General features: G+C 40.9%; 10 protein-coding genes and 6 long non-coding RNA genes across 24 annotated transcripts; 6 read left to right on the top strand and 10 right to left on the bottom strand.

The window, feature by feature from the left end:
• Positions 1–3,852: 3,852 nt before the first annotated feature.
• Positions 3,853–9,099, top strand: zranb2 (zinc finger, RAN-binding domain containing 2). Of its 5 annotated transcripts, XM_008408107.3 has the most exons (10): positions 3,855–4,012; positions 4,556–4,608; positions 4,698–4,806; positions 4,887–4,969; positions 5,568–5,644; positions 5,780–5,923; positions 6,003–6,154; positions 6,589–6,648; positions 7,949–8,098; positions 8,315–9,099. In XM_008408107.3, the coding sequence occupies exons 1-10, from the start codon at positions 3,957–3,959 to the stop codon at positions 8,370–8,372; spliced, it is 942 nt and encodes a 313-aa protein (XP_008406329.1). In that variant the 5' UTR covers positions 3,855–3,956; the 3' UTR covers positions 8,373–9,099. The 5 variants fall into 5 exon arrangements, with proteins under 5 accessions (XP_008406328.1, XP_008406327.1, XP_008406329.1 ...); XM_008408106.3 differs by having other exon boundaries at positions 3,853–4,012; positions 4,556–4,602; positions 7,949–9,099; XM_008408105.2 differs by having other exon boundaries at positions 3,854–4,012; positions 7,949–9,099.
• Positions 9,100–10,973: 1,874 nt separating this feature from the next.
• Positions 10,974–20,508, top strand: ptger3 (prostaglandin E receptor 3 (subtype EP3)). The gene is made up of 2 exons (XM_008408108.3): positions 10,974–12,080; positions 14,202–20,508. Exons 1-2 carry the CDS (start codon positions 11,136–11,138, stop codon positions 14,526–14,528), a joined length of 1,272 nt encoding a protein of 423 aa, XP_008406330.2. The 5' UTR covers positions 10,974–11,135; the 3' UTR covers positions 14,529–20,508.
• Positions 20,509–61,177: 40,669 nt separating this feature from the next.
• LOC145551448 (uncharacterized) lies at positions 61,178–65,391 on the bottom strand. Its single transcript, XR_014087288.1, has 3 exons — positions 64,536–65,391; positions 61,760–61,856; positions 61,178–61,677 (listed from the first exon to the last, which is right to left on the bottom strand). It is a non-coding gene; the product is annotated as an uncharacterized LOC145551448 (long non-coding RNA).
• Positions 65,392–68,404: 3,013 nt separating this feature from the next.
• Positions 68,405–73,491, bottom strand: LOC145551343 (uncharacterized). Its single transcript, XM_081605838.1, has 6 exons — positions 73,415–73,491; positions 73,051–73,280; positions 71,360–71,434; positions 69,600–70,229; positions 69,002–69,175; positions 68,405–68,920 (listed from the first exon to the last, which is right to left on the bottom strand). The coding sequence occupies exons 1-6, from the start codon at positions 73,489–73,491 to the stop codon at positions 68,832–68,834; spliced, it is 1,275 nt and encodes a 424-aa protein (XP_081461964.1). The 3' UTR covers positions 68,405–68,831.
• A 369-nt stretch (positions 73,492–73,860) lies between these two features.
• Positions 73,861–84,391, bottom strand: LOC145551447 (terminal uridylyltransferase 4-like). The gene is made up of 9 exons (XM_081606297.1): positions 83,900–84,391; positions 78,584–78,697; positions 78,438–78,515; positions 76,674–76,851; positions 76,545–76,592; positions 75,740–75,822; positions 75,547–75,662; positions 74,618–74,772; positions 73,861–74,033 (listed from the first exon to the last, which is right to left on the bottom strand). Exons 2-9 carry the CDS (start codon positions 78,638–78,640, stop codon positions 73,876–73,878), a joined length of 873 nt encoding a protein of 290 aa, XP_081462423.1. The 5' UTR covers positions 78,641–78,697; positions 83,900–84,391; the 3' UTR covers positions 73,861–73,875.
• A 1,007-nt stretch (positions 84,392–85,398) lies between these two features.
• Positions 85,399–86,753, top strand: LOC145551446 (uncharacterized). The gene is made up of 3 exons (XR_014087287.1): positions 85,399–85,575; positions 85,715–85,785; positions 86,663–86,753. It is a non-coding gene; the product is annotated as an uncharacterized LOC145551446 (long non-coding RNA).
• Positions 86,098–88,543, bottom strand: LOC145551445 (terminal uridylyltransferase 4-like). The gene is made up of 4 exons (XM_081606296.1): positions 88,076–88,543; positions 87,293–87,818; positions 86,695–86,868; positions 86,098–86,613 (listed from the first exon to the last, which is right to left on the bottom strand). Exons 1-4 carry the CDS (start codon positions 88,208–88,210, stop codon positions 86,519–86,521), a joined length of 930 nt encoding a protein of 309 aa, XP_081462422.1. The 5' UTR covers positions 88,211–88,543; the 3' UTR covers positions 86,098–86,518.
• Positions 88,544–88,676: 133 nt separating this feature from the next.
• On the bottom strand, positions 88,677–98,641 carry LOC145551342 (terminal uridylyltransferase 4-like). Its single transcript, XM_081605837.1, has 8 exons — positions 98,169–98,641; positions 92,788–92,901; positions 92,642–92,719; positions 90,821–90,998; positions 90,692–90,739; positions 89,893–89,975; positions 89,700–89,815; positions 88,677–88,911 (listed from the first exon to the last, which is right to left on the bottom strand). The coding sequence occupies exons 2-8, from the start codon at positions 92,842–92,844 to the stop codon at positions 88,677–88,679; spliced, it is 795 nt and encodes a 264-aa protein (XP_081461963.1). The 5' UTR covers positions 92,845–92,901; positions 98,169–98,641.
• Positions 98,642–99,460: 819 nt separating this feature from the next.
• LOC145551444 (uncharacterized) lies at positions 99,461–103,910 on the top strand. Of its 3 annotated transcripts, none has more exons than XR_014087286.1 (4): positions 99,461–99,484; positions 99,756–99,825; positions 100,698–100,802; positions 103,770–103,910. It is a non-coding gene; the product is annotated as an uncharacterized LOC145551444 (long non-coding RNA). The 3 variants fall into 3 exon arrangements; XR_014087285.1 differs by lacking the exon at positions 99,461–99,484 and adding an exon at positions 99,536–99,616; XR_014087284.1 differs by lacking the exon at positions 99,461–99,484 and having other exon boundaries at positions 99,564–99,825.
• LOC145551443 (terminal uridylyltransferase 4-like) lies at positions 100,134–112,513 on the bottom strand. The gene is made up of 12 exons (XM_081606295.1): positions 112,180–112,513; positions 106,811–106,924; positions 106,665–106,742; positions 104,844–105,021; positions 104,715–104,762; positions 103,915–103,997; positions 103,722–103,837; positions 102,777–102,931; positions 102,095–102,192; positions 101,327–101,837; positions 100,730–100,903; positions 100,134–100,648 (listed from the first exon to the last, which is right to left on the bottom strand). The coding sequence occupies exons 2-12, from the start codon at positions 106,865–106,867 to the stop codon at positions 100,554–100,556; spliced, it is 1,593 nt and encodes a 530-aa protein (XP_081462421.1). The 5' UTR covers positions 106,868–106,924; positions 112,180–112,513; the 3' UTR covers positions 100,134–100,553.
• Positions 112,514–113,063: 550 nt separating this feature from the next.
• Positions 113,064–117,919, top strand: LOC145551442 (uncharacterized). Of its 3 annotated transcripts, none has more exons than XR_014087283.1 (4): positions 113,064–113,499; positions 113,771–113,840; positions 114,712–114,816; positions 117,779–117,919. It is a non-coding gene; the product is annotated as an uncharacterized LOC145551442 (long non-coding RNA). The 3 variants fall into 3 exon arrangements; XR_014087282.1 differs by lacking the exon at positions 113,064–113,499 and adding an exon at positions 113,551–113,631; XR_014087281.1 differs by lacking the exon at positions 113,064–113,499 and having other exon boundaries at positions 113,570–113,840.
• On the bottom strand, positions 114,149–116,919 carry LOC145551440 (terminal uridylyltransferase 4-like). Its single transcript, XM_081606292.1, has 5 exons — positions 116,790–116,919; positions 116,108–116,205; positions 115,342–115,851; positions 114,744–114,917; positions 114,149–114,662 (listed from the first exon to the last, which is right to left on the bottom strand). The coding sequence occupies exons 2-5, from the start codon at positions 116,109–116,111 to the stop codon at positions 114,568–114,570; spliced, it is 783 nt and encodes a 260-aa protein (XP_081462418.1). The 5' UTR covers positions 116,112–116,205; positions 116,790–116,919; the 3' UTR covers positions 114,149–114,567.
• LOC145551441 (terminal uridylyltransferase 4-like) lies at positions 117,438–120,787 on the bottom strand. The gene is made up of 5 exons (XM_081606293.1): positions 120,672–120,787; positions 118,851–119,028; positions 118,722–118,769; positions 117,924–118,006; positions 117,438–117,846 (listed from the first exon to the last, which is right to left on the bottom strand). Exons 1-5 carry the CDS (start codon positions 120,717–120,719, stop codon positions 117,508–117,510), a joined length of 696 nt encoding a protein of 231 aa, XP_081462419.1. The 5' UTR covers positions 120,720–120,787; the 3' UTR covers positions 117,438–117,507.
• Positions 120,788–127,738: 6,951 nt separating this feature from the next.
• Positions 127,739–128,947, top strand: LOC145551439 (uncharacterized). Its single transcript, XR_014087280.1, has 2 exons — positions 127,739–127,825; positions 128,702–128,947. It is a non-coding gene; the product is annotated as an uncharacterized LOC145551439 (long non-coding RNA).
• Positions 128,137–128,871, bottom strand: LOC145551438 (uncharacterized). Its single transcript, XR_014087279.1, has 2 exons — positions 128,734–128,871; positions 128,137–128,652 (listed from the first exon to the last, which is right to left on the bottom strand). It is a non-coding gene; the product is annotated as an uncharacterized LOC145551438 (long non-coding RNA).
• A 344-nt stretch (positions 128,948–129,291) lies between the features above and the next one.
• LOC145551341 (terminal uridylyltransferase 4-like) lies at positions 129,292–133,056 on the bottom strand (the record flags this gene model as incomplete). The annotated part of the gene is made up of 7 exons (XM_081605836.1): positions 129,292–129,837; positions 130,096–130,196; positions 130,781–130,935; positions 131,709–131,824; positions 131,902–131,984; positions 132,708–132,755; positions 132,837–133,056. Coding segments are annotated over 7 exons (1,269 nt in total), but the record flags the coding sequence as incomplete, so codon positions are not given.
• Positions 133,057–140,313: the final 7,257 nt, after the last annotated feature.

The following is a 140,313-nucleotide window of genomic DNA, read 5'->3' as shown; positions in this document are numbered from 1 at the left end:
TATGGAAACATTTAAAGTAGAATCTGGTTACAAATCTATCTTAACTTCAGGCCTGCCAGGAACAATGTTAATCAGAAAAATAGCAAAGATAGCCCCTCTGGAGGAGCTGCAGAGAGCCACAGCTCAGGTGAGATACTCTACAACAGAACACATTTTAGTAGTCCAAAATTAATGCCTTTGACAAAAGAAAGCCCTAATAAAGCTTATTTGCCATTTGCCACTAGTCATGCGAGGGATCAGTAATCAAGTGGAAAAAGAAATTACTCTAGTCAAATAGAACCACAATTATTATTGTTATTATTATTTGCCTTCATGCAAAACATAAATATATATGGTGGAAAGCTACACCTTACCACGAACACACATTTGCCATGATGACAGAGTTGGCAGCATCATGCTGTGTGGCTGTTTTCCATCAGCAGGGACAGAGAAGCTGGTCAGAGTTTATCGAACACAGACAGGCCTAAGTATACCTCTATAAAAGATATAAGACTGTGTAAACTTCCAGCTGAACAATGAGCTCAAACAGAAAGCCAGAGGTACAATGGAACAGTTTCAGGAATACAGTACTTTTAAATGCATCTCTGTCCCAACACATTTAAATCAAATGAGTGACTCTTTATTAGGTCTTCGCCTTCTTCTTCTGGTTTCTTTTGGCAGTTGGGATGAATTTGCTCTTTGCCTTGATGGCATGTTGAGGATTTAATTCATTTGATTCAGGTGATACAAAGATGTATCAAAAAGGTGAAGGGCGATGGCTCTACAGGACTGGAGCTGAACATTCCTTATTAAATCAAAGCATAGTCATACCCTAGAATGGCCCCAACCAAATTCAATCCAATGCACTGTAAACAAAATGATCTTCACAATGTTGCTTTATAAGTTATCGATGGGTTCTTATCACCTCTTATTTAGAATCCATATTGAAAGCTAAAAAGGTGCACGCTCAACTGGAACCAGCTGTGTGGCTCTTTTTTCTTAAAATATGAAAGTCATTGTCTCCTTGTTTGTATTGTGAATCATACTGATAAAGGTCTAAAAATCATTTCCTCTTTCACCAAGATTAAAAATAAAATAAACATGCCTCTCTCGTCCCTGGAAGCTTATCTATGCTGGTCCTTAGTCCTAATAAATGTGTGTGGCGTTCATAGATCAAGTGCATGTCTCCCTAACCAGATACATAATGATTAAAACAATGTATGATTAAAATAAATCTTGCTCAGTTCATCTCCAGAGTACTTAATAAAATAAACCCATCTTCTCCAAGTCATGAGGGACGTGCCTTGGCAGTGTCATTTCACCCTTGGTCAAAAATGAGCAAAAGAAACAGAGCAAAGGAAAGAAAGTCAAAAAGAGACGCTCAAGCTGAAATATTGAAATGGCTGCTGGCATCTCTTCAGGGTCACACACCAGCTGTGACAGCAGCCTCCCAGGGTCTTTGATCTTGACCGAGAGGGTGGACAAAAGTGGTTCTGAAGCAGCTTGAGATCTAAACTGTAGCAGTTGTTAACTGTTATCTTGTGAGAGATGGTAACAACTTTAGCCCTTCCTTCACCCACATTGGCCACATTTCTAATTCAGCGACATACGCTGTACAACTTTCTGCATGTTAACTACCCTGATACCTAACACTTTTGTGGTCAGCTATGATATGTGTTCAGAGATTTTGCACTACAAAGGTATATATTCTTGGAAGAAAATTAAAAGAAAGCTTACAACCTTAATGCCACGGCAATCTTCAGCTTGGAGATTTGATTAATATATATAATTTACCTTAGGATATGTCAAGTTTATTCGTGCAACACATGCCACCAAGAGGAAAATTCAAATTGCTTTGCACCACAAAACTATAGCAATAAACATTAGATTTTGTCAAATGACATCATCAAAATCATAAAGAATAACTGCCATCAAATACATGTCAAATTAATGTTCTGGTTATTATTAATCAAAGGGAACTCTGAACAGGTGGGGTTTTAGCCTTGATTTAAGTCTTGCAGTTTTCTGGAAGCTTGGTTCAGTTTAGTGGAGCCTAAAAACTTAAAGTTTAAGGCTTCAAAACTTACAAGTTTTAAAGTTTTATTCTGACTCTGGGGATGCAGAGTAGACTTGAACCAAAAGACCTCAGTGGTCCGGAAGTTGATACAACAGCTTGTCATTAATGTATTTTGGTACTGAGCCATTCAGTGATTTATAAACTAACAAAAGTATTATAAAGTTTTCTTCCCTGACCTATAGGGAGCCAATGTAAAGATTTTAGAAGTGGGGTGATGTGTTCTATTTTCACAGAAAGTAGCAAGCATACAGTAGATCTATTTTATATGCTTTCCATGAACCCAAACTTCTTATCTATGCTTTCAGTGGGCACCATTTGACAACCACACAAGGTCTTTTCTCCATGCACAATGCTTTAAGCTTATCTTTATATGACAGATACTATCAAGGAAATACTATCAAGGCACTGAACACAGTCACCACTTTGCTTAAAAGGCAATATCCACAGATCAGCTTCAACAACACAATGGCAAGTGACTTGAATATCACTGATCTTCCATCAACAAGGCAATTATGCATGTGAAACATACTCCAGCAGTCACCGATGCCAAACCACAAGGACTACTAAAGAACAAGTCACGAGCAAAGCAAACAGCCCACAGCAATGAAATGGCCTCCACATTTTTTACAGTACAGATTCAGCATTCCTGTCCCTTGTGGGTTATTAGTAGGACAAAGAGGATTTTAAAGGTGATTCTAATATTGTGGCTGATCTATTTAAGATACATGTACTGTGCATTATGTTATATCCTTAAATCTAACCCACTACATATCACATGACTTACATATTGAAGTCTTTGTGTTTTTGTGTCAGCAGGACTAATAATAGACAAGCTCTTGCATAACCCAAAAATAATTAACTCCTTCTTCATGTAGGAAGAGACTCACAGGGTTTATATTTATTGAATAATTACATGTGCAGATCAGACAAGCACTCGTGTCCACACAAAGATAGATTAGTCTATTCGATGTAACTTTTTTTTCCACTGTAACCTTTACACAGCTTTGATAACGATGAACAAGTCATTTCATTAAGCAGTCAAAGCCAAACAGGAAAGGTGTCCACTTAAATGATTGTTTTTCCTCTTAGTTTAAGTTGCCATCTAGTGGTTAACACGGGTATTGCCAAAACATTGTGTAAGCTACACGCAAAAAAAAATGAAAGTACAATTTGTACAAATATATAGTTTTGCATGAACAGAAATTATAACTTCGGGAAAAAAAATACAAATTTATAATTTTAAGTTTGTGCTGTAAGCAGGTGATTCACTGATTTATTGCCAAGCTTGATATTTCGTTGTAATTTACCATCTACAACCTATCTACAAGCTATCTACCTATAAATTCAACACTAGAAAACATGTCTGAGTCTATTGAAAGGCATACATACTAACTAAACAAATGTCCATTCTTAACATCATTATTCTAATATTGATATTTTTTACGTATTTTATATGGTTTATAAATTACTGATTAAGTATACAAACTGAAGCAACATTGTAACACATAAATAAAATTAAAAAAATAGAAAAATAAAACATTTCGTTTCTTTTAATGATGATCTGTTCTTTGTGAATGTTATATTTACGTGTTTTCGGAAATATTAAACTCAGTGTTTTGGGCCATGCTGGTTACAGAATGTGTAGGCTCCATTCACGACCTTCAATTATATTTTCAACAATATCCCTTATAAAATTACATAGGTTGTTTGTCTTGTAAAAATTTAGCAACCATGATGTTGTTTTTACGAGCTACAAGAAGTGCAAAGTGAGTTTTACGAGTTGCTATAGGACACATAAAGGCATCAGTAGAGGGAGGCGTTGACTCAAGCTAACCGCTGCTACCGCCGCATGAACCTTCCGTGAGCTCTACACACTGTTAGTGAGCCAAAAGGCACAGAAATGTCGGGGAAGAGTTTTCGTGTCAGCGACGGGGACTGGATTTGTCCCGATAAAAAGTAAGGCTGGCGATTAAAAAACGCTTTAGAGTCTTACTTTTATCAGGAGGTATGAATTGGTTTAGCAGCGTGGCGCGGGCCTACTAGCATGTAGCTCATGCTAACGCTGAAAAATTAAACAAAATTGTTACTTATCGCTTCTATCATGATAACTTTGAACATTGTAAGCACAGTAAATCAGCTGAATGTTCAACTAGTCTACAGGGTGGTTTTATTTGTAAATGTTGCTGATCGGCGTGGGCTATCAAATTAGCATATTAGCTGTTAGCTTACGTGGGTAGAAAGGTATTCGTGCACCGTTGTATGCGATGTTTACATTGTTACCGTATATCAACAGTTTTCGTGCTTACTCGGGAGTATCATGTTTCCAGTAAGCTCAGTTTAAACATGACAGACGGGTGCAGATGTCAGAGCTAGACCTTTTGGCCCAATGTTTCTAAACTAAGACTGCTAGCTTAGCCTGCACGAAGACATGAATGATCATGTCCTGTTGCTTGGCTTGCTCATGCATGGTTAATGTATTTCTTTCTTATTTTTTCCCAGATGTGGTAATGTGAACTTCGCTAGAAGAACGAGTTGCAACAGATGTGGTAGAGGTGACGTTTTACTGTGCTGCAACAGTTAATTTATTTGGTTTTTTGTTTAAGAAGTGTATTTTAATAAAGCTGATGTTTGGTGTCAACAGAGAAAACCACAGAGGCCAAGATGATGAAAGCAGGAGGAACAGAAATTGGCAAAACTCTGGCTGAGAAGAGCAGAGGCCTCTTCAGTGCAAATGATTGGCAGTGTAAAACGTATGAGCATAACGTGAACATTTTTGTTTTATAAATGTACTTTGCCAAATAAAATGTTTTGTTTTCTCCTTTGCTTAAAGATGTGGCAATGTGAACTGGGCTAGAAGATCAGAGTGCAACATGTGCAACACTCCTAAGTATGCCAAGCTGGAAGAAAGAACAGGTCCTGCTTTAATTTATATACATTTGTCGTTAGTTTTATAAAGTCTTTTGCAGAAATATTCAGCTTTGACACTTTGTCACAATACAATAACAGGCATTGAGCCTCTATTGAGATCTGAATCTTTATTGAAATTTAAAGTGATTGGAGGCAAAATAGCTCATAATTTTGAAATGGAAGAAAAGTGATACATAGTTTGCCAATCTTTATTTTTACTAATAAAATGGTAAAAGAAATGGATGCATGTGTGTCACACTCAGTGGAGTTACATTTTGTCTTAATTATAGCTGTGGGGTTTTTTTTATTATGTTTTTGTGAGGTTTGTGCATCTAAAAATTGAAATCTTAACACGTTCTTTGTAATTTAAGTAGAGTGCCGTCTCGGTGCAGATGTGTACAGCAAATCCTGTCACAAACAGAAAAACATTTGTCAGTTTCTTTCTACGTATTTATATATATTTATATCCAAAGGCTTGCATTCAATAATATGATTGTATTGTGACAAAATGTGAAGAAAAAAAATCAGTCCCTCTGAATATTTTGCAAAGTCTTTGTGTTGTTGAGTAACATTCATTTACACATTCTGGTTAATTTCATGGCAGGTTATGGTGGAGGGTTCAATGAACGGGAAAATGTGGAATACATCGAACGGGAGGAATCTGATGGTGAATATGATGAGGTGAGTACTGGCTTCAACCTGGATAACATGTTGTTTTTTTTTGTTTTTAATAAGTTACTAGCCTCATTTACAACATTGATGGAGTAAAAAAAAAATATATATATATATATATTTTTTTTTTTCTTTTTCCTGCAGTTTGGTAGAAAAAAGAAAAAATATCGTGGGAAGAGCAACAGCTCAAGTTCAGCAAAAGAAACTGAAAAGAAAGAAGTGCCAAAGGATGAAGATGAGGAAGAAGAGGAGGAGGAGGATGGTGACCTGTCAAAATACAAACTGGATGTAAGATTAGTGATTATGTATCCTAATAACCTCTCATAGTGAGCGATTAGCAGTTCTGATGAAAGACATTTATGTACAGGATGATGAGGACGACGAAGATGGGGATCTGTCGAAGTATGACCTCAATGCCAGTGATGAGGACGAAAAGCCAGCCAAGAAGAGCGGCAGCCGCTCCGGTTCCTCGCGCTCTACCTCGCGCTCTTCTAGCTCCACCTCTCGGTCGAGGTCCAGGTAAAAGGGTACAGGTCAAGGGTAACCCCAGGCAAAATGTCAGTATCAGCTCAATCTTCCTTTTGATTTAATGATCAGTATCGGAACATTTCTTAGAATGCCAATATGTTGTTTCCCCCTTTTCTCTCATCCCCTTCCCATCGGCAACAAAATGCCTGATGTTCATAGCCAGCTCTCTTTGTTGTGTCTAAATACTTGGGACTTGGAGAACAAAAATGCAGACTGGCTTTTAGAAGTTCATGGCTTTCTATAGATTTATCTGCACCATTTATGTGAAATTAACATTTATGGGGACTCTGTTTTTCCATTTTGAGGGCTATTATTTTTCTTGAGTGTTTTTGAAATGAGATCAAGTCACATTAAACTTTGAAGTACAACTGTGTTCTGTATTTAAAAAATATTGGAAAGGTTTTGTTGTTTTGTCTGTCTTTCAGGTCCCGTTCTAGAAGTACATCCAGTTCCAGATCTGGATCTCGTTCGAGATCTCACTCCAGGTGAATGAGGTGACATGCGCACTCTCCCTTTAGAGAGAGAGCGTATGTGTGGGGCAGAATGTCCCCTCATAGTCTTACTCGTAGGCACAGTTTCTAGAAGATTGTGTTAATTCAACTGATGTAGTCAAACCCAAGACTGTAATTTATATATATGGTGTTTGGCTTTACCGATTTTTATGACTCCTGTGGCCCAGATGTCCACGTCAACATGTGGGGTATTTATCACACCTCTCTCAAGAGTGATGCCTACTTGACTCACAAGACTAATATTAAGAGGATAAATTAGTCCTGAATGTAAAGCTACCTCAGGAAAATGTCATCAGTGAGTAATAAGGCATCTTGGGTCAAATATGTAAAATTTTAAGCACTTTGCCTTGCAAAAGTATTTATACCTCCTGAACTTTACCACAGTTTCTCATGTTACCAAACTAAATGTATTTTGTTGCTGTTTTGTGAGATGAAAATCTCTAAAGTATAGAGTTCTCCACAAAAAAAATCATTTTCAAACAATTCCCCTTTTAAAGCTGCTCCATGTGCAGTTTGAATTTTCTGGTCTACACGCAAAATATGTTTGTCGAACAAGTGTAAAGCGTTAGTGAGAACATGTGGTGGTAGCTTGATGCTGTGGGTTAGCTATTCTCAGGCAAAGAATAAGAAACCTGGTTCCTAATTCTGGAGGAAATCTTGTTAATCTGCAGATTTGTGACTGAGGCTGTTCACCTTTCATCAGGACAACAATCCCAAACATACTGCCAGAGCAACACTGAATTTCAAAAATATATTTTAGAAAGGACTAAATGGTTTTGATAAAGGATGATGTGTGTTTAGGATGGCTTAGTGAAAGTAAATGCCTTGAAAATTGGTGTTGACACCAATTGCCCACACAGTTTTCCATCCAATCTGACTGAGGTTGAGTTATTTTGCTAAGAGAAGTCTCTTAGACGTGCAAAGCTGGTAGAGATGTACCCCAAAAAGCAAAACGTGCTTCTCCTCCCAAGAACTGAATTGAATTCTTTGCTGCAGCTCTCAAATTTTTATTTGCATACATTTTTTGAAAACCATTAGTCATCTTCTTTCCACTTCATTTAGATCTTTCTTTGGGTTGGTCTATCAGTTTAAAATCCCATTAAAACACACTGAGGCCTGTGGTTGTAGCACAACAAAATGTGAAGAAGGGGGATAAATACTGCTGTAAAGCACCATATGTGCTCTTGAAGCAGAGAAGTCTGATAAATACTCACACCTGTGGGAACCGGTTTTGGTTTTACTGACCTCAGTGCTTGGTGTATTCCTCCAAAAGATCGAGCTCCAGGTCTGGGAAGGGCTCCTCTCCCCAGAAGAGGTCCCGCTCACCGTCCTCCTCACCAGAGAGGGGACAGAAGCGAAGTCGCTCCAGGTCTTCATCTGGAGGAAGAAAGCGAAGACGCTCTAGATCACATTCGTCCGAAAGGTTTGGGTTTCTGTGGAATACCACAATGGCACTGATTATAATTAGACCTCTGTTGGATCGCTTACGGGAGATCAGATTTACAAGCTTATGCTCACATTTTGCCATTGTGTAATGCTTTTTATAATATCCGTTTACCTTGCTTCATGTATACATGATGCGCCATTGGCTGACTCTGCTGACCTTGTCGTTCTTCCCACGATGTTTGTGTGATTTCAGGCGCAGTGGCCATTCGTCTGGATCGTCTCTCTCTGGCTCCAGTTCTAAAAAGAAATAGCTTTCTTACAGCCTCATAAGCCAGTGAAGTTTAGTGGAAGTGCATGTCGTGTTGCAAACACAACCACCTTCAGTATGCTCTTCATTGTTATAACCTCTCAAAAGTCTTACTTCTAAACATCAAGAAAAACAGGCAACATGAAATACCCTGTCATTACGTATGTGCTCCCCTTTTCTAAAAAAACACATATCTGGAGTGTTTGTAACTATTGATGTCCAATAAAAAATGTTTGGTTCTAATGAAAAAGAAGAAAAAAATGAAGTGTAAAGGGTGTACTCCCTTTTAAAATCAATTTCGCCTAAAATATTTGAGAGCATTTGGCTCTGGTCATGTGTGGAAGAACTGGAGCAAATAATTTTTTTTTTCATATTCTTAACCATCAGTTTAGGGTAGCTGAAATGTAGCTTTAATTTGGATGGGGTTTTTTTGGGGGTGAGGTTGTTTCAAGGTAAGTATACTTTTTGATATTGTCTTAATTGAATAAATTTCATATTTTTGGGTTAGGGTTGAGGTTTAACTGTACTTATGTCTCCCTTCACAATTATTTTGGCTTTGTTCAAAATGATTCCCCTGCTTTTGCCACTTGGGGAAAACACTTCTTAATTTTCTGCTCCAGTTCAGTGTAGCACAAATTGCTAAAAGTTATGATTAAAATGTGACATCAAAGTCTTTTTAGGAGTAAAATGACTAAAATGTACACATGTAAATAAAAACTTGTCAACCTTGATTCTTGATGATAGTATTTATTTAATGACATTCTTTTAGTCTGTGTTTTGTGAAAAATATTGAAAAAAAACATTAGGTTTTTAATTAAATATATGGTTAACCCTGGAAATTTTATATTGGTTTTGCAAGTCAATATTGTCTTATAACCAATTTCATAATGATTAATTGGGCCAAACGTCTTTGCTAGGTTATGTGGGCAAAATGTATTACTGTAGCAGACTTTGCATAGTTTAAACATTTGTTGTAGCAAACTTTATATTGAAGATGGGGTAGACTTGTTTACTCCAGCTCTCCTGATCTAGACGGTTACATTAGCTTTTAAGCACACCACCATGTTCTGTGGACATTTACAATGTAGCAACAGACATTCAAGAAAGGCCTTCAGAACCAAGGTGGGGAATCACTGCTCAAACGGACACATTCACAACTGGATTTATACAATATGTTTTAAAACGGGTGACTGTTTCAATATGGTTTCTTTTGCTAGGGTATATGTTGATGCAACAGGAATCGGTTACTCTTTATCCTGATAATCAGTTTTATGTGCAATATATATTCAGCATGTGAATGGATGAACAAATGTGAAACTTTTGGGTTCTCTTCACTTGAAGTGCTATACAAGTACAGGCCATTTACCATACATTGAACGTTTTAAAAATTAGACTTAAAATTGTATATTCAATAAAAATACACTCTGATTTCATGGTAGCTACTCTTGCAGATCCCAGTGTGATCAACAGGTGGCAGGTTTTCTCCGAGTAGAAAGGGATCGCTGCTCACAGAGAACTGATTAAAAGTTAAGGTTCTGGGGAGAAAATGAAGTGATGCGTCTAAGTTAAAACAAGTAATTGAGCAGTTTATTTCACTTTTAAGTTCTTACGGTTGACGAAATCAAATTTTGAAATTTTACGAAACAAAAATTAACTTCTGTGCAGACATCTTATTGTCTACAATCATGTAGGACACTATGCTTAATAAAGCAGACAGTGAATAATGCTAGATGAGTTGGTTGTTTATAGGAAAGTTGAGTGAAAAAAGAAAATGGATAACAAAAATGGATAACAATCCTGAGATTTGTGAAACAAATCGGGAAGATCATTTGCAAGGAGTGGACAGAATCTGCAGTCGTCCGTTCTGGGTATGGGCGAGAACTACTGCGTTCTTTGTGTTAAGCCACTCTTTAATGGAGAGACATTTTCAAAAGGATCTTGGGCCAAGCAGAAAAACCGAGTGGTCCAAAATCCTGTTCTCATATTAGTGTTAAATTGTGTAAATTCCTTGGGAAATTAGTCCGGATCAAGTCAGTGATGCTTTTGAGAAATCTCTTGGTCATCTGAATCTACTTGGAGATTTTAGAGCACATAACCCTACATTGGTTGAATAGTTTAATTCAGATCTTTTTAACACTTCAACAAACCCACAGGCGAATCAATGATGCTTTGGTTCATACAAAAGGAGCTCCCACTAGTCCATGCAGTTCAGACACGATTTTAGAAGGAAGGCATTTCTGTTACTTTCTAATCCAATTTTCTAAGAACTATTTTTTTGTTTGATTTTTATAAGCTGTGAGCAATGATCATCAAACGACAGAAGTTAGATCTTGAAATTCCACGTGTAATAAAGATTTTGTGCTCACTGAAATATGTGAAACAAATGAACAATTTGGAGACATAATATGTGGAAATAATCCTTGTTTAGATAATGAACAGAGGAAATATCTATTTTTTTGGCTAAATTCTCTAATTGCCTTAGAATAGAGATGAATGTGAGGTTGCAATAATTTATTATGCATAGCGTAAACAATGTTCCCTAAAATGTGCTTTATTTTCCTACTGCACTCAGATTGATTCATGCTGAAGATTTTCAAATTGTTCTCATCCTTAGAGCCACTTGCAAGGTAAAATAACACAAGAAAGCCATAGCCAGAACTGAAAGAGTTCCTTTAATTTATATTAATTATTTATTCGTTTTTACTGGCAGTATCAGCTCCCTGCTCGCCCTTGTCGATAAGTAGTCCCGCCTCCAGCGCGTAAAGCCATGATGCGCCTTTACGCACTGTCCTCACTTAGAGAAGCGGGCAGCTCAAGAAGATGCTGGGCGTATTCAGGCGAGATACTCGCAGCATTTAAGATTTTCGTTCCCTCAAGAATTGCCGTGGACACCCCAGAGGCTGCAAAAATGACTGCTAAAGGCACAGGGTGCACCAACGCTTCCCTCCAAGTTTGCGAAAACAAGACGAATGCCGGTGGGAATGTATCTGTTGGATTTCCAATATCCATGATGGTCACTGGCGTAGTTGGCAACTCTTTGGCTCTCATTCTGGTGTACATATCATACAGAAAAAAGGAAAACAGAAGAAAAAAGTCTTTCTTACTTTTCATCGGATCTTTGGCTTTGACTGATCTGTTCGGACAACTTTTGACGAGTCCAGTTGTTATATCGGTCTACCTGGCTGATCTGAACTGGTGCGCAATTGACAATACTGGGAAGCTGTGCAAATACTTCGGTGTTTGTATGACAACTTTCGGGCTGTGTTCTCTCTTTTTGGCCAGCGCCATGGCTTTAGAAAGGGCGATGGCGATAACAAACCCCCATTGGTACTCTAATCACATGAAGACGAGCATGACGAAGCTGACACTGGCTGCCATATGGTGTCTTGGGTTTCTCTTCTCTCTGCTGCCTATTGCGGGGATCGGGGAGTACACGAACCAGTGGCCGGGCACCTGGTGCTTCATCAGCACGGGGAAGAGTGAGGCTCCTGGCAATGTGTTTTTCGCCATCACTTTCGCTGTTCTTGGGATTTTCTCGCTACTTGTGACACTATCCTGCAATGTGATGACCATCCGAGGTTTGATCATCCGGTGTAAAACAAAGACTGGTGCATCCCAGTCTTCAAAGCAGTGGGAGCGTCTCACCACGGAGACTGTAATTCAGCTCTTAGGAATCATGTGCGTCCTGATTATTTGCTGGTCTCCTCTGCTGGTAGGTTTTATTTCAGGCTACTGCTCTGCTGCCTTTCCTTTAACAACCTTAAAAAAAAAAACTCTGTTATTTAGTAAAGTCCCTTGATGCGCAGTTAAATTAACCAAAGATTTTCGCTTGGCTCTTTTTTATGTGATGGAGTGCCTTTTAGGAACAGATTAAGAGCTTTGCATCTCTGGAGATGCTCAGATTTCTCTGCAGGTCAGCTAAAGGAGCAAAAGCAGCCTTGTGACTCCAACACATAACCCACAAAGCCTTCCAAAAGTATTAATATCCTCTGAACTTGTTCACATTTTATTAGGCTACAACAAACATGCATTTTATCAGGATCTTCTGTTAAAGATTAACAAACTGTACTCCATAAGTGAAATTGCTAGCAAATAAAAATCTGAGATGTATTGCTTGTGTATATTTGGCTTCTTTTAGTCTGATGCCTCTAAATCCATTTACCTCCACATGTACTCCAAATAACAGGCCTAAATAAATCCTACAGCTGATATAATTTAATCTGAATATAAATGCAGCTGATATGCGAAGGCCTCAGAGGAGTTGTAATGGGGAACATTAGAGAACAGTCAGCATTGCAAAGAGCAATAAACCCAGTGGACAGCTCAGGGATGAAGTTGCAGAGATGTTTAAAGCAGAGTTACCTTTGAATATATCATTGAGCAGCATAACTTAATGCAATTTAAGTCAAAATTACAGACAACTGCTAAGCCACAAAGACATTGCCGTCCACCTAAATTGTAGAGTAAGAAGAGATTTATTAATCAGAAGAAACAACCAAAAGGCCCATTGTAACTCTGGAGGAGCTACAGAGAGAAACTCCAGCAGAGATTCATGTTTCTGAAGAACAGACTTTAAACAAAAAGGTCACAACCTTAAACAGTGGTCATGTCTAAAGCCCTGTGATTAAGATTAGAACAAGCTTAATGACTTGTCTTAAGTTACTAAGCTTTGAACAAAGCTTAATCATGTTTTAAAATGAATCAGACGGGACTTGAAAACTGAAGTTCAACAGACCTTAGCTATTTTACAAAGAAGACCATGTAAACATGGTAGAAACACACAGGTTTCCGGTTGTGAAAGGGAAAACTGGGTTTATAAAGTGTTGACTCAGGAGGGCTGAATACACATCATGCACAGCACACTTTTCAAATCTTTGTTTGTGACAAAAAAAGGAAACCGTGTCATATTTCCGTTCCGTTTTATAATTCTGCACCATCTTGTGCTTGTAACATGACAATGTGAAAAGGGTGCAGTTAGGTTTGCAACTCACTGTATGCTCTTTGTTTCACTCATCTGTACAGTCAAACGTCTTATACACTTTTTGTTGTTTCTGTTATGACTGGCTCAGGGTCACTGCAAAAACGGGAGACCAAAGTGGGTCAAAGGAACCAAAGGAATATTTATAAAACACGTATAAAACACATGTTAGAATCAGTGGAGTAATGCAGATGCTTGTGTGTGTTATGGATATGCATGTGCGATTGTTGGAATGCGGAAGTATAGATAAACCCAAATGTGCATGAGGAGCAGATGAAGGCCTATCAGCAGAGCACGATGCCGCACCACTCGTGCCAGGAGGAGTGGAGAGTAAGAGAGACTTTAAAGAGGAAACTGGCAGCCTTTTGTATCACAATGACCTGCACAGGGAAGAAACACAAGGGGCAGGCACACCACAAAACACATAACCCAGACCACAAAGCTTAGGGTCATTAGGGTTTCCAATTATAAAGTCAAACAACATCTCCATTCCATGATTTAGAAAACAAATATATCTGCTTGGATTCATTTCAAATGCTACCTCCATGTTTTGTATAGCGCGGTAATCCACTTGAGATTCCTGCGAGAGGGTCTGGCCACTGGGCTATGAGGTCATGCATTGTCAACCACACCAGGGATATTAATAAAAGCCAAAGCACTTAGCAGAAAAAACTGAATTCACAGACTGCAAGAGTTGCAAACCTTTCTTTTGTTAGGTATCAATTGGAAAGCGATCAATTTACATGCATGATTTCTTTCCAAAATATGTTTTTTGAAGGTAATGTTTACCCAAACAATCCCTCTCCCCCTCCACAGCTTCTAGATATTAAAATATGTCCCAATATTTCTCCTCAGTTATTGCTGCTGAGGATGATCTACAGTCAAGTATCCTCCCAAGAATGTAAGTCAGCAAACACAACATTCATTTCCGTCCAGAGCAAAGTTTCAAATCTCGACTGCGACTTCTTTCTGACTGCAATACGTTTGGCCTCCCTCAACCAAATCCTGGACCCGTGGGTCTACCTGCTCCTGAGAGAGATCCTCCTGCGAAAGTTCTGCATCATGGCCAATGCCGTCTCCAACTGCTCCGTAGACGATCGGAAGGAGAGTCAGACGGCACTGGATGCTCTCAACAAACAGAATCAACAAGGCAACAACATTTGTAAATCGACAAGTAACTAAATCAGCGTTTGGCAATAATTACCATCCTATGACCTGTTGGTCGAAATGCTTTCAGAACTAAATGAATAAAAAAGGAAAGCAAATAAGTGCATAACCTTCTACACCAGGACTGTGCAGTGGGATGCAGCTGAGCCTCCTGTACAGGTACAGGCATCTGTTTTGTTTAAAACACATTTCATTGAAGGCTATCGAACCAGCATGTGAATTGCATGACTCTGCCATCCCTTAAATCTGGCTGCTGTGCGGCCATCAGAACTTTCTTGTGACCAAGGTTTATATAAACTTTTGATAGATGCAACATCTGCATGAGGGTTACTGCTGACTGATAACTCATTTGAGGCAATGGGTTGATTCCAAGACTATCTAATGTAAGTTTTGTTGAATGAAGAAGACTATGAGAAAAGTGCTGAAAATATGTTGTAAATAACTTTGCTTTCTCTTCTGTGATGCAGGCCATTTTGCTCAAGAAGGAACCATATTTAAAGAAAATATATATTCTAAACTGGAGCCTATGGTTTGAATATACTGTTATTTATTAGTGTCTGTAAGATTTTGTCCTAATGAAGTTATCTGTCTGGTTCCACTTGTTGCAAATTTATACCTTCCTGCACATCGCGCTTCTTGACTACCAGCCAGGACTAATAAATGTGAAGCTTTGTTGGCAGGTCTCATCCTGAACATTAAATACATTGCACATGTAGACCTTCTTCTGCAGTATTTGTTTGAAAAACCCAAGAAACTGATAATAAAGTGTCAAGGACTTAGGGAATGGAGTGTATACTTGCGGTGACTGACATTATGAGGTCATGGCACAAAACTGCTTGTTAGGGAACTGTACAGTCTGCACCAGCCAGTTAATAACATGTTATGGTTTTATATAACATACGTCAAAGAAGGTGCACTGTATACAGTATGTTTAAAACTGACCACTTGAAATTATATTTGTCATATTTAAATTGTTTTATGTATATGGATTTTTAATTAAGGTTTTGCCTGCAGTGGTTAGTATCTGAAGTACAAATGTATATAAGTTTGTGTGTAAAGCTAATAGTTGGTCAAAGAGGGCCTAGATAAAAGGAGCTTAAAACTTGAAACCTCCTAAAACAAGTTCCTTCTCAACAGCATCATAGCAAATGATTTTTTTGTTTGTTTTTTATGTATATATTCCATACCTTTTAACATTGATAACACAAGGAGCAATGATTGTTTACCCTGAAAAAGGAGGTTGGAGGTGGTGCACCAGCAGTGACCTTCCTGTGTTACTGAAATTGGAGTAAGTAAAGCATTTATACACTAAATTATTGTGGCGCCAAAGGGAGAAACGCCAAAGTGCTATATGTGATTCTGTTGTGGGAATTCTATGTAGACATTGAATGAAAACACAAGCCCGGTAAGAAACCAGCCTCTTGTTCTACACTTTGCTTCGTACAGAGGGTCTGGGTTCTTGGCTGTTGGCTAATTGCTTGCTTGAACTCTGTTGGAGTTTTTAATTTAATCCAGTGGCAAAGGTTTACCCATGATGTATGTAATGTGCCAGTTTGATGCTACAAAGCTTACCAGAAATTGCATTCTCTCTAAACAACTATCCTCCACAGTCAACTGAATGGCTTCGTTCGCTTCCTCTGCAGCCATTGGTTAAACTTCTCCTTCTGTTCACTGATTGGCCTGGTTGAAATTTTATTGGAGGAATCAAAGTCAGTGGGAAAAAGCCCAATTATTGACAAAACGTATTGAGAGCCATGGAGGACATAAAACGCCACAGATTGTAGAGCCCTGAACTAGCTGTTAGCTTCAGTATTAATCAGCAAATCTGAATTTCACAAAACTTATTAATTTCTCTACTGCAGGTAAGATATTTACAGCTAAGACAATTACCTTCCAACAGTACCTCACGTAAAATCCTGAACTGTCTAATTAGTTTTAATAATATAGATAACATTATTATACAAAAGCTTTTCTCATCCAAGGTTTCTCTTATTGTTTTGTAGTTTTGACTGAAAATGAGGAAATTGGTTTGTATATTCATATTACCTACGCTTTCATTGTTTCCATGTGTTTTGTGTTGTACTTGACAGTTGACCTCTTGTTGGGACTTTCAAAGTGAATTTCAACTGACAAATCAAAAAAACGAAAAGAAGCAGAAATGATTCTGTGAAATGTGGTGGTGACATTGTTGTTTCGTAAAGTATATCGACTCATTTTCTTGGGTTTTTTGGGTGTATCGTAGTGTACTCTGTTTTCTCTCAGAGTCAGCAGAATTTACTCGGTTTAATCCCCGTGCTCCTGCTAAACAGGGTTATTTATTCACAGCTTTTACACACAAAGTGCAATTTGTCAAGAGGGCTCAGATGGAATCGATGTACCTTATAATGAGGTGGCTTGATCTCTGTCCCAACTCTCTAAACGTCAATATGAAAAAAATGAAGGGTAACTGTTGATATTGCAAAATGTACCTTTATTTTAATAGCTGTGTTGTTATGATATTCAATATTATTAATTCTAGAGTGGCATCATTTCCACACTGTATATACTTTCTTCATGTCTGGATAAAGTGAGATCAACATAAGACATGTCACATGGACCTTTGACCTTGACTGTCTCTAGCAGTTAGCCCACCTCTCTGCCTCCTCTGCACATGAACCAATCAGATTAGGCTAATGTGCACCATCATCCGTGCCTGGTTTTGCCTTTGCCTTTTAACTGTGAGAAGACACACAAGCTCAGTGATAATGACCCTATCGGAAATTGTTATCTCTGAAAGCGATGTGAAAGATGAGGATTTTCTTTTTTTCCTGTTTCCAAGTAACTGTTCATTTGCTGAGAGAAACAGAGCCAAACTGGGCTTATCACTGTTTACTAAAACCTGTTAGATGAGAAAAAAAAATCAGAGGTTAAGAGAAATCAAAACACTTTACACCATAATGAATCAGCCATGATTACTATGGATTTCACTGCATTATGTAGATGTGGTTTTGAACAGAAAGAAAAAAATAATGTCTTCCTCAACAATTACTCAGTTTCACTACATATAAATGGATTCGCTTTGGTGTAAGTGGTTTTCACCTGAATTAATATTGAAACTAATTGAGCGTGTGGCTGTGCATTAGCAGCATTTATCCCGAGCAAATGTCCACCTGCAGCAGTTAACACGAACGCAAACAGGCAGCTCGGTGCTTTTATGGTTTACATTTGAAAGAATGAATATTAATAATGTTTCAGGATACAACCTAATCACATTACACTTGAAGCTGCAACATTTAATAGCTTCAGTCCTACCGAAGCGGCTTGATAAAATGAATTAATATAAGGAGTGCCTTTAAAGCACACTGGGCCAGCATGTTACAGTGGATGCTCAAGAGCAAAGCATCCTACTCTGGAAGGGAAAGTGTGAGGATTGTAATTAATTTGACCAGTAAGTAAGATGTAGTAAGATGCACTGCAATATTTACTGAGACCATTTCCTGTTGTACTGCAACCCAGCTTTCCTCATGAATTATGTATGAACATTTGATCCAAGGTCCACCCGAGGGTATTATGGGATGAGAATATCAAAAAATCCTCTTTATGGACCCACAAAGCTCAGAGATAATGTTTGGCCTTACTTAGAAATTTACCGGAAATGTACGTAATATATGTTTATAAATTATTCTATCTCACTATGACCCAGCTGCCTTACGTTTCAGTACAGTAGGAAAACTTAATTCTGTGGGGAAATTATGCTTAAACGTCTACTTAGTTTACATTGTACATACACAATTTGATCTTTAAGCAAAGCAGGCTGCCACAAATGTTTTGGACATGTAAAAATATCCTGTTATATGTGTGTCACCGCTTGTACATATCATGTATACCTCACATGTGCACCACTGCTGCAGAACTGCTGCAGCTGTGACTCAGAAACAGCCTAATAATATTACTAGATCTCAGACAGTGCTAACCTCGGCATACTTCATACTTGAAACTGAAAATAAATGTTTCAGATCATTTAAGTCAATGGTTATCTGACCAATTAGGGATGTTCACAGAGCATTAAAGTTCCCTTTGTAAGCGAGTTAATATATGTATCCTTAAATATGTAGAAAAAGCAAAAAAGTGATATCAAAGCAGAAGTAATGTTCCTGGTTCCTGGCAACTCTACAGTGAAATCTGCACTTGCAAAGATGCAACAAGATTTTAAATTTTGCAGAAACTCCCCCTCATTTCCTCACATTTCAGCTTGTGTAGCATAAATCTTTCAATGTGCCAGTGTATGCAACATTTCACAAGAGTGTCCGTAAACAGCGATTATCTTTGTTCAGGAGAACAGCGATAATCATCCTTGACTGTAAGAATTACTACGTTTGAGTCTGTGACCTGATGAAATTATTTGTTTTTGTTGCGAGCAGGCCACTCCCGAGGGGCATTCACACACATTCATTCTGCACCAGAATCATTGGGAAGAGTGCAATTACATAATGACCAAATCCAGAAATGCTAGTTGGCCTGCTCTCAGACACTAATGCATGGAAGTGATTTACTGATTGCCTTATGACCTTGGTGTCTTGAGATGTTTTTGATAAGGAGAGAATGTCTGATAAGAGTGTGGTTGCGTGGCGAGTCTCAAAGACCGATTCACTTTGGTTTAATATCTTCAACAGGATACTAGATGGATTAGTCAAATTTTAAAATGTAGTAAATATGTATTGTATGTATATCATTAATTCTATATTTGTAAAAGAAAATGCCATAACTTTATCTTCCCATTTGTATTTGTCATGTAAACTTGTTTCCTACAAAATGACCTTGTTCTTGTTTATAAGAACTGGATAGGACATTTCCAGTCTTTGTTTTGCTTTTCTAATTCTGCTGGTGGTATAAAAATCATAAACATTTTACAGATAATGCACATAATGACCTGTTTTCAGAAACTATGTAGAACAAACAAATGACCAGAAAAGTAAGATGCACCAACAGGAAAGTTCTCCTTAAGTCCATTTTTAAGAGCAAACCTGGATCTTCTGTGCTGACAGAAACACGTTTGTCTAAACCTATGTGACCAAATGTCTCAGATGTTTTTGCGCACGTGATGCCTGTGCATATCACTGATCAAAGTTGTCTAAATTCCAAAAAATCTTTGAAAACAGTTGTTAGATGAGGGCTGCATCCCACTTCAGTTTGTTTCTTTGTTTTATTTCTTATGCACTGAGTGAGCAACGCTGTAGACTTGTGCAATCTTGTGTAATTTTTCATCTTCAAAAGGCTTACGTAATTCCTTGTTGAAATGAAAACAGAAATGGCTGTCTACCCAGCCAGGTGTTTCCTGATATCTATGTCTCTGTTCTGTATCAGTTCAACATACAGCCCTCCTTTTAGTCATTATGTGGCATAATGGCTATTGTGTGAAGTGATTCAATTAAAAATAAAAGCGTAGTTTTTCACTACGAGAGCTCCTGCAGTCTCAGTTAGTTTTATAATTAAATATTAATGTGTCTTTATTCTCATTGTAAATAATGACTGGCGTTGGTAAAGTGAACATTGTTTTGCAAGTGGAACGTGTTCTCAAAGACGTCGGGCTGAACCAGGCAGTAAGATGCAGAAACACATTGGAAACATTAGCAATTTGACTGTTGAATGTAACTTTTTTTGCATTTGCACTCTGACTAACTGGAACCACATAGCAGAAATAAAATCGGAATGATAATTACCACTATTGTTAATTATTCAAATATACAAAGTCCTTAAAGTACTATAATCCCAAATAACAAGAAAGTAGAAATTAATCAAGTTCTTTCACAAAGTGCAGTAAAATGCAAAAGACACCCTGTTCAATTATGCGTGTTTTTGTGCTAAACAAAATGACTCAGATGTAATTTTCTTCTTCTAAATATATTCAACTTTGTGAATGTATTTTGCTGCTGGCCACTGAAAAGCATGTGTAGGCTTCTTTGTTGTTTACGCATTGTGTTTCTAACGGGCTAATAAAAAGATCAATATGGTATTAGCAGTTTGTTAACATGAATTTCCTTCTTTGCTGCACTGACATTATCTTGTATCATGCAAAAGGTTGAAGCTCAGGCAGTAACAAAATAGGCAGTAACAAAATCCCCTGAAAATAAATCTGTTTTGCTTGGACAACAGAAACCACCTTGTAGTCAGGGGACGAAACACTTCCTCTTTCACTAATGAAGATAAATAATGCAAACGCAGGAATAGGTTGAAGTGACCTGGTTTGTCAGCTCCAATATCATTGTTGCCATAATAAGCTTTAAACGAGAATAGATGAGAAGCCGTAATAAATTTCGATAACTCAGGTGTGTCTCTATAATTGTATAACCTAGGAGTTCATTTATTTCAATTAAAAAGAGATGAAAACTCTACAATTTGTCTGGACAACCAAACGACAGATTTTATTTAAAACAAAAATGTTACATTATGGGTTGCTGTCCTCCAACTAGTAGATGTGTCACTGGCCCAACACACTCAAATCAAATGGCTGAATTACTTCATCAGTATGTAGTGAAGTTCTCCAGAGTCCTGCTAACAATGTTCATATTTAGCTCAGGTGTGGTGAAGCAGAGACACATCTAAAAATTACAAGACGTGGCATTTGATGCTTGGATTTGAGGAGTCCTGGCTTAGACAATCAAAGGGAAGAATATTAACCACAAAACTGTCCAACAGACAGTAAATGACACCCACTACAAGTAGGATAAACCTCCTTAAAATGATGCTCCAAGTCATTTTTTCCAAAAGTAGTTTTGGCAAAAAAGAAAAGAAAAAAAAGTCACCACCTCCTTTTTCCCAAATGATGACTTAGGTAAAACAACAGAAAAGAAACTTTTGGAAAAAGATGACTTTGGCCATTATTTCAGGAAGGCGATGATATATAAGCTTAACTTTTCCGTACAATTGACTTTGAGCTGAGCTCCTTATGCTAATACAGTGGTCTCCATTCAGAGTGAAGGGCATAGTCTAAAATGCATAAACCTTTCAACTGATGTGATTTTAAAGCCTGGAAACATCCTTAATCCATTTTCGATTTTAAATTGAACTCCCTTTAAGTAAGTCCTGAAGCAAGAGCATTATATCCAGACTTTGTGCAATTAGATTTGGGTCTGTTGACTGTGTATCTACTTAATTGGAGTAAACCCACTGTCATGTTCAAGAAGCCCGTCTGCAGAGATGTGCATTTTACCGTATGGCAGATTTTCTCCCAGAAAGAATCATTTGAAATATTTATTCAGTAGTATCCTGTCTTCCTCCTGCAGTCCAAAAATATGACTGTTAGGTCAACTGATCTCAAGGACAATTGACATCAGTTGTGCATGTGTGCATGTTTGCCCTGTGACGGACTGACGACCTGTCCAGGTTGTACCCCACCCCAATGACCGCTGGAGACGGTCCCCACTGTAACCTCACAAGCGTGTTCGGATAATGGACCGATGGAGTCTTTCGTCATTACATTCCTACATTTTCTTCTCTAATATGGAAATCTGATTAAGTCGAGCAACACCAAGCACTTGAACACACTATCACAAAATCAAAGACAGCCTGAAATATTAAGCTGACAGTGTAAAACAGTGCTTTGTATGCTATTTGTGACAAATTGTAACTGCTGCTAAAGTGTTGCTGAAAGTACTAACATAAAGTGTGGTAAAATATTTATTTCTACTCTCTTGTTTTATTGTTCGCTGGGAAATTATGATTCAGTCCACCCTAGATAAAAATCACCAATGAATGGTTGCTTTGTGGCCAACACTGAGTGCTGCATATCACCCCTTACTCAGAGTGTATCAGGTGAGAAGCTTCAAATAGTTGATGAATTAAGAGATAATAAAGTCTGATAATATGATAAATTGTTATTTTTTTCACTGTTGGTTCCATGAGAAGGAATATCAAAATACAGTGTCTGAGGATATGTTTAAATAAATTATATTAATATTCCACAACTTCATCATATAAAAAAAAAAACTTGAACATGCTGATAAAAATTAAGAATATTTCTAAAACACAACAAATGTGCAAAATACATGTTGGTGAAAAGCTAGAATTTAACAGGGATTGTGGTTTCTTTTTCTTTGACGAGAAGCCTCCAACTTATGCAATGAAATTATCTGAGAACTTAAGCTTTGCACAATTAGAAAGTCTTGTTAGACTTTATAATAAGACTTAGAAAGTCTAATAATTTTTTGTGTCATCTTGTGTTTAGTGTTTTTAGACACACAAAAAAAAACTTGCAGAAATGTGAGAATGTGAGCAAAAAAGAACTGCTCAGGTGCATGCGCTAGGCTAAGTCATCTTTACAGACAGGCACATTCATTCATATTTCTAAATATGTTTCACATGATACTGTAAAAAAAACCCAACATTTAACACCTCATGAAGAAGAGAAAGCAGAGGAAATGTGCAGACTATGTAAACCGTGGAAGTCTGCACATTTATCTTAAACAACACGTGACAGACAAGGCCGACTTCATGTAGATTAATACAGTATCTTCAAAAACAGGTTACTAAATAATCCTACACAAGATCATGAAATCAAAAACCTATGAAAGTTGTGAAAGTTTGGAGTATCACATAATCTTACATAGTTTTGCTCTTCATATTGTAGTGGGAAATTTTTAAGGTTACTGTGGTAATTAGCTGAATCTGTGCTTAACAGTATTATGGTTCTTGTGTGATGCATGAGCTCATGAAAAAGACTTCTGAAGGAGTTTATATTCTCTGGCCATAGGATTACAATTAAGTCATTGAATTGTTTCTTTTTTGCTGTCTGCTGTCTGTTCTGTAACCAAGTAGATTATCAAACTATGAAACTCTCCCGATAAAAGTGTGAGCTGTGTTCTGCTCGAGGCTCTTTCTCCTGACTGCGATCAGTGAGCAGAGACTTCCAACGCTATAGAGCCTTCGAATAAATACCAATTAAGAATATATTCTTTCTATGGTTCTTTGGGCCTTGAAACCATTTTCCCTCACTCTTTGTTAAAGGAAAATTTCCACAACAACATCCTTCTGTATTACATTTGATTTGAAAACAACTTCTTCTCTCTATCAGCCTCTGGACAAACTTCCATCTTTTACATCTTCAGCCTCACCACATTGAGCAAAGAAGAACCAAATCAGAAAGTTTTGCTTTAAGTACTTGAGTGTTCTAGCGCCCTTTTCAAAATATCATAAAAATATTTTTTATACATAATTGTATGATTATGAGTTTAAAACCTGGTATAAAATGTTGAACGTACACTGAATAAATTTTCACACAGGAGCGCTTTCTACAGGACCTTTTACTTCACTTTGCTGCTGCTGCTGTTGTTGTTGATTTTCTGAGGTTTGACAGCGGCACATCAACAAGCCGGGACAGCCTCGGGTTGAGAAGCCGTATACTACAACAGAGGGAAAGAACAAGAAGGAAAGGTATACATTCCTGGGCATCAAACAAACACATTTAGAAAAGTCTTTTATCTGCTTCCATATGGAAAACAGCTCAAGATCAGAAAACCGTGATCCAGAATGTGGAACAGCTTTAACCCTAGAGTTATGGGCTGAAAAGTTAACACACCAAGAGATCAAAGATACCTAAATACACAGAAAAACACCAGAAACTATGAAATCACTAAGTTGTTTACTGCAGGGGTTTTTATTGTTGCAAAATCCTTAAACAACATTATACTTTTTGCACTGTTGCACTATTTTTTTTCCTTTTTATTTTGCTAATAAAAACCTTTAAAAGCTTTCTTGTCCTGTGATAAGAAATTGATTTAATTTATTTTTGACTTAACTGAAGCCAAGTTAATTGTTTTTCCAAAGTCCTCCAACAGACAACCTAAATCTTCAATTGATCCAAAATGCCTAATTTAAAGCTCTTATTAGTACAAGAAGAGTTTTTATCTCAATGTCAGCTTCACTTTATTGAATAACTGTGAAATAAGGATAAATAAAACATTGTTCTTCTGATGCCTTTCTCAGATATTCAAAAAAATTTTTTTCAATTTTGTGCTTTGTTTGATAATAAAATTATTGTGACGTGGAAAGAACTATAAATTTTTAAAAAAAAATTTTAAAGAAAAATAACTGAAATTTCTGCATGATTCAGTGATTAAATAGACTCACCCTTCTATGCATTTTAACTAGATTTTTAGGAACATACATGATTCCTATTCATAACATATGAATATGGGGATCAAACATGAAAATTTCAATGGATTCCAATAGAAAATGCCTTTTTAAATTCCCAGTTGACTGTGGTCCAACTATCCAAACTTATTATTAAAGATTACATTTTGCATTTCATTCATCAAAGCTCAATACACTTTCCATTGCCCTCAGTGTCACTTGTGAGTAATTTGTAAGCTTAAAGTCATGGATCATGGAAATCACTGGCTTCAGTCTCCTGGCTTTGCATACTGTAGTGACTTTTTATTGCTGAGTTGGGGCAATATATGCGTACAATACATTTAAATGAGCCAGCTAAAAGACTTTGTTCCTCACAGTTGAGGTTAGTATATCCTCCATGAAGATAGCAACAGGAAGAATAATGTTGACAAGTTGGCTTTGATTGTACACATAAAAAATATGTTATACTTGATGTGAAGATGAAACCTTGTGCAAATTCAGTGTTTGATATCCAATGTTATAGAATAGAATAGAATAGAATAGAATAGAATAGAATAGAATAGAATAGAATAGAAAAGAAAAGAAAAGAAAAGAAAAGAAAAGAAAAGAAAAGAAAAGAAAAGAAAAGAAAAGAATAGAATGTACATTTGCAATTGGTGCTTTTTTTTGTGAAAATAAGGTAGGAATACTTTTACTTTATTTTTGACAAGAACAAAGTTATAAAAACTCTCTTTATGGAATTACATCCCTCCCAAAGGTTTAGGTTGTGATTTATATACTGATAGGAATGTAAGGGTAATTAATAGTTGCTTGGCTGCATAATGTTTTAGGTGCAGATTTGAATCCCAGAATCATTGCAATTAATATCAAAGAAACAAATTAAGAGATGGCAACAGCTGAATCAACAATACATATGTCCAATATAAGTATCAAAGTATGAATGTCCCGGTCTGCTCTGTTTAAATCATGAATGAATGATGAATCAAGCCAAGTCTGGGAATGGTTTCTCTGTCCGCCAAATATCACTGCAGGTTGGTAGGTAGGGTAAAATGCTGAGGAAAATATAACTTTTGACACTTTTATAGGACAAAGAGCTTACAGCATCGTAACCTTTGTCACAATTATCTCATCAAAAACTGTGTGTAACTGTGATATAAATGTAACTCCAGAGCATCCTAGTTCCCACTTTTACAATTGTGTGGGTATGTTCTTAGAGGATGTAGTTCACTATGAGTTGGTAATGCTTTCCTTCCACAGACCATTATGCTAAGAGAGATAAATGTCTCTTTAATCTAATAGATATAATTCGTCTCCAGGGGCCTTTCAAGAAGAAGCAAAGGCATGACTATAACTGAATTAATTAGCATAGTGATGGATACTTCTAGCTTAGCTTAGCTGAGTTTGTTTTTCTTGGTGTTCAACTGTGTGCTGGAAAATAAGACAAGGCTGTCCTGCTGCGCTCTGTGTGAGGACAGAGAGACCTGAGGTCAGGTAAACAACCACAACGAGTCAACAGGTCATCCACTGACTGCCTTGAGGATCCAGGAACATCCACGCCTTTTCACACAAATACTCAAACTGCGGTCAAAAACATTTGGCTGAACTAGTGAGTGGACCTAACATCAAATGTAGCTGCTTTTTAGTACCTCGTTGACGACAACGAGGTTCAGCGAGAAAACATCAAAGTCATCATGTTTGGTTGAAGTTTCTTGCTGTTTTCAACCAAACAACAGACAAATGTCAGAGGTGATTAACAGAGTTGATTTGCAAAAGAAACATCATAAAAATGGGCATTTAAGCTTTTGGTCACATCAAATAGGCCTTAAAGGATCAGCCGCATTGTTTTTGTGGCTGATGCCATCTGTAGGCTGCATTAACACAAACTAATGAAGCCATAAATCTATCCCACACCCACTGTGCAGCTCTTCTCCAGTAAAATCTGTCACATGTGATTGATAGTTTGCTCATTTTTGCAACACATGCCTGCAGCCCGCAGCATCACCCTGTTGATATCTCTGGCATAATCCCGGTAAGCGAAACTATGATGCTTGTGTTGAAGAAGGTAAATATTAAGAAGACTTGAGTTCCTCTCCAGAAGGTACCGGTGAGGAAAATAAATTTAGAAAGGACCACACACAAGTCCGCTCTTTCAAAAGAAGAGCTATAAATAACTGAAAAAAACTTTTAATGAGAAAATGTCTTTAGTGTTTTAAGATGTCTGTGTTCTCTGAATATCAATGAGCAGAAGCCAAGGGTGTGATCTCTGCATGGTTTGTTTCATAATCTGTGGTTGTTCCCTCAGGCCATTATTGATTATCTAACAACACAGTACTTTAGAATTTCTACAAGCAAAATAAGACATGTAATGTGTGATGGCACACAAAACTTTCCATAGAGTGCTGCCTAATGTGTAGAACCACATCAAAGAATGTAAGATTAATACTTTGCTTTTCAACATCAGGCGTTATTGTGTCTTTGAATCTGTAATTAGTCACACAATTAAGATTCTTCTTCTGGCTCTCCCACATGGTATGCTTTCATTTACATCTTCACAGTTGCTTTAAATTCACATTCATTAACCTGAAAGTACGGAAAAGTGGGAGGCTTTTCAAATGATCATAAATACTGTAGTTAGTGGTAATGTTTTGTATGATGTTGTTTAGCTGAATAACACCTAACGAGATGTCTTTAAGATAATTGTTGCAGAACGCTGTGTGAGTGTTTATGCATATGGATGTTATTTGGTGCATTTCTTTGCATTAAGAAAAAAAAGACAGGAGCAGCTGCATTCACAGTGAGGAAATATTTAGGGTTTAATTCAAATTTTATGGATTAGTTGTGAATCAAGATGAACCATAATATTAAATAAGTAATATCATCGACTCTGATCACATGTAAGCACAGCAACTTAGTTATTGTGCTGTATTGTGTAAAAGTCTTATATCATCATCACTACTTTATGTTTAGCTGTCAAGGAACTTGACTTTCTTTTGCTTCGAAGTGACCACATGTAAAAATTATTTTCAGAAATTCAGAAAAAGCTTAATCCTTTTTAAACCAGTATTTTTTTAAGCCCATCATATGCCATTTTCAGAAGATGTTTTGTATTGACTCCCAGATTGGCCATTTGAGTTACTCAGACATAAAATCTTCTCAACACTGAACCCAGGGGCTGGTTACAGGAGAGCATGCAAAGAGCCAACTTCAGATCTGGAATCTAGAAAATTTGTTACAAGCAACCACAAATAAACTATTTATTAGCCCCTCCAAAGTAGAATCTAGAATCTCTGAAAACCACAAAACATGAAACAGGCCATGGGGCATAAAATACTGCACAACCAATATGTGCCAATAAGGTGATTTCCATGCTCTATTAACTGAAAACCTGCATTGATCAATGGAGGGAAAGACATTGCTCAATTATTGTCTCTTGTCTTTGCTGGATTTTGTTTTTATTTCTTAGAGACCATTCTTCTATATGCTGCGTCTCTATTATAGATAGTCCTTACTTCTCTTTTTCTTGTAAGAAGACACTTAAAATGGAAAAAAAACATTGTTTAAGATGACATTAGCAGAAATCCTGGCTTCTTGGAAGCAGAAATTTTAAAGGAGTCTCAAACTCAAATCTTTGCTCAAAAATGTCTGGCATGTTATCACACGAAAATTACCATTTAGAAAAAGATGCTTATATCGGTTTGTGAGTGTATTTACAAGTGCGCACATGTTTAAACTCAGACTCATAAGTAAGCACCAAGGCTAGGAAGGGTTTAAATGCTCCATGTGACTTATTTATTGGTAGTGGATAAATAAAGCTTTTGAAACCTCAAAGGCCTCAAGAGACCTCATCATCATAATAACACTAAATTAAACCTGGGGTGAGGAGAAGGATTTAATTCGCTCTCCTGTGTTTGTCAGAGTCGTATGTAGAGTAAGGACGCCACATCCTGCTGCTCTGAGCAAACATGAGAAGGACTGATACCAGGTTCACCACTCTACGCTGTTGCTGTGGTAACATTACTCCTGCTGGTTTGGAGCAATCGTCAAGCAGACTCTTATTAAAAAGTTATGAAAACTGACATTTTAATGGACTTTTCGGCAAAATGTCTCCACCTGCAGTAATGCATCAGTTGGCACTCTGATAAATGTTATTCGGCACTAAACTACACCAAATGCTCCTTCATTCTGGATTGTCTCCACAAATTAGCTACAACTTAACAGTTTTCTTCTTCACACTAATACAGTGGCATGGATTCACCTGTAGAGGCTGTCAAAGTCATTTACTTTCCAGAGTTTTGGGCTAAGAGTTGAAGAGGATATTGTGTTTTCTAGAAAGCAGGTGTGAAATAAAGCAGAAACACAACACCCTTTATTTACCAAAATGTATGAGGTAATTACGTCACACGCCATGTACTTATTGTACTTTGTATTTTGCACGTTTCTGGTACGTCGATAAATCTGTCGAACAAGCGACATGCACAAGCATCAGCAATGGACGATACAGACTTTTCTCTTGGCAGACTAGGGGTTAATTCTTGCTTCAAAACACAATCTGATGAGATGTTGGAAAACATTATTGCTTTTTTTCCGTTGTGGAAAAAGTAGTTGTTTTTGATGAGGGAGTAACACTACAGCAGGACATAAAGCTCAAACAAGTCAATTTTACATAATGACCTCCCTTTAAGAGCCCCTTCTGGTCTAAAAAGATTTAGGAGGCTCACCCACTTTTTTCATAGAAACCTGTTTGTGCACAGGCGTGAATTTACACCGTTTTTATGTATTTATTTCATTTAGGTTTCTGGCTCTGTTGTGATGAAGTATCTTCACGCAACTTTCATAAGCATAAGTTTATGTTTGTTTTATGAGCGCCATGTTAACACAAACACTCCAGTTTTCTGTTATTGACTCCAGACCCTCTGTGCATTAACGACCAAGCCTTCAGGAATCAATCTATCTAATTGATTTACAGTCAGACAGTTTTGGGTCAATACCCTTCATTAAAGTTCATTTGAAATTTTACACAGCAGGAACTGAAGCGCATTTTGTACAAAACAATTGTACAAAAACTCTGCGACTTCTCAAAGCTGACCTTGCCCATTAGTGCCTACACCTGGGAAGAATTTTGTGTTTTCTGTAACATAATGGAAAGTGCAAACCTTGTAAAACACAGGGCTAAAAGCTCCCCCTTGGCTTTTGAACAACACAGCTCAGTAAAAGAAAACATAATCATGACTGAATTTTACTATAGGCTCAGTCTCCAGAGAAATGCTGCTGCAATAAAGACAGTAATACAATTGTAAGACAAATATCCATCAGTGCTCCACTGCAGCCAGTTGTCACACCAGGCCCTTCAGCTGTAATTTTCCACAAAAAGATATACTCTAATTTTCTAATTTGTTTAAATTATCAGCTCACATTTCGTAAGATGTGCCTCCCATTTGTCTTTGTGGAGTTCTGTGGTTTTTCCATGGCTGTGCAGAAGATGTGATGAGGTTGGAGACTTTAAGAATACTTTCATCTGTTTTCTGTTCCTCTTAGGCAACCATTTGTTTATTTAAATGAGAGAAATATAATGAAAAGAAAAATAAATTTCAGGTTATTTGTAAATAATTGGAAGCAACAAATGTCATGGATCTTTGAGAAATTCTTTATCAGAAGTTTATGTGGATCTAACATTTTCTTTGTTATTGTTTTGGGGTTTTTTTGTTTTTAATCTTCCAATAAGCATTTATGCTATTTTTTAAAATATATTGTGTAAAAAGAAATAATTTTAGCCACAAAGTCAGAAGATGTTACGTTACTTAATTTTGTTTGTATGATTTCTAATCATAAAAAACAAAATGCTTCAATCTAAACATAAAGTGGAAGTTTATTTAGGTGACATGAATGGAAATGCAAGAACTTTGGTTTACATAGAGGTTTGTCTGCATTGGGGGGAAATGACTTCTTCTAATTGAAAGATTTAACAGTTTGCCCACAGAACAAACCTTGTTTTGCATTAAAAAGTTACCACCAGAATTAACAAGGAGAAGACCTCCATGCCAGGGCAAGTTGCATGTTTTCATAAAACCTTTACCTACAGAGTGAAAAATTCAGAGAAGTATTTGAGTAGTTTAGGGAAGTGGTTTACAAAATGCCGATATTCAGCAAAATCACATACAGTTATGAGTTGAAATTTATTTCAATAAATAAACATGTTTTTACTTTTGCTGTTGATGGTGTGAAGTGGAAAGAAATAATGTGAGGGTAAAGGTTGGGGTTTTTTATACAAATGTTAATGGGTTAAACTATTTTTAAATCTGAAAATAGGCTTTTACAGGAACATATGGAGGTAATTAAGGCCACATTATGTCTAGAATATTGGAAAGAAAACCTGGAACTCAAATTTCCTGCAACAGACATACAGATGTTTTTTATTTGTTTCTTCTTTTCATTAACCCTTTTATTCTCTTTAAACTGTACAGCATAACCATTTCATCAGCAATGTTTCTGGTTATAGAAGAAAACATACAATTTATAACTTATGTCTTTATATGTAATAACAAGAAGTTATTATCCCATGATAACCTCTTCCTTCAAAAGTTATCATTAGTTGTTTTTAGGAGAGCAACAACAGTGACTTGATTAAATGTTCATGAAATGTTTCTTTAACATCATTTAAATAAATCTGTGCCACTTTATATGATAACCAACAATGCAAATGATTATTTTAAAAGAAACGTTTATGCTTCAGATTCGCTTTTTGCACAATTGTGTAATTCCATTTGAGTTCAACCTTTTCTAGAAATAGGCAAGCACTTAAAAACAAAGCAACCATTTTCTGGCAATAGGTTTTATTTTTGTCTTGAAAACGATGTGTTTCAAAGTCCTTGTGATTGTTAGGTCACAATCAATGGGCACTGCCTGGTTACCTAGCAACCACAGCTAAGCTCCCCCCCCCTCACCTAGCAACGGAAGTGGGGCTCAAGCAGATTTGGTCAGCTGGTTTTCCCACAGTATGTGCTTTACAATTGATTCTGGAAGTGTTAGTTGTTGACTTGCCAGTCAGAGACCACTGCTGCACTGTCGTTAGTTGTGCAGGAGACTACACTTCTTCTGCTTCTTGGTCTGACATGCATATGTGCTGTTCTACTAAAACTTCATTTTGAAAGCAGCTCAGAATAAGCAGAAATCTCATTACCTGAGAAAAAATGCAAAAAAAAAAAAAGTAACAGACATTTCTTGTAACCCTGAGACTTAGAATAGCTTGTTTGGAAGAACAACAATGTTTTATGTCATGGTCTGTAGGTTTAGTTTTAACTTGGGAGTACTTGGTTTTATAAATTACCTTATTTGGTTTGCAAGAGAAATTGGTTAATTTCCACTTATTTTTTTATCAGTTCTTTCCATATTTCTGTGAAACTGCTGTTTCATTTTGCACAATTTTTTTGGTTACAAGTTTAAGTTTTTTTTTAATCTTCTGCTCCCCCAACTGGTTCCCATAGGTAATTTCCATATTTATATTCAGTGTGTCGTCATTCCACGCTTTTTATGTACTGCATATTACTCTTGAAAGAAACCCAGTGATAGGGTGTGGAGCTACAAATCACATCATGTTGTGATGAAATGCTCATCATAAAAGCATCAGGTCTTGCATGGATGAACAACAAGGAATTCTTCTTATACCAGAGATGAGAGGCCTCTAGAGGAAGCAGTCGATTCCTCTTCTGGTTTGTTCATCTTTGAAACGCTGCTTCGGCTGGGTGTCCCCCCCTCCACGTAATGACAGCTGTGTGTTCTGCATAATGAATCGACCTCACTACGTCTATAATTGAATTTTCTTTAAGATGTAATGGGTTTACCTATAACACTAATCCAGTCTCAGCAGAAGGAAAACTTCCTTGCTGAGTCTAGACAGCATGTTATTTCCTAAAGCATCTTTGTAGTTAATAAATTTCAGAGGTAAATTATATTTGATGGGATTTTGAATCTGCAATTAAAGCAACAGGGGGTTTGTTGTTGTTATTAAAGTAAAAGAAAGTCAACATTCTTCAAATCTGCCACAATTTTTTTATCAAGCAAAAAAACTTGAATCAGCCAAAGGTTATGAAAAAACATATATATATTTTCTTCCATTTCTCTTTAGAGCTGTAATTTGTGTTTGACAGTTATATAAAATGAGCCAGCAATGAAGCAATGCTTTCAAGAAAAGTGGAAAAACATTTCTGCGCACTTACATAGTCATACAGACAGCAGCCTCTTCAAGATAATGCTCACGAATGTGGCTCAACAAACTATTGAAATGTATCATAGACCTGGTTTTCACATAAAGTTTTCTGGGGTTTTTTCTAATATGACTTTATCTTTGTTTATTAAAAATGACAGCATGGAATCTAATAAGTGTTGCTACATACTTGAAGTTAGTCACGTTTAAATGATTTTGTAATCTAGAATCAGGCCATAGTTGTAGTCGTAGTGTGTGAATTAGTTTTCCTTTCTACAACCTAGCTGAGGTTGTAGAAAGGGAAATAAAAACAATCTCTGCATCAAAGATGAGCAGAGCGAAACCTCATAAAAAGACTACAATGGAAAATTAAGTCTAGAACTTCATGACCTTAAATGAAACCTTAAGAGGTGAGACATAATATGTATTGCAATTGTGGTTTGTTCCTCCGTGCATTTGAGACCAGAGACTCCACTCTTCAGTTTATATGTGTTCATACATTGACCGTGGTCCTCCACTGTGAAGTGTTATTTACCCTGTAATTTCCCCCTTTAATCCACTTCTAACTGAGGCTGAATGAGAGCAAGAAGGGAGAAGCACCACGGACAGCTAGCAGGAAGAAATTAATAGCTGTTTGAAGAGCATGCAGTGTTAGAGATGTAAATAGTTGCAGGAAATTAGTTGAGCAGCGGTGACGCAAAGCAAATGCGTAATATTTCCTACTTGAAATATGAGCATGTACGGTTGAAACGTGAGTACAGTTTCAAATAAATAGTGAAGCTTTTGTTCTAAGACATTCAGATTTTGTGTCAAAGTTGCATTTTAGTCTTTTTGGGGTTTTGCTGTTAGTCTTGTCACATTTCAGCATTCTCCTAATTGCCAGCTAGGTGAACTTATTAAAATCTTCATCTAAGTATTGCACTTGAGCTTCAGTTTCCCTCCAGCACTACATCATGGTGACACATCAGCATGGTGCTAATTGGCATCTGCTGAAAATATTTTAATCTAATTGTTTATAAATGTGATGCTGTATCAAGCAACTCATCACATAATAGTTGTATTTACTGTCCCATCTGTTCTGTTCTAATTTTTTTCAGACCGTACTTTTAATTAATCTCTTTAATGGGTAGAGTGTGTATTTGTTATTGTGACTTATTGTTGTTAAAGAGCTCTATAACAACAATTTTTGTTGAATTAAAAAAAAAATCAGCATTTTTTTTTTTTTGCTGATTTTTAACAAGTTAAACACATTATGCTTGTTAACGTGTTTTCTCCTTTTTGACATCTTATCACCTAAATCAGGTGAGAATCGTTCTACTCTGATCAGCAATAAAAGTAACCTGCAGAAAAAGATTTCTGGAGCTTACTTTGAGATAGATATTGACGTTTTTTGTTCTACAAAAGTCAACGGGTTAATGTGCAAATCCTTTTAGCTCTGTTATTACGCCATACTAAATCTACTGCCAATTGATTAAATAGAAGTCGTGGGACATTGATATTTAAAGGTTTCTCTGCAGCCGCCTTGTCAGGACAGGAGGAGCGACTTGTTGGCAGGCTATTCTTTCTGAGAGGCGGTGACATTCTGACACTCATGAAATGAGCAAATCATTAGAGGAACAAGTGGCAAAAACTCCGAATAACTAAGCACAACGTTTTCACACCCACACTTGTCCACTCAGAGCATTAGTTCCCAATGACACTGTCTCTATCTTCAAATTACAAATAAAAAACTTAATATCAGTGGATGTAGTTAGATAATTATGTTGTTTTCTATTTTAATCTTTCACCTTGAAAATGGTTATTTAATTATTCCATCTTATGATCCATAAAATTGTATTAAAAATGTATTTCTTAGAAAAAAAGAAATCATTTAAACACATTTTCCATTTCAGTTTTATAATTGTTTTATAATACCATGGTGAAATCTTGTAAATATCAGATCATTTGCATTCAGAAATTTGTGAGAATGAACTGCACCTTGTTTTCAATCAGAGCTGTAAGCAGTGAAAACTGTTTAAACAGGAAACACACATTACTGAATGAATGTTTTCATTGCTCAGATTATATAATTATCACCTCAGTTTGGAGATGAAAGCAACACGTGGAGGGAGAACAACATCTGTAATGAACTTGACTGCATCACATTGCAGAGATGTAATATTTATCTAAAAGTTTCAGGATATCAGCACTTAAGGGCTGGAATAGGATTCCCGCACTGCAAGCTTATTTTTCAGATCTGATATTTTTGTCAAAATGACCTAACATTTCTTTAGCTCTTTGCTTCTTCTGTTTTGATCAGTACTGACTTTTGATTAGGTATAAGTTTTATTTTGTGAATTCAGCTGGCTTATTCCTTTAATTCAAGTCTGTTTAGGACTTTCTGCTTTTTTTTAAATAATTTGCCAGCTTATTGGTCAAACAGTTTCTCATTTTAAAGTGATTACTATGCATAGTTTCAAGCCAATGTAAAATTACATAACTGCATGACATAAAATAAACCCAGAAACTCTCATGTGCAAAGGATGCAAATAGTAAAAAGCTAAAGCTTGGAAAAGCTTTGTCTTCTGTTGGTACCAATATGGCAGACAGTGTTTATAGATCCTGTGTGGAATCTTACCCATGCAAAAGTTTCCTTTATGCAACAAAGTGTTTGAAAGACTGTGGTTGTTACCTTCACAATAGTTTTTAGTATAATAAACTCATGAAAGACATCCACAAGCAGGTACTGCATTGAAAGAAACTTAACATCTGTTCACTATGAAAGTGTTTGTGTCTCGGAGCTACAACATGATCTGCAAAAGCAAACCTCCTGTGCGTCACAACATCCCCACTAATGTGAGAGTCCTGTGCAACCAGGGCTGGTTTAGGTCAAAGTGATCGCTGCAAGGGATTATGGTTTTACTTTGAGAAGAAAGTTTTGAAAAAGTTTTGATGCACCAGGATTGCTTTGAGAGACTACAAAGGGCTTTGATTACCTCTGTATAATTATGAATAATGTTCAAAGACATCAACTTTTCAAAGAATTGTTAATCAGTGAGGAATAATTCAGTCCAGGCTTGAATTGAACATGTTCAGTTGTACTCAGAGATCTGAATATTCCTGACTTTTAGATGCATATTATGGAAAATATGGACAATATTACAGAAATTCATCTGTTACTCTTGTGGTTCGTTGAAGCAACTCTTTAGCGAAAAGTGTTGCCTCTTTTTAAGAGGAACTACCCAAACACTCATCAAATTTTACAAAATATTACAGCTTTGGCCTGATAGCATGAACATAAGTCGATACATATACGGGTTTAAATTACTGGTAAAGGTAATCATCCGGCTAATCTGTGGCAAATGATTGATCTAGAAGTGGTCCGCATCACTAATGTGAGCTCTAAAGCAAATTGGACCTTAGACTCACCAATCTAACTATGTCTCAATGGTTTTAATGTGTTCTCCTGCAATAATGGAAACTTGGAACATAAAATTTCAGAGTGGTTATCAAAAAAGAAACATCTTTGGAATTTCATGGTAAAGAGGTACTTTGAAAAACACCTAAGCTAACAAACTTCTTGAAGTCGGCTAATATAGAAGTTGGACAAAGTGGGTAAAGAGTCACCTGTAGGAGTGGTGCAACAGGTAACTGCTGAGTCTGGAGAGAATCAGGCAAAGAAGCGCAGGAAAAACACAAAGCAGAAAACAGAGGATGCACCAAAGCAGGAAGAAGAAGATTTGTATCGCAATGATTCGGACCGCTGGGGGAACATCCTTGGTGAACAGGCGAGTTCTTTCTCGGCAAAAACTGGACCAGAGCCATGTCAAAACAAATATGTGGACTTTTTCTGCATCTGTTTTTTTTTTTTTCCGAAAAGCTTTTTCAACCACAAACTAAATAATAGGGAGCTTGTGTACAGAGAATGGCTGACCTATTCAACTTTGAAAGGAAGTGTGTTCTGTTTAGCATGTAAAATATTTGGAGAGAGCAAGGAAATGCCAACACTGGAAGCATAATATGAAGGTTGTCACAGTCACAAGCCATGCTTTCATGCTAACTTTGACAGAGGACTCTGAAAAAAATAAAAAGTTTACTGACAAGTATGAATAGTGGACACAGGTTCTGCAGAGGATTGCTACTGTTGTGAAATATGTGGCAGAATGAGGACTTGCTTTTAATGGACAAAGATCACAGGTTTGGAGGCATTAGAAACGGGAACTGTAGGCAGCATAATCATTTTTTAAAAATATAAAATTGAAAAGTCTGGAAATGTTGGCAGAGGAATTCAGTACTTCTCCTTAAATGTTTGTGAGGAACTCATCCAGCTGATGGACAAAAAGGGCTTGATGAAATTCTCAGCAGGGTGAAATTGCAGTAGTTGATTCATTTATCAGGAATGTTTGCTGAGATTTTCGACTAGATTGCACTGCAGATCTTTAGATGGTGATCTTGCATCTTGGCCCTGTTGCTATCTAAGGGTCTGTACGGAGTGGTGTGTGGGAAGATCAGAGAGAGGCATCCTGCACTGATCTGTTGCTGCTGTTCTTGGTTTAAGATGTTATCAGTACTTTATGTTTCTGTAGAGGTTTTTGTAGGTGATGGTGGTATTTATCCTTTCATGGTGTTCAGTCAAATCTTCACACAGGTCTGTTGGTTTTATCTTTATATTGTTTTCCGTTTTTAACACCATTTTATTTCTAATGTCAGTCAAAAGTGTGAACATACCTTCTCATTCAATCCAATGAGAAGATGTGGCTAGTTGGTGATCCTACTCTGTAAAAAAAAAAAAAAAAAAGTCTCTAATTTACAGTAAAATACAGGCAGCTGTGGTTGCCAGAATTTTAAATCTTTAAATAAATTATACAATAAACTCCTGGCAACTAGAGAAATTTTTTTTACAGTGTTTGTACAACTATGTATGTAGAGTAAACCACACAATTTTACAGCAGGGTCCCACAATAGGAGCATAGACTAAGTTCGCCATATGAAATCATGTTTCAGGCAACTTAGACACATCACCCTTAGAAAACACCATGTTTTTTTTTCTTTCTTTAATCTCCCTTCAGCAAGTAATACTGTCACAAACTGCATGTCTACAGGGTCCTAGTGTTCATGTTTTCTGATCAACCATTGCACGTTGCTAGCATGTATAATGTTAACCTTTCAAAACACTTCCTTTCCTGCAAGGATGTTGGTCCTCCCAGTTGTAACAGGAAGGGAAAAGGACTGCATAGGTTTTGTGGAAAACTAACAGAAAAGTCAGCTGCGTTTGGGGCCCACATTCATTAGCATCGGCCCCTAACAATTCTATCAAATTTTATTGACTGATAACAGGACCAGAAACAGATTAAAGTGAATTTAATTGACTCACTAATCAAATGTAAACATTTTGTGTTATGTCTCATGCAATTTAGCAGAAAAAGTTCACATCACAAACAACTACCACTTCAGAAAGTTAAAAGCCAAACTGCTAATTAATAGTGTAAGTAAGTAAATTGTAGTTGTGTAGCACCTTTCTCAGACAGAAGGCACAAAGTGCTTCACAGTAAAAAAGTACAAAAAAAAAACAGTAAAAGCAATAAAAACACAATGAAAGATATGTTTAGGAAATTCATCAGAAAATACAAATTGTCATGGAAGTCGAGTGACCAGTGAGGCTAAAATGTCTTAAGTGGGGTTTTTTAACTCATCAGTGATCACAAGTAGAATGGGAGTTTCATTCCACAATCTTGGTTCAACAGCTTTGAAGGATCTGTCTCCTCTGGGCGCTAAAGCAAGTGTGAGGGACCATAAATAGGTTCTGCTGTAGGACGACCGATGAGTCACCCTGTCACTCTGCGCCGACATCAGAAAATCTCTGAAAAAAATAAAACAGAAAAACTATGTAAAAACATCAATTTGTTGTGTTTACGTCTGCGTGGGAGGCTTACTTTGATGCTGAGGGCATTAATCATCGACTGAATCAGGCTCTTGGTAAATGGGTCTTTATTTCCAATTATGTGAATTCTGAACACAAGGTTTGTTGTTTTTGCTGCCACTTCGTGTCCTGCAAGGTCATTTATTTACTCATTGTTTTGTTTTTTGATTGCTGTGCAGGACTAGTGACCCTCAGTGTTCTTGGTTTTAGAGAATACCTGAATAAAGGATGGTTTTTTGAAAATCATGGTCAGAACTGGGAAAAGAAAGTATTGCTGTACTTTTCCACATAGTAAAACTCAATGGAGTGTAGTTTTACATATTCCAAAATTCAAAATAGGTCTGAATTTGCAAACATTTTACATACCGTTATTTATTTATTTTTTTCAACAATGAACTTCTTGTTGACATTCTTCCCTGAAGGTCAGTCTGAGTGCATGATTAGTTGTCGTGTCAACAGACTTTCTGTTTCTGACTTTCTGTGGCTGATTATCGTTCACTGAGCATCTATTGGTCATTTCAAAAATATTTATCTTTTTTCCAAGTTGAGGCTATTCTGCCCTTTATAAATTGTTTTTTTTGTAATAAAGGAGCCTGGAGCCAAAATGGTAAAACATATTTCATTACAAACTGACCAAGTCTTATATAAAATAAAGCGCTGGGGATTTACAAGTACATTCTCAACAATGGGCTATAATATAAGTGGAAATTTTAGCTAATTGACAAGGTTAGTTTAGTCTTTTTATCACTCTCATGAATATGAGGAAACAAACTATATTTCTTGATTTAGACATTATTCACTTGACTTATTAGACTTTAGTGAAAAGAGGTTGACAAAAATTGGTGAAAGCACAAAACAAAGTCCTTTTACATTATAAGGCGACAAAAACAATTTACCAGAATGACACAACAGTTCCTGACGGAGCCTGTTTGTATAATGGCCCCTTTCCACCTTTCAGCAGAACAAAAGCAACATGATATTTGAAAATGCACATAATGAATAGAAATGAGCTATTTGCTGCACTCTCCGTGAGTGTTCATTTCCGTTAGACTGTGTCATCGCTGAAAACGTGAAAACACAATTTGAGCAGCCCTTTGTTTGGGTAAAGTGGTCATTTCTGATTCACAACATCTGCTGACTTTAGGCTTAAATGTCCAGTGACTCTAACATCATACATCAAAGTACAAATCTGACCACTATCCTCTTTTAACCAATAAAATCACATCATGAAAATATTCATCTACTGTCTTTGTCTGCATTTACAGTATAGAAAATGCATGTGTCACCATCGTTACCTGGTTCTCACATGTCAAACAGCTGTTCAGTGTTTTGCTGATGCAGGGCAGCATGAAGCAAGGCAGCAGCAGCAATGAAGCATTAACCTTCTGACCAGTTCTGTCAGCGTGTTGCTTTGTTTATTGTGTTCCAAATTTTCTGCGGTGGTTGCAATTGAATTTTCTCCCCGGATAAATGAATTACGAATATATATTACCGGACGAGGGGAAGAGAATTTTGTGTTCTGGATTAAATAAGGTGAATGTTTATGCCTTTTGAGTGTTTTATAAAAAAGAATCCAAAACAGCAGAAGACGACCCTTCATCGTCCTGAGTTCTGCGTTTGAGAAATTAACACAAACAAAAGAGGAAACAGATGAAAGCAACATTTTCAAGACTGGTTCTGCAAGGATATTTATCTTCACCACAACCCCTATTCCCAACTTTTATTTCACTGATATAATATTACTAATAAAACAGAGATAATGGCGCACCTCTCTCTGGATGTCTGCTGAGAAGTTGGAAGACACATTTATATTACAAACGCCACTGCCAAGAACTTAAAGTGGCTCCCAGGAGCACTATTAAATTACCTCAGCTTTTATTAAGGCAAAAGTGCAAGTTTATGCTTGTTCATTTAAAGGGCAGATTGTGTGCGAATTGAATTTTAAATGAAAGGTTTACTTTATTTTACACCTACTGTGATGAGAGATGGCTGAGAGAGAGAAGGGGAGAAGCCCTGCAGATAACTTTCCCTTTTTTCTGTATTTATACATTTATATATAAAAAAAATGAACTCTCATCTGAGACGAGCAAGATCACATGTTTCTCACTCACATCCTTACAGTCTCTCACTTTCACTTAGATCCTATTACATTATATCCTAATTCTGTCAGAGTTGTTAGGTACGCTACAGCTGAAATATGTATCGTTCAATAATTGAACATAAAACACTTTCACTGCGACACGGAAAGGACATAAAATACATGTCACTTTTGCGAACAACTGTACATCAGAATCAGTGACTCAGCAGTTATTTCACCGTTGGTTATGGTTTCTCATCCTTAGAACATATTTTCCATTACTGGATAGCGATTTAGTTGTAACCATGTCATATTGCAAAGATGACACACGCAATAAATTCCACAGGAAGTAACAACTTTAGCAAAAACGAGGCTGCAAAAGGATGACTTTGTGCTTTCTGTGTTTCATGGGGCCTGATTGACCAAAATCTTTCCAAACATTTTGAAGACAAACAAACAATGAGACATTCAATGTCATTCAATTTGCTGAGTGATAATCAATTCAATCAGGTGTGTTAAAGCAAAGAAACAACTAAGACATACAGGGCAGTGTGAGTTGAGGATCGACGTCCAGAGACACTGCTTTGTTGTTTTATTAAACAAGCGCTTTACAAAAGTTTTTATGCATATGCACATTTGAATCACGCCCTCTACTGCCTTTAACCATGGTCAGTGTTAGTCTCGATAGGTTTCATTTACACAACTGTGAAATCAAGCAAAACAGCTGCTCTGAATCACTTGTGATAGGGCTGCATTTGTTTTCCAGATAAACATCTAAAGGTGTTGTTGATGAATAAACCACCTTAAGCTATTTTCAATTTTGCAAATACACAAATTTGTGACACAATCCACAAAAAAATAAAAACATAAAAGTTCAACTAGGGAGTTATGGGAATAATCCTGGTTTAGCCTCAGGGTGTGTAACATTTCTTGACAGAAAAAACATTTCATTAATTTAATTGTTTATATTCACTAATTTTCTTCAATGTGTATTTCTTTGATTTTTCTGCACTGCACTTTAAGCAGATTTCTGAAACTAAATTAAATTAACAAAAGACAGAATATCATTAAATCTTGATTTCAAATTGTTTAATGTTCTCTCTGTAAACCACTGCAGGCTTCGTTTTGATGCTGAACGGTTTTTGTGAGTTTTAGAAAAACTTGAGAACGCCTTGCATTAAAAAAAAATAAAATCTTAAAAGCTTGCTATTAATAATTGAATGCACTACACAACTATCAGAAATTCTCTTTGTAATGCAAGCAATTTATTTGCGTCTTGTTAAAGCTCCTCTAACTGTTATGTGCATCAGTGCATTATTTAATCTACATTGGCCTTGAGCAGAAATGCCTTTGTAAATGCTCATCCTCTTTTACCTCTACCCACTGCTGATTGTTTATTACTGTCATACCACAATTGCAGAGCCACTATCTACAAAACAATAAACCTGCTGATTCTCTTTCAGCTGTGTGAGAATGTCTGCAAAGTTCTGATATAAGGAAAGCGGTCCCAGCAGCTTTCACAGCTGACCAAAATAGGTTTGGAGCCCATATCTTTTTAGCTGTGAAACAGCATATGTGCTTTTAGTGCTAGAAAAAGTAATTAATCAAAAAGGAGGACTGAATAAAACTCCCCTTGCTTCATTTAGACAAAAAGACAGCCCCACCGGTTGCAGTACTTATGGTTGGGTTTATTTGTGCAGCCTCATTTTTCCATGCACAAGTGATTAAGCTGCCTTCTTCTATTTTTGAGGGAGGGACTGAGGCATTCGGCAGGGAACAATAAGATTTGTCATCCCGTTTGAAGACATAAGGATTTCCAGTCATTCCAGTTTATAGTGATTTATGCAACTGGAGGATGGAAAAAGAAAGAAGCAGTTAAGACTAAGATTTTTAGATTTGCGGAGGCAGATGGATGTCTGGGCAGCTTTGTGTTTGAAGCAGACCTCTTCAGATGTGCTCATACCTTTCTCAAACAGTATCTAATTATGCAGGCCATCTCTTTGATAAGTAGATCTTGCATCTGAACAGCATAATGAAGAATTCCCAAGCTTCCCTTTGGCTCCTTAGCATCCTAATTCTATTTGCGATTTGTGAGCGTGGGAGCTGGGATTCTGTGTGTGGCGGATTATGAAGTACAAGAATCCTTATCTGCTGGTTGTTTTTCTCCATGTGGGCCACGTGCCATTGATGATCTGCCGCTGCTGCTTCCAGGTTCATCTGCCCAGATATTGTCAGGACCTGTGTTTGTTTCTACATGAGTCTCTGAGTCTCTCCTGAGTTGGCTCCCTGCTGGGAGCAGCCTGGACCAGAGCCGCGCACCTGCAGCTCGTTGGGTCATCAGCCTGAGAGGATTTAAGAAGCTGCAGGACTTCCACTTTCTGCTGGATGATTACTCACATGGCTCTCTGCTGGGCTTGCATGTTTCCAAGACAGAATCGAACTTTCACCTGCAGCTCCAAGCCTCACCTGCCCGACTGATCGTTACAGTTCGCAGTTCAGCCTCCTCGGACCAGAGAGGCTCGCCTCAGACGTATCGATTGTTTTCGCCCAGATTCCACTTCCTCCTTCTTCACTCTGAGAAGCCTCCCAGGAACTGTAAACCTATTTAACCCATCTCATCAAATTAACAACCATCCGCAGCTTGCTCAGTCATTAATCCGTCTCTCTTCCTCCAGACGACCCTCCGACCTGATCCATGGAGTGAACTCCTGCGTGGTCCCTATCTTTGTACATATTGTGAAGAAATTAACTTACCTTTGTTTCCTGTGGGTCAGTAGTCTTCCTCCTAACATGACAGATATGTTTCCAACAGAACCTCACCACTCGATACAACTGGAATCTCCAGTATGTATTATATTTATATAATGGGGTTATAGATAGACTACAGGAAACCACCCCAGGAAAAAAAAACAAAAAACAAGTTGCATTACTATTACAGAAACATCAGTGGGTGCCTAACATTTTAATCACTGACACTAATTACTTCATTATATTAATGATCACTTCTTCGACCAAGATCTTGAATGTTAAGATTGGCAAACACCAACTAATAAAATATGTACTGGATATGGTGAATTTGCTTTGCGACTTGGAGTGCAATCAAAGTGAAAACTGCTATCAATGTTGGATCAAAACTTTAAAGACTTTTTCCTCACCTCCCACACGGCTGTATAATGTCTGTTACAAAACAAAATCTACTGATTAGAAGTCGGCTCATGATTTAAAAGATCTGTTGGCCCATAATCAGCATTCAGAGACACAGCCAAGCTCCAAATGCTCTCCGTAATTACAAAGTTCTAAAACACAAATCAAATCACGTCTCTATGCGAAGGGATGGAATGTGGGTTTTTTTCTGGACGGTCTGAAGAATCCATTAGAAAGATGTTCCAGCGAAACAGATGAGCATACATTTTCAGTATCAGTAACTCTGTGAAGATGATGGACCCAAATGGCAAAATGCCATTATTACTGCATCAGCCCTCTTGGAGTCTTCCTGCCCTTCATAGCTAAAGAATAATGAAAATGTGTGACCTGCACATGTAGATTAGACTCATTGGGAGTAATAAGACGTTGAAAATTGCAATGGTGGATATCAGAGTTAATGGCAACTTTGTTCAATTGCAGCATCTTGATAGGTCATTTATTGCAGGTTATTATCAGGTTATTCCATTATCTATATCCAGCAGTTTCAGTCTGTTGAAGACGAGTAACCAAAAGAAATCATCAGTGTAATTACTTGCCAAATATTTAACTGTAAAATCGATACAGAGTTTAGAGGTTGCTGTTCGTAAGAATAAAAGAAAATCTTTTCTTCCTCTTTATATCTTCTTCATTGATGTCATCCAACTATAAAAGGAAGTGTTTCTTCACTCTTCAGCAGGAACGAAGTGTAAACTGCTTTAATCCCAGCATGAATGTTTCACCTCAGTGCATCTGGGCTATTTAGAGTGCAGTGGAGTAGAAAAGCCTCACTCACAGTCTGCCATGTGTCAGGCCAGTGGACCTGTGGGAAGTCCAGGCAGTCTGACTGCTCTGCACCTTGCTGTAGCTGCGGCCTCCATGTCTGCTGGTGGTCAGCAAGTAAAACTGAAGAAACTGTCAGCGAGGGTCGACTGTGACACAAACCACACATGGAAAATTCAGCTCATAGGCAGCTTTTTCTGTCTTGCAGAGGACCGTGTCATACCCTGGACACTGCAAGTAACCAATGATCTTCTACTGTTTCACCTGGAAATCTGATCTGTGCTGGTATCTGCTAGTGTTAGCATGAAAACTTTAATACCATTTATTCTGCATTCTGTTGGCTTTTGTTCCCTTTTCATAAAGCCTATTGCAGTCATTATGTTCCTTCATATTTATGTTCCAGTAAAGTGTTCCTTATGTTATTTCTTTACATTTTCTTTCATTTGCAGTTTCAGTCTTTTTGGCCTCCATGTTTTTTAGGACATTATGAGCCAATCTGTTGTCATTGGAATAGTAAAGGACGCCAGGCAGTGCTCTTATCACCTGAGATAACAAGGAGACTAATACTCCTACACACACAAACCATCTTGTGTGGGAGCATCACCGCCTGGATGAGAAACTGCACCAGACTAGACTTCTTGTTCGTAAAATTGGTGATTTGTTCAGCCAATAGGGTCATCACATCATCAACTTAATAAAGGTTGAATGTATAGAAGTGAGCGAATTTTTTTTTTTTCTATGATAGCCAATGCCCATACATGTCAACAATTTGACCACTTGAAAATGTTAACTTTTACAATTTATTAAAAAATAGATGTCATGTCTAAATTACTTTGAATTTGTTTTGATATTTCAACAAGCTACTGTTCCAGCCGTAGGTTTCTCCTTTCTCCTGTTTCTCCGATGATATTTATACACCAATACCTGCTGTAGATCACCAGGCAACTTGAGGACACATCGACATGTGGATGGGGGCTGGAATCTAACCTACAACCCTCTGACCAAGACGACGACTCTACCCACTGAGCCACAGTCCTCACATAAATATGAATCTGTTTAGGTATTAAACAATGTTGCATTTGTTTGGTACACGTGCTTACTGCACCAACCAACTGCAGAGACCAAATGTTGTGGTTCTCTACATTGTGTTAGGGATTCTGGAGGTTTATTATGAGGCATGAGTTCCAGATTTGATTAAGAAGCCTCCCAGACTGAAAGCACTTAGTGCTTCACTTTGTGCTGCAGATTTAGTGATTCAAATAATGGCAGCCGTCCAGGGTACCGGTGCAGGAGATCTTGGGACTGATGGTGACAGTGTGGTGAGAGGTCCTGCTAGACTGAGACAGAAATTTTGCTCCGTTTGCTTTTTTTATTTTTTATTCTTCTCTTGTGACATATCTGTTAAGCTACAAGATCAAGCTTGTGTTGTGACATGACAAATACTGGAGGGCGATGAGAACTTATGTTAATCTATCAGCCCATGCATTTGTCCCAGCCTTTATTTCGTTATTGTGTCAGCCACACAAAGCAAACATCTTCAAACACATATTATAACAGTTTGGTATTGCTGCCACCTCTGCATCCCTGCAATCCTGTTAGTGGTTAAATGATGGGTGAGAAAAACAGCAGTGACAACCCACATCAAAAAGAACAGCCCTTGGAGTGACAACCTGTACAGTCCTAAACATAATTCAGCCAAAACTATGGTGACATGTTGATGACACAACACATATGAGACTGGCTTGTTCTTGTCAGCATCAGTCAAGATTGACAGTAGCCCCTTACAGGATTATAAAACCTGGAGAAGAGTTTTAATTTTTGCTTAGAGAACACTGACACATCTTTTCGATGATGCGTAGGGACACTTTGATACTATAAGACTTTAAGTCTAGTTTTTAACAAGTGTTGGGGTTTTTTTCATTTGTTGTATTTTTCTATTTCCGTCAGTTATGTTTCTGTTGTTTCCCCTGTGCTTCTTTGAATTGTTTCCATGGTTTCCTGTTGTAGCTGTTCTCCCCAAATCCCCTGAAACCTGCTCCATGTTCACTTAATTAGGCTCACCAGTTCATTGTTCCATTAATCACTCCTCCCAATATATCGGTACCATGATCTCATCTACTCCTTGCCAGATTCTCCTGTTGTTCTCCGCGTGTCTCTCTGTTTGGCTCCCAGTTGCTGTCCCTCTGTGATGGCATCAGTGGTGTTCTTTTAAGTTGTCATTAAATTCAACTTTATTTATCTTGAGTGTGCCTGCTTCCTCCCTGTTTTTGGGACCTACCAAGCCTAAATGTTTGACACAATTAACTTGAAAGGCTAAATGCTTTTTCTTGCTATCCAAGTTGTGTTTTATGGGGTATGCTAACACAATTTTTCTAGGCGCGTTATGTTTGTAAACAAAATGATCACACCTTTAATCATCTTCATCAAATACATTTGGTCTTAACCAGCAGTGTTTTGTGTGGTTTTGAGTAAATGTTAGGGGAAATGATAAACAATGATTTTTAAAAAGGACACAGCTTGAGCTGTTTTACTTTCTCTGTGAGGCTCTTAAAAGGTGGTTACTTGACAACAGATTGCTTTCTAGGTGATATGTCGTATCTATCTGCTTATGATCTACCTTACAAGTATTTTTTCAGGCTTGGCTTGTTACTAAACTCCACTGACATTATTTGTGTCTTGATCGGGTTACATTGCCCAGCCACTCACTGTACATACGGATCTGATTGTAGAGCACAATTTATCATGATTTTGTGGTTGCAGTGCCATTTTTTGAAAGGCATACACAGCATTAAATAAATAAACTAGGATCTTAAAGCCAAGATTTTTTTCTTCCACATCGTACTGGAGCAAAGTAAAACTGGCTCTCAGTTCCTGCAATATTTTAAAGTGCATGATGAAAATGTGAGAGCTTCAAATGTAATAACTTTGATAGAGATAATTACAATCATTTTTTTTCCCCAGAACTCCAGGCTCCATAATTTTAATAGAAAACTACTTCTGTTTCTACCCCTCATATTTTTTAAGATCGTTTTGTCATAATTTTCAGATGATAAATCACGCTTATTTCCTCAATTCCACACCTAACAAGTCACAGCGAATGGCTGTGGCTAAAGATAGTTCATGTATACAAAATATTGCTCATGAAATGTCAGCATTGAATGTCACTGACCAACTGAAAATACAAAAACATCTGCTGACTGAAAGCATATAATGATTTTTTTTTTTTTTTTTTTTTTTTGATACCGCTGGGTAAAAAATGTGTTAAAATGAGATTGAATGATGTGATGGCACCTCATTGTTCAGTTCTGTCTGAACATGAATATAAGACAGATATGGCCAAAAATAAAACTAAATTCCTTGTCAAAAAAAATGCAATTTCCTATGTGCTATTGAAGAATGCTGCCGTTTGCAGCGAATTTCTGAACCCAGACAAAATGTGTCAGAAAGTAAGATCCAGAATCTAATCTGAGCTGAAACATTTTGCTAAAGCAACAGCAGACAGAAAATAAAGCACACTGCATCAAAATAATAGTGTCTTTTTGTCTGCAGATGTATGGCAGCAATCCAGTGATAACAGATTTCTGTATAAAATTAATCACTCATAAAGCAGAGAAACTTTTGGAGGGTGAAAACACCATGAAGTTCTGAATATCCTCACAAGAATATGACAGTACTTTACCAAGTTTCTCAAAAAAGTTTGGATGAAAAGATGGATGAGTCTGCTTGGGCAGGGCTCTCTTTGCATCCCAGTCAAACTCAGCTGTCAAAATGTATGAGCTCCAAGTCAAACTGCACTGGAACACCACTTGAAAGTGAAATTCAATGAAAATCAAAAAGGTGAAAATATATTTTTGCAGTATTTGCAAACTAGAGTTAATAATTTGGAGAAAGATGGCATTGTATATTCAGATCAGCAAGTTTATAAATTGATACAATTCCCATTTCAGAGTATTTAGAAATAGACCTGAGTGCTTTGAAAGCACCAAACATCTTTGGAAAAATGCACTTTTTGACTATATTTTGTGCTTAAATATGCAGTTACCTTAAAGACAACATTGTACCTAGTAAAAAAAATGTACTTCTCTTTACACTTAATACAATGAAAACACTACTTTCTTCTTGATGAATACAGATCTTTTCCTAGATCTGGGGCTGTTGCTAGGCAACACAAAGTTTCAGGTCCCCCCACAGACTTTTTGGCCTTGCCAATTTCTGGAGATTGGTGAGGCTACTAATAGTAAATGCTGTTCTTCAAAGAGATGCGATACTTGCAGGGCTGCTAAATCAGTGATTTCACTCCAAAAGTTGGCACATATGTTTCTGGCACTGCTCAATATTAAAGTCATGATAACGCTCCTCCACATTGTGCAGCTCTCTGATTTTGTTCTGATCCACTGAGGCGATTGAGATGATATTTGTAGTCTGCAAAAAAAAAACAAAACGCAATGACGTAAATCAGTGGCCAATCAATTAATGCAGTCTGATGTCAAACAAATCGCCTGTGCATAATACCCAACTTAGCGTGCCTTGTACTAAACCTGAAGTGGTTATTAAAAACAGAGAAGAATGGTGCAGGATCTGCTGTTCCGACCTGGTTAAAGCAAACAGAGAAGCAACTTTAAAGACCGACTAAGAGGGCTGTGAGACCCAGAATTGTTGCTGGTTGGAAGGTGACCAAAACACTTACTTAATGCAATAAAATACAATTTAATTATTTAAAAATCATACAACGTAATTTTATTCTTTCTTTCACAGTTAGATGAAGATTACAGGACTCCGAAGAATGAAGAGGTTACATTCTTAAATCCTGTAAGAACTGGTCATTTATCTCTGTCTACGCACCCATCAACCCTACATGTACTTTAAACAGTCATATGTGGAAAAATAAATCAATCCAATGAAAATATAACATGAACAAGGTTTCAATTATTTAATTCCAAGTGATATATCCAGCACATTCTCAACACCTTCTGCTTCAACCACCATAATAACTGTGGTAAAAGCAGCTGGGTCACCTGACCCACTTCCATCATCCCTGAACCTCTGTGTCCAGGTTACAGTAGCTGATGGCAGTGGAGAGAGCATGTTGTATCACTGTTCCAGGTGATCTTTTTGTAAAGTTCAGTTCTCAATCTAGCTGTCCTCTTTTCCCGAAAAGTAGAGCTTCGTATTCATATTTAAACAGGCACGAGTGTGTGCTGCCAGTTTCCAGCTGATATAAAAAAAAATACCTGGCTGAAGGAGAAGAGAAGTAAAACTTGTTTTAATGGATGTTTTAAGACTGACAAAAACCTGTCATGCTGTAGACAGTTTAAGGAAGAAAGTTCAGAAGTCTGTTTTGCCATGTAATTAACTCTTAATCAAATAAAATAGGATGGAAATTTCATGTATAACTGCAGGAGCATTCTATTTTTTTTTTCTGTTGTCACACATGATGAGCACATTGAGTAGGATGCAGTGTTACCAAAAGAGAGACGCAGTTGTCTGAAGTGCCCTGCTGAGAGGAAAGAAATGTGCGAATCACAGATTTTTATATCGAGTCACTGAAGAATTTGATGCTCTTAGGCTGATGGTTCACTAAAGCAATCAAACAATTTCACAACACTGCATCATTTTTCATGAGTCCAGGCTTGTCATTAGGCATGAAAATGCTTGAATGGCACTAATCCCCTGATGTCGCAAGCAGCGAGCTGCTTACTAATTACTTCACAGGGCGAGGACTCGTGTCCTACAGTGAGCAGGACTGTGGCATAAACTCGAATCCTGTTAACTAATCAGTTTGTCTGAATGACTGAGGGTTCTTGTGGTGCTGCGGTTTCTATGGAAATCTTCAAGAGAATTACCACTATGCACACCTGGGGTTCTCCTAACAGAGCAGCCACATGCTTCAGGGTGACGCTGATTTTCCTCATTTGGAGCATGTTCTTTTCGTGCCTGCTCCGCTACGGAAAGTTTTCCGTCTTATCTCAGAATAGACAATGAGACTTATGGCTGAAAATGTTCCCTTTTTATCACTTGAACCTAAGCGGTTCCACTTTAGCACTGTTTGCTGATGAACATCAGTAGATGTTTATCTATGTTAACATGAGTGGGGCTGGTGTAGAACATGTTTATAGTTTCTTGGACTTGAGTCCTGCTTAGCAACATTGTTTGCACTGGCAACAATTGGAATAGGCACAAAGCTAAACCTCCTGCACATTGCAGCTCGTCCAAGCACACAAAAATGTTGTTACTGGCATTTAATGGAGCAGCTACAGCAATAAATCTAATAAAGTATATACATAAACCTTTCCTAAACGTATGATTAAAAACTCTGTACCTCATAATCATCCACTGGGCCAAACAGAGGAGAGGGTTCACAATTACAAAGAATTAGGTTCAAGGTGGTTAAAGATTTGTATGTTGCAATAAATCGTAAACCAATTACTTTAAAAAGGGTGACTGGCTCGGGGCACAAAGAACACTGGCTTTGGTTATTGTGTTACCATTTGCGGTGGCCTGGTGCTGCCTCAGCGTTCTGATGATGGCGGAGAACCTGGCAGCAGCAGTAGGAAACCTCAGATCAATACGGAGCAACTCCACATTCCATCAATAAAGACATGAATAAATAAAAAGGAGAAAATGAACGACTCGTGCTGTAATAACACTTTGGACAACAAGCTCTTTATAATGGAACTTTTGAAAAAATAAGTGAGGAACTTGGCTGGAGGGAAATTGTATTTATGCTTAGCTGAGACTACAGGAGTTTGAAGATCCTAAATTTCACATCTAATCTAATTTCCAAGTACAGGATTCAAGGGCCGGTGTGCTGCAAGGGTGTGCTGCTAATAAATGATGCTTTTAATACAAAGTTGACACTTTTAATTGGCTTTTAATGTGAGTTTTAATGGAACTTTGAATTAAAAGTATAATTATTGGCTGAATAATGCAAAGTTTACACTTTAAATGAACTTTTAATGCAACGTTTAGTGCACCTTTCTATTACAAGTATCATTATTTACCAAATGACACTTCAGGACAGCAGTCATAATCATTTATAAAGTGTCATTCCTGCTTATGTTTGTGACAGTGTTTGTGTCAGTCTTATGCACAGACCTTCAAATAAAGTGTTACCCAAAAAACTGCATGTTGCCTAGAAATTCAACAAATATCAACTTTTTCTCAGTTCCACAACTCCTTTAAAATTTAAGATAACAAATATTAAACTGAGCGTCACAGTTAGTATTGTTGCCTTGCAGTAAGAAAACCCAGAGTTGAAACCCTTGCTTATGTTTTGCCCACCTTTCTTTTCTTTATTGAACTCTGCAGTTTTGTCAATAGCCTCAATAGCATGTAAGTCAGACTAAGTATCCTCTTAAAATTGTGTATGTGTATATGTGTGTGTATGGTTTTTTGTCCTTTGTGTCTCTGTTTCTGCTATGCACCAGCCTCCAACAGCAGCCCCCCGACCCTGAACCAGATTATCAGTGTGTAGACAATGTGCTACGGTTCTCTTGTATTTAAAGTCAGGGTTAGAATGTGTTTCAATGAATCATCTGGTTGGCTTTCTTAGCTTGTTTGCTTGACCTCAAAAGTGATCCTTATTACCAGGGTATTCAATTTGCAAGTGACTGAATTGACTATACATAGTGTGACTGATAGCCAGAGTAACACCAGAGTTACTTGTAACAAACCTTATTGTGAAACATTTCCTTGCCTGAGAACCTGAGCTCATGCACTTACCAGGGGTTTATTACTGCCCTGTCAGAAATGAGGCACCCAATAGCGAACTATGAGCATGCATGTCAGTCAACCAGCAACTTTTTTCTTTTATGTTTTTCATCTCTTCCTCACAAATATGAGCTGTTCTTGCACTCGAGCAGCGAGTTTCGTCGTGTCACTCTAGGCTGTGGACTGCTGACTCACGAGAATTGGTTCTGCCAAAACAAGGTGCTGCACTCATATTAAAACGATCGATCGATAGCATAATAATGACCAACGCTCACTCCCTGTGCTTAAGACTTGACATGAACTTTCATATACTAGGCAGAAAATGCTTGTTAATCTGTTCGAGTGATGCCAGCAGACCTATCCGACCAGAGAATAGCAGGACGGCATTCTTGTCGTTTCCAAGCTCTCTCCAACCTGGACAGAGAACCTTTTGCTCTGCAGGTAGTGAGGGATTTGTTATTGTCCAGCCTGTTTTGATTGTAGCCTCAATGTCCTGTTGTTATCTAACAGAAGTGACACTTTATATAAACTCATATATTCCGTCTGATTCAAGATTCAATATGTTATGCATTCAGATATGGTACTCTACACACTTTGATTGTAGCAAGTGGTTATTTGAGCTACTTCTGCTTTTCTGTTATCTCACACCAGTCTGTTCATTTTCTGGCCTCTAATATCATAAGATATTTTAATCTGACCATTCTCTGTAAAACTGAGAGATGGTTTAGTTCGGAACAAAGAACTGTTAAAGTACTTTAGAATAACATGCTATAGAAAATTTAATTTCAGTCTCATTTACCGTCTTATTTCTCCTTATTTGTTGACAGGCATCTACATACAGCTGTACCTGTACGGTTGTGTATATGTGTATTATATACAGACTGCATCTAAATTCCAATTCCAACTAGATTATTGCTTTTAAAAATAAAAGCAGGCTTTAATTGGTTAAATATTGTTTTAATTTTCTTGAGGAGAATTGCAAATGTCCTTGCAGAAACCAACGTAGAGAAAGGAAAGAAAAGAAAAGAAAAGAAAAGAAAAGAAAAGAAAAGAAAAGAAAAGAAAATGCAATATGAGGGTTTATGGGTTGTGACTTTACTCACACAAATGTTCTACCAGAGCTGCACCAGGTTGTTGGTTTGCAGCAGTTTACACCTTTGTAACCTCTGTGAAGGTTCAAATTCAGGAGTCTCTCAAATGACAAATGCAGTTAATTCACCGAGAAGACAAAAATACTTCAGAAAGCACAGCTAAGTACATGATGTTTATTGACTCGACATCTACTGCTTTGAAAAAATAATGCAGAAAAACATGGATGAGGAAAAAAGTAAATGAGATCTGCCATGTTGTTCTTTACAGTTTCTTTCTGTTCTGTTATTCTCATAAAAAAATGCATTGAGAAATGTGGTCCAGTTTTCCATCCAACAAACCCTATGCCTCCTCATTCTAACCTGCATTTCCTTCTCAGCTAAACACACTGAGCAGAGAAACATGCTGCAGGTCCATGATCAATCCTGGCTTTAATGATTGCCAATGTCACTGTGGTTAGTGTTTCTCCCCGGATAAAACCAGTTCCCACAACAGATGGAGTCGATGTAGCCAAGGGAAGCTTCAGCTCCTGTTTAAACAAATTAGCCAAAGGCACAACCTTAAATATTTCACTGCTCAGTGCACAGGCGTGTTCATTAGATCATCTATATCAATGTTCCTGCATGAGACGGGCAGTTTCTACCAGATGGCTACAGTCAGTCCAGGCAGGACCTGATGAATGCTGCAGCAGCTTTATTAGTTTTACTGACAGGTGCTTTTATCTTCTGTCTGAGTTAACAAGCCAAGCTAATTCTGGATGTACTTGTAGTTCAATAAATGGAAAGGTAGTGAGAAAATATTTTTGTTCTGGGAAAATGAACACAACAAGATCTGACCAGTATACACTGGTCATCTTCTTCATTTCAGCTGAATATTTTCATCTCTGAACATTTTTTGAAGTTTATGTGTCAGTGTTTTGATTGGTTGTTTCTGTCTTGATTTTACATGCCACCATTTGTTCATAATATGTCATAGTACCTTGACGATTTGTAATTTTGCACAGCATTTAAAATTTGCATATTTTTTTATCCATCATGAAGTACATGAATATTTCTCATGTTTCTTTTGTAAGTCTTAAATTTTAAAAATGCATTTCTTCACAATATGAACTTTCTTCTCAATAAAAATTGAAAAATCTTCATTAGTAATACATAGGTCAAACTCTTCTTTTATTTTCTGACAAGCACCTTGCATGCTTCAGTTGGTATGCTGATATGTGCTGCAGTTCTAAGGCCCAAAGACTTCCTTTCAATTATCCTAATTTTTCTTAAATTTTTTATTACCCTTACATAATCTCTTTTTTTTTTATTATTATTATTATTATTCATTTGTATTATTCTTACCATAGTCTTTCACTCTTTACACAGAATCTCTTTTAGTTTCATGTCTAGACTCCAGGAGAGCCATTCCAAAACATTTGTATTAGTTTATGTCAGAGGAAACAGGTTTGTAAAATTAAAAGCTTACTTTAAACCAGGGATATGAAGAATGGTGAGCTTAATTGTAGCTCTGATTTATAGTATGTCTTAATATGCTCAGATAATATTACAAAGAGACCCACGTGTGTCATATGATTGGGTAAACGGTCATTTATTTAAAGAAAGCGTAACAATCCTATTTCAGAGCCAGACAGCCAAAACTCAAAGCATATATGCAATTTAAAAAATTTTACTAAACCAAAAAACAAAATGTCAGTACAATATCATTTAACAGACACACAGAACTTTACATATCAGGGTAATAAGCGGAATGCCTAAAAGATGGAAGAGACTGCATGGCAAAAAAGACATACTGATAAGATCCTGATAAGATAAATGCGTAGACAGATCTGCAATTTTCACCTGCCCAGTGTCAGCATAAAGTGTTGGCTCCTTTCCTGCTGAAGACCGATTAAAGCTGGTCATAAAAATAAACTTCTGAGCGCCTGATGTCAGCAGTATACCTAGAGGTGGTTTATGAGCTCCAGGTCCCTTTTAAAGTCATAAAAGATCAATTTCAGTGAGGTAATGTTTTCATGAAGTTCTCTGAAAAATTATTTCCAAATCAGCAGGTTGGGATGTAATAAACAGGTACAGAGAATTTGTTCACTTGATACATTTAGTTGTTTGTTTTTCTGAAAGTTTTTCTTAGACTTATAAAGTATCATACCTGAATTTATTAGGTATAAAAAAGTGTACAAAAGTAATGAGCTGGCTACAGAATTAGATTTCTCAAACATCTCTTTCTGAGAGCGATGTTTGTGAAATTTACAAGTCTTACAACATGTTGTGATCAACCTCCTGCAGAAATTAAAATCCCTACAGCTGCAATGATGGAGCTGAACAGGTACACTGATTAGCTCCCCCTGTAAAGCTAAACAGAAATATGTTTTACAAACAATATAGTTGATTCTTTATGAAAGGAAATGCATGTTTTATGTTTTCTTAGTAACTGCTTCTTAGGTATTTAAGCACAGCTTCATCTCAATATATCCATCTGTCTACAGCATGATACTGGTACAGAAGAGTAAAACGTATAGAATAATGATAACTTTACATTCTAATGCAGTATCACAACCCAAGGATGAAAAGTGCGTGAAAAAGACGTGTTAAGAAAAAGAAAGCATTTTCATGATCTCTCTATGGATGTTACTGCACCAATAGTTACACAACTGGGGTTAATTGCAGGTGAATTCAGCTCGACATGCCTCATGTTTAAATCCTTGGATAGGGTGCCAGTTTGCTAAGTCTCCATTAAACTGCTCTAAGGCATCATTTCTCCTGACTTCCTCACCCTTCTTGGATAAATGACCTTACATTTTTTTTTATAAATTTAATGTGAGGCATGCAATTTAAAAAAAAAAATGATGATAAACCTTTTAAGATCATGCCTTATGCTTTCAGTGTATTATGTAACTTCAACTATTAAACTAAGCTAGTAATCAGCAGCTGCTCTGCAGTCACTTCACATTGCTTCTTACTGTAAAGTGTCTCTGTACCTGCTCTTTTCTGACAGATGGTTACTGTGATAAACCATCTGGCATAATATCATGTTAATTTGTTCCAGAGGGTAACAAAGTCATTTACCAACCATAGCTAATTGATATTACATGAAGAATGTCAGCAGCACTATCTAAAGAACACAAGTAGTCATCATGAGTCAGTTCATGTACAAGACGCTTCATAAACAGGTAACAATATGTTTGGCTTTTCATCCACCATGGCGGTTTGTGGCTCCTTTCTGATCCAAGTCAGATCACAACATGACTAATTTGTCATCAGTGTTTGTTTGAAGTGATTCTTCATGCTCTGACTCACAGTTCTGCTGAAATAGGAGACATTTGTATGCTGCACATCACATTTTTAATATCACTGCGGGGCGTGAACTGGAAAAAGTTGGCAGGAAATCCAAATAAATCGCAGAACCACTTAACCCACTGCTGTGGTTAGTGGTGCATCTTTAGAGCGCCTTCACGTTCGCAGCATCACATTGTGATTCTGATCAAGGAAGCCAGCAGCGGTGGAGGCGGAGTCAGAATCAGAGTCAGAATCAGAGTCAGACAAGTTCATTCCCATTTAGACGATGCCAGAGCAATGACAGAGTCTTGGATTTAGATGTTTTCAGCAAGGGACAGAGTAAATTTCTCACAGGGTGTTTCTGTGTTTGCAAACCACAAATATAAATTGGCAACATGTAGAAAGACATATTTTTCAGTTTAGTTTCTGACACTCTGGGTCAGAATAAATGGATTTTCCACAAAAAATGTGTGTGTGTGCATGTTCTTCTCAAGTGTTCTATGTGTTGAGTGTAGCACTATTTAAAGTGTAAAAGGACTGGATGGAAGAAATCAGAAGACTAGAATTCGTCTACTGGAGCCGTTGTCAGTAATCAATAAAACCAATGCAAAAGAACTGCTTTCAATACCATGTATTTTAAAAAGAAAATTAAAGTGAACAGCACAAGACAAACATACATAGAACCCCAAATTAAATATACACAGTACTGCAGTAGATCTTTCATTAAGTTGTGCACAACTGGTTTAAATTTCCCCACTGGTCAGCACAGTGTCTGACCTACACACATTCAAAAAGTCCATGGTTGAATTGTCCAGATATTTGAGATGACAATGTCCTAGCGCAAGTCGTTTCAGATGAAGAGATGAATAGTGGATTGTGTGTCCGAATGGTGAGATGGAGGGGGAAATGATACAGACCAGCCTCCTACCAGACCAGTATGGAGTGATTCTCAGGTTCTCCTGGCCCCAGCCAGTTTTCAGAAGCTCGCCATCCTTTAACCCTACAAAGGGATCACCTGGCCTGTATTAAAATAAACAGGACCAGTAAATTTCCAGCCTGCTAGTTAACTAGACTTTCTTTTTCAGTTATACATAGAGATAAATGCAATAGATCTAATCTGTCAGACCAAATAAAGTAGCATTTATCTCATTTTCTTAAAAAGGTTGAATTTAAGACATTAGATCATACAACAATAAGCATTGGCTACCACCAACATGCTAAAACAACAAAACAACATTGTGTCCACTACTCACCAATTCCATTAACAGTAGAGAGAATGGCAGCTTCAGGGCTCCAAACTCACTGGATCTTTTCTGATCTACATGATTTTTATATTGTAAGGTTAAAAAAAGTGCATAACAAACAAAGAGGTAACTGATTGTTTGGAAACACCAACCTGTAGCTCCTTTGTCTCCAGCTCTCCCCCTCACACCTGACTGGGGAAAGCTGGAGCAAGCCTAAATAATTACATCAGGTGTGTCAATTGGCTGCATGCACTGTGTGACTGACTGTCACTCTTAACCAATGGGGCAGCAAGGCGGGACTAAGGGCAGTTTTTTCACCCTGGGTTACATGAGCATACATTATAGTCCTTGTTGCTTATCATGTTGGAATTTATTTATGTAATTTTGCAGTGAAGTGAATTCCCACCTCTATCGGCCACTGTTTTAAATATCAGACAATTTGATGTCTTTTATATCTTTATATGTGAGAACCCCTGGGAAAGCCAGGGCCCTGACACCATCACTAACATTTTTTACTCTTTCTGCAAAGTTCTTACCCAGAAGAAAACATCTATAATTGTACCTGTTCCAAAAATTAAAAGACCTACAGAACCCAGTGACTTTCAACCAACAGCACTGACATCTCTGTTCATGAAGTGTCTGGATTGTCTGGTAAAGAGGTACCGCCATCTTATGGAGCCACTGAAATTCTCCAAATCATCCAGGTGGGTGGAGGATGCAATTCTGACATTAATGAAGTGCGCACGCACACACACACCTTAAGACACCAGAGGCTCATGCAAAGATTTTATTTGAGGATTTATCTTCTACTTTTAATACTATGATATCAAAGACTCTTGCAGACATGCTGGCTAATGAATTTTGGGTTAGGGACTTGCAAGCGAGTCAGAGGAGGCTGTTTTCCCTCTGCTACAATGACAACATGCAGGGATGTTTTATCACCTCTACTTCATGCAGCAGCACTTTACCTAACAGGCACTTTATTAAATATGTGGACAACTCAGCTTCGGTGAGCCTCCTAAATGAAAGGGATGCTGTGGTCCAGTTTTATATTCCCTTTTCAACTGGTTCAATAAGTCAAACCTCATTTAAACACTAATAAGAATATGGAAATGTCCGTTGATTTTAGAAGGTCACAACCCTTCCCTGTCACAGTCATTAACGGAGAGACTATTCTGTCTCTAATTACAAATATCTTGGCACTGTGCTAGACAACAAGCTGAAATGGGACGAATCTCATGCAAATTAAGTCACAGTAAAGATTACACTTCTTAAAAGAATTGCTTGTTTCTTGTGTCAACAGCCAAGAAAAATACCTTTATTGCAAGTATTTTAGCTTATTGTACAATCTGTTACTTTGGCAATACCACTTTGGTACAGAAAAAGTCCATCAGAAACGCAGTCACAGCTGCCAACAAGTTACTTGGGATTGCTCCAAGTATGAAGAGAATTTAAAAAACCTTTTGGTAAAAAAGGAAAATCACATCATCTGTGACTACATACTCGCTAGTCTTTTCATTCAGACCCTCTCCTTTGAGATGTTGTTTCTGTAAACCCTCTCCCCCTTGCAAACCCGTCACTTCTAGCCAAGAACAGTCATAAATTGTCTTTTATTTCAGAAGCAATTGAAACTTTAAATGAGATGAAATGAACCAGTCAGAAATCTGACCCAAAGGTAATCTGCTGTTCAACTTGTGATTGTGAATGGTCTGTGCTTGTTCCACCGATGCACTCGTATTAGAAAACAAGTTGAAATCCCTGAGACGCCTACACACAGAGTCAGAAGTATAAAATTGTTCACAATGTCTCAGTAAGCTGCAGCGTTAAAGGTTCCATTCAGTGGAACCACGTGGCCCAGTCCAATGATTTAAAAATATCATAACTTAACACTGGACACAATAAAAACAAATGCTATTCTCCTGACAGCTGCAGGGCCTAGATTTAACCCATAAAGTCTCAGACAGAGAGGCATGATGATTAATCACTCCAGAGAACATGTTTCTGTAGAGTCCACAGGCAGTGTGCTTTACAGCATTGGAGCCAATGCCTTGCATTGTACATGGTGATGTAAGACTTGAATGGAAATTTATTTCATGAAGCTAGCTAAGCAAACTTCTGAGACTATTCTGAGTATAATCATATTGATGATGGACTTAAAAAAATTTATTGCAGAAGACAAGGTCCCAATAAATCTGGAGCATCACTAACAAGTCAATTTAACTGTTGCCATGCCTGAGAGTGTGAAACCAGGTTGCTTTGTGATTCTTGTCTGCTGAAACAGATGCCTGATTTAATTACTAAACCATAGAGTGGTTACAGATATACATGTTAACCAGATCCAATTTCTAGTTTAATTTGAAACTAAATCAATGCAAGAGATGTAAAATAATTTCCCAACAGTTAGTGAGGACACATTGTTTTTTGTCCGGCAGTTTGTGATAGTATTGATTTCATCTCTTTAAGTGTGCCAAGTCAAAAGGCAATATCATTACCAGGGAACAATGAATGTCAATGTAAATGTCTGTTTGGCTATTCAAATATTTATCTCCTCAGAAGCAACTCTACATCAGATTTTAATAAATGGAAACCATTTAGCTGCACAGCACACTCATGATTAATGTAAACAGATAATGTTTTGTATGAAAAGAAGGCAAAGAAAAAGTTAAGATAATGAATTAAAAAGCAGAGATTTTTGTCTTTTTGTTCCATTTTAATGAGGATGTTTGCAAAAGTTTGGAGAGAAACTCAGTCAGTTACTATCTCGTGTTATAAACTTGCTTGACGTAAAAAATCAGACCAAAGTAAGAGAAAAACACGTCAACCTAAACCTACTATTTGTCTTAACGTTGTTTATTCAGTTATTTATTTTTCATTTTGTGTAATTGAAACATACCTTGTAATATGAGTAAAACTTAGAGCCAAAATTCATAACAGACGCTACATTTGTTCTTAATTCATGTGTCAGAAAAATATTATCTCGCTAAGTATTGAGGTATTTTAGCTACTAGTTCTTCTTGTGGCAATAAAACAGAATTTTTTTTTTTATGTAAAAATCCCAGTATTTATCAAATATTCTGAATTATACCAATAATGAGAACTTTTATGGTTAAGAAGTCAAAATGAGGAGCCTGGTCAGGGTTCATGAGCTGTTGGGGGACTCAAAGTGCCTGCTGGAGTAACCATGGTAACGAGCTGAGCAGATAATGGATGAAAATGTTCTCTGGATGTGTTGTAAAGTAGTGACGAAAGGCTGGCGGGGGATAAAACAGCATCCTGCTTTTAATTTTGTACTGACAATGTACAAAATCATATATTCATGACTGGGGCACTTTCTGTTCTCACAGCCAACATATGATCTCATTTATACTTCTTAAGTGTGAAAGTTGTAAGAAATTCAGTTGGAAACTGTTTTTTATTCTGTTTGTCATTGACTTTATTGCCCTGAAGCGCCTCCCTGAGGGCAGGAGTTTGAAGAGGTGGTGGTCTGTGTGTGAGGAGTCCTTGATGATGCTGCTGGTTCTCCGAAGGCAGCGAATCCTGCAGATCTCCATTTTCTCCACCCAATCTTTTAAACAAAAGTTGCTGTGGTATTTTTTTTGTCTAAAAATAAAAAAATTTATTCCATGAGACTTATTTGTCCATTTTTCTTTATTTTTGTGATTCGAGTGGTCCTACATTTTACCTTGCGCAAATTATGATTCATAGTATGTGTGCTGTTGCTTTCAGTGTGCGCCGGCTGCGACTCATGTTGCTTGAGAGACTGAGGGTCGGATTCATCTCTGAGGATAGAGTGAGATACAGTTCAGTGAATGAGTTACAGTTAAAACATGTGTAAGCCGATGAAGGTCTTGCAGAAAAACACAAGGACTTCGGGGAAGCAAATGAAACATCACAGTGAGCCAGAGCCAGAGATCAACATAACCCACCTACGGAGTTTAAATAATTGATACCACGGCTCCACTGAAAGGTTAAAAAAATTAGTCAATAATCCCCCTAGCAAAACTCTTGTCATTCATTGTTTTCCCCTTTTAACACCAGCAATTTGTTTACATGTTGAGGCGTTACTTTGTCCTGTTCATAATGTTTTCAAATCCTTCTGGGCTTGGATGGTAAAGAAACACAAAGACCAACATGCGGCTGAGTGCCCTGGAAACAGATCCTGTGCAACGAGCAGATGGAGAGTAATAATTCAAAAGAAATTGTAAATTCATGTCTGATCTGTACATTTCCAGGCAGCAGCAAGTTGTGATGTCCTGACATGTCTTTTCCTACAATATGTCTTTTTTTCTTTGCGTTAATAGGGAACTTTAATAAAAAGCACAAACAAAACATAACACATTTTTCGGGGAATACTAGTTTGTTTATGTTGTAATTAGTAGTTTATCAGTAAAACTTTAACTACTTATTTTGGGAATGTATCTAGAAGGATAAAGTGATATTCATGCACTTGGTCACAATGCTTATCAGATGCCAAACATTAGGCCAGAGATCATTCAGCTTTAGTTTCATTCTCAGCGAAGGGGCAGTTTGAACTCGATTCTGCTGCAGAAAATAAATCACTGCAGTTCATTTTCCAAACAAGCAAAAACATTGTTGCTTCGCATGTTCTTCTTCTATGGTTTCTAAAGGAGTTCAAATATTTTATGGTCTGCTAGAAGGATTCATGAACTGTTTATGTTATCCAAAACCTTGTGATTCATTTTCACTTTGTTTGAGTGGTAACTTCTCACTTAAGAGACGCTCCATTTAAAGCTGAGTTTACAAAAAGGTTAATGAATTTCTTTTTTTTTTTTTTTTTTTTCAAACTTCACTGGTTTGGATTTTGTATACTCTCTTGCAAGTGACAAGGTGGGAAGCATTACATTTATTTGATTAACATTTAGATCATACATATCAGTTGTATTTAAAAACTTGAAACATCGTTTCCCTGGCCTTTATTTAAAGCACTCCTTTTATTATGTCTCCTGATGTACCAAGCAGGTTGCCTGTCATTTCCCGCAACAGCTTGTGAGGCTGGCTAAAACCTTCTTCACCTGAATTTGCTGATCCATACTAACTGTATTTTCCTGGACAGGGTCCATCAGCAGAACTCCTGGTATTGTTGCTGCACAGGCACAAACTTGGAGTGGCTGACGTTTATTGGCTGTAACCCCCATTATGTTTTTTCTTGGAGATTAGATGGAGGAGTCCCTATCTCAGGCAGTTCACTATGCAGACTTCTGCTGTTTAAATGTTTCACTGCGTACCAGTCTGCTTTATTTATTTTTGTGTCTCATTGGCAATCTTTAAGTATTTGTTTATGTTTTTGATCATGTCCTAAGATGCCCCCGTGCTTTAGGATAAGAGTTTCAGGAATGTTTTGTGTTTTAACTATCAAAATGGACTTTTATAAACGTCTCTAGATGTGGTCTCAACTATTTGAGGAGTTCAGCTTTTGAGTGGTATATTCTATTCCCTAACACTTCTATAAAAGGACGACTAACAATAAAATGAAGAATTAAAACAATGTGTACACTGGCGTTCCTGCTTTATATATATATATATATATATATATATATATATATATATATATATATATATATATATATATCGCTGTAATGGCAAACCAACCGGACATTGTGGTGGTGGATAAAGAACAGAGGAAAGCCGTTGTGGTGGATGTAGCAATACCAAGTGATTACAACATCAGGAAAAAGGAGCATGAGAAATTGGAGAAGTACCAGGGCCTCAGGGAGGAACTGGAAAAGACCTGGAAGGTGAAGACCACAGTGGTGCCTGTGGTAATCGGGGCCCTCGGGGCAGTCACCCCCAAACTGGAGCAGTGGCTACAACAGATCCCAGGAACAACATCAGACATCTCAGTCCAGAAATGTGCAGTTCTAGGCACAGCCAAGATACTGCGCAGAACCCTCAAGCTCCCAGGCCTCTGGTAGAGGACCCGAGCTCAGAGAGGATGAAACAGACCACCCGAGGAGGGTGAGAAGGGAATTTTTTTATATATATATATATATATATATATATATATATATATATATATATATATATATATATATATAATAACGTATATATATAACGTGAAAGACTAATCTTTTACGCGTCATCCATAGCCGCGTTACCTTAGTGAAACATATAAATGTAGGTATTAATTTCGTGCTATGATCCACAGCAAATTGATCTGTATTCTCCAAGCTACGCAGACTCGTTGCCATAGCAACTGACAACAATGCCACTTCAGTTTTAGGATTTAACACCAAAAAACATTCAAGAATTTTTCACACAGAACAGAACATTTAGTTTGTTGTTGTATGTTTTAGGCTTCATGTTTTATTAATAAATAATTGCTGTGGTGGATTATCTACGGCTTCTACTTTACTGAATTATTTAAACATTAACTGTAGCCCACAAAACGCACATTTAAATAAAAAAAACTAAACTAAAACATCTTATTGCTGTCTTACCTTTACGTGTCAATGAAATCCATGCACCGCTAATTCTACACAGGAATATCCGTTCATCCAAAGCCAAGTTTATCCTCGGCATCTTTTCTACTCCGTTTGAGAATCAAACTGTCTGGAAGTAAAACTTTCAGCTCCGGTGTTGGTTTTCCTTTAGTTATTATCTCCTGCTTCAATTAAAAATCCACTTTAGAAAACTGTTTAAGTTTAGAAATGTAGTCTTTCATGTTGACGTCGGAAGAGAGAAGAAAACAAATATATCGCTGTACTTTACTTATTTACTGTGTGGCTAGCTCCATGGCTAGCTCACCGTGTCTTACTCTGCAGTTGTGCAGTCACTATATCTGGGAACATGAGCGCCCCCAGCGGTGAGGCAAGAGAACTGCCTGCCTCACCTCCAGTCTGTTCTCTGCCGTTTCTTATCGCTCCTCCGCACACAAAACACGATACACACGCAGTTAGTGACAAAAAACACTGTACATTATTTACATAAGCGAAATTATGGAAAATCAGTCCATATATTAAATGTTTATTAGCCATTTTATTGCCGGCGTACAGACAGGACGAACATGCTGTCATTTAATGGCAGCCAGTGCAGTTAGCCAGAGGTTGCGCAATCCCAGGTGAGGCTCAGCTCACTGCTGCCTCACCGGCTTCGCTTCTGAGCATTTGAATGGGAAAATGCGAAAATCCAGCGATTTTGAAGAAAAAGTAGTCAAAATTGGTTAAGCTAAGTAAAAAATAGATACTTTATAGTACAAAACAACAGGGTGAAAATAGAAATATAAATGATTTTATATTATTTTTCCATGATGACAGGTGAGGCTCTGCCTCACTTGCCTCCCCTGACCGCACGTCACTGGTTGATTGGTTGGTTGGTTGGTTGGTTGGTTGGTTGGTTGGTTGGTAGGTAGGTAGGTAGGTAGGTAGGTAGGTAGGTAGGTAGGTAGGTAGGTAGGTAGGTAGGTAGGTAGGTAGGTAGGTAGGTAGGTAGGTAGGTAGGTAGGTAGGTAGGTAGTGTTGAGAAAAATTATTATTTTGAGTGTTTAACACAGTTTAAACCTTTTAGAACGAATTTCTTAAGTTTGAACAGGTTTGTGTTAGTGATTTAAAACCCGAAGAACTATAGGATCTGCAGGAGAATTTCGGCTCAGACCCCTGGGGTCTTATCATTAAAGACAGGAGGTCATAAATTAACATATGCAGGAAGGTGGAGGACAGTATCACTTGAATTACTCTGAGAAAGGGAACTTTGGTCGGTTCACGTAACCAGGATGAGAAGTCTTCCAGAACTAACATCTGACATGGTGCAAAAACTGAATATAACATAAAATGTTTTGTTTAGTATTAGAAAATACTTAGGTTTATGGTGAATGAAAGTCTTAATTCTTATTTGTTTCTAATTCCTAATTAGAAACAGGAATTGTACTTCATTATTTTCTGTTTATTATCTATTGCTTTTGGTTTGATATCAGGACTAAACTTTGGAGATGCTGAGTGCAGAAGAACAAATTGGGTTTCTGGAGAACTTTTCATTGAATTAAAAGTACAGTATTAAAGGTTTGTTCCTGGCAGAGCAGAAGAGAAACCAGAATTTCACAGCTACCTGTGAGGTTCCTGCATCTGTTTCTCTTTGCCCAGATGGCTGTAGAGCCACAGGAGGCCGGATAGTGTTAAGAAAATAAATTTAAAATAAGTTAGTTTTAGAATTTATCATGACTTGATTGAAATACCATAATTATAGTTTTAAAATTTATAACATATTCTGACCTATTGATATATTTTACTGTAGTTAAAGCAGATTGTTTGCCAAGATCTTCTGATCTGCTCTTTGTCTGTTGGGAAACAATCAGTAGGAAGTTCTAGCTTTTCACACTGATCTGTGAAAGCCATAAACCACCATGAATTCGGAGAGTCTGCTTCTACCTTATTTAACAAAAGGTGTTTGATCTTGCGACCAAACTGCGGGACTTTTTTCTAAATTTAAAAGGGCCATAGATGCCTTCCAATTGGTCAAGTAGAGATACGCCTTATTTGAATACATTAAAGAGGAAAACACACCTACAGGTATAAAAGTTTGTGCACAAGGGAAACAATTCAGAAAAAAGCTGATTTATTTTACTTCTGCACCAGCTCTTTCTCCAAGGACGTCCTTGATATTTCTTTGTCTTCTTGTCTCAGGTAACAATGTTTGTATCTGTCTTTCTTTAGTTTCCTGTACTATCTTATTTACTTATTATCTTATTTACTTCTGATTGGATTAAATCCTGTAATTCTGTGACGTCAACACGCATTGTTGTGTTTTTGTCCCCGCACGTGGCCACGCGAGAAAACCCGGGATCAAAAGGAAGTATCAGAGCCAGAGTTTTGCTAAATTTACCAGTAATATAAAAATTCTTCCTTAACATTAGTTAGGTAGGTAGGTAGGTAGGTAGGTAGGTAGGTAGGTAGGTAGGTAGGTAGGTAGGTAGGTAGGTAGGTAGGTAGGTAGGTAGGTAGGTAGGTAGGTAGGTAGGTAGGTAGGTAGGTATGCATGCATGTATGCATGTATGTACACTGCTCAAAAAAATAAAGGGAACATTTAAACAACACAATATAACTCCAAGTAAATCAAACTTCTGTGAAATCAAACTGTCCACTTAGGAAGCAACACTGATTGACAACGGGAACCCTCGTCGGGTCAATCAGTGTTGCTTCCTAAGTGGACAGTTTGATTTCACATTAGTTTGATTTACTTGGAGTTATATTGTGTTGATTAAGTGTTCCCTTTATTTTTTTGAGCAGTATGTATGTATGTATGTACGATTTTATATTATTTTTCCATGACAGGTGAGGCTCTGCCTCACTTGCCTCCCCTGACCGCATGTCACTGGTATGTATGTATGTATGCGTGTGTGTGTGTGTGTGTGTATGTGTGTATGTATGTATGTATGTATGTATGTATGTATGTATGTATGTATGTATGTATGTATGTATGTATGTATGTATGTATGTATGTATGTATGTATGTATGTATGTATGTATGTATGTATGTGCGGGCCCTCATTCTTCTATTTCTTATTAAAAGATTTATTTTTGCTCTTATTTCTTCTTATGTCAGTTTTGGTCCTCCATACGCCTGACCCAACAGGTATAGCTGATGGACCATCACTGTTTGGGTCTTGCCTTGTGACTCTATGCCTAATTTTTCCGTACACTTCCCATAAACTCAAATCTTTATCTCTGTGTGTGAGCTTTTATCTACAAACTCATGTGCTAAATGCTGTGTGTCCAGTATTTCTTCTCTGATTCTCGCAAACTTCTGGTTTTGTCTTCGAAGTTCACAAACGCTATTTAACGGAAGCTAGTGCTAACGGGTTAGCTAGCCTCCAATATCTACCCTTAAAATACTACGACTACATGTTCTATAACCTAAACTAATGTATTTGTTTTCATCTTATTCTCTACCGTCATCGTTACATTTCGTTTCTGTATGTTGATTGTTTTTAAGGGAGAAAAAAAGGAAAAACGTGAAGTCAGGAAACGGAAGTGACGCTCAAACAGTTTTCACCCACTTCAAAGTAAGAGCATGAATATGACCGTGTAATTACTGGCAGATTTCTTAACATGCGACAACCAAAATTCAAGATGTTGAACTTTATTCAAATGAAAGTTTACTAAACAGTCAGTTTAGAATTTATCCAGAAATATTAATTTAGGGGAAACTATTAAGTGTGCTGAACGCTAGCTAAAGTTTTTGCTAAAAGTTAGCATCCACTTAGCATTTTTTATATCCTGAATTAAACACCATTTCTAATTATTACTAGGCTGCATTTCTAAAACTGTTTCAGCTTTTCTTGTCCTCTTGTAAGTAATGAAGAGCAACACCAGACTTGTTTGCTTTTTTCTTTATTTTTTTGCAGCTTTTTCTTCGTATTTTTCTTTTTTTCCCCTTTTTTCTTGCTTTTGGCACTACATACTGACACGTTAGGTTGTTTTAAAAACAAACATCTATTCAAAGCCTTCATCTTTCAGCAAGCAAAGTATGAATACAGCTAGTAAAAATAAAGGTTTACAATTTATCCTCCTTTACACATAAAATAAAAATACTTTTTTTTTAACCCCCTCAAAAACGGGGGCATTAAAATATTTAACATTTGTATCACAAATCAATGTAATGAGACCCAAAAAGTAAAACATAAAAACTGTACAAAAATGATAAAATTCATTTTTTTCTTCTTCTTAAAATTGTCCATGTGATCAGTTGATGCAAAGAGTACATGATTTTGCTCTATTACTGACCAAGAACTCTAATTAAAATCATTTCTTCTGCTGGATGTAATTCATGTTGACTGGATGCCGAACATGAGGAACCAGTGGGAAGTTCGGATTGGGATGCACCACAGAACCTTTAAAACAGGAGAACAGAATCAGTAAAACAGCTCATTTCCCCTGCAGACCATTGAGCTCCTGGAATCCCGTGGTCCGACCTGGAGCCAGGAAGGTTTTCCCGGGCTGGAAGTCGCCGCCGCCGCCCTGCTGGATGAAGTTCTGCGGCATCCGGTAGGGCCAGGAGGGAGACAGGCTGAACTGGGGCGGTTTGTTGTGCTCCCACAGCCGCGAGCCCTGGCTCACACCTTCAAACTGGACCTGGTGGCCCGGTTCTGTGACGAAAAATATTAAAACAAATGTTTTTATTTCTCAGACATTCCTGTAATCTTCTGAAGTGAACATCTGGATAATTCAGGAATGAAAGGAACCACTTTGTGTTCCTTTGATGCTTGTTTTACGTACTACACTGCAAAAAATCAAACTCTTACTCAGCATTTTTATCTAGTTTCTGGTGCAAATATCTTAGTACCGTTTAAATAAGACAAAACTAACTTGCGCATTATTTTTAGCAAGATGTGGAAACTTGTTTTAAGTAAATAATTCCTTAATATTGATGAAAAAGTTCTAGTTCCACTGGCAAATTACTTCACTTATGGGAAAAATGTTAGAGAAGCTGTAAAACAAAGATCAACCTTTGCTGGTGTGAACATAACGGATTAGCATGAAGCTGCAGCTGAGTCAGCAAACAGGAAGTACCTGACTTCACCACCGTGCCGTTTCCCATCAGCGCCCCCGGCTGCGCCATGTGGTTGTGCCACTGTCCGTCCCGACCCGGCGCCATGCCCATCTGCCGCCCCGCTGCCGGCTGGGCGAAGATGATGCTCGGGTCGTTCAGGTTCACGGAGCCGCCGCCGCCGCCCGTTCCCGTGGGGCTGCCGTTCCCCGACACGGAGCGCAGGGCAAAGGTCAGGCCGGGCGGCGACAGGCCGCCGGCGGAGGCCGAGGCGAGGACGGGGCCGTGGATGGGCCAGGAGGAAGAGGCGATGTGGGACTGGTGGGAGGGCAGCAGCCCCAGGGCGCCGAGCGCGGCGGGGTGGAACTGGCCCGGGTGGGAGGAGGGGAAGCTGAAGAGGGACAGTGGGATCTGGGGGGGGCCGACGCAGCCGGGTTTACTGTGGGACGTCTGGGGGGAGCCGGAGGACAGCGGGGAGCCGTGGGGGACGGCGGCGGGCTGCGGGGAGTAGGGCGGAGTCTGACGACTGTAAGTAAGTAAGTAAGCTTTATTTCTATAGCACTTTTCACAGACCAGGATCACAAAGTGCTGCACAAAGTATAAAAAATAAAACAATTTAAAACAACATACAAACAATAAAACACAGTAGTACACTAAAAAGCAAGTTTAAAAAAGTGGGTCTTAAGTTGTTTCCTGAAAGTGTCTATACAATGTAGAGATCGAATGGTGCAAGGTAGCTCATTCCATAGGCGGGGCGCCACAGCTTTAAAAGATCTGTCTCCACGAGTCTTAAAAAAGGTCCGAGGAACCGTCAACAAGTTCAGATTCGACGACCTGAGGCTCCTAGTCGAAACATAAGGCTGTATGAGGTTCTTAATGTAGTCTGGCGTCTGTCCATGAAGAGCTCTGAAAGTCAGTATCAGGATTTTATAGTGCATCCTGTAAGATACAGGCAGCCAGTGCAGGCCTTTGAGGATGGGTGTGATATGTTCCCTCCTGTGGGTGCAGGTGAGCAGGCGTGCAGCAGAGTTTTGTACTACCTGCAGACGCATTAACTCCCTCTTATTAAGACATGTAAACAGACTGTTACAATAATCCAGTCTCGATGAGACAAAAGCATGAACAATCATCTCAAGCTCACCATAAGTCACCATTTTACGGAGTTTAGAAATGTTCCGAATTTGGAAAAAACAGTTTCTAACAAGCTGATTTGTGTGCCGCTCCATCGACATTGCTCCATCCATGAAGACACCCAAGTTGCACAGGTTGCTCTTAACTGTGCAGCTCAAGTTCCCAAGATGCTGCTTAATTCCAGGCACAGCACTGTCAGGAGCAACAATCAAGGTCTCAGTCTTACTGGAGTTCAATAATAGGCTGTTTTCAGTGAACCATTTTGTCACTTCGGCCAAGCAACTAGTGAGAGCGCAAAGTTTATGCGGCTCACTAGGCTTGAAAGAGCAGTACAATTGAAGATCATCGGCATAGAGATGATAGGACACCTCACTAAACTTCTGAATGACCCTGCTTAGAGGAAGTAGGTACAGCAGGAACAAAACAGGTCCCAAGACCGATCCCTGCGGCACACCCCACAAAAGCCCTGCAGAATCAGACACTACATTTCCCACTGACACACTAAAAGTTCTACGAACCAGGTAAGAGGTGAACCATTTCAAAACGCAACCCGACATACCAACCAAATGTTGGAGCCTATTTATCAGGATGCCATGGTCCACTGTGTCAAACGCCGATGACAGATCCAATAAAACCAGCACAGAACATTTACCGGTGTCCGCTGCTATCATGATGTCACTGAACACCTTCACCAGGGCTGTTTCAGTAGAGTGAAACTCACGATACCCTGATTGAAAAGTGTCGAAAATGTCATTCGCCTGCAAAAATGATCTAAGTTGGATGCAGACCACCTTTTCCAGGACTTTGGCCAAGAAAGGGATCTTGGATATTGGCCGGAAATTCTTGAGTTCAAAAGAGTCCAGTCCCGGTTTCTTTAACTGTGGCTCCACAATGGCATGTTTAAAAAGACTAGGAAACACACCGCTAAGCAAAGACATGTTAAACATTTTTGTAATATAGGGCCCAATGGAATCAAAAACCCTCATAAACAGTTTAAAAGGGAGAACATCTAAAGTACCAGAAGACGGTTTCATTTTTTTGATGATGATGAAGATGTCTTCCACAGTAACGGGCTCAAATGAGGTCCAGCTCTGAGTGGGAGGTTCAAAATGCTGTAAACTATGGCAAGGCGGCAAGCTGTCCTTTATTACTTTGACCTTATCAATAAAGAAATCCAGGAACTCATCACAGGTAATTGTTGAATTATAAAGATTTACAGCAACAGGTGACACAAGAGAGCTGATAGTATCGAAGAGCACTTTAGGATTTCTTTTATTTGAGGCAATTAGACATTTAAAATAACTTGCCCTGGCCTCCTCAATCCTCCTATTTATGGACAATATTAAGTCCTTTAAATGCAGCCTGTGGACCTCCAATTTAGTAGATTTCCATAAGCGCTCAGTCTGGCGGCATGTTCTCCTCAGAGACCTAATTTCATCATTTATCCATGGGCAGAGACTTTTCTGTAGTGCCTTCCTAGCCTTAACTGGCGCTACTTGATCCAAAATATCAGCACATTGGCTATTAAAACCATTCACAAAACAGTCCGTTTCAGTGAGATTATTAAGAAGTGAAGGATCAAACTTATCACAGAAAAGCATGGCTGTCGCCTCCGTGATGATTCTCCTCTTTACCTCAGTAAGTACAGGCCGAGGTTCAGACGGCACCATCAAGTCAAAGAAAACACAGTGATGGTCACTCAGAAACACATCCTCCACACACACATTGGTAATTTGCAAACCCAATGCAAATACCAGGTCCAACGTATGACCCTTGTTGTGTGTGGGACCTGAGACATACTGTGTAAAGTTAAGCGACTCTGTCAGCGATATAAGGTCTCTTGCTGGAATAGAAGTAACATCATCAATCTGCAAATTAAAATCACCCACAATCAAGACCTTTCCCAATCTAATTATAGAAGATAAAAAGTCAGTAAAATCCTGAAGAAAAGTCCCAGCAGAGCCAGGAGGGCGATATATCAAAATAGTATAAAATGTATCTGAGGAACCAACTTCCATCATAAGGATTTCAAAAGAGGTGATGTGGCTTGTTTCTGACAGTCTACATGTGGACCGGTCACGGTGCACAGCAGCCAGTCCTCCTCCACGGCGTCCTGAGCGAGGCTTACCTACTGCCAAGTAACCAGCAGGGCGAAGCTCATTTAAGTGGACAAATTCATTTTCCCTCTGCCACGTCTCTGTGAGGAAGAGGAAGTCCAAGTTTTTCCTAACAAGGAGTTCATTAATAGAGAACGATTTATTTGAAATTGAACGAGCATTCAGTAATCCAATCCGATTTTGCGATGACAAAGAGGTCAGATCAGGAGTAAAGTCAGCTGGGCACATCGGGATCGGCTGAAGACATCTCCCACGGTCACGTGGTAAACAGCGGTACTGGCATGACCGATACTGCCCTCCTGTTGTATGAAAGAACCGTTGAAATGGACCTTGGGCCCGGGTAACTCGTCCATCGTTGGTCCAGCGATGTCCACTTCTAGCTCCACAACCCGGACGAGTGGCGTGACGCGTGGATGGGGCAGCACCACCAGCTGTAAGGCCGCGTACGAGTGGGATCTGACGCAGCCACCTGTAGCTCCGATTAGCTTTAACCATACGCCTCACGCCACGCCTGATCCGAACTTGGACACCCGCTCGGCAACCTCTTCTCCTCCTCTTCGGACTTCCCGGACGTCGCCACAGGTACTCACGGGAGGTTGGGGGACACACAAACGGAGGTGGAAAAAGTTTGTTTGTAGCTGTCCCAGTCGTAGAAATAGCTTTCCATTGACTCTTTGATATCGAAAAGAGAGTCACGATTATAAGTCCTTATTGCACTCACGCAAACGCTGTCCATCAAAGTTGATATGACAGCAAACACAAGCAGACAAATGGCGAAAAAGCAACATTTTAGCAGGCGAGCGGCAGCCCGAACACACACATGCGCCATCTTGGATGAAGGTTTTGTCCGACTGAAAGAACCGGAGCAGAGAGCCGTGATGCATAAACGATAACCGTAAACACTAATGTGACGGAGCGTCAGGGCATCTCTACGTTTGAAAAGCCAAATATTTTTCCAAAAAAAAGTTACAATTTCCTGAGTATCAACAGTCTAATCTTCTAAATTTAGGTTTTTAATTATGCATTTTATTACAAACCTTGAAAAACAAATTCAAGCTGAAGCATTTTTCAGGATGTGAAGCAAACGGACCGAGCGGTTTGAACTCACACATTCAGAAGGTTGTCTGGTTCTTCCCGGAGAGTCGGCCGCCGCCGCCGCCGGGATGGGGATGGACTGGGAGTTCACCACGCTGCGCACCATCAGAGGAGCTGCAGCGAAACGCAGAAACAACAGCTTTTCATTCATGTCCAGCCCTGCAGCTCCATCACAGCTGTCAGCTGTATCAGGAAGAGGCCCACAGCATCACAGATACCACACCGTACCCGACAGTTAGGAACTTTTATGTCACAGATTGTTTTTCCATCTGATAATTTGGTAGATTCAGTTCGATTTTGGACCAAAGTTGTAACATTTGTTACGGTTCCAGCTGCTGTGGTTCTCAAACGCTCTCAAAAACCTGTTCCCCTCCTGGCCTGTGGGGGCGCTGCACCAAAATCTCTGAAGACGCTGAGCGCAGCTTCCTTCTTCAGAAAATGTAAACTAAAATGGAGGCGTCAGATTTTAGTTTTTGGCTTAAAACCATCAGTCATTTCTCCCACCAGTGAGTTTCGGTTGTTTTTACCCAGGATGGAAGAATTTGGAAGCCATTTTTCATTAATATCTATAAAATGAGTTGGTTGACACCAAATTGGCCTGATTGACCTTTTGACCTCTAGCTTTCACAAAACAAAGCAGCAGAAAGGAGCTGCTGGACCTGGGGAGTGTTTTTACTGACGCACGGCCCTCTGCTTACTGGGGGCGGCGGCGTTCCTCTGCTTGAGGTGGCGGTACTCGGGACAGTCCCGCCGGACGTGTCCCATGTCCCCGCACTGGAAGCAGCGTCTGTCCTTCGGCTCCCGCTCGTCCTCCTTGTTGTCCTCGTCCTTCTCGTTTTCCTTCTTCTTCACCCTGAAGGACAAAACAAGAAGACAAATAAAAACCTGCAGCGTGTGAAAAGCTTTTCACCAAATGACTGTTTCACTGCGAGAAAGACTTTTAGTTCTCACTTTACTTTTGGTTTGATTCAACTAATTTATTCCCAGAATAAGAACAGGGTTTGGGTCACTTTCTTTCAAAGTGTTTGCTTTAAAAGTTGAGTTTAATCAATTAGAAAAAGCTGATTTTGGTGCATTAAAGTCAAAAAGAGAAAGAAAAACAAACAGAAAAAATAACGTCTGAGTTTGAAACGTCAGGAATTTGAGAAAAAAAATGTTTTTTAATTATTGGAGCTTGTAAAATTGAACATTTTTGACTTTTGTAAATTTTCCTGAGTTTCAACTTTTCAATCTAATAAATTTCCAAGAAACTTTTCTGAGATTTTTTGGCACAAAATTAACTTGCAAGTAACTTCAGGTAGAAACAGAGGCTTGTTTCAATCCATCTTCAGATTATTTTTCCCAAGTTGTAAGTGAAATAATTTCAAAAATTAATTTTGTGTTACTCCCATCGTAATGTTTGCACTAGAAATTGATCAGGAACACTTTGTGTTTTTGCAGTGCATCTGCATCAAGCACCAACTCTAAACGGATCAGATTTGTGTCATTCTTGAATTGCAGTCGGACCACAGAAAAATCAGTCCAAGAGCCACAAATGGCCCCCAGACCACACTTTGAAAACCAGTTAAATCATAAAGTTGTTCCTCCTGCTGCCTTCAGCGTAAAGGACAAGCTGTCAGAGGACGACCTGCGTCTCTTCGGGCAGTCCTTCATGTAATGTCCGATCTTCCCGCAGATCCGGCAGCAGCGGTCGTTGGGCGCCAGCTCGCCGTCGGTCAGCACCTTCGAGTCGAAGAAGTATTCCTGCAGAGGAAGGCGGCGCAGATTTAACCCCCCCGGTTCATCAGGACGCCTGGGAGGGAAAGCGTGGAGGAACGTACCACTTCGGTGCCGGGGATGGGAATGAACGGCGTTCCGAACAGCTTCCGCCCGTTGATGAACGCCTTCATGATGAAGTTCGTCACTGAGGGGTGGAAAAAAAATCAATCCGGCTTAAAATCTGAAGATGCTAAGCTAACTAAATCTGTGCAGAACTAGTATTAATAATAAAAAACATCTGATGAATCTGAATTGTTCAAATCAAACTGTTTGGAAATGGACGAGGGGTTCCTCAGGGCTCAGTCCTCAGCCCACTGTCATTCTACTGGCACAAATAAAATCCAAACCAAACTCCAAATGCAGAAACGCTGAATAAAACACTGAACTTTGATACTTTTTGATAACTAGAATCAATTCCATGCTGAATCGAACTGAAATAATTTTTGTTTAAAGCTTTTCTAGCATCGTTTTGTACGCGGTGATAAACTTGGCTCTGGCCTCCGCTGTAATAAAGACGATACAACAGAAAATATAAACGGATAATACATAAAAACTAGTTAGATGTGAAAATATATTCAGTCAAAAAAAAGAACAGACTGGAAACATTGAAGCTGCAAAGTGTAACTTTCATAAAAGTATGTTTTTAAATATTTGCCCCATCTGTGAAAAGAAAAAAACAGATTTTTCTGTGAACTGGATTCATTTAACATATTTGCTTCATTCGGTGAGATAAATCTTTAGGTTTTACTCATCAAACTGCATCTGCTGGTTCAGCTCTGGTTTCATTTGACCTCTAAAGTATCTCAGATGATGTACGGCTGATGAAGTGCAGATTTAATAAACGTGAGTTTTGCTTTTCAGACTTACTTTTACGCGACACTCCAGCACCGAGATTATGATTCAAGTCAAACGGATCTGGGAACAGAAAACATGTTAAAAGTTAATCGAACCGCCGGCGGAGCTCAGCAGCAGGTGAAAGCAAAGCGGCCCGGTCACCTTCGATGGCGATGCATTTGCTGGTCCACTGCTTCTCGAACGTGGTGAGGCGTTTGTGCTGCCGGATGCTGATGACGTGCTCCTTGAAGTCGAACTCTTCGGTGTAGAAGCAAAGCAGGCCGAGCCACAGCTCCCCCACCGACTCGGTGTTGGGCTGCCGGTCGGCCAGCCGCTGACGCTGCGCGACAAGAACAAGGCTGAGAAACCTGCCGCCGTGTAAACGTGTCACACCAGCCGATAATTATTGACGAGTTTATTTGTTTTAAATATCTGAAATTAAATATTGAAATATCTGTCTTTCCCCTTTCATCCAGTTTTCACTTTATGCTGTTTTTCTTATTTTTAAGCAGTTACAAGCGACAGTGAGGAAACTTGAAACTGCTGCTGCGCAAGTTACCCAGCAGGCCGTTGCTAGGCAACCGGAGTTGGAAGGGAACTCCAAACTGCTTTTTACCCAGCAGGCCGTTGCTAGGCAACCGGATTCAGAGGGGAACTCCAAACTGCTTTTTACCCAGCAGGCCGTTGCTAGGCAACCGGATTCAGAGGGGAACTCCAAACTGCTTTTTACCCAGCAGGCCGTTGCTAGGCAACCAGAGTTGGAAGGGAACTCCAAACTGCTTTTTACCCAGCAGGCTGTTGCTAGGCAACCGGAGTTGGAAGGGAACTTCAAACTGCTTTTTACCCAGCAGGCCGTTGCTAGGCAACCAGAGTTGGAAGAGAACTCCAAACTGCTTTTTACCCAGCAGGCCGTTGAAGCAACCAAAGAGTGAGTGAGTTAGTTGACTCCAACCCGGCTTCACTCGCCGTGAGAGGTGGAGCAGCTAAAGTCTCCCCTCTGCCTACATCCCCCAGAATGCTGTGCGGTTCTGGATCAAAGCTCAGTGAATATTCTATCAGATGTCTGTAGATTAGGGCTGTTGTAAACGATTATTTTAGTAATCGAGTAATCTATAGATTTTTCTTACGATTATTCGAGTAATCGGATAAAAACAATTATGAAATAAAATATTGGTAAATCTTCCATAACACCAGTGTTACTATCGGATATCAACATCAGTCTATTTTTTCCACATTTGAGCTTCCCTACCAGTTACTTTTTTGTAGACCGGGGAGAAACACGGGATATTTACGGCTCCTCCGTTCAGAAACTCATCTACCCGCCATGTTCCGCCTCCCGTTTGTTCAGACCGGGATGATATAAGTTTATTGTGCGGTTCGTCCGTAAAGCTGCTCTTACCCTGTAAGCATCAACCCTCAGCCGCCCGCCGTGTTCAGTCTCTCCGCTCACCTGTAGAAATCCTCCTCAGCTTCTTCCCGCCGTTCAACCAGCAGCTCCGGAGCAGAAAGGCTGCCGGACTCCCGGCATCGCGCCGGTCATTTTAAGGATGTTTATTGGTCCCACAAAAACGATGAAAACCCGGAATTATCACCAATCAGTAAAATCCCAGCGGGCCAAACTTGAAGATTGGACGTTATGCCGCTAACACGTAGCTTCCGTCAACAACTCAGAGGCGGAAGTCAGAGCTCCGCGCAACGCAAATAATGTTCCGGCTGAAACACGGTGCGCTAAATGATAAAACATCAATTAACGAAGCTTCGAGGCAGGTTGATTTTCCTCGAGGAATTTTAATAATTGAGGTACTCGAATCACTCGAGGAATCGTTTCAGCCCTACTGTAGATATCGATCAGGTGTCCGATTGACACATATTGTTGGCGATTTATCGTCCAGCCCTGCATCAGACCGGATGTCAGAGAATCCTCACCAGCTTGTCCAGGTCGTCACAGAAGAAAGCGTTCCAGCCGTCCACCATCCGCTGGGGAACCGTCTGTCTGTCGAAGATCTGGAGCAGGGAAGCTGAAAGGTTAGCTCACGTTTCAGGCCAAAGGTCAAAGATCAGAGGGTTTTTACCTCCTGCAGGACGGGGATGACCGGCGGCTGCCTCTGCTGCAGGAAGTAGAGAACCATCAGGATGTAGGCGTAAGACGAGAGGCTTCCTCTGGAGGCGTCGCCGATGTCGCACCGCTGAGGAGACACAGACCGTCAGAGTCCAACAACTGAAGTTTGTGACATTGTCCAACAACTGAAGCATGTGACATTGAACAGACAGTGAGAAAGAGAAAGAGATTTAGATTAAAAAAGATAAAAACATAAAACCCCTTTTAGGCCTTCAGTTAAACGTCGTTTAACTGGGACTCTAATCCTCTGGGACTTTAGTCAAAAACCCCGTTTGACAAGGACTCCAACTCTAGGTTTTTAGTTAAACGTTGTTTAACTGGGACTCTAACCCTCTGGGACTTTAGTGAAACGTTGTTTAACTGGGAAGTTTTCCGGGGGCTTTACATCATTAAAACATAAACAGTGAGAAAGAGAAATAAAAAGAAATGAATAAATAGATAAAAAGTAAAGGTAAAAACATTAAAAACATCAAAAACATCAAAACCCGCACTCTAACCCTAATTTAGCCATAAGCAACTTAAACAAGTTGAGATTTAAAGGCACCCAGTGTTTCAGCTGTTTTACAGTTTTCTCGAAGTTTGTTCCAAATTTGTGGTGCGTAGAAACTGAATTCTGCTTCTCCTCGTTTTGTTCTGGTTCTGCATGCAGAGCAGAACCAGAACCTGCAAGTCACTTTATGCTGCGGTGCTAAGAGTGAACAGGAGATCTCGCAAAGGGGCGATTCATAAACACACAGTGAAGAGGCTGAGAGGTTAGAGAATGAGAAAAGGTACAAAAATAACTAAGAAGGTGAGATTAAACATAAAATTATTTGGCTCATCTGCTTGGTGCATCATCCTTGTCACAGATTCAAATGTAAAAAAAAAAATCTTAATTGTTAGATGTTAAATATTTTCCTTATGAACAAAATGAGCAATTAAGGCAAGATATGATCTGTTTAAGGGGATCCTCCTCACTGACAGTTCAAAATAAATCCAGCAGAGGCTTAGAGACAGTTTCTAAATGTGAATGATGTGTTTTAACTTCTGAAAAAATACTCTATAAACACTTGTACTAATTTGTTTGTTTATGGGTGTTGTCATAGGTAAAATCTTTGATTTTTACACGTATGTATGAGTTGAAAAACAGGACAAATACAAAACTTAAATTTATGCACATTTATTGACTTGCATTCACAGATTTAAATGTCTAACATGCATTTTTTTATTGACAGTAGTCCCACCTTACACATAACTCTGTTTCCATAGCAACTAAAACAAACAAGAACCTGACTCAGGTTGTTTGACATCATCATGCCACCAATGTTCTCATCTATGATGTCATAAAGGTTCAAAAGATTATTATCATAATTTGGAATACAAGAATTTTCAGTTTGCCCTTCAGCTGCCTTTGGATCCACGTACAGAGAATTTCACACGCTTAAACTTAAAAATGATGCTAACAATCGGTTGGGGCCTGGGCTACTTAGCCTCTAAAGGAATGGAGAAACTTCTTGGTCATCATAAAGAAGAAGTTGCCGAAGACCGCGAAGAAAATATCAGGTGGAGATATTTTGGGTTTGAGGAGTTAATTCCAGAGGACCAAAGCCACGCGGACGTTTCCGCCAACATCGCCAGTGGCATTTCAGGTGTCGTGACAAGATTGACAAGTTTCACCCCTGAAGATGCCGTGGCTTTGGAGACCATCTGTGCAATGAATTGGGACACTTGCTCTGAGGACACAGATGAAGAAAAAGATGACATGGACGCTTCCACCAACCGTGTCAGTGCCGCTTCAGGGGTATTGACACCTTTACCTGATTTTACCCCTGAAGACACCGTGGCTTTTGCCACCAGATGTGAACTGGACTTAGAAACATGCCCTGAGGACGCAGATGAAGACCAAAGTGACATGGACGCTTCTGCCAACCTTGTTAGTGGCACTTCGGGTGTCTTGACAAGTTTGGAAACTTTTAGTGATGAAGCTCCTGTGGCTTTGGAAAACATCTGTGGACTCCACTTGGAAACGTGTCCAGGGGACGCAGACACTGATGTCTGTACAAGTGTCGATGTTCCCCTTGACGAAATGGACCTGGCCGTTGAAACGAGCTGTGACGGCCAGGAAGATGCGTTAAATTTAGAACCGGTCTATGAGGATCCATTGGTAGAAGAGGCGTCTTCTGCTGATGGAAACTCAGAAGACGGAGTTCAGAATTTCGCAGACCATTTTGATGGCATGGACGCTGCAGATACGGACGTCGCCTCAAAGGAAATCCCTTCTTCTGACACAGCTGCTGATAATGTTGTGGCACATTTTGAAGAAGTTTCTGAGCCTTCTTCAGAAAAACCATCTTCTTCAGGAATTCTCACAGAAGATGACATTGAATTCTTCAAAAATTATTACAGGAGGGTGGTTTCCTCTAGGAGATCATCCATCCGGGGATATTTAAATTTGGAGAATTACGTGCCACCTTTAGAGAGAATTTCTGAGTGTTCAACCTCAGAAGAAATGGATTCTGAAGAAAGCTCAGAACATGTTCAAATTGAGCCACAACATCATGAAAGCAATGATGTTGAAGAAGTGGATGTTTCCTTTGAGGAAGTCCCTTCTGAAAGCAGAAATGCCGGACATTTAAGATCACGTGTTTCCAAGTGGCTTCGTGAGCAAGGCAGTAGGTTGGCTAATCTCCTACCAAGGAGAAAAGCCAGCAAGTAGCAGTTCACATTGGGCACATTTTGTGGAGCTGTTGGAGGGGTGCTGGAGAGTGTCCCTCCAAGAGACTTCCTTGTTCTGCTGGGGGATTTCAACACTCGCATGGGCACTCACAGTGAGACCTGGAGGCTTGTGGTTGAGAGGATCGGCCACCCTGATCTAAACCCGAGTAGTGTACTGTTATGTGACTTCTGTGCTCGTCATGGACTGTCCATAATGTACACCTTGTTCAAGCATACAGGTGTCCATATGTGCTCATAGCACAAGGACACCATGGCCACAGTTCTATGGTAGACATTGTTGTTTCCCATCTGATCTGTGGCTGTATGTCTTGGACTCTTGGGTGAAGACAGGCAGAGCTGTCCACTGACCACTCCCTGGTTGGTATCCTCCCAATCATCAGTCAACTTCCAGTCAAACCAGAGAGGCCCAAAAGTGTTGTGAGGATCCTGGCAGAGTCATCTGTGAAACAGAGCTTCAAATTTCACCTCTGGAAGAACTTTGAACACATTTTGGAGAAAGTGGATAGAACATCGCCCCCAACTCCATTGTCAATGCGGCTTATCGGAGATGTGGCCACAAGATTTTCTGTGCCTGTTTTGGGGACAACCCTAAAATCAGCTCGTAGGCACCAGAAGGGAGGGATGCTCTCAAACCAAAGATAGAGAACTGTCAGGTCTTTTTGGACCGACTCTCTGGTAGCAGCTAATGGATACTGGCAGTCCAAATAGCATGCAGCTTGGGTGGTCGCTAAGGGAGAAACTCGGGTGTAGAGGAAGTTCCCAGAGCCCATGGAGAATTACTTGGACAGATCATCATAAATTGCGGTTTGTAGGTCATGAGGTTGACATAGTGGACCCATGACAAATACACCAAGTCCAGGCAGCACAGAGGCGAGAAGACTGCGGCGACAGGAGGCGAGAAGACTGCGGCGGACGGAGGCGAGAAGACTGCGGCGGACGGAGGCGAGAAGACTGCGGCGGACGGAGGCGAGAAGACTGCGGCGGACGGAGGCGAGAAGACTGCGGCGGACAGAGGCGAGAAGACTGCGGCGGACAGAGGCGAGAAGACTGCAGCTAGAAGACTGCGGCGAGAAGACTGCGGCGGACGGAGACGAGAAGACTGCGGCGGCAGGAGGCGAGGAGACTGCGGCGGACAGAGGCGAGAAGACTGCAGCTAGAAGACTGCGGCGAGAAGACTGCGGCGGACGGAGACGAGAAGACTGCGGCGGACAGAGGAGAGGAGACTGCGGCGGACGGAGACGAGGAGACTGCGGCGGACGGAGACGAGGAGACTGCGGCGGACGGAGACGAGGAGACTGCGGACGGAGGAGAGAAGACTGCGGCGGACGGAGGAGAGGAGACTGCGGCGGACGGAGACGAGGAGACTGCGGCGGACGGAGACGAGGAGACTGCGGCGGCAGGAGGCGAGGAGACTGCGGCGGCAGGAGGCGAGGAGACTGCGGCGGACGGAGACGAGAAGACTGCGGCGGACTGAGACGAGAAGACTGCGGCGGACGGAGACGAGAAGACTGCAGCGGACGGGGACGAGGAGACTGCGGCGGACGGAGACGAGGATACTGCGGCGGCAGGAGGCGAGAAGACTGCGGCGGATGGAGGCGAGAAGACTGCGGCGGACGGAGACGAGGAGACTGCGGCGGACGGGGACGAGGAGACTGCGGCGGACGGAGGCGAGAAGACTGCGGCGGACGGGGACGAGGAGACTGCGGCGGACGGAGGAGAGAAGACTGCGGCGGTCGGAGACGAGAAGACAGACCAGAGACAGTCAAACTGCTTGGAAACCATGAGATACTGAGGCTGGCAGAATGGCTGGGGATGGTGATGGAGAATTTGTAAAAAATAAAATAAATATATAAAGAATAATATATTTCTTATCAAAATATGTATTTATGCTTTTATTTCTTGTCAAAAAATATATACACACACAACATAATAATAAAGATAAATACATAACTAAAATAATAAAAATATAAAGAATAATATATTTCTTATCAAAATATGTATTTATGCTTTTATTTCTTATCAAAAATATATGTATACACACACAACATAATAAAAGATAAATATATAAATAAACAATATATATCCGACATGTATAAATGAAATTATATATATATATATATATATATATATATATATATATATATATATATATATATAACGTATATATATAACGTGAAAGACTAATCTTTTACGCGTCATCCATAGCCGCGTTACCTTAGTGAAACATATAAATGTAGGTATTAATTTCGTGCTATGATCCACAGCAAATGGATCTGTATTCTCCAAGCTACGCAGACTCGTTGCCATAGCAACTGACAACAATGCCACTTCAGTTTTAGGATTTAACACCAAAAAACATTGAAGAATTTTTCACACAGAACAGAACATTTAGTTTGTTGTTGTATGTTTTAGGCTTCATGTTTTATTAATAAATAATTGCTGGTGGATTAGCTACCGCTTCTACTTTACTGAATTATTTAAACATTAACTGTAGCCCACAAAACGCACATTTAAATAAAAAAAACTAAACTAAAACATCTTATTGCTGTCTTACCTTTACGTGTCAATGAAATCCATGCACCGCTAATTCTGCACAGGAATATCCGTTCATCCAAAGCCAAGTTTATCCTCGGCATCTTTTCTACTCCGTTTGAGAATCAAACTGTCTGGAAGTAAAACTTTCAGCTCCGGTGTTGGTTTTCCTTTAGTTATTATCTCCTGCTTCAATTAAAAATCCACTTTAGAAAACTGTTTAAGTTTAGAAATGTAGTCTTTCATGTTGACGTCGGAAGAGAGAAGAAAACAAATATATCGCTGTACTTTACTTATTTACTGTGTGGCTAGCTCCATGGCTAGCTCACCGTGTCTTACTCTGCAGTTGTGCAGTCACTATATCTGGGAACATGAGCGCCCCCAGCGGTGAGGCAAGAGAACTGCCTGCCTCACCTCCAGTCTGTTCTCTGCCGTTTCTTATCGCTCCTCCGCACACAAAACACGATACACACGCAGTTAGTGACAAAAAACACTGTACATTATTTACACAAGCGAAATTATGGAAAATCAGTCCATATATTAAATGTTTATTAGCCATTTTATTGCCGGCGTACAGACAGGATGAACATGCTGTCATTTAATGGCAGCCAGTGCAGTTAGCCAGAGGTTGCGCAATCCCAGGTGAGGCTCAGCTCGCTGCTGCCTCACCGGCTTCGCTTCTGAGCATTTGAATGGGAAAATGCGAAAATCCAGCGATTTTGAAGAAAAAGTAGTCAAAATTGGTTAAGCTAAGTAAAAAATAGATACTTTATAGTACAAAACAACAGGGTGAAAATAGAAATATAAATGATTTTATATTATTTTTCCATGATGACAGGTGAGGCTCTGCCTCACTTGCCTCCCCTGACCGCACGTCACTGGTTGGTTGGTTGGTTGGTTGGTTGGTTGGTTGGTTGGTAGGTAGGTAGGTAGGTAGGTAGGTAGGTAGGTAGGTAGGTAGGTAGGTAGGTAGGTAGGTAGGTAGGTATGCATGCATGTATGCATGTATGTACACTGCTCAAAAAAATAAAGGGAACATTTAAACAACTCAATATAACTCCAAGTAAATCAAACTTCTGTGAAATCAAACTGTCCACTTAGGAAGCAACACTGATTGACAACGGGAACCCTCGTCGGGTCAATCAGTGTTGCTTCCTAAGTGGACAGTTTGATTTCACATTAGTTTGATTTACTTGGAGTTATATTGTGTTGATTAAGTGTTCCCTTTATTTTTTTGAGCAGTATGTATGTACGATTTTATATTATTTTTCCATGACAGGTGAGGCTCTGCCTCACTTGCCTCCCCTGACCGCATGTCACTGGTATGTATGTATGTATGTATGTATGTATGTATGTATGTATGCATGTATGCATGTATGTATGTATGCATGTATGTATGTATGTATGTCATTTATTTTTGCTCTTATTTCTTCTTATGTCAGTTTTGGTCCTCCATACGCCTGACCCAACAGGTTTAGCTGATGGACCATCACTGTTTGGGTCTTGCCTTGTGGCTCTATGCCTAATTTTTCCGTACACTTCCCATAAACTCAAATCTTTATCTCTGTGTGTGAGCTTTTATCTACAAACTCATGTGCTAAATGCTGTGTGTCCAGTATTTCTTCTCTGATTCTCGCAAACTTCTGGTTTTGTCTTCGAAGTTCACAAACGTTATTTAACGGAAGCTAGTGCTAACGGGTTAGCTAACCTCCATTCAAATATCTACCCTTAAAATACTATGACTACATGTTCTATAACCTAAACTAATGTATTTGTTTTCATCTTATTCTCTACCGTCATCGTTACATTTCGTTTCTGTATGTTTATTGTTTTTAAGGGGGAAAAAAAAGGAAAAACGTGAAGTCAGGAAACGGAAGTGACGCGCAAACAGTTTTCACCCACTTCAAAGTAAGAGCATGAATATGACCGTGTAATTACTGGCAGATTTCTTAACATGCGACAACCAAAACTCAAGATGTTGAACTTTATTCAAATGAAAGTTTACTAAACAGTCAGTTTAGAATTTATCCAGAAATATTAATTTAGGGGAAACTATTAAGTGTGCTGAACGCTAGCTAAAGTTTTTGCTAAAAGTTAGCATCCACTTAGCATTTTTTATGTCCTGAATTAAACACCATTTCTAGTTATTACTAGGCTGCATTTCTAAAACTGTTTCAGCTTTTCTTGTCCTCTTGTAAGTAATGAAGAGCAACACCAGACTTGTTTGCTTTTTTCTTTATTTTTTTGCAGCTTTTTCATCGTATTTTTCTTTTTTTCCCCTTTTTTCTTGCTTTTGGCACTACATACTGACACGTTAGGTTGTTTTAAAAACAAACATCTATTCAAAGCCTTCATCTTTCAGCAAGCAAAGTATGAATACAGCTAATAAAAATAAAGGTTTACAATTTATCCTCCTTTACACATAAAATAAAAACACTTTTTTTTTAACCCCCTCAAAAACGGGGGCATTAAAATATTTAACATTTGTATCACAAATCAATGTAATGAGACCCAAAAAGTAAAACATAAAAACTGTACAAAAATGATAAAATTCATTTTTTTCTTCTTCTTAAAATTGTCCATGTGATCAGTTGATGCAAAGAGTACATGATTTTGCTCTATTACTGACCAAGAACTCTAATTAAAATAATTTCTTCTGCTGGATGTAATTCATGTTGACTGGATGCCGAACATGAGGAACCAGTGGGAAGTTCGGATTGGGATGCACCACAGAACCTTTAAAACAGGAGAACAGAATCAGTAAAACAGCTCATTTCCCCTGCAGACCATTGAGCTCCTGGAATCCCGTGGTCCGACCTGGAGCCAGGAAGGTTTTCCCGGGCTGGAAGTCGCCGCCGCCGCCCTGCTGGATGAAGTTCTGCGGCATCCGGTAGGGCCAGGAGGGAGACAGGCTGAACTGGGGCGGTTTGTTGTGCTCCCACAGCCGCGAACCCTGGCTCACACCTTCAAACTGGACCTGGTGGCCCGGTTCTGTGACGAAAAATATTAAAACAAATGTTTTTATTTCTCAGACATTCCTGTAATCTTCTGAAGTGAACATCTGGATAATTCAGGAATGAAAGGAACCACTTTGTGTTTCTTTGATGCTTGTTTTACGTACTACACTGCAAAAAATCAAACTCTTACTCAGCATTTTTATCTAGTTTCTGGTGCAAATATCTTAGTACCGTTTAAATAAGACAAAACTAACTTGCGCATTATTTTTAGCAAGATGTGGAAACTTGTTTTAAGTAAATAATTTCTTAATATTGATGAAAAAGTTCTAGTTCCACTGGCAAATTACTTCACTTATGGGAAAAATGTTAGAGAAGCTGTAAAACAAAAATCAACCTTTGCTGGTGTGAACATAACGGATTAGCATGAAGCTGCAGCTGAGTCAGCAAACAGGAAGTACCTGACTTCACCACCGTGCCGTTTCCCATCAGCGCCCCCGGCTGCGCCATGTGGTTGTGCCACTGTCCGTCCCGACCCGGCGCCATGCCCATCTGCCGCCCCGCTGCCGGCTGGGCGAAGATGATGCTCGGGTCGTTCAGGTTCACGGAGCCGCCGCCGCCGCCCGTTCCCGTGGGGCTGCCGTTCCCCGACACGGAGCGCAGGGCAAAGGTCAGGCCGGGCGGCGACAGGCCGGGCGGCGACAGGCCGCCGGCGGAGGCCGAGGCGAGGACGGGGCCGTGGATGGGCCAGGAGGAAGAGGCGATGTGGGACTGGTGGGAGGGCAGTAGTCCCAGGGCGCCGAGCGCGGCGGGGTGGAACTGGCCCGGGTGGGAGGAGGGGAAGCTGAAGAGGGACAGCGGGACCTGGGGGGGGCCGACGCAGCCGGGTTTACTGTGGGACGTCTGGGGGGAGCCGGAGGACAGCGGGGAGCCGTGGGGGACGGCGGCGGGCTGCGGGGAGTAGGGCGGAGTCTGACGACTGTCCGACTGAAAGAACCGGAGCAGAGAGCCGTGATGCATAAACGATAACCGTAAACACTAATGTGACGGAGCGTCAGGGCATCTCTAAGTTTGAAAAGCCAAATATTTTTCCAAAAAAAAGTTACAATTTCCTGAGTATCAACAGTCTAATCTTCTAAATTTAGGTTTTTAATTATGCATTTTATTACAAACCTTGAAAAACAAATTCAAGCTGAAGCATTTTTCAGGATGTGAAGCAAACGGACCGAGCGGTTTGAACTCACACATTCAGAAGGTTGTCTGGTTCTTCCAGGAGAGTCGGCCGCCGCCGCCGGGATGGGGATGGACTGGGAGTTCACCACGCTGCGCACCATCAGAGGAGCTGCAGCGAAACGCAGAAACAACAGCTTTTCATTCATGTCCAGCCCTGCAGCTCCATCACAGCTGTCAGCTGTATCAGGAAGAGGCCCACAGCATCACAGATACCACACCGTACCCGACAGTTTGGAACTTTTATGTCACAGATTGTTTTTCCACTTGATAATTTGGTAGATTCAGTTCGATTTTGGACCAAAGTTGTAACATTTGTTACGTTTCCAGCTGCTGTGGTTCTCAAACGCTCTGAAAAACCTGTTCCCCTCCTGGCCTGTGGGGGCGCTGCACCAAAATCTCTGAAGACGCTGAGCGCAGCTTCCTTCTTCAGAAAATGTAAACTAAAATGGAGGCGTCAGATTTTAGCTTTTGGCTTAAAACCATCAGTCATTTCTCCCACCAGCGAGTTTCGGTTGATTTTACCCAGGTTGGAAGAATTTGGAAACCATTTTTCATTAATATCTATAAAATGAGTTGGTTGACACCAAATTGGCCTGATTGACCTTTTGACCTCTAGCTTTCACAAAACAAAGCAGCAGAAAGGAGCTGCTGGACCTGGGGAGTGTTTTTACTGACGCACGGCCCTCTGCTTACTGGGGCGGCGGCGTTCCTCTGCTTGAGGTGGCGGTTCTCGGGACAGTCCCGCCGGACGTGTCCCATGTCCCCGCACTGGAAGCAGCGCCTGTCCTTCGGCTCCCGCTCGTCCTCCTTGTTGTCCTCGTCTTTCTCGTTTTCCTTCTTCTTCACCCTGAAGGACAAAACAAGAAGACAAATAAAACCTGCAGCGTGTGAAAAGCTTTTCACCAAATGACTGTTTCACTGCGAGAAAGACTTTTAGTTCTCACTTTACTTTTGGTTTGATTCAACCAATTTATTCCCAGAATAAGAACAGGGTTTGGGTCACTTTCTTTCAAAGTGTTTGCTTTAAAAGTTGAGTTTAATCAATTAGAAAAAGCTGATTTTGGTGCATTAAAGTCAAAAAGAGAAAGAAAAACAAGCAGAAAAAAAACTGAGTTTGAAACGTCAGGAATTTGAGAAAAAAAAAGTTTTTTAATGATTGGAGCTTGTAAAATTGAACATTTATGACTTTTGTAAATTTTCCTGAGTTTCAACTTTTCAATCTAACAAATTTCCAAGAAAATTTCTGAGATTTTTGGCACAAAATTAACTTGCAAGTAACTTAAGGTAGAAACAGAAGCTTGTTTCAATCTTGATGAAAAAATACCAAATCCATCTTCAGATTATTTTTCCCAAGTTGTAAGTGAAATAATTTCAAAAATTAATTTTGTGTTACTTCCATCGTAATGTTTGCACTAGAAATTGATCAGGAACACTTTGTGTTTTTGCAGTGCATCTGCATCAAGCACCAACTCTAAACAGATCAGATTTGTGTCATTCTTGAATTGCAGTCGGACCACAGAAAAATCAGTCCAAGGGCCACAAATGGCCCCCGGACCACACTTTGAACACCAGTTAAAGCATAAAGTTGTTCCTCCTGCTGCCTTCAGCGTAAAGGACAAGCTGTCAGAGGACGACCTGCGTCTCTTCGGGCAGTCCTTCATGTAATGTCCGATCTTCCCGCAGATCCGGCAGCAGCGGTCGTTGGGCGCCAGCTCGCCGTCGGTCAGCACCTTCGAGTCGAAGAAGTATTCCTGCAGAGGAAGGCGGCGCAGATTTAACCCCCCCGGTTCATCAGGACGCCTGGGAGGGAAAGCGTGGAGGAACGTACCACTTCGGTGCCGGGGATGGGAATGAACGGCGTTCCGAACAGCTTCCGCCCGTTGATGAACGCCTTCATGATGAAGTTCGTCACTGAGGGGTGGAAAAAAAATCAATCCGGCTTAAAATCTGAAGATGCTAAGCTAACTAAATCTGTGCAGAACTAATAATAAAAAACATCTGATGAATCTGAATTGTTCAAATCGAACTGTTTGGAAATGGACGAGGGGTTCCTCAGGGCTCAGTCCTCAGCCCACTGTCATTCTACTGGCACAAATAAAATCCAAACCAAACTCCAAATGCAGAAACGCTGAATAAAACACTGAACTTTGATACTTTTTGATAACTAGAATCAATTCCATGCTGAATCGAACTGAAATAAGTTTTGTTTAAAGCTTTTCTAGCATCGTTTTGTACGTGGTGATAAACTTGGCTCTGGCCTCCGCTGTAATAAAGACGATACAACAGAAAATATAAACGGATAATACATAAAAACTAGTTAGATGTGAAAAATATATTCAGTCAAAAAAAAAACAGACTGGAAACATTGAAGCTGCAAAGTGTAACTTTCATAAAAGTATGTTTTTAAATATTTGCCCCATCTGTGAAAAGAAAAAAACAGATTTTTCTGTGAACTGGATTCATTTAACATATTTGCTTCATTCGGTGAGATAAATCTTTAGTTTTTACTCATCAAACTGCATCTGCTGGTTCAGCTCTGGTTTCATTTGACCTCTAAAGTATCTCAGATGATGTACGGCTGATGAAGTGCAGATTTAATAAACGTGAGTTTTGCTTTTCAGACTTACTTTTACGCGACACTCCAGCACCGAGATTATGATTCAAGTCAAACGGATCTGGGAACAGAAAACATGTTAAAAGTTAATCGAACCGCCGGCAGAGCTCAGCAGCAGGTGAAAGCAAAGCGGCCCGGTCACCTTCGATGGCGATGCATTTGCTGGTCCACTGCTTCTCGAACGTGGTGAGGCGTTTGTGCTGCCGGATGCTGATGACGTGCTCCTTGAAGTCGAACTCTTCGGTGTAGAAGCGAAGCAGGCCGAGCCACAGCTCCCCCACCGACTCGGTGTTGGGCTGCCGGTCGGCCAGCCGCTGACGCTGTGCGACAAGAACAAGGCTGAGAAACCTGCCGCCGTGTAAACGTGTCACACCAGCCGATAATTATTGACGAGTTTATTTGTTTTAAATATCTGAAATTAAATATTGAAATATCTGTCTTTCCCCTTTCATCCAGTTTTCACTTTATGCTGTTTTTCTTATTTTTAAGCAGTTACAAGCGACAGTGAGGAAACTTGAAACTGCTGCTGCGCAAGTTACCCAGCAGGCCGTTGCTAGGCAACCGGAGTTGGAAGGGAACTCCAAACTGCTTTTTACCCAGCAGGCCGTTGCTAGGCAACCGGATTCAGAGGGGAACTTCAAACTGCTTTTTACCCAGCAGGCCGTTGCTAGGCAACCGGATTCAGAGGGGAACTCCAAACTGCTTTTTACCCAGCAGGCCGTTGCTAGGCAACCGGATTCAGAGGGGAACTCCAAACTGCTTTTTACCCAGCAGGCCGTTGCTAGGCAACCAGAGTTGGAAGGGAACTCCAAACTGCTTTTTACCCAGCAGGCTGTTGCTAGGCAACCGGAGTTGGAAGGGAACTTCAAACTGCTTTTTACCCAGCAGGCCGTTGCTAGGCAACCAGAGTTGGAAGAGAACTCCAAACTGCTTTTTACCCAGCAGGCCGTTGAAGCAACCAAAGAGTGAGTGAGTTAGTTGACTCCAACCCGGCTTCACTCGCCGTGAGAGGTGGAGCAGCTAAAGTCTCCCCTCTGCCTACATCCCCCAGAATGCTGTGCGGTTCTGGATCAAAGCTCAGTGAATATTCTATCAGATGTCTGTAGATTAGGGCTGTTGTAAACGATTATTTTAGTAATCGAGTAATCTATAGATTTTTCTTATGATTATTCGAGTAATCGGATAAAAACAATTATGAAATAAAATATTGGTAAATCTTCCATAACACCAGTGTTACTATCGGATATCAACATCAGTCTATTTTTTCCACATTTGAGCTTCCCTACCAGTTACTTTTTTGTAGACCGGGAAGAAACACGGGATATTTACGGCTCCTCCGTTCAGAAACTCATCTACCCGCCATGTTCCGCCTCCCGTTTGTTCAGACCGGGATGATATAAGTTTATTGTGCGGTTCGTCCGTAAAGCTGCTCTTACCCTGTAAGCATCAACCCTCAGCCGCCCGCCGTGTTCAGTCTCTCCGCTCACCTGTAGAAATCCTCCTCAGCTTCTTCCCGCCGTTCAACCAGCAGCTCCGGAGCAGAAAGGCTGCCGGACTCCCGGCATCGCGCCGGTCATTTTAAGGATGTTTATTGGTCCCACAAAAACGATGAAAACCCGGAATTATCACCAATCAGTAAAATCCCAGCGGGCCAAACTTGAAGATTGGACGTTATGCCGCTAACACGTAGCTTCCGTCAACAACTCAGAGGCGGAAGTCAGAGCTCCGCGCAACGCAAATAATGTTCCGGCTGAAACACGGTGCGCTAAATGATAAAACATCAATTAACGAAGCTTCGAGGCAGGTTGATTTTCCTCGAGGAATTTTAATAATTGAGGTACTCGAATCACTCGAGGAATCGTTTCAGCCCTACTGTAGATATCGATCAGGTGTCCGATTGACACATATTGTTGGCGATTTATCGTCCAGCCCTGCATCAGACCGGATGTCAGAGAATCCTCACCAGCTTGTCCAGGTCGTCACAGAAGAAAGCGTTCCAGCCGTCCACCATCCGCTGGGGAACCGTCTGTCTGTCGAAGATCTGGAGCAGGGAAGCTGAAAGGTTAGCTCACGTTTCAGGCCAAAGGTCAAAGATCAGAGGGTTTTTACCTCCTGCAGGACGGGGATGACCGGCGGCTGCCTCTGCTGCAGGAAGTAGAGAACCATCAGGATGTAGGCGTAAGACGAGAGGCTTCCTCTGGAGGCGTCGCCGATGTCGCACCGCTGAGGAGACACAGACCGTCAGAGTCCAACAACTGAAGTTTGTGACATTGTCCAACAACTGAAGCATGTGACATTGAACAGACAGTGAGAAAGAGAAAGAGATTTAGATTAAAAAAGATAAAAACATAAAACCCCTTTTAGGCCTTCAGTTAAACGTCGTTTAACTGGGACTCTAATCCTCTGGGACTTTAGTCAAAAACCCCGTTTGACAAGGACTCCAACTCTAGGTTTTTAGTTAAACGTTGTTTAACTGGGACTCTAACCCTCTGGGACTTTAGTGAAACGTTGTTTAACTGGGAAGTTTTCCGGGGGGCTTTACATCATTAAAACATAAACAGTGAGAAAGAGAAATAAAAAGAAATGAATAAATAGATAAAAAGTAAAGGTAAAAACATTAAAAACATCAAAAACATCAAAACCCGCACTCTAACCCTAATTTAGCCATAAGCAACTTAAACAAGTTGAGATTTAAAGGCACCCAGTGTTTCAGCTGTTTTACAGTTTTCTCGAAGTTTGTTCCAAATTTGTGGTGCGTAGAAACTGAATTCTGCTTCTCCTCGTTTTGTTCTGGTTCTGCATGCAGAGCAGAACCAGAACCTGCAAGTCACTTTATGCTGCGGTGCTAAGAGTGAACAGGAGATCTCGCAAAGGGGCGATTCATAAACACACAGTGAAGAGGCTGAGAGGTTAGAGAATGAGAAAAGGTACAAAAATAACTAAGAAGGTGAGATTAAACATAAAATTATTTGGCTCATCTGCTTGGTGCATCATCCTTGTCACAGATTCAAATGTAAAAAAAAAAAATCTTAATTGTTAGATGTTAAATATTTTCCTTATGAACAAAATGAGCAATTAAGGCAAGATATGATCTGTTTAAGGGGATCCTCCTCACTGACAGTTCAAAATAAATCCAGCAGAGGCTTAGAGACAGTTTCTAAATGTGAATGATGTGTTTTAACTTCTGAAAAAATACTCTATAAACACTTGTACTAATTTGTTTGTTTATGGGTGTTGTCATAGGTAAAATCTTTGATTTTTACACGTATGTATGAGTTGAAAAACAGGACAAATACAAAACTTAAATTTATGCACATTTATTGACTTGCATTCACAGATTTAAATGTCTAACATGCATTTTTTTATTGACAGTAGTCCCACCTTACACATAACTCTGTTTCCATAGCAACTAAAACAAACAAGAACCTGACTCAGGTTGTTTGACATCATCATGCCACCAATGTTCTCATCTATGATGTCATAAAGGTTCAAAAGATTATTATCATAATTTGGAATACAAGAATTTTCAGTTTGCCCTTCAGCTGCCTTTGGATCCACGTACAGAGAATTTCACACGCTTAAACTTAAAAATGATGCTAACAATCGGTTGGGGCCTGGGCTACTTAGCCTCTAAAGGAATGGAGAAACTTCTTGGTCATCATAAAGAAGAAGTTGCCGAAGACCGCGAAGAAAATATCAGGTGGAGATATTTTGGGTTTGAGGAGTTAATTCCAGAGGACCAAAGCCACGCGGACGTTTCCGCCAACATCGCCAGTGGCATTTCAGGTGTCGTGACAAGATTGACAAGTTTCACCCCTGAAGATGCCGTGGCTTTGGAGACCATCTGTGCAATGAATTGGGACACTTGCTCTGAGGACACAGATGAAGAAAAAGATGACATGGACGCTTCCACCAACCGTGTCAGTGCCGCTTCAGGGGTATTGACACCTTTACCTGATTTTACCCCTGAAGACACCGTGGCTTTTGCCACCAGATGTGAACTGGACTTAGAAACATGCCCTGAGGACGCAGATGAAGACCAAAGTGACATGGACGCTTCTGCCAACCTTGTTAGTGGCACTTCGGGTGTCTTGACAAGTTTGGAAACTTTTAGTGATGAAGCTCCTGTGGCTTTGGAAAACATCTGTGGACTCCACTTGGAAACGTGTCCAGGGGACGCAGACACTGATGTCTGTACAAGTGTCGATGTTCCCCTTGACGAAATGGACCTGGCCGTTGAAACGAGCTGTGACGGCCAGGAAGATGCGTTAAATTTAGAACCGGTCTATGAGGATCCATTGGTAGAAGAGGCGTCTTCTGCTGATGGAAACTCAGAAGACGGAGTTCAGAATTTCGCAGACCATTTTGATGGCATGGACGCTGCAGATACGGACGTCGCCTCAAAGGAAATCCCTTCTTCTGACACAGCTGCTGATAATGTTGTGGCACATTTTGAAGAAGTTTCTGAGCCTTCTTCAGAAAAACCATCTTCTTCAGGAATTCTCACAGAAGATGACATTGAATTCTTCAAAAATTATTACAGGAGGGTGGTTTCCTCTAGGAGATCATCCATCCGGGGATATTTAAATTTGGAGAATTACGTGCCACCTTTAGAGAGAATTTCTGAGTGTTCAACCTCAGAAGAAATGGATTCTGAAGAAAGCTCAGAACATGTTCAAATTGAGCCACAACATCATGAAAGCAATGATGTTGAAGAAGTGGATGTTTCCTTTGAGGAAGTCCCTTCTGAAAGCAGAAATGCCGGACATTTAAGATCACGTGTTTCCAAGTGGCTTCGTGAGCAAGGCAGTAGGTTGGCTAATCTCCTACCAAGGAGAAAAGCCAGCAAGTAGCAGTTCACATTGGGCACATTTTGTGGAGCTGTTGGAGGGGTGCTGGAGAGTGTCCCTCCAAGAGACTTCCTTGTTCTGCTGGGGGATTTCAACACTCGCATGGGCACTCACAGTGAGACCTGGAGGCTTGTGGTTGAGAGGATCGGCCACCCTGATCTAAACCCGAGTAGTGTACTGTTATGTGACTTCTGTGCTCGTCATGGACTGTCCATAATGTACACCTTGTTCAAGCATACAGGTGTCCATATGTGCTCATAGCACAAGGACACCATGGCCACAGTTCTATGGTAGACATTGTTGTTTCCCATCTGATCTGTGGCTGTATGTCTTGGACTCTTGGGTGAAGACAGGCAGAGCTGTCCACTGACCACTCCCTGGTTGGTATCCTCCCAATCATCAGTCAACTTCCAGTCAAACCAGAGAGGCCCAAAAGTGTTGTGAGGATCCTGGCAGAGTCATCTGTGAAACAGAGCTTCAAATTTCACCTCTGGAAGAACTTTGAACACATTTTGGAGAAAGTGGATAGAACATCGCCCCCAACTCCATTGTCAATGCGGCTTATCGGAGATGTGGCCACAAGATTTTCTGTGCCTGTTTTGGGGACAACCCTAAAATCAGCTCGTAGGCACCAGAAGGGAGGGATGCTCTCAAACCAAAGATAGAGAACTGTCAGGTCTTTTTGGACCAACTCTCTGGTAGCAGCTAATGGATACTGGCAGTCCAAATAGCATACAGCTTGGGTGGTCGCTAAGGGAGAAACTCGGGTGTAGAGGAAGTTCCCAGAGCCCATGGAGAATTACTTGGACAGATCATCATAAATTGCGGTTTGTAGGTCATGAGGTTGACATAGTGGACCCATGACAAATACACCAAGTCCAGGCAGCACAGAGGCGAGAAGACTGCGGCGACAGGAGGCGAGAAGACTGCGGCGGACGGAGGCGAGAAGACTGCGGCGGACGGAGGCGAGAAGACTGCGGCGGACGGAGGCGAGAAGACTGCGGCGGACGGAGGCGAGAAGACTGCGGCGGACGGAGGCGAGAAGACTGCGGCGGACAGAGGCGAGAAGACTGCGGCGGACAGAGGCGAGAAGACTGCAGCTAGAAGACTGCGGCGAGAAGACTGCGGCGGACGGAGACGAGAAGACTGCGGCGGCAGGAGGCGAGGAGACTGCGGCGGACAGAGGCGAGAAGACTGCAGCTAGAAGACTGCGGCGAGAAGACTGCGGCGGACGGAGACGAGAAGACTGCGGCGGACGGAGGAGAGGAGACTGCGGCGGACGGAGACGAGGAGACTGCGGCGGACGGAGACGAGGAGACTGCGGACGGAGGAGAGAAGACTGCGGCGGACGGAGGAGAGGAGACTGCGGCGGACGGAGACGAGGAGACTGCGGCGGACGGAGACGAGGAGACTGCGGCGGCAGGAGGCGAGGAGACTGCGGCAGCAGGAGGCGAGGAGACTGCGGCGGACGGAGACGAGAAGACTGCGGCGGACTGAGACGAGAAGACTGCGGCGGACGGAGACGAGAAGACTGCAGCGGACGGGGACGAGGAGACTGCGGCGGACGGAGACGAGGATACTGCGGCGGCAGGAGGCGAGAAGACTGCGGCGGATGGAGGCGAGAAGACTGCGGCGGACGGAGACGAGGAGACTGCGGCGGACGGGGACGAGGAGACTGCGGCGGACGGAGGCGAGAAGACTGCGGCGGACGGGGACGAGGAGACTGCGGCGGACGGAAACGAGGAGACTGCGGCGGACGGAGACGAGGAGACTGCGGCGGACGGAGGAGAGAAGACTGCGGCGGACGGAGACGAGAAGACAGACCAGAGACAGTCAAACTGCTTGGAAACCATGAGATACTGAGGCTGGCAGAATGGCTGGGGATGGTGATGGAGAATTTGTAAAAAATAAAATAAATATATAAAGAATAATATATTTCTTATCAAAATATGTATTTATGCTTTTATTTCTTGTCAAAAAAATATATACACACACAACATAATAATAAAGATAAATACATAACTAAAATAATAAAAATATAAAGAATAATATATTTCTTATCAAAATATGTATTTATGCTTTTATTTCTTATCAAAAATATATGTATACACACACAACATAATAAAAGATAAATATATAAATAAACAATATATATCCGACATGTATAAATGAAATTATATATATATATATATATATATATATATATATATATATATATATATATATATATATATATATATAACGTATATATATAACGTGAAAGACTAATCTTTTACGCGTCATCCATAGCCGCGTTACCTTAGTGAAACATATAAATGTAGGTATTAATTTCGTGCTATGATCCACAGCAAATGGATCTGTATTCTCCAAGCTACGCAGACTCGTTGCCATAGCAACTGACAACAATGCCACTTCAGTTTTAGGATTTAACACCAAAAAACATTGAAGAATTTTTCACACAGAACAGAACATTTAGTTTGTTGTTGTATGTTTTAGGCTTCATGTTTTATTAATAAATAATTGCTGTGGTGGATTAGCTACCGCTTCTACTTTACTGAATTATTTAAACATTAACTGTAGCCCACAAAACGCACATTTAAATAAAAAAAACTAAACTAAAACATCTTATTGCTGTCTTACCTTTACGTGTCAATGAAATCCATGCACCGCTAATTCTGCACAGGAATATCCGTTCATCCAAAGCCAAGTTTATCCTCGGCATCTTTTCTACTCCGTTTGAGAATCAAACTGTCTGGAAGTAAAACTTTCAGCTCCGGTGTTGGTTTTCCTTTAGTTATTATCTCCTGCTTCAATTAAAAATCCACTTTAGAAAACTGTTTAAGTTTAGAAATGTAGTCTTTCATGTTGACGTCGGAAGAGAGAAGAAAACAAATATATCGCTGTACTTTACTTATTTACTGTGTGGCTAGCTCCATGGCTAGCTCACCGTGTCTTACTCTGCAGTTGTGCAGTCACTATATCTGGGAACATGAGCGCCCCCAGCGGTGAGGCAAGAGAACTGCCTGCCTCACCTCCAGTCTGTTCTCTGCCGTTTCTTATCGCTCCTCCGCACACAAAACACGATACACACGCAGTTAGTGACAAAAAACACTGTACATTATTTACACAAGCGAAATTATGGAAAATCAGTCCATATATTAAATGTTTATTAGCCATTTTATTGCCGGCGTACAGACAGGATGAACATGCTGTCATTTAATGGCAGCCAGTGCAGTTAGCCAGAGGTTGCGCAATCCCAGGTGAGGCTCAGCTCGCTGCTGCCTCACCGGCTTCGCTTCTGAGCATTTGAATGGGAAAATGCGAAAATCCAGCGATTTTGAAGAAAAAGTAGTCAAAATTGGTTAAGCTAAGTAAAAAATAGATACTTTATACGACAAAACAACAGGGTGAAAATAGAAATATAAATGATTTTATATTATTTTTCCATGATGACAGGTGAGGCTCTGCCTCACTTGCCTCCCCTGACCGCACGTCACTGGTTGGTTGGTTGGTTGGTTGGTTGGTAGGTAGGTAGGTAGGTAGGTAGGTAGGTAGGTAGGTAGGTAGGTAGGTAGGTAGGTAGGTAGGTAGGTAGGTAGGTAGGTAGGTAGGTAGGTAGGTATGCATGTATGCATGTATGTACACTGCTCAAAAAAATAAAGGGAACATTTAAACAACTCAATATAACTCCAAGTAAATCAAACTTCTGTGAAATCAAACTGTCCACTTAGGAAGCAACACTGATTGACAACGGGAACCCTCGTCGGGTTTATAAATGTTTATAAATGTTTATTAAAACATTTATTTTTGCTCTTATTTCTTCTTATGTCAGTTTTGGTCCTCCATACGCCTGACCCAACAGGTTTAGCTGATGGACCATCACTGTTTGGGTCTTGCCTTGTGGCTCTATGCCTAATTTTTCCGTACACTTCCCATAAACTCAAATCTTTATCTCTGTGTGTGAGCTTTTATCTACAAACTCATGTGCTAAATGCTGTGTGTCCAGGATTTCTTCTCTGATTCTCGCAAACTTCTGGTTTTGTCTTCGAAGTTCACAAACGTTATTTAACGGAAGCTAGTGCTAACGGGTTAGCTAGCCTCCATTCAAATATCTACCCTTAAAATAATACGACTACATGTTCTATAACATAAGCTAATGTATTTGTTTTCATCTTATTCTCTACCGTCATCGTTACATTTCGTTTCTGTATGTTTCTTATTTTAAAGGGGGAAAAAAAGGAAAAACGTGAAGTCAGGAAACGGAAGTGACGCTCAAACAGTTTTCACCCACTTCAAAGTAAGAGCATGAATATGACCGTGTAATTACTGGCAAATTTCTTAACATGCGACAACCAAAACTCAAGATGTTGAACTTTATTCAAATGAAAGTTTACTAAACAGTCAGTTTAGAATTTATCCAGAAATATTAATTTAGGGGAAACTATTAAGTGTGCTGAACGCTAAAGTTTTTGCTAAAAGTTAGCATCCACTTAGCATTTTTTATGTCCTGAATTAAACACCATTTCTAGTTATTACTAGGCTGCATTTCTAAAACTGTTTCAGCTTTTCTTGTCCTCTTGTAAGTAATGAAGAGCAACACCAGACTTGTTTGCTTTTTTCTTTATTTTTTTGCAGCTTTTTCATCGTATTTTTCTTTTTTTCCCCTTTTTTCTTGCTTTTGGCACTACATACTGACACGTTAGGTTGTTTTAAAAACAAACATCTATTCAAAGCCTTCATCTTTCAGCAAGCAAAGTATGAATACAGCTAATAAAAATAAAGGTTTACAATTTATCCTCCTTTACACATAAAATAAAAACACTTTTTTTTAACCCCCTCAAAAACGGGGGCATTAAAATATTTAACATTTGTATCACAAATCAATGTAATGAGACCCAAAAAGTAAAACATAAAAACTGTACAAAAATGATAAAATTCATTTTTTTCTTCTTCTTAAAATTGTCCATGTGGTCAGTTGATGCAAAGAGTACATGATTTTGCTCTATTACTGACCAAGAACTCTAATTAAAATAATTTCTTCTGCTGGATGTAATTCATGTTGACTGGATGCCGAACATGAGGAACCAGTGGGAAGTTCGGATTGGGATGCACCACAGAACCTTTAAAACAGGAGAACAGAATCAGTAAAACAGCTCATTTCCCCTGCAGACCATTGAGCTCCTGGAATCCCGTGGTCCGACCTGGAGCCAGGAAGGTTTTCCCGGGCTGGAAGTCGCCGCCGCCGCCCTGCTGGATGAAGTTCTGCGGCATCCGGTAGGGCCAGGAGGGAGACAGGCTGAACTGGGGCGGTTTGTTGTGCTCCCACAGCCGCGAACCCTGGCTCACACCTTCAAACTGGACCTGGTGGCCCGGTTCTGTGACGAAAAATATTAAAACAAATGTTTTTATTTCTCAGACATTCCTGTAATCTTCTGAAGTGAACATCTGGATAATTCAGGAATGAAAGGAACCACTTTGTGTTTCTTTGATGCTTGTTTTACGTACTACACTGCAAAAAATCAAACTCTTACTCAGCATTTTTATCTAGTTTCTGGTGCAAATATCTTAGTACCGTTTAAATAAGACAAAACTAACTTGCGCATTATTTTTAGCAAGATGTGGAAACTTGTTTTAAGTAAATAATTTCTTAATATTGATGAAAAAGTTCTAGTTCCACTGGCAAATTACTTCACTTATGGGAAAAATGTTAGAGAAGCTGTAAAACAAAATCAACCTTTGCTGGTGTGAACATAACGGATTAGCATGAAGCTGCAGCTGAGTCAGCAAACAGGAAGTACCTGACTTCACCACCGTGCCGTTTCCCATCAGCGCCCCCGGCTGCGCCATGTGGTTGTGCCACTGTCCGTCCCGACCCGGCGCCATGCCCATCTGCCGCCCCGCTGCCGGCTGGGCGAAGATGATGCTCGGGTCGTTCAGGTTCACGGAGCCGCCGCCGCCGCCCGTTCCCGTGGGGCTGCCGTTCCCCGACACGGAGCGCAGGGCAAAGGTCAGGCCGGGCGGCGACAGGCCGCCGGCGGAGGCCGAGGCGAGGACGGGGCCGTGGATGGGCCAGGAGGAAGAGGCGATGTGGGACTGGTGGGAGGGCAGTAGTCCCAGGGCGCCGAGCGCGGCGGGGTGGAACTGGCCCGGGTGGGAGGAGGGGAAGCTGAAGAGGGACAGCGGGACCTGGGGGGGGCCGACGCAGCCGGGTTTACTGTGGGACGTCTGGGGGGAGCCGGAGGACAGCGGGGAGCCGTGGGGGACGGCGGCGGGCTGCGGGGAGTAGGGCGGAGTCTGACGACTGTCCGACTGAAAGAACCGGAGCAGAGAGCCGTGATGCATAAACGATAACCGTAAACACTAATGTGACGGAGCGTCAGGGCATCTCTAAGTTTGAAAAGCCAAATATTTTTCCAAAAAAAAGTTACAATTTCCTGAGTATCAACAGTCTAATCTTCTAAATTTAGGTTTTTAATTATGCATTTTATTACAAACCTTGAAAAACAAATTCAAGCTGAAGCATTTTTCAGGATGTGAAGCAAACGGACCGAGCGGTTTGAACTCACACATTCAGAAGGTTGTCTGGTTCTTCCAGGAGAGTCGGCCGCCGCCGCCGGGATGGGGATGGACTGGGAGTTCACCACGCTGCGCACCATCAGAGGAGCTGCAGCGAAACGCAGAAACAACAGCTTTTCATTCATGTCCAGCCCTGCAGCTCCATCACAGCTGTCAGCTGTATCAGGAAGAGGCCCACAGCATCACAGATACCACACCGTACCCGACAGTTTGGAACTTTTATGTCACAGATTGTTTTTCCACTTGATAATTTGGTAGATTCAGTTCGATTTTGGACCAAAGTTGTAACATTTGTTACGTTTCCAGCTGCTGTGGTTCTCAAACGCTCTGAAAAACCTGTTCCCCTCCTGGCCTGTGGGGGCGCTGCACCAAAATCTCTGAAGACGCTGAGCGCAGCTTCCTTCTTCAGAAAATGTAAACTAAAATGGAGGCGTCAGATTTTAGCTTTTGGCTTAAAACCATCAGTCATTTCTCCCACCAGCGAGTTTCGGTTGATTTTACCCAGGTTGGAAGAATTTGGAAACCATTTTTCATTAATATCTATAAAATGAGTTGGTTGACACCAAATTGGCCTGATTGACCTTTTGACCTCTAGCTTTCACAAAACAAAGCAGCAGAAAGGAGCTGCTGGACCTGGGGAGTGTTTTTACTGACGCACGGCCCTCTGCTTACTGGGGGCGGCGGCGTTCCTCTGCTTGAGGTGGCGGTTCTCGGGACAGTCCCGCCGGACGTGTCCCATGTCCCCGCACTGGAAGCAGCGTCTGTCCTTCGGCTCCCGCTCGTCCTCCTTGTTGTCCTCGTCTTTCTCGTTTTCCTTCTTCTTCACCCTGAAGGACAAAACAAGAAGACAAATAAAAACCTGCAGCGTGTGAAAAGCTTTTCACCAAATGACTGTTTCACTGCGAGAAAGACTTTTAGTTCTCACTTTACTTTTGGTTTGATTCAACCAATTTATTCCCAGAATAAGAACAGGGTTTGGGTCACTTTCTTTCAAAGTGTTTGCTTTAAAAGTTGAGTTTAATCAATTAGAAAAAGCTGATTTTGGTGCATTAAAGTCAAAAAGAGAAAGAAAAACAAGCAGAAAAAAAACTGAGTTTGAAACGTCAGGAATTTGAGAAAAAAAAAGTTTTTTAATGATTGGAGCTTGTAAAATTGAACATTTATGACTTTTGTAAATTTTCCTGAGTTTCAACTTTTCAATCTAACAAATTTCCAAGAAAATTTCTGAGATTTTTTGGCACAAAATTAACTTGCAAGTAACTTAAGGTAGAAACAGAAGCTTGTTTCAATCTTGATGAAAAAATACCAAATCCATCTTCAGATTATTTTTCCCAAGTTGTAAGTGAAATAATTTCAAAAATTAATTTTGTGTTACTTCCATCGTAATGTTTGCACTAGAAATTGATCAGGAACACTTTGTGTTTTTGCAGTGCATCTGCATCAAGCACCAACTCTAAACAGATCAGATTTGTGTCATTCTTGAATTGCAGTCGGACCACAGAAAAATCAGTCCAAGGGCCACAAATGGCCCCCGGACCACACTTTGAACACCAGTTAAAGCATAAAGTTGTTCCTCCTGCTGCCTTCAGCGTAAAGGACAAGCTGTCAGAGGACGACCTGTGTCTCTTCGGGCAGTCCTTCATGTAATGTCCGATCTTCCCGCAGATCCGGCAGCAGCGGTCGTTGGGCGCCAGCTCGCCGTCGGTCAGCACCTTCGAGTCGAAGAAGTATTCCTGCAGAGGAAGGCGGCGCAGATTTAACCCCCCCGGTTCATCAGGACGCCTGGGAGGGAAAGCGTGGAGGAACGTACCACTTCGGTGCCGGGGATGGGAATGAACGGCGTTCCGAACAGCTTCCGCCCGTTGATGAACGCCTTCATGATGAAGTTCGTCACTGAGGGGTGGAAAAAAAATCAATCCGGCTTAAAATCTGAAGATGCTAAGCTAACTAAATCTGTGCAGAACTAATAATAAAAAACATCTGATGAATCTGAATTGTTCAAATCGAACTGTTTGGAAATGGACGAGGGGTTCCTCAGGGCTCAGTCCTCAGCCCACTGTCATTCTACTGGCACAAATAAAATCCAAACCAAACTCCAAATGCAGAAACGCTGAATAAAACACTGAACTTTGATACTTTTTGATAACTAGAATCAATTCCATGCTGAATCGAACTGAAATAAGTTTTGTTTAAAGCTTTTCTAGCATCGTTTTGTACGTGGTGATAAACTTGGCTCTGGCCTCCGCTGTAATAAAGACGATACAACAGAAAATATAAACGGATAATACATAAAAACTAGTTAGATGTGAAAAATATATTCAGTCAAAAAAAAAAACAGACTGGAAACATTGAAGCTGCAAAGTGTAACTTTCATAAAAGTATGTTTTTAAATATTTGCCCCATCTGTGAAAAGAAAAAAACAGATTTTTCTGTGAACTGGATTCATTTAACATATTTGCTTCATTCGGTGAGATAAATCTTTAGTTTTTACTCATCAAACTGCATCTGCTGGTTCAGCTCTGGTTTCATTTGACCTCTAAAGTATCTCAGATGATGTACGGCTGATGAAGTGCAGATTTAATAAACGTGAGTTTTGCTTTTCAGACTTACTTTTACGCGACACTCCAGCACCGAGATTATGATTCAAGTCAAACGGATCTGGGAACAGAAAACATGTTAAAAGTTAATCGAACCGCCGGCAGAGCTCAGCAGCAGGTGAAAGCAAAGCGGCCCGGTCACCTTCGATGGCGATGCATTTGCTGGTCCACTGCTTCTCGAACGTGGTGAGGCGTTTGTGCTGCCGGATGCTGATGACGTGCTCCTTGAAGTCGAACTCTTCGGTGTAGAAGCGAAGCAGGCCGAGCCACAGCTCCCCCACCGACTCGGTGTTGGGCTGCCGGTCGGCCAGCCGCTGACGCTGCGCGACAAGAACAAGGCTGAGAAACCTGCCGCCGTGTAAACGTGTCACACCAGCCGATAATTATTGACGAGTTTATTTGTTTTAAATATCTGAAATTAAATATTGAAATATCTGTCTTTCCCCTTTCATCCAGTTTTCACTTTATGCTGTTTTTCTTATTTTTAAGCAGTTACAAGCGACAGTGAGGAAACTTGAAACTGCTGCTGCGCAAGTTACCCAGCAGGCCGTTGCTAGGCAACCGGAGTTGGAAGGGAACTCCAAACTGCTTTTTACCCAGCAGGCCGTTGCTAGGCAACCGGAGTTGGAAGGGAACTCCAAACTGCTTTTTACCCAGCAGGCCGTTGCTAGGCAACCGGATTCAGAGGGGAACTTCAAACTGCTTTTTACCCAGCAGGCCGTTGCTAGGCAACCGGATTCAGAGGGGAACTCCAAACTGCTTTTTACCCAGCAGGCCGTTGCTAGGCAACCAGAGTTGGAAGGGAACTCCAAACTGCTTTTTACCCAGCAGGCTGTTGCTAGGCAACCGGAGTTGGAAGGGAACTTCAAACTGCTTTTTACCCAGCAGGCCGTTGCTAGGCAACCAGAGTTGGAAGAGAACTCCAAACTGCTTTTTACCCAGCAGGCCGTTGAAGCAACCAAAGAGTGAGTGAGTTAGTTGACTCCAACCCGGCTTCACTCGCCGTGAGAGGTGGAGCAGCTAAAGTCTCCCCTCTGCCTACATCCCCAAGAATGCTGTGCGGTTCTGGATCAAAGCTCAGTGAATATTCTATCAGATGTCTGTAGATTAGGGCTGTTGTAAACGATTATTTTAGTAATCGAGTAATCTATAGATTTTTCTTACGATTATTCGAGTAATCGGATAAAAACAATTATGAAATAAAATATTGGTAAATCTTCCATAACACCAGTGTTACTATCGGATATCAACATCAGTCTATTTTTTCCACATTTGAGCTTCCCTACCAGTTACTTTTTTGTAGACCGGGAAGAAACACGGGATATTTACGGCTCCTCCGTTCAGAAACTCATCTACCCGCCATGTTCCGCCTCCCGTTTGTTCAGACCGGGATGATATAAGTTTATTGTGCGGTTCGTCCGTAAAGCTGCTCTTACCCTGTAAGCATCAACCCTCAGCCGCCCGCCGTGTTCAGTCTCTCCGCTCACCTGTAGAAATCCTCCTCAGCTTCTTCCCGCCGTTCAACCAGCAGCTCCGGAGCAGAAAGGCTGCCGGACTCCCGGCATCGCGCCGGTCATTTTAAGGATGTTTATTGGTCCCACAAAAACGATGAAAACCCGGAATTATCACCAATCAGTAAAATCCCAGCGGGCCAAACTTGAAGATTGGACGTTATGCCGCTAACACGTAGCTTCCGTCAACAACTCAGAGGCGGAAGTCAGAGCTCCGCGCAACGCAAATAATGTTCCGGCTGAAACACGGTGCGCTAAATGATAAAACATCAATTAACGAAGCTTCGAGGCAGGTTGATTTTCCTCGAGGAATTTTAATAATTGAGGTACTCGAATCACTCGAGGAATCGTTTCAGCCCTACTGTAGATATCGATCAGGTGTCCGATTGACACATATTGTTGGCGATTTATCGTCCAGCCCTGCATCAGACCGGATGTCAGAGAATCCTCACCAGCTTGTCCAGGTCGTCACAGAAGAAAGCGTTCCAGCCGTCCACCATCCGCTGGGGAACCGTCTGTCTGTCGAAGATCTGGAGCAGGGAAGCTGAAAGGTTAGCTCACGTTTCAGGCCAAAGGTCAAAGATCAGAGGGTTTTTACCTCCTGCAGGACGGGGATGACCGGCGGCTGCCTCTGCTGCAGGAAGTAGAGAACCATCAGGATGTAGGCGTAAGACGAGAGGCTTCCTCTGGAGGCGTCGCCGATGTCGCACCGCTGAGGAGACACAGACCGTCAGAGTCCAACAACTGAAGTTTGTGACATTGTCCAACAACTGAAGCATGTGACATTGAACAGACAGTGAGAAAGAGAAAGAGATTTAGATTAAAAAAGATAAAAACATAAAACCCCTTTTAGGCCTTCAGTTAAACGTCGTTTAACTGGGACTCTAATCCTCTGGGACTTTAGTCAAAAACCCCGTTTGACAAGGACTCCAACTCTAGGTTTTTAGTTAAACGTTGTTTAACTGGGACTCTAACCCTCTGGGACTTTAGTGAAACGTTGTTTAACTGGGAAGTTTTCCGGGGGCTTTACATCATTAAAACATAAACAGTGAGAAAGAGAAATAAAAAGAAATGAATAAATAGATAAAAAGTAAAGGTAAAAACATTAAAAACATCAAAAACATCAAAACCCGCACTCTAACCCTAATTTAGCCATAAGCAACTTAAACAAGTTGAGATTTAAAGGCACCCAGTGTTTCAGCTGTTTTACAGTTTTCTCGAAGTTTGTTCCAAATTTGTGGTGCGTAGAAACTGAATTCTGCTTCTCCTCGTTTTGTTCTGGTTCTGCATGCAGAGCAGAACCAGAACCTGCAAGTCACTTTATGCTGCGGTGCTAAGAGTGAACAGGAGATCTCGCAAAGGGGCGATTCATAAACACACAGTGAAGAGGCTGAGAGGTTAGAGAATGAGAAAAGGTACAAAAATAACTAAGAAGGTGAGATTAAACATAAAATTATTTGGCTCATCTGCTTGGTGCATCATCCTTGTCACAGATTCAAACGTAAAAAAAAAAAACTTAATTGTTAGATGTTAAATATTTTCCTTATGAACAAAATGAGCAATTAAGGCAAGATATGATCTGTTTAAGGGGATCCTCCTCACTGACAGTTCAAAATAAATCCAGCAGAGGCTTAGAGACAGTTTCTAAATGTGAATGATGTGTTTTAACTTCTGAAAAAATACTCTATAAACACTTGTACTAATTTGTTTGTTTATGGGTGTTGTCATAGGTAAAATCTTTGATTTTTACACGTATGTATGAGTTGAAAAACAGGACAAATACAAAACTTAAATTTATGCACATTTATTGACTTGCATTCACAGATTTAAATGTCTAACATGCATTTTTTTATTGACAGTAGTCCCACCTTACACATAACTCTGTTTCCATAGCAACTAAAACAAACAAGAACCTGACTCAGGTTGTTTGACATCATCATGCCACCAATGTTCTCATCTATGATGTCATAAAGGTTCAAAAGATTATTATCATAATTTGGAATACAAGAATTTTCAGTTTGCCCTTCAGCTGCCTTTGGATCCACGTACAGAGAATTTCACACGCTTAAACTTAAAAATGATGCTAACAATCGGTTGGGGCCTGGGCTACTTAGCCTCTAAAGGAATGGAGAAACTTCTTGGTCATCATAAAGAAGAAGTTGCCGAAGACCGCGAAGAAAATATCAGGTGGAGATATTTTGGGTTTGAGGAGTTAATTCCAGAGGACCAAAGCCACGCGGACGTTTCCGCCAACATCGCCAGTGGCATTTCAGGTGTCGTGACAAGATTGACAAGTTTCACCCCTGAAGATGCCGTGGCTTTGGAGACCATCTGTGCAATGAATTGGGACACTTGCTCTGAGGACACAGATGAAGAAAAAGATGACATGGACGCTTCCACCAACCGTGTCAGTGCCGCTTCAGGGGTATTGACACCTTTACCTGATTTTACCCCTGAAGACACCGTGGCTTTTGCCACCAGATGTGAACTGGACTTAGAAACATGCCCTGAGGACGCAGATGAAGACCAAAGTGACATGGACGCTTCTGCCAACCTTGTTAGTGGCACTTCGGGTGTCTTGACAAGTTTGGAAACTTTTAGTGATGAAGCTCCTGTGGCTTTGGAAAACATCTGTGGACTCCACTTGGAAACGTGTCCAGGGGACGCAGACACTGATGTCTGTACAAGTGTCGATGTTCCCCTTGACGAAATGGACCTGGCCGTTGAAACGAGCTGTGACGGCCAGGAAGATGCGATAAATTTAGAACCAGTCTATGAGGATCCATTGGTAGAAGAGGCGTCTTCTGTTGATGGAAACTCAGAAGACGGAGTTCAGAATTACGCAGACCATTTTGATGGCATGGACGCTGCAGATACGGACGTCGCCTCAAAGGAAATCCCTTCTTCTGACACAGCTGCTGATAATGTTGTGGCACATTTTGAAGAAGTTTCTGAGCCTTCTTCAGAAAAACCATCTTCTTCAGGAATTCTCACAGAAGATGACATTGAATTCTTCAAAAATTATTACAGGAGGGTGGTTTCCTCTAGGAGATCATCCATCCGGGGATATTTAAATTTGGAGAATTACGTGCCACCTTTAGAGAGAATTTCTGAGTGTTCAACCTCAGAAGAAATGGATTCTGAAGAAAGCTCAGAACATGTTCAAATTGAGCCACAACATCATGAAAGCAATGATGTTGAAGAAGTGGATGTTTCCTTTGAGGAAGTCCCTTCTGAAAGCAGAAATGCCGGACATTTAAGATCACGTGTTTCCAAGTGGCTTCGTGAGCAAGGCAGTAGGTTGGCTAATCTCCTACCAAGGAGAAAAGCCAGCAAGTAGCAGTTCACATTGGGCACATTTTGTGGAGCTGTTGGAGGGGTGCTGGAGAGTGTCCCTCCAAGAGACTTCCTTGTTCTGCTGGGGGATTTCAACACTCGCATGGGCACTCACAGTGAGACCTGGAGGCTTGTGGTTGAGAGGATCGGCCACCCTGATCTAAACCCGAGTAGTGTACTGTTATGTGACTTCTGTGCTCGTCATGGACTGTCCATAATGTACACCTTGTTCAAGCATACAGGTGTCCATATGTGCTCATAGCACAAGGACACCATGGCCACAGTTCTATGGTAGACATTGTTGTTTCCCATCTGATCTGTGGCTGTATGTCTTGGACTCTTGGGTGAAGACAGGCAGAGCTGTCCACTGACCACTCCCTGGTTGGTATCCTCCCAATCATCAGTCAACTTCCAGTCAAACCAGAGAGGCCCAAAAGTGTTGTGAGGATCCTGGCAGAGTCATCTGTGAAACAGAGCTTCAAATTTCACCTCTGGAAGAACTTTGAACACATTTTGGAGAAAGTGGATAGAACATCGCCCCCAACTCCATTGTCAATGCGGCTTATCGGAGATGTGGCCACAAGATTTTCTGTGCCTGTTTTGGGGACAACCCTAAAATCAGCTCGTAGGCACCAGAAGGGAGGGATGCTCTCAAACCAAAGATAGAGAACTGTCAGGTCTTTTTGGACCGACTCTCTGGTAGAGCTAATGGATACTGGCAGTCCAAATAGCATGCAGCTTGGGTGGTCGCTAAGGGAGAAACTCGGGTGTAGAGGAAGTTCCCAGAGCCCATGGAGAATTACTTGGACAGATCATCATAAATTGCGGTTTGTAGGTCATGAGGTTGACATAGTGGACCCATGACAAATACACCAAGTCCAGGCAGCACAGAGGCGAGAAGACTGCGGCGACAGGAGGCGAGAAGACTGCGGCGGACGGAGGCGAGAAGACTGCGGCGGACGGAGGCGAGAAGACTGCGGCGGACGGAGGCGAGAAGACTGCGGCGGACGGAGGCGAGAAGACTGCGGCGGACGGAGGCGAGAAGACTGCGGCGGACAGAGGCGAGAAGACTGCAGCGGACAGAGGCGAGAAGACTGCAGCTAGAAGACTGCGGCGAGAAGACTGCGGCGGACGGAGACGAGAAGACTGCGGCGGCAGGAGGCGAGGAGACTGCGGCGGACAGAGGCGAGAAGACTGCAGCTAGAAGACTGCGGCGAGAAGACTGCGGCGGACGGAGACGAGAAGACTGCGGCGGACGGAGGAGAGGAGACTGCGGCGGACGGAGACGAGGAGACTGCGGCGGACGGAGACGAGGAGACTGCGGACGGAGGAGAGAAGACTGCGGCGGACGGAGGAGAGGAGACTGCGGCGGACGGAGACGAGGAGACTGCGGCGGACGGAGACGAGGAGACTGCGGCGGCAGGAGGCGAGGAGACTGCGGCGGCAGGAGGCGAGGAGACTGCGGCGGACGGAGACGAGAAGACTGCGGCGGACTGAGACGAGAAGACTGCGGCGGACGGAGACGAGAAGACTGCAGCGGACGGGGACGAGGAGACTGTGGCGTACGGAGACGAGGATACTGCGGCGGCAGGAGGCGAGAAGACTGCGGCGGATGGAGGCGAGAAGACTGCGGCGGACGGAGACGAGGAGACTGCGGCGGACGGGGACGAGGAGACTGCGGCGGACGGAGGCGAGAAGACTGCGGCGGACGGGGACGAGGAGACTGCGGCGGACGGAAACGAGGAGACTGCGGCGGACGGAGACGAGGAGACTGCGGCGGACGGAGGAGAGAAGACTGCGGCGGACGGAGACGAGAAGACAGACCAGAGACAGTCAAACTGCTTGGAAACCATGAGATACTGAGGCTGGCAGAATGGCTGGGGATGGTGATGGAGAATTTGTAAAAAATAAAATAAATATATAAAGAATAATATATTTCTTATCAAAATATGTATTTATGCTTTTATTTCTTGTCAAAAAATATATACACACACAACATAATAATAAAGATAAATACATAACTAAAATAATAAAAATATAAAGAATAATATATTTCTTATCAAAATATGTATTTATGCTTTTATTTCTTATCAAAATATATGTATACACACACAACATAATAAAAGATAAATATATAAATAAACAATATATATCCGACATGTATAAATGAAATTATATATATATATATATATATATATATATATATATATATATATATATATATATATATATAACGTATATATATAACGTGAAAGACTAATCTTTTACGCGTCATCCATAGCCGCGTTACCTTAGTGAAACATATAAATGTAGGTATTAATTTCGTGCTATGATCCACAGCAAATGGATCTGTATTCTCCAAGCTACGCAGACTCGTTGCCATAGCAACTGACAACAATGCCACTTCAGTTTTAGGATTTAACACCAAAAAACATTGAAGAATTTTTCACACAGAACAGAACATTTAGTTTGTTGTTGTATGTTTTAGGCTTCATGTTTTATTAATAAATAATTGCTGTGGTGGATTAGCTACCGCTTCTACTTTACTGAATTATTTAAACATTAACTGTAGCCCACAAAACGCACATTTAAATAAAAAAACTAAACTAAAACATCTTATTGCTGTCTTACCTTTACGTGTCAATGAAATCCATGCACCGCTAATTCTGCACAGGAATATCCGTTCATCCAAAGCCAAGTTTATCCTCGGCATCTTTTCTACTCCGTTTGAGAATCAAACTGTCTGGAAGTAAAACTTTCAGCTCCGGTGTTGGTTTTCCTTTAGTTATTATCTCCTGCTTCAATTAAAAATCCACTTTAGAAAACTGTTTAAGTTTAGAAATGTAGTCTTTCATGTTGACGTCGGAAGAGAGAAGAAAACAAATATATCGCTGTACTTTACTTATTTACTGTGTGGCTAGCTCCATGGCTAGCTCACCGTGTCTTACTCTGCAGTTGTGCAGTCACTATATCTGGGAACATGAGCGCCCCAGCGGTGAGGCAAGAGAACTGCCTGCCTCACCTCCAGTCTGTTCTCTGCCGTTTCTTATCGCTCCTCCGCACACAAAACACGATACACACGCAGTTAGTGACAAAAAACACTGTACATTATTTACACAAGCGAAATTATGGAAAATCAGTCCATATATTAAATGTTTATTAGCCATTTTATTGCCGGCGTACAGACAGGATGAACATGCTGTCATTTAATGGCAGCCAGTGCAGTTAGCCAGAGGTTGCGCAATCCCAGGTGAGGCTCAGCTCGCTGCTGCCTCACCGGCTTCGCTTCTGAGCATTTGAATGGGAAAATGCGAAAATCCAGCGATTTTGAAGAAAAAGTAGTCAAAATTGGTTAAGCTAAGTAAAAAATAGATACTTTATACGTACAAAACAACAGGGTGAAAATAGAAATATAAATGATTTTATATTATTTTTCCATGATGACAGGTGAGGCTCTGCCTCACTTGCCTCCCCTGACCGCACGTCACTGGTTGGTTGGTTGGTTGGTTGGTTGGTTGGTAGGTAGGTAGGTAGGTAGGTAGGTAGGTAGGTAGGTAGGTAGGTAGGTAGGTAGGTAGGTAGGTAGGTAGGTAGGTAGGTAGGTAGGTAGGTAGGTATGCATGTATGCATGTATGTACACTGCTCAAAAAAATAAAGGGAACATTTAAACAACTCAATATAACTCCAAGTAAATCAAACTTCTGTGAAATCAAACTGTCCACTTAGGAAGCAACACTGATTGACAACGGGAACCCTCGTCGGGTTTATAAATGTTTATAAATGTTTATTAAAACATTTATTTTTGCTCTTATTTCTTCTTATGTCAGTTTTGGTCCTCCATACGCCTGACCCAACAGGTTTAGCTGATGGACCATCACTGTTTGGGTCTTGCCTTGTGACTCTATGCCTAATTTTTCCGTACACTTCCCATAAACTCAAATCTTTATCTCTGTGTGTGAGCTTTTATCTACAAACTCATGTGCTAAATGCTGTGTGTCCAGGATTTCTTCTCTGATTCTCGCAAACTTCTGGTTTTGTCTTCGAAGTTCACAAACGTTATTTAACGGAAGCTAGTGCTAACGGGTTAGCTAGCCTCCATTCAAATATCTACCCTTAAAATAATACGACTACATGTTCTATAACATAAGCTAATGTATTTGTTTTCATCTTATTCTCTACCGTCATCGTTACATTTCGTTTCTGTATGTTTCTTATTTTAAAGGGGGAAAAAAAGGAAAAACGTGAAGTCAGGAAACGGAAGTGACGCTCAAACAGTTTTCACCCACTTCAAAGTAAGAGCATGAATATGACCGTGTAATTACTGGCAAATTTCTTAACATGCGACAACCAAAACTCAAGATGTTGAACTTTATTCAAATGAAAGTTTACTAAACAGTCAGTTTAGAATTTATCCAGAAATATTAATTTAGGGGAAACTATTAAGTGTGCTGAACGCTAAAGTTTTTGCTAAAAGTTAGCATCCACTTAGCATTTTTTATGTCCTGAATTAAACACCATTTCTAGTTATTACTAGGCTGCATTTCTAAAACTGTTTCAGCTTTTCTTGTCCTCTTGTAAGTAATGAAGAGCAACACCAGACTTGTTTGCTTTTTTCTTTATTTTTTTGCAGCTTTTTCATCGTATTTTTCTTTTTTTCCCCTTTTTTCTTGCTTTTGGCACTACATACTGACACGTTAGGTTGTTTTAAAAACAAACATCTATTCAAAGCCTTCATCTTTCAGCAAGCAAAGTATGAATACAGCTAATAAAAATAAAGGTTTACAATTTATCCTCCTTTACACATAAAATAAAAACACTTTTTTTTAACCCCCTCAAAAACGGGGGCATTAAAATATTTAACATTTGTATCACAAATCAATGTAATGAGACCCAAAAAGTAAAACATAAAAACTGTACAAAAATGATAAAATTCATTTTTTCTTCTTCTTAAAATTGTCCATGTGGTCAGTTGATGCAAAGAGTACATGATTTTGCTCTATTACTGACCAAGAACTCTAATTAAAATAATTTCTTCTGCTGGATGTAATTCATGTTGACTGGATGCCGAACATGAGGAACCAGTGGGAAGTTCGGATTGGGATGCACCACAGAACCTTTAAAACAGGAGAACAGAATCAGTAAAACAGCTCATTTCCCCTGCAGACCATTGAGCTCCTGGAATCCCGTGGTCCGACCTGGAGCCAGGAAGGTTTTCCCGGGCTGGAAGTCGCCGCCGCCGCCCTGCTGGATGAAGTTCTGCGGCATCCGGTAGGGCCAGGAGGGAGACAGGCTGAACTGGGGCGGTTTGTTGTGCTCCCACAGCCGCGAACCCTGGCTCACACCTTCAAACTGGACCTGGTGGCCCGGTTCTGTGACGAAAAATATTAAAACAAATGTTTTTATTTCTCAGACATTCCTGTAATCTTCTGAAGTGAACATCTGGATAATTCAGGAATGAAAGGAACCACTTTGTGTTTCTTTGATGCTTGTTTTACGTACTACACTGCAAAAAATCAAACTCTTACTCAGCATTTTTATCTAGTTTCTGGTGCAAATATCTTAGTACCGTTTAAATAAGACAAAACTAACTTGCGCATTATTTTTAGCAAGATGTGGAAACTTGTTTTAAGTAAATAATTTCTTAATATTGATGAAAAAGTTCTAGTTCCACTGGCAAATTACTTCACTTATGGGAAAAATGTTAGAGAAGCTGTAAAACAAAAATCAACCTTTGCTGGTGTGAACATAACGGATTAGCATGAAGCTGCAGCTGAGTCAGCAAACAGGAAGTACCTGACTTCACCACCGTGCCGTTTCCCATCAGCGCCCCCGGCTGCGCCATGTGGTTGTGCCACTGTCCGTCCCGACCCGGCGCCATGCCCATCTGCCGCCCCGCTGCCGGCTGGGCGAAGATGATGCTCGGGTCGTTCAGGTTCACGGAGCCGCCGCCGCCGCCCGTTCCCGTGGGGCTGCCGTTCCCCGACACGGAGCGCAGGGCAAAGGTCAGGCCGGGCGGCGACAGGCCGCCGGCGGAGGCCGAGGCGAGGACGGGGCCGTGGATGGGCCAGGAGGAAGAGGCGATGTGGGACTGGTGGGAGGGCAGTAGCCCCAGGGCGCCGAGCGCGGCGGGGTGGAACTGGCCCGGGTGGGAGGAGGGGAAGCTGAAGAGGGACAGCGGGACCTGGGGGGGGCCGACGCAGCCGGGTTTACTGTGGGACGTCTGGGGGGAGCCGGAGGACAGCGGGGAGCCGTGGGGGACGGCGGCGGGCTGCGGGAGTAGGGCGGAGTCTGACGACTGTCCGACTGAAAGAACCGGAGCAGAGAGCCGTGATGCATAAACGATAACCGTAAACACTAATGTGACGGAGCGTCAGGGCATCTCTAAGTTTGAAAAGCCAAATATTTTCCAAAAAAAAGTTACAATTTCCTGAGTATCAACAGTCTAATCTTCTAAATTTAGGTTTTTAATTATGCATTTTATTACAAACCTTGAAAAACAAATTCAAGCTGAAGCATTTTTCAGGATGTGAAGCAAACGGACCGAGCGGTTTGAACTCACACATTCAGAAGGTTGTCTGGTTCTTCCAGGAGAGTCGGCCGCCGCCGCCGGGATGGGGATGGACTGGGAGTTCACCACGCTGCGCACCATCAGAGGAGCTGCAGCGAAACGCAGAAACAACAGCTTTTCATTCATGTCCAGCCCTGCAGCTCCATCACAGCTGTCAGCTGTATCAGGAAGAGGCCCACAGCATCACAGATACCACACCGTACCCGACAGTTTGGAACTTTTATGTCACAGATTGTTTTTCCACTTGATAATTTGGTAGATTCAGTTCGATTTTGGACCAAAGTTGTAACATTTGTTACGTTTCCAGCTGCTGTGGTTCTCAAACGCTCTGAAAAACCTGTTCCCCTCCTGGCCTGTGGGGGCGCTGCACCAAAATCTCTGAAGACGCTGAGCGCAGCTTCCTTCTTCAGAAAATGTAAACTAAAATGGAGGCGTCAGATTTTAGCTTTTGGCTTAAAACCATCAGTCATTTCTCCCACCAGCGAGTTTCGGTTGATTTTACCCAGGTTGGAAGAATTTGGAAACCATTTTTCATTAATATCTATAAAATGAGTTGGTTGACACCAAATTGGCCTGATTGACCTTTTGACCTCTAGCTTTCACAAAACAAAGCAGCAGAAAGGAGCTGCTGGACCTGGGGAGTGTTTTTACTGACGCACGGCCCTCTGCTTACTGGGGGCGGCGGCGTTCCTCTGCTTGAGGTGGCGGTTCTCGGGACAGTCCCGCCGGACGTGTCCCATGTCCCCGCACTGGAAGCAGCGTCTGTCCTTCGGCTCTCGCTCGTCCTCCTTGTTTCCTCGTCTTTCTCGTTTTCCTTCTTCTTCTCCCTGAAGGACAAAACAAGAAGACAAATAAAAACCTGCAGCGTGTGAAAAGCTTTTCACCAAATGACTGTTTCACTGCGAGAAAGACTTTTAGTTCTCACTTTACTTTTGGTTTGATTCAACCAATTTATTCCCAGAATAAGAACAGGGTTTGGGTCACTTTCTTTCAAAGTGTTTGCTTTAAAAGTTGAGTTTAATCAATTAGAAAAAGCTGATTTTGGTGCATTAAAGTCAAAAGAGAAAGAAAAACAAGCAGAAAAAAAACTGAGTTTGAAACGTCAGGAATTTGAGAAAAAAAAAGTTTTTTAATGATTGGAGCTTGTAAAATTGAACATTTATGACTTTTGTAAATTTTCCTGAGTTTCAACTTTTCAATCTAACAAATTTCCAAGAAATTTCTGAGATTTTTTGGCACAAAATTAACTTGCAAGTAACTTAAGGTAGAAACAGAAGCTTGTTTCAATCTTGATGAAAAATACCAAATCCATCTTCAGATTATTTTTCCCAAGTTGTAAGTGAAATAATTTCAAAAATTAATTTTGTGTTACTTCCATCGTAATGTTTGCACTAGAAATTGATCAGGAACACTTTGTGTTTTTGCAGTGCATCTGCATCAAGCACCAACTCTAAACAGATCAGATTTGTGTCATTCTTGAATTGCAGTCGGACCACAGAAAAATCAGTCCAAGGGCCACAAATGGCCCCCGGACCACACTTTGAACACCAGTTAAAGCATAAAGTTGTTCCTCCTGCTGCCTTCAGCGTAAAGGACAAGCTGTCAGAGGACGACCTGCGTCTCTTCGGGCAGTCCTTCATGTAATGTCCGATCTTCCCGCAGATCCGGCAGCAGCGGTCGTTGGGCGCCAGCTCGCCGTCGGTCAGCACCTTCGAGTCGAAGAAGTATTCCTGCAGAGGAAGGCGGCGCAGATTTAACCCCCCCGGTTCATCAGGACGCCTGGGAGGGAAAGCGTGGAGGAACGTACCACTTCGGTGCCGGGGATGGGAATGAACGGCGTTCCGAACAGCTTCCGCCCGTTGATGAACGCCTTCATGATGAAGTTCGTCACTGAGGGGTGGAAAAAAAATCAATCCGGCTTAAAATCTGAAGATGCTAAGCTAACTAAATCTGTGCAGAACTAATAATAAAAAACATCTGATGAATCTGAATTGTTCAAATCGAACTGTTTGGAAATGGACGAGGGGTTCCTCAGGGCTCAGTCCTCAGCCCACTGTCATTCTACTGGCACAAATAAAATCCAAACCAAACTCCAAATGCAGAAACGCTGAATAAAACACTGAACTTTGATACTTTTTGATAACTAGAATCAATTCCATGCTGAATCGAACTGAAATAAGTTTTGTTTAAAGCTTTTCTAGCATCGTTTTGTACGTGGTGATAAACTTGGCTCTGGCCTCCGCTGTAATAAAGACGATACAACAGAAAATATAAACGGATAATACATAAAAACTAGTTAGATGTGAAAAATATATTCAGTCAAAAAAAAAACAGACTGGAAACATTGAAGCTGCAAAGTGTAACTTTCATAAAAGTATGTTTTTAAATATTTGCCCCATCTGTGAAAAGAAAAAAACAGATTTTTCTGTGAACTGGATTCATTTAACATATTTGCTTCATTCGGTGAGATAAATCTTTAGTTTTACTCATCAAACTGCATCTGCTGGTTCAGCTCTGGTTTCATTTGACCTCTAAAGTATCTCAGATGATGTACGGCTGATGAAGTGCAGATTTAATAAACGTGAGTTTTGCTTTTCAGACTTACTTTTACGCGACACTCCAGCACCGAGATTATGATTCAAGTCAAACGGATCTGGGAACAGAAAACATGTTAAAAGTTAATCGAACCGCCGGCAGAGCTCAGCAGCAGGTGAAAGCAAAGCGGCCCGGTCACCTTCGATGGCGATGCATTTGCTGGTCCACTGCTTCTCGAACGTGGTGAGGCGTTTGTGCTGCCGGATGCTGATGACGTGCTCCTTGAAGTCGAACTCTTCGGTGTAGAAGCGAAGCAGGCCGAGCCACAGCTCCCCCACCGACTCGGTGTTGGGCTGCCGGTCGGCCAGCCGCTGACGCTGTGCGACAAGAACAAGGCTGAGAAACCTGCCGCCGTGTAAACGTGTCACACCAGCCGATAATTATTGACGAGTTTATTTGTTTTAAATATCTGAAATTAAATATTGAAATATCTGTCTTTCCCCTTTCATCCAGTTTTCACTTTATGCTGTTTTTCTTATTTTTAAGCAGTTACAAGCGACAGTGAGGAAACTTGAAACTGCTGCTGCGCAAGTTACCCAGCAGGCCGTTGCTAGGCAACCGGAGTTGGAAGGGAACTCCAAACTGCTTTTTACCCAGCAGGCCGTTGCTAGGCAACCGGATTCAGAGGGGAACTTCAAACTGCTTTTTACCCAGCAGGCCGTTGCTAGGCAACCGGATTCAGAGGGGAACTCCAAACTGCTTTTTACCCAGCAGGCCGTTGCTAGGCAACCGGATTCAGAGGGGAACTCCAAACTGCTTTTTACCCAGCAGGCCGTTGCTAGGCAACCAGAGTTGGAAGGGAACTCCAAACTGCTTTTTACCCAGCAGGCTGTTGCTAGGCAACCGGAGTTGGAAGGGAACTTCAAACTGCTTTTTACCCAGCAGGCCGTTGCTAGGCAACCAGAGTTGGAAGAGAACTCCAAACTGCTTTTTACCCAGCAGGCCGTTGAAGCAACCAAAGAGTGAGTGAGTTAGTTGACTCCAACCCGGCTTCACTCGCCGTGAGAGGTGGAGCAGCTAAAGTCTCCCCTCTGCCTACATCCCCCAGAATGCTGTGCGGTTCTGGATCAAAGCTCAGTGAATATTCTATCAGATGTCTGTAGATTAGGGCTGTTGTAAACGATTATTTTAGTAATCGAGTAATCTATAGATTTTTCTTATGATTATTCGAGTAATCGGATAAAAACAATTATGAAATAAAATATTGGTAAATCTTCCATAACACCAGTGTTACTATCGGATATCAACATCAGTCTATTTTTTCCACATTTGAGCTTCCCTACCAGTTACTTTTTTGTAGACCGGGAAGAAACACGGGATATTTACGGCTCCTCCGTTCAGAAACTCATCTACCCGCCATGTTCCGCCTCCCGTTTGTTCAGACCGGGATGATATAAGTTTATTGTGCGGTTCGTCCGTAAAGCTGCTCTTACCCTGTAAGCATCAACCCTCAGCCGCCCGCCGTGTTCAGTCTCTCCGCTCACCTGTAGAAATCCTCCTCAGCTTCTTCCCGCCGTTCAACCAGCAGCTCCGGAGCAGAAAGGCTGCCGGACTCCCGGCATCGCGCCGGTCATTTTAAGGATGTTTATTGGTCCCACAAAAACGATGAAAACCCGGAATTATCACCAATCAGTAAAATCCCAGCGGGCCAAACTTGAAGATTGGACGTTATGCCGCTAACACGTAGCTTCCGTCAACAACTCAGAGGCGGAAGTCAGAGCTCCGCGCAACGCAAATAATGTTCCGGCTGAAACACGGTGCGCTAAATGATAAAACATCAATTAACGAAGCTTCGAGGCAGGTTGATTTTCCTCGAGGAATTTTAATAATTGAGGTACTCGAATCACTCGAGGAATCGTTTCAGCCCTACTGTAGATATCGATCAGGTGTCCGATTGACACATATTGTTGGCGATTTATCGTCCAGCCCTGCATCAGACCGGATGTCAGAGAATCCTCACCAGCTTGTCCAGGTCGTCACAGAAGAAAGCGTTCCAGCCGTCCACCATCCGCTGGGGAACCGTCTGTCTGTCGAAGATCTGGAGCAGGGAAGCTGAAAGGTTAGCTCACGTTTCAGGCCAAAGGTCAAAGATCAGAGGGTTTTACCCCCTGCAGGACGGGGATGACCGGCGGCTGCCTCTGCTGCAGGAAGTAGAGAACCATCAGGATGTAGGCGTAAGACGAGAGGCTTCCTCTGGAGGCGTCGCCGATGTCGCACCGCTGAGGAGACACAGACCGTCAGAGTCCAACAACTGAAGTTTGTGACATTGTCAACAACTGAAGCATGTGACATTGAACAGACAGTGAGAAAGAGAAAGAGATTTAGATTAAAAAGATAAAAACATAAAACCCCTTTTAGGCCTTCAGTTAAACGTCGTTTAACTGGGACTCTAATCCTCTGGGACTTTAGTCAAAAACCCCGTTTGACAAGGACTCCAACTCTAGGTTTTTAGTTAAACGTTGTTTAACTGGGACTCTAACCCTCTGGGACTTTAGTGAAACGTTGTTTAACTGGGAAGTTTTCCGGGGGGCTTTACATCATTAAAACATAAACAGTGAGAAAGAGAAATAAAAAGAAATGAATAAATAGATAAAAAGTAAAGGTAAAAACATTAAAAACATCAAAAACATCAAAACCCGCACTCTAACCCTAATTTAGCCATAAGCAACTTAAACAAGTTGAGATTTAAAGGCACCCAGTGTTTCAGCTGTTTTACAGTTTCTCGAAGTTTGTTCCAAATTTGTGGTGCGTAGAAACTGAATTCTGCTTCTCCTCGTTTTGTTCTGGTTCTGCATGCAGAGCAGAACCAGAACCTGCAAGTCACTTTATGCTGCGGTGCTAAGAGTGAACAGGAGATCTCGCAAAGGGGCGATTCATAAACACACAGTGAAGAGGCTGAGAGGTTAGAGAATGAGAAAAGGTACAAAAATAACTAAGAAGGTGAGATTAAACATAAAATTATTTGGCTCATCTGCTTGGTGCATCATCCTTGTCACAGATTCAAATGTAAAAAAAAAAAATCTTAATTGTTAGATGTTAAATATTTTCCTTATGAACAAAATGAGCAATTAAGGCAAGATATGATCTGTTTAAGGGGATCCTCCTCACTGACAGTTCAAAATAAATCCAGCAGAGGCTTAGAGACAGTTTCTAAATGTGAATGATGTGTTTTAACTTCTGAAAAAATACTCTATAAACACTTGTACTAATTTGTTTGTTTATGGGTGTTGTCATAGGTAAAATCTTTGATTTTTACACGTATGTATGAGTTGAAAAACAGGACAAATACAAAACTTAAATTTATGCACATTTATTGACTTGCATTCACAGATTTAAATGTCTAACATGCATTTTTTATTGACAGTAGTCCCACCTTACACATAACTCTGTTTCCATAGCAACTAAAACAAACAAAAACCTGACTCAGGTTGTTTGACATCATCATGCCACCAATGTTCTCATCTATGATGTCATAAAGGTTCAAAAGATTATTATCATAATTTGGAATACAAGAATTTTCAGTTTGCCCTTCAGCTGCCTTTGGATCCACGTACAGAGAATTTCACACGCTTAAACTTAAAAATGATGCTAACAATCGGTTGGGGCCTGGGCTACTTAGCCTCTAAAGGAATGGAGAAACTTCTTGGTCATCATAAAGAAGAAGTTGCCGAAGACCGCGAAGAAAATATCAGGTGGAGATATTTGGGTTTGAGGAGTTAATTCCAGAGGACCAAAGCCACGCGGACGTTTCCGCCAACATCGCCAGTGGCATTTCAGGTGTCGTGACAAGATTGACAAGTTTCACCCCTGAAGATGCCGTGGCTTTGGAGACCATCTGTGCAATGAATTGGGACACTTGCTCTGAGGACACAGATGAAGAAAAAGATGACATGGACGCTTCCACCAACCGTGTCAGTGCCGCTTCAGGGGTATTGACACCTTTACCTGATTTTACCCTGAAGACACCGTGGCTTTTGCCACCAGATGTGAACTGGACTTAGAAACATGCCCTGAGGACGCAGATGAAGACCAAAGTGACATGGACGCTTCTGCCAACCTTGTTAGTGGCACTTCGGGTGTCTTGACAAGTTTGGAAACTTTTAGTGATGAAGCTCCTGTGGCTTTGGAAAACATCTGTGGACTCCACTTGGAAACGTGTCCAGGGGACGCAGACACTGATGTCTGTACAAGTGTCGATGTTCCCTTGACGAAATGGACCTGGCCGTTGAAACGAGCTGTGACGGCCAGGAAGATGCGATAAATTTAGAACCAGTCTATGAGGATCCATTGGTAGAAGAGGCGTCTTCTGTGATGGAAACTCAGAAGACGGAGTTCAGAATTCGCAGACCATTTGATGGCATGGACGCTGCAGATACGGACGTCGCCTCAAAGGAAATCCCTTCTTCTGACACAGCTGCTGATAATGTTGTGGCACATTTTGAAGAAGTTTCTGAGCCTTCTTCAGAAAAACCATCTTCTTCAGAATTCTCACAGAAGATGACATTGAATTCTTCAAAAATTATTACAGGAGGTGGTTTCCTCTAGGAGATCATCCATCCGGGGATATTTAAATTTGGAGAATTACGTGCCACCTTTAGAGAGAATTTCTGAGTGTTCAACTCAGAAGAATGGATTCTGAAGAAAGCTCAGAACATGTTCAAATTGAGCCACAACATCATGAAAGCAATGATGTTGAAGAAGTGGATGTTTCCTTGAGGAAGTCCCTTCTGAAAGCAGAAATGCCGGACATTTAAGATCACGTGTTTCCAAGTGGCTTCGTGAGCAAGGCAGTAGGTTGGCTAATCTCCTACCAAGGAGAAAAGCCAGCAAGTAGCAGTTCACATTGGGCACATTTGTGGAGCTGTTGGAGGGGTGCTGGAGAGTGTCCCTCCAAGAGACTTCCTTGTTCTGCTGGGGGATTTCAACACTCGCATGGGCACTCACAGTGAGACCTGGAGGCTTGTGGTTGAGAGGATCGGCCACCCTGATCTAAACCCGAGTAGTGTACTGTTATGTGACTTCTGTGCTCGTCATGGACTGTCCATAATGTACACCTTGTTCAAGCATACAGGTGTCCATATGTGCTCATAGCACAAGGACACCATGGCCACAGTTCTATGGTAGACATTGTTGTTTCCCATCTGATCTGTGGCTGTATGTCTTGGACTCTTGGGTGAAGACAGGCAGAGCTGTCCACTGACCACTCCCTGGTTGGTATCCTCCCAATCATCAGTCAACTTCCAGTCAAACCAGAGAGGCCCAAAAGTGTTGTGAGGATCCTGGCAGAGTCATCTGTGAAACAGAGCTTCAAATTTCACCTCTGGAAGAACTTTGAACACATTTTGGAGAAAGTGGATAGAACATCGCCCCAACTCCATTGTCAATGCGGCTTATCGGAGATGTGGCCACAAGATTTTCTGTGCCTGTTTTGGGGACACCCTAAAATCAGCTCGTAGGCACCAGAAGGGAGGGATGCTCTCAAACCAAAGATAGAGAACTGTCAGGTCTTTTTGGACCGACTCTCTGGTAGCAGCTAATGGATACTGGCAGTCCAAATAGCATGCAGCTTGGTGGTCGCTAAGGGAGAAACTCGGGTGTAGAGGAAGTTCCCAGAGCCCATGGAGAATGACTTGGACAGATCATCATAAATTGCGGTTTGTAGGTCATGAGGTTGACATAGTGGACCCATGACAAATACACCAAGTCCAGGCGCACAGAGCGAGAAGACTGCGGCGACGGAGGCGAGAAGACTGCGGCGGACGGAGGCGAGAAGACTGCGGGGGACAGAGGCAAAAAGACTGCGGGGGATGGACGGAGGCGAGAAGACTGCGGCGGACAGAGGCGAAAAGACTGCGGCGGACAGAGGCGAGAAGACTGCAGCTAGAAACTGCGGCGAGAAGACTGCGGCGGACGGAGACGAGAAGACTGCGGCGGCAGGAGGCGAGGAGACTGCGGCGGACGAGGGAGAAGACTGCAGCGGACGGGGAGAAGACTGCGGCGGACGGAGACGAGGAGACTGCGGGACGGAGGAGACTGCGGGAGAGCGAGGACTGCGGCGGCGGAGCGAGGAGACTGCGGCGGAGGAGAGAGACTGCGGCGGACGGAGGAGAGGAGACTGCGGCGGACGGAGACGAGGAGACTGCGGCGGACGGAGACGAGGAGACTGCGGCGGCAGGAGGCGAGGAGACTGCGCAGGAGGCGAGGAGACTGCGGGACGAGACGAGAAGACTGCGCGGATGGACGAAGACTGCGCGGACGGAGACGAGAAGACGCACGGACGGGAGAGGAGACTGCGGCGGACGGAGACGAGATACTGCGGCGGACGGAGGCGAGGAGACTGCGGCGGACGGAGGCGAGAAGACTGCGGCGGACGGAGGCGAGGAGACTGCGGCGGACGGAGGCGAGGAGACTGCGGCGGACGGAGGCGAGAAGACTGCGGCGGACGGGGACGAGGAGACTGCGGCGGACGGAAACGAGGAGACTGCGGCGGACGGAGACGAGGAGACTGCGGCGGACGGAGACGAGGAGACTGCGGCGGACGGAGACGAGAAGACAGACCAGAGACAGTCAAACTGCTTGGAAACCATGAGATACTGAGGCTGGCAGAATGGCTGGGGATGGTGATGGAGAATTTGTAAAAAATAAAATAAATATATAAAGAATAATATATTTCTTATCAAAATATGTATTTATGCTTTTATTTCTTGTCAAAAAATATATACACACACAACATAATAAAGATAAATACATAACTAAAATAATAAAATATAAAGAATAATATATTTCTTATCAAATATGTATTTATGCTTTTATTTCTTATCAAAAATATATGTATAACACACAACATAATAAAAGATAAATATATAAATAAACAATATATATCCGACATGTATAAATGAAATTATATATATATATATATATATATAATATATATATATATATATATATATATATATATATATATATATATATAACGTGAAAGACTAATCTTTTACGCGTCATCCATAGCCGCGTTACCTTAGTGAAACATATAAATGTAGGCATTAATTTCGTGCTATGATCCACAGCAAATGGATCTGTATTCTCCAAGCTACGCAGACTCGTTGCCATAGCAACTGACAACAATGCCACTTCAGTTTTAGGATTTAACACCAAAAAACATTCAAGAATTTTTCACACAGAACAGAACATTTAGTTTGTTGTTGTATGTTTTAGGCTTCATGTTTTATTAATAAATAATTGCTGTGGTGGATTAGCTACCGCTTCTACTTTACTGAATTATTTAAACATTAACTGTAGCCCACAAAACGCACATTTAAATAAAAAAAACTAAACTAAAACATCTTATTGCTGTCTTACCTTTACGTGTCAATGAAATCCATGCACCGCTAATTCTGCACAGGAATATCCGTTCATCCAAAGCCAAGTTTATCCTCGGCATCTTTTCTACTCCGTTTGAGAATCAAACTGTCTGGAAGTAAAACTTTCAGCTCCGGTGTTGGTTTTCCTTTAGTTATTATCTCCTGCTTCAATTAAAAATCCACTTTAGAAAACTGTTTAAGTTTAGAAATGTAGTCTTTCATGTTGACGTCGGAAGAGAGAAGAAAACAAATATATCGCTGTACTTTACTTATTTACTGTGTGGCTAGCTCCATGGCTAGCTCACCGTGTCTTACTCTGCAGTTGTGCAGTCACTATATCTGGGAACATGAGCGCCCCCAGCGGTGAGGCAAGAGAACTGCCTGCCTCACCTCCAGTCTGTTCTCTGCCGTTTCTTATCGCTCCTCCGCACACAAAACACGATACACACGCAGTTGGTAACAAAAAACACTGTACATTATTTACATAAGCGAAATTATGGAAAATCAGTCCATATATTAAATGTTTATTAGCCATTTTATTGCCGGCGTACAGACAGGATGAACATGCTGTCATTTAATGGCAGCCAGTGCAGTTAGCCAGAGGTTGCGCAATCCCAGGTGAGGCTCAGCTCGCTGCTGCCTCACCGGCTTCGCTTCTGAGCATTTGAATGGGAAAATGCGAAAATCCAGCGATTTTGAAGAAAAAGTAGTCAAAATTGGTTAAGCTAAGTAAAAAATAGATACTTTATAGTACAAAACAACAGGGTGAAAATAGAAATATAAATGATTTTATATTATTTTTCCATGATGACAGGTGAGGCTCTGCCTCACTTGCCTCCCCTGACCGCACGTCACTGGTTGGTTGGTTGGTTGGTTGGTTGGTTGGTAGGTAGGTAGGTAGGTAGGTAGGTAGGTAGGTAGGTAGGTAGGTAGGTAGGTAGGTAGGTAGGTAGGTAGGTAGGTATGCATGTATGCATGTATGTACACTGCTCAAAAAAATAAAGGGAACATTTAAACAACTCAATATAACTCCAAGTAAATCAAACTTCAGTGAAATCAAACTGTCCACTTAGGAAGCAACTTCACTTGCCTCCCCTGACCGCATGTCACTGGTATGTATGTATGTATGTATGTATGTATGTATGTATGTATGTATGTATGTATGTATGTATGTATGCATGTATGCATGTATGCATGCATGCATGCATGCATGCATGCATGCATGGCCCTCATTCTTCTATTTCTTATTAAAACATTTATTTTTGCTCTTATTTCTTCTTATGTCAGTTTTGGTCCTCCATACGCCTGACCCAACAGATTTAGCTGATGGACCATCACTGTTTGGGTCTTGCCTTGTGGCTCTATGCCTAATTTTTCCGTACACTTCCCATAAACTTAAATCTTTATCTCTGTGTGTGAGCTTTTATCTACAAACTCATGTGCTAAATGCTGTGTGTCCAGTATTTCTTCTCTGATTCTCGCAAACTTCTGGTTTTGTCTTCGAAGTTCACAAACGCTATTTAACGGAAGCTAGTGCTAACGGGTTAGCTAGCCTCCATTCAAATATCTACCCTTAAAATACTACGACTACATGTTCTATAACCTAAACTAATGTATTTGTTTTCATCTTATTCTCTACCGTCATCGTTACATTTCGTTTCTGTATGTTTCTTGTTTTTAAGGGGGAAAAAAAAGGAAAAACGTGAAGTCAGGAAACGGAAGTGACGCTCAAACAGTTTTCACCCACTTCAAAGTAAGAGCATGATATGACCGTGTAATTACTGGCAGATTTCTTAACATGCGACAACCAAAATTCAAGATGTTGAACTTTATTCAAATGAAAGTTTACTAAACAGTCAGTTTAGAATTTATCCAGAAATATTAATTTAGGGGAAACTATTAAGTGTGCTGAACGCTAGCTAAAGTTTTTGCTAAAAGTTAGCATCCACTTAGCATTTTTTATATCCTGAATTAAACACCATTTCTAGTTATTACTAGGCTGCATTTCTAAAACTGTTTCAGCTTTTCTTGTCCTCTTGTAAGTAATGAAGAGCAACACCAGACTTGTTTGCTTTTTTCTTTATTTTTTTGCAGCTTTTTCTTCGTATTTTTCTTTTTTTCCCCTTTTTTCTTGCTTTTGGCACTACATACTGACACGTTAGGTTGTTTTAAAAACAAACATCTATTCAAAGCCTTCATCTTTCAGCAAGCAAAGTATGAATACAGCTAGTAAAAATAAAGGTTTACAATTTATCCTCCTTTACACATAAAATAAAAACACTTTTTTTTTAACCCCCTCAAAAACGGGGGCATTAAAATATTTAACATTTGTATCACAAATCAATGTAATGAGACCCAAAAAGTAAAACATAAAAACTGTACAAAAATGATAAAATTCATTTTTTTCTTCTTCTTAAAATTGTCCATGTGATCAGTTGATGCAAAGAGTACATGATTTTGCTCTGTTACTGACCAAGAACTCTAATTAAAATCATTTCTTCTGCTGGATGTAATTCATGTTGACTGGATGCCGAACATGAGGAACCAGTGGGAAGTTCGGATTGGGATGCACCACAGAACCTTTAAAACAGGAGAACAGAATCAGTAAAACAGCTCATTTCCCCTGCAGACCATTGAGCTCCTGGAATCCCGTGGTCCGACCTGGAGCCAGGAAGGTTTTCCCGGGCTGGAAGTCGCCGCCGCCGCCCTGCTGGATGAAGTTCTGCGGCATCCGGTAGGGCCAGGAGGGAGACAGGCTGAACTGGGGCGGTTTGTTGTGCTCCCACAGCCGCGAGCCCTGGCTCACACCTTCAAACTGGACCTGGTGGCCCGGTTCTGTGACGAAAAATATTAAAACAAATGTTTTTATTTCTCAGACATTCCTGTAATCTTCTGAAGTGAACATCTGGATAATTCAGGAATGAAAGGAACCACTTTGTGTTCCTTTGATGCTTGTTTTACGTACTACACTGCAAAAAATCAAACTCTTACTCAGCATTTTTATCTAGTTTCTGGTGCAAATATCTTAGTACCGTTTAAATAAGACAAAACTAACTTGCGCATTATTTTTAGCAAGATGTGGAAACTTGTTTTAAGTAAATAATTCCTTAATATTGATGAAAAAGTTCTAGTTCCACTGGCAAATTACTTCACTTATGGGAAAAATGTTAGAGAAGCTGTAAAACAAAGATCAACCTTTGCTGGTGTGAACATAACGGATTAGCATGAAGCTGCAGCTGAGTCAGCAAACAGGAAGTACCTGACGTCACCACCGTGCCGTTTCCCATCAGCGCCCCCGGCTGCGCCATGTGGTTGTGCCACTGTCCGTCCCGACCCGGCGCCATGCCCATCTGCCGCCCCGCTGCCGGCTGGGCGAAGATGATGCTCGGGTCGTTCAGGTTCACGGAGCCGCCGCCGCCGCCCGTTCCCATGGGGCTGCCGTTCCCCGACACGCAGGGCAAAGGTCAGGCCGGGCGGCGACAGGCCGCCGGCGGAGGCCGAGGCGAGGACGGGGCCGTGGATGGGCCAGGAGGAAGAGGCGATGTGGGACTGGTGGGAGGGCAGCAGCCCCAGGGCGCCGAGCGCGGCGGGGTGGAACTGGCCCGGGTGGGAGGAGGGGAAGCTGAAGAGGGACAGCGGGATCTGGGGGGGGCCGACGCAGCCGGGTTTACTGTGGGACGTCTGGGGGGAGCCGGAGGACAGCGGGGAGCCGTGGGGGACGGCGGCGGGCTGCGGGGAGTAGGGCGGAGTCTGACGACTGTCCGACTGAAAGAACCGGAGCAGAGAGCCGTGATGCATAAACGATAACCGTAAACACTAATGTGACGGAGCGTCAGGGCATCTCTAAGTTTGAAAAGCCAAATATTTTTCCAAAAAAAAAGTTACAATTTCCTGAGTATCAACAGTCTAATCTTCTAAATTTAGGTTTTTAATTATGCATTTTATTACAAACCTTGAAAAACAAATTCAAGCTGAAGCATTTTTCAGGATGTGAAGCAAACGGACCGAGCGGTTTGAACTCACACATTCAGAAGGTTGTCTGGTTCTTCCCGGAGAGTCGGCCGCCGCCGCCGCCGGGATGGGGATGGACTGGGAGTTCACCACGCTGCGCACCATCAGAGGAGCTGCAGCGAAACGCAGAAACAACAGCTTTTCATTCATGTCCAGCCCTGCAGCTCCATCACAGCTGTCAGCTGTATCAGGAAGAGGCCCACAGCATCACAGATACCACACCGTACCCGACAGTTTGGAACTTTTATGTCACAGATTGTTTTTCCACTTGATAATTTGGTAGATTCAGTTCGATTTTGGACCAAAGTTGTAACATTTGTTACGTTTCCAGCTGCTGTGGTTCTCAAACGCTCTGAAAAACCTGTTCCCCTCCTGGCCTGTGGGGGCGCTGCACCAAAATCTCTGAAGACGCTGAGCGCAGCTTCCTTCTTCAGAAAATGTAAACTAAAATGGAGGCGTCAGATTTTAGTTTTTGGCTTAAAACCATCAGTCATTTCTCCCACCAGTGAGTTTCGGTTGTTTTTACCCAGGATGGAAGAATTTGGAAGCCATTTTTCATTAATATCTATAAAATGAGTTGGTTGACACCAAATTGGCCTGATTGACCTTTTGACCTCTAGCTTTCACAAAACAAAGCAGCAGAAAGGAGCTGCTGGACCTGGGGAGTGTTTTTACTGACGCACGGCCCTCTGCTTACTGGGGGCGGCGGCGTTCCTCTGCTTGAGGTGGCGGTACTCGGGACAGTCCCGCCGGACGTGTCCCATGTCCCCGCACTGGAAGCAGCGTCTGTCCTTCGGCTCCCGCTCGTCCTCCTTGTTGTCCTCGTCCTTCTCGTTTTCCTTCTTCTTCACCCTGAAGGACAAAACAAGAAGACAAATAAAAACCTGCAGCGTGTGAAAAGCTTTTCACCAAATGACTGTTTCACTGCGAGAAAGACTTTTAGTTCTCACTTTACTTTTGGTTTGATTCAACTAATTTATTCCCAGAATAAGAACAGGGTTTGGGTCACTTTCTTTCAAAGTGTTTGCTTTAAAAGTTGAGTTTAATCAATTAGAAAAAGCTGATTTTGGTGCATTAAAGTCAAAAAGAGAAAGAAAACAAACAGAAAAAATAACGTCTGAGTTTGAAACGTCAGGAATTTGAGAAAAAAAATGTTTTTTAATTATTGGAGCTTGTAAAATTGAACATTTTTGACTTTTGTAAATTTTCCTGAGTTTCAACTTTTCAATCTAATAAATTTCCAAGAAACTTTTCTGAGATTTTTTGGCACAAAATTAACTTGCAAGTAACTTCAGGTAGAAACAGAGGCTTGTTTCAATCCATCTTCAGATTATTTTTCCCAAGTTGTAAGTGAAATAATTTCAAAAATTAATTTTGTGTTACTCCCATCGTAATGTTTGCACTAGAAATTGATCAGGAACACTTTGTGTTTTTGCAGTGCATCTGCATCAAGCACCAACTCTAAACGGATCAGATTTGTGTCATTCTTGAATTGCAGTCGGACCACAGAAAAATCAGTCCAAGAGCCACAAATGGCCCCCAGACCACACTTTGAAAACCAGTTAAATCATAAAGTTGTTCCTCCTGCTGCCTTCAGCGTAAAGGACAAGCTGTCAGAGGACGACCTGCGTCTCTTCGGGCAGTCCTTCATGTAATGTCCGATCTTCCCGCAGATCCGGCAGCAGCGGTCGTTGGGCGCCAGCTCGCCGTCGGTCAGCACCTTCGAGTCGAAGAAGTATTCCTGCAGAGGAAGGCGGCGCAGATTTAACCCCCCCGGTTCATCAGGACGCCTGGGAGGGAAAGCGTGGAGGAACGTACCACTTCGGTGCCGGGGATGGGAATGAACGGCGTTCCGAACAGCTTCCGCCCGTTGATGAACGCCTTCATGATGAAGTTCGTCACTGAGGGGTGGAAAAAAAATCCATCCGGCTTAAAATCTGAAGATGCTAAGCTAACTAAATCTGTGCAGAACTAGTATTAATAATAAAAAACATCTGATGAATCTGAATTGTTCAAATCAAACTGTTTGGAAATGGACGAGGGGTTCCTCAGGGCTCAGTCCTCAGCCCACTGTCATTCTACTGGCACAAATAAAATCCAAACCAAACTCCAAATGCAGAAACGCTGAATAAAACACTGAACTTTGATACTTTTTGATAACTAGAATCAATTCCATGCTGAATCGAACTGAAATAATTTTTGTTTAAAGCTTTTCTAGCATCGTTTTGTACGCGGTGATAAACTTGGCTCTGGCCTCCGCTGTAATAAAGACGATACAACAGAAAATATAAACGGATAATACATAAAAACTAGTTAGATGTGAAAAATATATTCAGTCAAAAAAAAGAACAGACTGGAAACATTGAAGCTGCAAAGTGTAACTTTCATAAAAGTATGTTTTTAAATATTTGCCCCATCTGTGAAAAGAAAAAAACAGATTTTTCTGTGAACTGGATTCATTTAACATATTTGCTTCATTCGGTGAGATAAATCTTTAGTTTTTACTCATCAAACTGCATCTGCTGGTTCAGCTCTGGTTTCATTTGACCTCTAAAGTATCTCAGATGATGTACGGCTGATGAAGTGCAGATTTAATAAACGTGAGTTTTGCTTTTCAGACTTACTTTTACGCGACACTCCAGCACCGAGATTATGATTCAAGTCAAACGGATCTGGGAACAGAAAACATGTTAAAAGTTAATCGAACCGCCGGCGGAGCTCAGCAGCAGGTGAAAGCAAAGTGGCCCGGTCACCTTCGATGGCGATGCATTTGCTGGTCCACTGCTTCTCGAACGTGGTGAGGCGTTTGTGCTGCCGGATGCTGATGACGTGCTCCTTGAAGTCGAACTCTTCGGTGTAGAAGCGAAGCAGGCCGAGCCACAGCTCCCCCACCGACTCGGTGTTGGGCTGCCGGTCGGCCAGCCGCTGACGCTGCGCGACAAGAACAAGGCTGAGAAACCTGCCGTCGTGTAAACGTGTCACACCAGCCGATAATTATTGACGAGTTTATTTGTTGTAAATATCTGAAATTAAATATTGAAATATCTGTCTTTCCCCTTTCATCCAGTTTTCACTTTATGCTGTTTTTCTTATTTTTAAGCAGTTACAAGCGACAGTGAGGAAACTTGAAACTGCTGCTGTGCAAGTTACCCAGCAGGCCGTTGCTAGGCAACCGGATTCAGAGGGGAACTTCAAACTGCTTTTTACCCAGCCGGCCGTTGCTAGGCAACCGGATTCAGAGGGGAACTCCAAACTGCTTTTTACCCAGCAGGCCGTTGCTAGGCAACCAGAGTTGGTACATTCAGGTACATTCAGGAGCAGCAGGATCAGCTGCTGCTGCTCCTGCTGCTCCTGAATGTACCTGGAGTTTATAAAATAAAAAAAATTCCCTTCTCACCCTCCTCGGGTGGTCTGTTTCATCCTCTGAGCTCGGGTCCTCTACCAGAGGCCTGGGAGCTTGAGGGTTCTGCGCAGTATCTTGGCTGTGCCTAGAACTGCACATTTCTGGACTGAGATGTCTGATGTTGTTCCTGGGATCTGTTGTAGCCACTGCTCCAGTTTGGGGGTGACTGCCCCGAGGGCCCCGATTACCACAGGCACCACTGTGGTCTTCACCTTCCAGGTCTTTTCCAGTTCCTCCCTGAGGCCCTGGTACTTCTCCAATTTCTCATGCTCCTTTTTCCTGATGTTGTAATCACTTGGTATTGCTACATCCACCACAACGGCTTTCCTCTGTTCTTTATCCACCACCACAATGTCCGGTTGGTTCGCCATTACCATCTTGTCTGTCTGGATCTGGAAGTCCCACAGGATCTTAGCTCGGTCATTCTCCACCACTTTTGGGGTGTTCCCCACTTTGATCTCGGGGCTTCCAGTCCATATTCTGCACAGATGTTCCTGTACACTATGCCTGCCACTTGGTTATGTCGTTCCATGTACGATTTCCCTGCCAGCATCTTGCACCCTGCTATTATGTGCTGGACTGTCTCAGGGGCCTCCTTGCACAACCTACACCTTGGGTCTTCTCTGGTGTGGTAGATCTGAGCCTCTATTGCTCTGGTGTTTAGGGCCTGTTCCTGGGCGGCCAGGATGAGAGCCTCTGTGCTGTCCTTGAGTCCAGCTTTCTCCAGCCATTGGTAGGTTTTCCTGACATCAGCCACTTCAGTTATTTGTCGGTGGTACATCCCATGTAGGGGCTTGTCCTCCCATGATGGTACTTCCAGCACCTTGTCTTCTGTTCCCCATTGCCTGAGACATTCGCTGAGCACATCGTCCGTTGAGGCTTTGTCCTTGATGTATTTATGGATCTTGGATGTTTCATCCTGGACAGTGGCTCTCACACTCACTAGTCCTCTGCCTCCTTCCTTACGGCTCGTGTACAGTCTCAGGGTGCTGGATTTGGGGTGGAATCCTCCATGCATGGTTAGTAGCTTCCTAGTCTTAACATCCGTGGCCTTCATCTCTTCCATTGGCCAGCTAATTATTCCGGCAGGGTATCTGATTACTGGTAAGGCATAGCTGTTTATTGCACGGATCTTGTTCTTGCCATTGAGCTGGCTTCTCAGGACTTGCCTTATTCGTTGGAGGTATTTGGCTGTGGCTCCTTTCCTTGTGACCTCATTGAGGTTGCCATTTGCTTGTGGTATTCCCAGGTACTTGTAGCTGTGCTCTATGTCTGCTATTGTTCCTTCTGGGAGTGAGACCCCTTCTGTGTGGGCGACCTTCCCTCTCTTTGTAACCATCCGACCACACTTCTCTAGTCCGAATGACATCCCAATGTCAGTGCTGTAGATCCTGGTGGTGTGGATCAGTGAGTCGATGTCTCGCTCGCTCTTGGCGTACAGCTTGATGTCATCCATGTAGAGGAGGTGACTGATCGTGGCCCCATTCTTGAGTCGGTATCCGTAGCCAGTCTTGTTGATGATTTGGCTGAGAGGGTTCAGGCCTATGCAGAACAGCAGTGGGGACAGAGCATCTCCTTGGTATATGCCACATTTGATGGACACTTGTGCAAGTGGTTTGCAGTTGGCTTCAAGGGTGGTTTTCCACAGCCCCATCGAGTTTGCAATGAAGGCTCTTAGAGTCCTATTGATGTTGTACATCTCTAAGCATTCAATGATCCAAGTGTGTGGCATTGAGTCATAGGCTTTCTTGTAATCAATCCAAGCGGTACACAGGTTGGTGTGTCGGGTTTTGCAGTCTCGGGCGACTGTGTGGTCTACAAGGAGTTGGTGTTTGGCTCCTCTGCTATTTATGCCTATGCCCTTCTGTGCCTTGCTCATGTATTTATCCATGTGCCCGCTTATCTTAGCCGCTATGATGCCTGACATGAGCTTCCATGTTGTAGAGAGACAGGTTATTGGCCGATAGTTGGATGGGACTGAACCCTTCGAGGGATCCTTCTGTATCAGGATTGTGCGCCCTTCAGTTAACCATTCAGGGTGAGTCCCATTTTGTAGCAGCTGGTTCAGTTGAGCTGCCAGTCGCTCATGGAGGGCAGTGAGTTTCTTAAGCCAGTAGGCATGGATCATGTCAGGTCCTGGTGCTGTCCAGTTTTTCATACCCGAGACTCTGTCTTGGACATCTGCCACAGTGATGGTTACCGGGGCTTGTTCCGGGAGGTTGCTGTGGTCCTCTCGTAGAGAGGTTAGCCACTGTGCATTGCTGTTGTGGGACGCCTCCCTTTCCCATATGCCTTTCCAGTATTGTTCAGTCTCCAGCCTGGGTGGGTCTGCTCTGTTGTTATTACCCTGCCATTGAGAGTACACTTTGGCTGGTTGGGTGGCGAAGAGCCGGTTAATCCTCCTGGCTTCATTCTCTCTCGTGTATCTCTTTAGGCGGCTGGCCAAGGCTTGGAGCCTTTGTTTGGCAGTTTCGAGTGCTTCAGGTATGGGCATCTGGCTGTACTTCTTGGGTACTGATCTTTTCATTGCACCCCTTTGGAGCTCTGACAGTTGACTCACTTCCCTCCTTGTGATCTTGATCTTAGCCTCTAACCGTCTTTTCCATGGTGGGTATTGGGTCTCATGGTTGCTCTTATAACCAAGCATCTCAAGGATCACTGATGCTGAGTTGTATATCAGCTCATTGGTTTCTGTTATGGTGTTGGTAGGGATCGTTCTCAATGCTGCATTCACATCTTCAATGAGACTTTCTGATGGTACTTCACTCAGCCGTTGTAATTGGCGTCGGGGTCGTCTGGTGTTCATTCGGGCCATGATTCTCTCTCTCAGGTCAGTTGCTGCCTCGTTCAGCTCAGATGGTTCGTTCATTACTGGGGCTACATACCCAGTCTCTGGGTGGGGAGTTGTAGTTGACTCCCTTCTGACCTGGCATCCTGGCTCCTTCCCGTAGCACTTGTGTCGTACCTCGTCAATCTCAAGTTGTGACAGCAGTTGCCGTTTGCGGATGTTGGAACACTGAGCTACTAGTTGTTTGGCAGTTAGTGTTGACTGGGGATGTCGAGCTAACCATTCCTCCCACAGTCTTTGCATGTAGCCCCTCTGACTAGGATTACTTGAGTAGTAGCATTCCAACAGATCCATGTTTTCACCTCTCGCCCATTTCCGTCTTGTTCCAGTAGCCCACTTTTCATCAGGGTGCTCTGGTTCCCCAGCACCTGACGCAGACCTTGTTTGACCGGGCGACGTCTGAGCCGGCATGTCGTGCTTATTTGTGTCTCTCATGGTATGAGGTAGGCTATATAGCTCCAAGGGTCTTGCCTAAGGACCCACACTGACAGCTCAATGTCACCGTTGTAACTTTTTGCCCCAGCCCCAGCCTGGCCTCGAACCCGGGTCTCCCGGGTGGAAGACTGGTGACTTACCTATTGAGCTATATATATATATATATATATATATATATATATATATATATATATATATATATATATATATATATATATATATATATATATATATATATATATATATAATATATATATATATTATATATATATATATATATATATATATATATATATATATATATATATATATATATATATATATATATATATATATAAAGCCATGAACTATGAACTATGAACACCAGCAAATCTACTGAAGCTCAATTTATCACCAAGTTCTCCTATATTGTGGCATCAGCTCTACTGTTTGGTTGTTGATCACTACTGGAGGGATGGAAGTGAAGCTTTTGCTAAAGTCAGTACACATTTTCTTCATATTATCCATGTATACTTTTAAAAAGGAAGCTTTTTAAAGCTTCCTTTATAAAAATCTCTTCCATTTTAAAATAAACATTCTAAACTACCAGACCATGTTCTGTGTTTTATCTACTGAAAAGCAACACAATGACAGAATAATCTGAAAACGTGATAATGTGAGGACCATTCTAATGACTCTAGTCATCATTGGTGTAAAAAAAAACAATATGGGGGAGACTACATGACCGCTGGGAGACGTGGCAGATAAAGAGGCTTGGATAAGTCACTATCTACTTTGTTGAAATCTGAGGTTAGATACAAAGCTGAAAAAAATAATAAAAAGTTATCTGATCACCGTCTTGAGGCCCTCCAGAAGTTAAGAAAGCTTGGAAGTTCCCTCATTGCATAATCTACTCTTCTCTTTGACCAATAAATGATCTAGAGAGGGTCAAGTTTGTCCTGTATCACATCCAATAGCTCATTATTAATTTCTCTAATTTCTCTAATAAACCCACTGGTCTGACATCATAAAATGACTTTGGTGTTTTGAACTTTGGGACAATTATTCACTCCTTTCATAGACAAACAACATTATGTAAATCCAGGGACATTTGGAAACAGAAAAAAAGAATATATAACCTACAACATGAGTCCTACAACACTATAGGCATTTCATTTTAATTTATGTATTCCTATTGGCTTTAAAATGCAATGGAGCAATATCTGTCAAAATAATATAGTGGTATTGTGCACAATATGGAAGCAGAGCTCCAGCAAATGGTGCTTGAACTCCGTTTTATTGTGCATGCAGACCATTCTCGTCACCCGTGACTTTTCTATTCCCATCCAAGGCCAAGACCAGACTGCTGTTATGCTCATGCTCTGCTGCACCGCAGAGCCAGAAGAGTAAAATATGAGCTGTCAACTTTAAATTTAATATTTGGTGCCAAACCTAAAGATAAATCATATTTGGTACTTACATTGAAGACGTAATTTAATAAAATGCAGGGGGGAAAAAAAGAAAACATTTCCCATCAAATTCTTGGTGCTTAGCTAGTCATTTCATCTGTTGAATTGGTTCACATGACTTAGCCTGTTGCCCTGTCTGTTTAATGTGTTTCACTCCTTAGGCCATAAGAGCAAAAAGCAGCAGCGTTTCAACAAACATTTGCTAACTAAATTAGTGGTAAAGTTGGGATCCCAGCTGCATCTAGTTGTAGCTGTCGGTGAGGTACATCAGCCCACAGATCAACAGCTTGGACCGCTCATGGTTTTTCCAAGAACCATGAGCATAATTGATGTTAGTCACAATCGATACAAGAGTAATTACGCTGTTTTTCTTCGTCAAACACAACTCCAAGTTCCAAGCTCCTGTAATCACTGCTCTTCAAACCTTTGACAGCTATAGCATTATATCAATGGGGTATTTGCCATGTCAACCTAAAAAAATTGTAGTCTCCCTTGCAAAGATTAACGACTACCGCTTGCTAGGGTTGCTCTTACCCATCTTTATAAAAGATAAAGTGTGCAAAATGCCAAATAAATAAATATTTATCCATCTAACAGCTATTTTTTCCTCCTCTAGAAGATGCCAGAATATATGAGATCAAAGTCACAATAATGTAACATGTTTGAAAATATAACTGTTTTAGAACTGAAAACAGAGTAACATCGTCTAACATTCAGGAAGAGGAGCTAAGCTAAACATGTTGCTTATTCTTGGACATTTTTCTTCTTACTCTTGATATCCTGAATGCAGGTATTTTTATACTAATTTTTGCAGTTTACTAAACAAAATAAACACAATAAACCAATAAACTGGTTATTCAAAATTATATGGAAATATATAATATTGAGTAAATTGCCTTCACAAACACTAACCTTAGTGACATCCCATTCTTAGCCAGAGTTGAGTTTTAACAACCTCAACTCTTCTCTGAAGGTTTTCCACAAAGTTTAGTGTGTTTAGCTGAAAATGATTTTGTCTTCTCAAACTTCATTTTGAAAATAGGAACAGATGTTAAATGAGAGGGCCTGGCTCCCGGGCTCCACTCTAATTCCTCCCAAAGGTGTTTTATTAGGTTGAAGTCAGGACCCAGTGCAGTCCAGTCACGTTTCTCCACACCAAGCTAATCCGTGATTTTATAGATATTTTCTTTGTCCCCATGGGTCACAGTCATGTTGGAACAGGAAGGGGCAGCTGCAAACTGTTCCCACAAAGTTGGGAGCATGAAATTGTTCAGAATAACTTAATATGCTGGACGATTATGAGTTCCAGTCAGGCAAGTGCTGTTCTCCTGGTGACAGCAAATCACAGATCTATCCATTGGATAGCCACACAGAGATGTGATTCATCTTTTGAGGGAAAATGTCTCCACCCCTCTGGAGTCCAGTTGCACATTGCTTTATATTGCACCTGGCATTTTACATTGCACTTGGTGATGCAAGTCTTGGATTCGGCTTCCTGGCCATGGAAACATATTGCATAAAACTCTTCACATGCTGTTCTTGAGCTGACCTTAAAACCACATAAAGACTGGAGGTCTGTAGTAATTTACTCTACAAAAAGCTGGTAACCACAATTTGCCCGTTTTCTACAATTGCTTTTTTATTGTTATAATACCACTAATAGTTGGCTGTGGAATGTCTGTAAGACAGAAAAGTTCACAGCTGGATTTTTTTGCATCGGATTACACTGAAATCGGCTTAGAGCAACCCATTCCTTTACGATGACAAATCTGCATACATGGGTTTTGATTTTTTACGTCATTGGCCATTGAAGTGAACACCTGAATTAAATTATCTGAAGGGGTGACCAGATACTTAATGATTAATTTATTTAGATTCATTTCTAGACAATACCAACATATAGTCTGTTTTAAATCCCACTATATACAGTCCAATTCAGTTCTCAGATCCAGTTGGTGATTTAATGTAAATTAGTGAATGTATAAGTAAGCCCAGGTCAGGTGACTGAATGAAGTATATGAATTTTCAGCTGACTATAAACTTTATTTACAAAAGGGACTGTTTTAAACCTCTTCTAAAGAGCAGAAAAGATTCCT

This window comes from Poecilia reticulata, chromosome 4, assembly GCF_904066995.2.
Source record: "Poecilia reticulata chromosome 4, P_reticulata-male-v2, whole genome shotgun sequence".
Taxonomy (NCBI): Eukaryota; Metazoa; Chordata; class Actinopteri; order Cyprinodontiformes; family Poeciliidae; genus Poecilia; species Poecilia reticulata.
Note: the sequence above shows the minus strand (reverse complement) of the source record. Positions and strands in the feature narration are given on the sequence as shown.

Bases quoted from the DNA above. Each gene is read 5' to 3' on its own strand.
- LOC145551440 (XM_081606292.1), bottom strand. The intron at 114,918-115,341 runs GTACTTCCTGTT...TTTTCGTCACAG, and splicing joins CGGCACGGTGGTGAAGTCAG to AACCGGGCCACCAGGTCCAG. The intron at 114,663-114,743 runs GTCGGACCACGG...CCTGTTTTAAAG, and splicing joins GAAAACCTTCCTGGCTCCAG to GTTCTGTGGTGCATCCCAAT.
- LOC145551342 (XM_081605837.1), bottom strand. From the start codon at position 92,844: ATGGTTCTCTACTTCCTGCAGCAGAGGCAGCCGCCGGTCATCCCCGTC. The intron at 89,976-90,691 runs GTAAGTCTGAAA...TCCACCCCTCAG, and splicing joins TGCTGGAGTGTCGCGTAAAA to TGACGAACTTCATCATGAAG. The intron at 89,816-89,892 runs GTACGTTCCTCC...CTTCCTCTGCAG, and splicing joins CCATCCCCGGCACCGAAGTG to GAATACTTCTTCGACTCGAA.
- LOC145551445 (XM_081606296.1), bottom strand. From the start codon at position 88,210: ATGAATGAAAAGCTGTTGTTTCTGCGTTTCGCTGCAGCTCCTCTGATG. The intron at 86,869-87,292 runs GTACTTCCTGTT...TTTTCGTCACAG, and splicing joins CGGCACGGTGGTGAAGTCAG to AACCGGGCCACCAGGTCCAG. The intron at 86,614-86,694 runs GTCGGACCACGG...CCTGTTTTAAAG, and splicing joins GAAAACCTTCCTGGCTCCAG to GTTCTGTGGTGCATCCCAAT.
- zranb2 (XM_008408105.2), top strand. From the start codon at position 3,957: ATGTCGGGGAAGAGTTTTCGTGTCAGCGACGGGGACTGGATTTGTCCC. The intron at 4,609-4,697 runs GTGACGTTTTAC...TGGTGTCAACAG, and splicing joins TTGCAACAGATGTGGTAGAG to AGAAAACCACAGAGGCCAAG. The intron at 5,645-5,779 runs GTGAGTACTGGC...TTTTTCCTGCAG, and splicing joins CTGATGGTGAATATGATGAG to TTTGGTAGAAAAAAGAAAAA.
- LOC145551443 (XM_081606295.1), bottom strand. From the start codon at position 106,867: ATGGTTCTCTACTTCCTGCAGCAGAGGCAGCCGCCGGTCATCCCCGTC. The intron at 106,743-106,810 runs GTAAAAACCCTC...TCCCTGCTCCAG, and splicing joins TCATCCCCGTCCTGCAGGAG to ATCTTCGACAGACAGACGGT. The intron at 103,838-103,914 runs GTACGTTCCTCC...CTTCCTCTGCAG, and splicing joins CCATCCCCGGCACCGAAGTG to GAATACTTCTTCGACTCGAA.
- LOC145551447 (XM_081606297.1), bottom strand. From the start codon at position 78,640: ATGGTTCTCTACTTCCTGCAGCAGAGGCAGCCGCCGGTCATCCCCGTC. The intron at 76,852-78,437 runs GTGAGGATTCTC...CTTGTCGCGCAG, and splicing joins GTGACGACCTGGACAAGCTG to CGTCAGCGGCTGGCCGACCG. The intron at 74,773-75,546 runs GTCGTCCTCTGA...TTTGTCCTTCAG, and splicing joins GACTGCCCGAAGAGACGCAG to GGTGAAGAAGAAGGAAAACG.
- LOC145551343 (XM_081605838.1), bottom strand. From the start codon at position 73,491: ATGGAAAGCTATTTCTACGACTGGGACAGCTACAAACAAACTTTTTCC. The intron at 69,176-69,599 runs GTACTTCCTGTT...TTTTCGTCACAG, and splicing joins CGGCACGGTGGTGAAGTCAG to AACCGGGCCACCAGGTCCAG. The intron at 68,921-69,001 runs GTCGGACCACGG...CCTGTTTTAAAG, and splicing joins GAAAACCTTCCTGGCTCCAG to GTTCTGTGGTGCATCCCAAT.
- LOC145551441 (XM_081606293.1), bottom strand. From the start codon at position 120,719: ATGGTGGACGGCTGGAACGCTTTCTTCTGTGACGACCTGGACAAGCTG. The intron at 118,770-118,850 runs GTGACCGGGCCG...TTCTGTTCCCAG, and splicing joins CAAATGCATCGCCATCGAAG to ATCCGTTTGACTTGAATCAT. The intron at 117,847-117,923 runs GTACGTTCCTCC...CTTCCTCTGCAG, and splicing joins CCATCCCCGGCACCGAAGTG to GAATACTTCTTCGACTCGAA.
- ptger3 (XM_008408108.3), top strand. From the start codon at position 11,136: ATGATGCGCCTTTACGCACTGTCCTCACTTAGAGAAGCGGGCAGCTCA. The intron at 12,081-14,201 runs GTAGGTTTTATT...ATTTCTCCTCAG, and splicing joins TTTGCTGGTCTCCTCTGCTG to TTATTGCTGCTGAGGATGAT.